At 50.7% G+C, this 125251-nt stretch overlaps 3 protein-coding genes, 1 long non-coding RNA gene and 1 pseudogene across 16 annotated transcripts; 2 read left to right on the top strand and 3 right to left on the bottom strand.

Annotated features, from left to right (window-relative positions):
• Nucleotides 1-14608: 14608 nt before the first annotated feature.
• Nucleotides 14609-43947, bottom strand: SLC13A5 (solute carrier family 13 member 5). Of its 8 annotated transcripts, XR_014257992.1 has the most exons (14): nucleotides 43875-43947; nucleotides 43163-43278; nucleotides 37816-37944; nucleotides 37396-37532; nucleotides 34906-35093; nucleotides 33749-33914; nucleotides 32153-32275; nucleotides 28678-28893; nucleotides 27757-27857; nucleotides 26581-26699; nucleotides 24493-24654; nucleotides 21320-21457; nucleotides 18688-20158; nucleotides 14609-15146 (listed from the first exon to the last, which is right to left on the bottom strand). XR_014257992.1 is itself a non-coding variant. In XM_082443867.1 (13 exons), the coding sequence occupies exons 1-13, from the start codon at nucleotides 43885-43887 to the stop codon at nucleotides 20033-20035; spliced, it is 1734 nt and encodes a 577-aa protein (XP_082299993.1). In that variant the 5' UTR covers nucleotides 43888-43947; the 3' UTR covers nucleotides 14609-20032. The 8 variants fall into 8 exon arrangements, 7 of the variants coding, with proteins under 7 accessions (XP_082299993.1, XP_082299994.1, XP_082299998.1 ...); XM_082443867.1 differs by having other exon boundaries at nucleotides 14609-20158; XM_082443868.1 differs by having other exon boundaries at nucleotides 14609-20158; nucleotides 37816-37833.
• A 12713-nt stretch (nucleotides 43948-56660) lies between these two features.
• Nucleotides 56661-68921, top strand: XAF1 (XIAP associated factor 1; the record flags this gene model as incomplete). The annotated part of the gene is made up of 9 exons (XM_082443891.1): nucleotides 56661-56764; nucleotides 58395-58931; nucleotides 61263-61398; nucleotides 61937-61993; nucleotides 62346-62541; nucleotides 63710-63795; nucleotides 66447-66788; nucleotides 68538-68610; nucleotides 68724-68921. The coding sequence occupies 8 exons, from the start codon at nucleotides 56661-56663 to the stop codon at nucleotides 68592-68594; spliced, it is 1515 nt and encodes a 504-aa protein (XP_082300017.1). The 3' UTR covers nucleotides 68595-68610; nucleotides 68724-68921.
• Nucleotides 66748-124030, top strand: LOC309651284 (smoothelin-like protein 2). Of its 5 annotated transcripts, XM_082443852.1 has the most exons (10): nucleotides 68538-68610; nucleotides 73240-74345; nucleotides 75259-75435; nucleotides 112391-112481; nucleotides 113001-113237; nucleotides 113905-113980; nucleotides 114861-115040; nucleotides 116087-116204; nucleotides 116511-116662; nucleotides 123071-124030. In XM_082443852.1, the coding sequence occupies exons 2-10, from the start codon at nucleotides 73320-73322 to the stop codon at nucleotides 123195-123197; spliced, it is 2184 nt and encodes a 727-aa protein (XP_082299978.1). In that variant the 5' UTR covers nucleotides 68538-68610; nucleotides 73240-73319; the 3' UTR covers nucleotides 123198-124030. The 5 variants fall into 5 exon arrangements, with proteins under 5 accessions (XP_082299979.1, XP_082299978.1, XP_082299982.1 ...); XM_082443856.1 differs by lacking the exons at nucleotides 68538-68610; nucleotides 73240-74345; nucleotides 75259-75435 and adding an exon at nucleotides 104475-104577; XM_082443854.1 differs by lacking the exons at nucleotides 68538-68610; nucleotides 73240-74345; nucleotides 75259-75435 and adding an exon at nucleotides 104505-104986.
• On the bottom strand, nucleotides 79526-91422 carry LOC309651200 (proteasome maturation protein pseudogene; annotated as a pseudogene). Its single transcript has 2 exons — nucleotides 91314-91422; nucleotides 79526-82350 (listed from the first exon to the last, which is right to left on the bottom strand). The product of its transcript is annotated as a proteasome maturation protein pseudogene (transcript).
• Nucleotides 79537-97893, bottom strand: LOC309651325. The gene is made up of 3 exons (XR_014258003.1): nucleotides 97321-97893; nucleotides 91454-91679; nucleotides 79537-79569 (listed from the first exon to the last, which is right to left on the bottom strand). It is a non-coding gene; the product is annotated as an uncharacterized lncRNA (long non-coding RNA).
• Nucleotides 124031-125251: the final 1221 nt, after the last annotated feature.

Raw genomic sequence — 125251 nt, 5'->3', positions numbered from 1 at the left:
AATGTTTTTTGAACTCCCTGAGAAAGCTTGGGGCTGTGACATCAATTTAGTGGATTGTAATCAGCATTTTTCTTATTAATGAAATAAAAATAGAAAAATACAGAATATATCAGAGCGTTCACACATGGTAAAGGTAAGCATTGCTTTGTGAAACTTTTCTGTGTTGTCACGGTGTAAATATGTTAATACTGAGAGTCGCTGTCCAGAAAGTTGGAGAAAAGTGCGTCCTGTGAGGCCGTGCCCATCTTTGAGTTTGTGCCATGACAGACAGTGGACAGCAGAGGTCAGGCAATCCCCGCACGGCAGCAAAGGCTGATCCTTAGCCCAGCAGAAACCTCAAGGGAATGCCAAGCGGCACAGAGGCCTGAGGCCAGGCCTGAGGTGACAATTGTTAACAGAAAGTCCAGCTCATTGGCCTTCAGGGGTGACCACTACTGAGAGCGACCGGAGCTCCACAAGCACCCTGGTCCCCCCCTACGGCGGGACACTCCAGGTGGCACCGCCGCAGCCACTTCCCGTCTTCCATCCCCAGATTGGATTCTCATCTCTGGACTTTCAAAATACCCTGGGGATGCTTCGGTGTCTAGTGTTTCTCAGACTAAGGCCCTGTGATTCGGGATTGGGCCCTAGCCGTGTTCATCTTGGAAAATCAAAGTATCTTCATGTTATGTGCCCACGCTGATTTAAGGGAACACTCTTCGTGTTTCACATCCCCTTCGCCTTGAGTACTGGAGACCACCAGCACGCGCTGAGCACTCGCTGTCCCCCAGGCACCGTTCAAAGCACTCCTGCTTTCCTCTCATCTGCGGGAGGTAGATGAGGACACTGGGGGGGCATAGAAAGGTTAAGTGATTTACCCCAGGTTACCAGCTAGGAAGGAGAGGAGCCAAGACCCACACCCAGGCTGGCTCCCCTACCTGTGCTCTTAACACTTGCGCTTGTGCTCTTAGCCACTAGCTTTTGCTGACGAGAGAGGGCTAGAGAGCCTTCCCAAAGCCTCTTCCTGCTCTTCCCAGTGTCATATCCAGTGGCCTCTTTGGTCCACATCCTCCCTGACCCTTCTGTCGCATTTGACCCCAAGGACCACCCCCTTCTGGAAATTTTCTCCCGCACTGGCTTCCATGAGCTGCGCTCTGGCCCAGTCTTCTTTCACTGAGTCCTCTGCCTGCCCCTGAAACCCTGCAGATATCAGTGGTCCCCAGAGTTCTTTCCTCAGCCTTCTTTTCTCACTGTGCCTACCTCACCCCAGCACTCATGGTGCCAACTGCTGCCTGAGTGCTGATGGCCTTCCCACCCAGACCTCTCTCCTGAGCAACTGGCCTGGACATCTTGCTCGTGATGGCCTAGGTTCATCTTCTACTCAAAATGTCCAAAACTGGCCCATCTGCCTCCTGTCCCAACTCCACCCCATAGTTTTGGGCATATTCCCACACACCTCTGCCTGTGTTTCCTCGGTGAATAACGTCATCTGCCCAGCTGCCGGGCAGAAATCTGTTACCTCTGACTTCTCACTATTACAGCCTCATACAAGTCAGTCCAGTGGATCTGTCTGCTTTGTCTCTTGAGACCAGCCATTGCCTTAGTTCAGAGTTTTGTCATCTCTCTGCCTGGTTTTCCTTTTCTCTCTTCTGATCCATCTCCAACATGCTACCAAAATTATGTTTTGTGAAACACATTTCACTCTTTTCGTTCCCCTCTTCCTCAAACACTTTCAGTGCTCCTGCACCTCCTGTGCTACGCCTGGCCTGGCCTTCAGTTCTCTGGCGTCTGTGCCACCAGGTCCCTCTAGGCACTCTGTGCTACAGCCGCTTTGTGCCTGTACTCACTCCTAAAAGCACACTTTCTGGGACCTGTTTCCAACTTATGCTGGGACTCCAGCGCCACTCCCTGAAGGAACAAGAGCGGGAACATAGGAATGGGAGAAGGTGAAACCAAAGCAGCTGCAGGACCTAGTGTTCTGTGAGGACGATACACCAGGTGTGGCTTATCCATTGTCCTTGTGTGACCAAGTGGGCACTTCTGGATGAGGGTGTGTCATGTACCAGCACCCTGTCAAGCACATTCGTGTGCAGGGCCTGCGTCCAATCCTGAGACCTTTAACTCAAGGCAGGAGCCTGGCTGTGATGCAAGAGATGCTATGATTCCCAGGAACCAGCATCATGACCAGGCCAGGCTCCCCATTGCCTCTCTGATCTCACCTCCTATCACTCCCCTTACCCCCAATTCCTTTTCACTTTATTTGCCTTCATGCTAATCCTTAAATATGCCAAGTTTATTCCTGCCTCAGGGCCTTTGCACTTTCCATGTATGCTGCCTAGAATGCTCTTCCCCAGATTTTTTAATGATTTGCCTCTTCATGTCATTTAGGTATTACATAAAACATTGACTTTACTGATTAAATACCCCCAACCCTTATTTCACATTTTTCCGTAGCACTTACCACAATGCGAATTTATTTTATTCGTTGCTTGTTTACTGTCTGTGTTCCCCACTGGAAAGGCAAGGACCCTGACGTGTTTGTCACTAGATCCCCAAAAGCCTGTAATGACACCTAGCACAGATCAGGTGTGTAATAAGTGTTTGTGGTAAACATGAGTGAGTGAATGAATGAATGGTCAGGATGAATTTCAGGACCCTCAGCAGTTTGGGCTCAGACTGAGACTGCCACTGCCCTCTGTCAGTCTGGGCAGGATTGGCTGGTGCTGAGCCCAGGTCTATAACAGGCTCAAGGGTGAGGAACTGGGGGAGGCCAGGTGAACTCTCACATTTACCCTTGGCCCTCTGATGATCCTTCTGCCAGGTAAAATCCTGCCTGTCCTCAAGGCCCTGCTGCATTTCCACCTCCCCAAGGAGCCTGGCCTGGTCCTCCACCCCACCCTGAGCCCACTTCCTAAGTGTTGTCACTCCCCACTGCAGCTCCCTCTTTTTACGGCACCCACGTGATTGCTCTTTAAATTACTCCTCATTGTTTACTCCTGTCTCTCCCATGAGACTGAAAGCACATCAAGGACAGGGACTATCACAGAGCCTCTTTGTGTTCAGTAACTATGCCTAGACCGAATGGACAAGGTTAGGTGTGTCTGGACACAGGCATGATCACTGAATGTTCTCAGCCCCTGTAAGGCAGGGCATCCCCTGGCAGTAATCAGGGAGTGTAGCTTCTCTAGAGCACAATTAAGGGCACATTTGGAAAGCCATACAGACTTTGAATAAAGACAGAATTGTTTGGTGACAGACGCTCACTCATATACTACATGGTCGTTTCCCCTTCTTTTTATTCACCCATGATTTACTGAAATCCCGCCCAGTGATTCTGAGATGGCCTCCAGGAGCTAGGGGAAGACATAAACGGGAAGATTCAAGTTCAGAATCAGATCTGTGCCTACCGTTGGGGCAGGCCAGGAGGGGTGACCCCACGATCCCTCCCTCCCTTTGCCTTCAGTCTGTTATAAATTGCCTTCACCCCGTGATGCTTCAGCTGGGAGTCCGGACTTGAACTGGCTTAAACAGATTGCTGTGCTTGCAAATAGCAACGCACTTCAGAGCCTGCAAAATCACTTTATCACTTTTCTTAAATGAAGATCCAACTCTACCATGTCTGTTCTGGTTTGGCTTCTTGGTCATAACCTTGGAGTGACTCAGCGGGCATCACCCAGACTCCCTGGGGCCACCAGAGTGAGCTGGCCAGGTGGGCAGCCTCAGCTGAGACTGTCTCCCAACCAGTCTGAGGTCTGCGGATTAGGCTTCATGGTTGGAGAGCTCCAGACAGGGAGCGGCAGGGTAGGTCCCTTGGGAAGACAGGAGTGTGTCGGGAGTCAAGGAGCACTGTTCACCAGCTACGGCGGGCCGCCCAAGCATCCAGGTGGCTGTTTTATGTAATTATTACTTTTTATGTACAGATAGTTTTACTTTTGTTTATTTGCACATACCATGGTCTTTGTATTCCCTATTTGCAAAAATATTCACAGCGGCCATACTATAGCATGTTGGACATGTGGATAGCACTGCACTCATCATCTTTTATGTACAAAGCTGTTATTTTTCTGTTGAATTATTTCCTTGCAATCCATTCCCAGGAGTGGAATTACCACGGGAAATGGGATGAACGTTTAAATAGCTTTAGAGCCGTGTTGCCCAATTCCTTCCCTAAAAGGCTGTGCTTATTTATGGGGCCACTGACAGTGTGTTTAAGCAGCTTTTTCCACAGCCATGGGAGCATGAGATGTTATCATTTCCTAATGTGTGCTAATTTCGGCGGTGTGGAGTGGCACATCGCTACTCCAGCGTGCGTTTCCCTGACTGCATCGAGGGTGAGCCTGTCGTAGGTACTGGTCCTCTCTTGCGATGGCCTTCCTGCTGCGTCGCCGGCCCTGTGTGTCTGTCTCTCTCCACCTCCCTGCCTCTCACTGACTGTCGGCCTCATTCTCTAAGCCTGTCTGTCTCGTCTTTCAGCCTCTGAATCCTGTCTTTCTCTGGTTTCTAACTGGGCAGACATGTGGCTGATTTGTGAAGGTCCTAGATGAGCCCTGACAAGCTGCTGGCTGGACCTGGACACTGGCCCCTGGCCTCTAAGGCCTCCCTCCCCAGTGAACTCAGACGAGGCCCTTCCTTCGAGCGGGGGCTCATCTGGGCTGACCTCCCGAGAAACGGCTGGTAATGACCAGGCTGTCCGTCAGGGATCTCCTCCAATGATGTGTTCCAGGCTCTCCAGCCTCAGGACAACTCGCCAAACAGACCTGCACGTCCTGGCAGTTGGGAATATGTGATCTGACAGAGCCAGTGAGTGGGGCCCCCAGAGTCCAGACGTGTGGACAGCAGAGGGGCCCACAGCGGTGACAGCAGCTTGACCTGCCTTCCTGCTCCAGCGAGCCCCTTGCCTGAAGTGGCAGAAAGAGCTCACCTCTCAGGCAGAAAACCCACTTGGCCCCAAGTGGATAGGGAGCCCCCAGCACTCCATAGTGTGGCAGGGTTCATGGGCACTTGGGAAGATTTCAGAAAGGCAGCTGACCTCAAGGGAAGCTGTGCAGGTGCCCTTGATGAACGCCCGTGATTGGTGGGTTGCTGAATCCAGGCTCCGGACCTGCCTGCTGCCACTTGTCACGGAGGCAGACAGGCCTTGAGAGTTCGGGCTCCTGCAGTCACCTCTCAGACTCCATGGATGGTCCTAGCACATTAGAATCCAAGAGATTGTTAAAAGCCAGACAGGAACTCAAACATCAAGTTTTTTACCCTTTCACCTAATATTCTTAACACTCAGCTGTTTCTTTTTTTTTTAATTAATTAATTTATTTTTGGCTGTGTTGGGTCTTCGTTGCTGCGCGCAGGCTTTCTCTAGTTGCAGTGAGCGGGGGCTGCTCTTCGTTGTAGTGCGAAGGCTTCTCATTGCGGTGGCTTCTCTTGTTGTGGACCACGGGCTCTAGGCACGTGGGCTTCAGTAGTCATGGCGCACAGGCTTAGTTGCTCCTCGTCATGTGGGATCTTCCCGGACCAGGGCTCAAACCCATGTCTCCTGCATTGGCAGGCGGATTCTTTTTTTTTTCCTTTTTTTTTTTTTTTTACATCTTTATTGGAGTATAATTGTTTTACATTGTTGTGTTAGTTTCTGCTGTATAACAAAGTGAATCAGCTATACGTATACATATATTTCCATATCCCCTCTTGCGTCTCCCTCCCACTCTCCCTATCCCACCCCTCTAGGTGGTCACAAAGCACTGAGCTGGTCTCACTGTGCTATGTGGCTGCTTCCCACTAGCTATCTATTTTACATTTGGTAGTGTATATATGTCAATGTCACTCTCTCACTTCGTCCCAGCTTACCCTTCCCCCTCCCTGTGTCCTCAGGTCCATTCTCTACGTCTGCATCTTTATTCCTGTCCTGCCCCTAGGTTGTTCAGAACCTTTTTTTTTTTTTTTAGATTCCATATAGATGTGTTAGCATACAGTATTTGTTTTTCTCTTTCTGGCTTACTTCACTCTGTATGACAGACTCTAGGTCCATCCACCTCACTACAAATAACTCAACTTGGTTTCTTTTTATGAGCTGAGTAATATTCCATTGTATATATGTGCCACATCTTCTTTATCCATTCATCTGTCGATGGACACTTAGGTTGCTTCCATGTCCTGGCTATTGTAAATAGAGCTACAATGAACATTGTGGTACATGACTCTTTTTGAATTATGGTTTTCTCAGGGTATATGCCCAGTAGTGGGATTGCTGGGTCATATGGTAGTTGTATTTTTAGTTTTTTAAGGAACCTCCTTACTGTTCTCCACAGTGGCTGTATCAATTTACATTCCCACCAACAGTGCAAGAGGGTTCCCTTTTCTCCACACCCTCTCCAGAATGTATTGTTTGTAGATTTTTTGATGATGGCCATTCTGACCGGTGTGAAGTGATACCTCACTGTAGTTTTGTTTTGGTTTTTTTTTAAATTTTATTTATTTTTTATACAGCAGGTTCTTATTAGTTATCCATTTTATACATATTAGTGTATATATGTCAATCCCAATCTCCCAATTAATCCCACCACCTCACTGTAGTTTTGATTTGCGTTTCTCTAATGATTAGTGATGTTGAGCATTCTTTCATGTGTTTTGTTGGCAATCTGTATACCTTCTTTGGAGAAATGTCTATTTAGGTCTTCTGCCCATTTTTGGATTGGGTTGTTTGTTTCAACATAATGAAATATTCTTCATAAACACTTTTAATTCCTGAATAAGAGTTTTGAGTGGACACACCATAAATACTTACTATTATCCAAATGTTGGGCATTTATGTTTTTCATTTTTCAAGAATGTAAAAACACACTGGAAAAAAAAAAAAAAAACGCTGAGGTAAACATCTTTTAAGTATAAATCTTTTGTCCACAATTTGAATTTTCCCTTAGATTAAATTCATACTCATAGGAGTATAAACATGTTTTTAGTCTTTCTATTTTGCTTTCCAGAAAGGTTGAACCAATAACACATGCCTAAAACAAACAAACAAACAAAAAAAACACATGCCTATCTTACTACACACAACTACCTGAAGAAATATCATTTTTTTAAAAATTTACTTATTTGAAAGGCAGTGAGTCTGTTGCTTCCTTTTAATAGATAAACTGAGACTCAGTGAGGAAAAGACACCTGCCTGGGGTCACCCCAGGAGTGTGTTATCTCATTCCATCCTCACAACCTACGATAGTGGGGAGCTAAAGCACACAGATGGGGTAACCTGCCCAGTCTCTCACTCAGCTCATGAGACGTGGAGCCTGAGTTTAATCCTACACAGTTGGAACCTAGGGCCCTTCACCTCTGTTCTGTACTTCACCTCTGTTCTTTGGCTGTTCTTCGTTCCCAGATATGATGCTGAAAGGTGGTTTGGGGCCAAGACCTGAAAGAACTTGGAGTTTGGATTTACCCTGTAGACAGAGGGGCACCATTAATGGGTTCTTAAGCCTCAAGACTGTGTTTTACAAAGATGTTTCTGGTAGACTGGCTGGGAGAGGCTGGCGACAGGGAGGTTGGTTGGGGAGGTGCAGCACACAGATACTGTGAACAACAAAGAGGCCTGCACAGACCCATGCGCACGTGGGCTTGTGGGTTATGGGCCGTGGGCAGTCGGGAACATTAGGGGTCTGGGGAGGCTTCCTCCTGTGCCCTTTTCACTGGGCAAGGGCCATTTTTATCTGCTACACGTCAGGCAGAACCTGTGCCAACGGCCAAAGACTCCACCTCAAATCTAGCAAATAAGAGAGAGGATGGTATGGATTACGTTATATTTAAAACAAGCCCACACAATGCCTGTAATTTTTTATTCTGACTCCGTAATTATAACTCAAGACCAGTCAGATCATAGTTATCCCCACACCGACCCGCTGTTGAGACACATTGAATTAAAGGCTTTGCTGCTTCTGCAGATTCTATTTTAGACGCCAAGCACTGGCAGGTAACCGGCCTTTCACAAGGCTCGTCTTGGTGGAGCCCCTCTCAGGGCAGCCTGCGCGAAGGCCAGGTCAACACTGGGCTCTTGAAAAGACCACCGATACTTGTGATGCTTTGCCCAACCTGAGCCTCAGGCCTGAGCCAGGGGCCTGGAGAGCCGAGGGAGCACCATCCTTGGAGCAGGCCAGCCTCCCTTGGTCAGGCCCATCTCAGAGCCTCTGCACTCTAGAAGATTCCTGAATGCTGCTCTCCCCCAGACCCTGACGAGGGTCCCAGGGTCAGATAGGCAAAGCCCTGGCTCTTGGGCACAGTTGTCACAGATAAGCTGTCATTGCCATTGCTCAAAGGGGCCTAATTTAGAAAAGACGAGAAAAAGGAGCACAAGCCAGCCATGCTTACACAGGCAGCCCCTGTGACTAACCAGGCCTAGGCTAATTAAGGCCCTCTCCCCATCTTGGGATCCACCAAAGAACACCACCTGTCAGCCTCACGAAGACGCCCCTGACAGAGCAAGAGTGGGGTTGGGTCCCTCCTCACAGACCTGAAGCCCCACTGCCCCTTCCTCCACGTGGCCCCTCACACCCAGTCCTGCCTCCAGGGAACCCTGTGGGGGAGATAGGCCAGCTCCCGTTCGTCCATAAGCTGCAGGCAGGCCTGGGCTCTGTCAGAGGGCCTTCACGTGTATCCCATTTCCTCACATCTCGTAATCATCTCTTTAGACGTGAGGAAGTGGAGCGCGGAGAGGTAAAGTGTGGGGCTCCAGGCCACCTAGGCCATATGTGAAGGGGTGGTAGCTGGAACCCACTTGTCAGACGCCCCCAGATCACACGGCTCGTCCATAGGCAGCTTGCCTGAAACCACCAGGCCTGCTCCCAGCTGCTGCTTGGTGGTTTCACACCCCCGGCAACTTGCTAAGCACTTGGGCCCAAGAAAGCCCAATCCCAGTACCTGTCTTAGCACAACTTTCTGCAGCACACGGCTCCTCGCCTCAGCCAGCTCCTTGCACAGACCCTTGCTCTCGTGTCCCACCGTAGAACGGACAGTTCCTTCCTCAGGCCTTTGATGCATCTTGTACTTCTATTTTGACATTTAAGACATTATTGTCACCATTCACATGACTCTCCTACTAGACTTCTCGGGGCAGGGCCTGTGTCCTGTCTCTTTGTTACTAGTTTGACACCTGGCACATAGTGGCTGCTTGTTGTTTGGGTTTTTTTTGGGGGGGTTTTTTTGGTTTTTATTTATTTATTTATTTATGGCTGTGTTGGGTCTTCATTGCAGCTCGCGGGCTCTCTCTAGTTGCAGCGAGCGGGGGCTACTCTTTGTTGCGGTGCGCGGGCTTCTCATTGCAGTGGCTTCTCTTGTTGTGGAGCACGGGCTCTAGGCGCGCGGGCTTCAGTAGTTGTGGAGTGTGGGCTTCAGTAGTTGTGGCTCGCAGGCTCTAGAGCGCAGGCTCAGTAGTTGTGGCACACGGGCTTAGTTGCTCCACGGCATGTGGGATCTTCCTGGACCAGGGCTCGAACCTGTGTCCCCTGCATTGGCAGGCAGATTCTTAACCACTACGCCACCAGGGAAGTGCCTGCTTGCTGTTTGTTGCAAGAAAAAAGGAGAGTCTGAAAAACTATTCATCCTTCAAAACTATGCCTAGGATAGGTGCTGGGAAGGCTTTCCTGATTCACACAAGCTGAGTTAACCCCGTCTGCTCCTATACAATCAGTAGGAGGATTGTTTACTTGGGTACACCTTTGGGGGGCAGGGATGGAAGCCGATTCTCCCTGTGACCCTGTCTCTCAGCACAGAGCAGGCATCTAGCAGCGGTCAGTAAATGTAGAACTGAATTGCTCTTTGCTTCACAGTCCCAGATAAAGGGCACCATGACCTGAACCAGCCAGCCACCCAAGTCACCAGGCTGAAACCACCGAGGGCTGGCATGCCAGGGATGTTTGCTGAGGAAGGGAACGCCAAAATAAAACCTAACTTTAAAAAAGAAACACACCCAGTAGGTGTTCTATTTCTATGAAAATCAGCTCTGTTTTTAGGTAACTGCCATCCTGCCTCACCTCCCCAAGGTGAGCCCTGCCTTCCCACAGGGCCCCTCTGCACCCCACCCGGTAATCATGGCCTTACCTGCCCCCATCCCCTCCCCTGTTTGCTCTCTGGGGTTTCCCTCGATTGCAGCGTGAGAGCTTCCAAACGCCCCAGAGGGCTGTCTCATGCCTGGGCCCGGACTCCCTCCCTCCTTCCCTGACCTGCCCTTGTCAGGGCCCAGGCCTTGGGGGGTGGGGGAGGGACAGGGCAGGGAGTCAGCCCCTTAACTGAGCCAGAGCCGGGCAGCTTCACAGCTAGGGGCACAGGAGCCAGGCCCTGCCCCTCCCAGGTCTCTGTCAAGCCAGCAGGGGCCCACTCCCTAGTTCAGACAGAACTCGAGGTCTGCATGGTGCAGTGAAGAGAACGGGGCTTTGTTGTCAGGCTTGTGGTGCTGGGCCTGGGCCTGGCTCCTCCTCCTCGGCTGCCAGCATCTAGGCAGGTCGCCTACCTCCCACCGTCTCCCAGCTTCAGACCCCTCCCTGGCCAAATGGAGCCGGACCTGCTGCACTGGTCTGCTGAGGGCCACGCCACGACGAATTTCTCGCAGGGTGAGAAATTTGGATTGGAGAGCAGCAACTCCATGCTTCCTGTGTGCTCATCAAGAATCAAGCTCGGGGACTTCCCTGGTGGCGCAGTGGTTAAGAATCCACCTGTCAATGCAGCAGACACGGGTTCGAGCCCTGGTTCAGGAAGATCCCACATGCTGCGGAGCAACTAAGCCCGTGCGCCACAACTACTGAAGCCCACATGCCTAGAGCCCGTGCTCCGCAACAAGAGAAGCCACCGCGATGAGAAGCCCACACGCCGCAACTGGAGAAAGCCCGCGCAGCAACGAAGACCCAACGCAGCCAAACTTTAATTAATTAATTAATTATTTAAAAAAGAATCAAGCTCCAGCACCCCAGCCCTGTTCTGTGAGCCTCCTTCTGGCTCAGCCTCGCCTCCTCCGTCAGCGCCCTTGTCCCAGTCGCCCTGGAGCCTCAGGGAGCACCCCACTCGCTGGCGGGCTCCCCGCTTCTCGCGGAGGGCTGGCAGGGTGAGCGACCCTCGCTGCCCGGGCAGCTGCCCCGGCCGCCAGCCAGATTCTAGGAGGAGGCCAGGGCAAGCCTGAGGCGGGGGCTGGGGCTGAGGCTCACCGTCCTGGGAAACTTGTGAGCCTCCCTCACAGCTCAGCGCTCGGGCAGGCATCCAGCTACCCACAGCTGCGGTTTCCGGAGAGCCGGGCCTCCCACCGCAGGGACAGTAAGCTGAGAAGCGCTGGAGCTATAAATGTGCAGTGGTGAACCATGGGACATTGCCGCAGCCCCGCAGCGGGCAGGAGCCCCCCCCCCCCCCCCCCCCGCCGCCTCCCTGCCTCGCGGCAAGCTTCAGGCCCCGCCAGGCCTCTGAGACAGCCCAGGCCTGTCCACCGGCTCCGCTCTGGGCTCTGAGCAGGGCTGCTGCCCCACTCCCACGCCCGGGAGGTCCCAGGCACAGTGTAAGGCCCGGCTGGGGGCAGGGCAGGCAGGACGCCACACAGCACTTTGTACACCAGCGGTCAGGGCCTCTGGGCTTACCTCACAAGCATCATCTTATTTTATGTTGACTTACGCAGAAGGAGGGGGGCCCGTAATCGTTTTGAAGCTTACTGCTTCTAAAGGTCTCACTCCTCCCCCGGGTGGTACCGAGTCAGCTTCAGATCCATCTGGAGGCTACCTTGGGCACAGTCAGGGTGACCTTGGGGTGGACCTGGGGCTCATGTGGTCCTGATGGGCATCCTCATAGGCCCTGCCAAAAAGGAGGCCCCGGGAGCGGCAGCGATGCCTGATAGCATAAGACCAGCCGCTTCACCAAGTGCCCGCCCTGTGCCCAGCCCAGAGCTCTCAGACCATAGAGGGGTCGTTGTTTCACAGGCGAGAGACCACACCCAGGGAGGAAGTCCGGAGCTCGGCTGTGCCTCAGGTCTTACCACCACTCCCACACTTCAGACCTGGGCAGGAGTGTGGTGCAAGGTGGGGAGCAGGGGCCCATCTGGAAGGGTCTGGGGAAACAGAGAACAGGAAGGAAGCCCCCTCTTTCTCTCCTCTCAGAGCCTGTCAAGGACAGGCCTCTTCTCCAACACCCCTACTCTGCTGGACAATCTGTCCCCTAGCACAGGCCCCTGCTGTTAGGCTAGGGAGCTGGCCAGGAAAGGAAAGTCACCCTCAGTGTGTCTGTCACCTGCCCCACACGAGAGCTCAGAGGTGAGCCCTTGGGTCTCTGGGGAGGCCCCACACAGTGGGATTGTCTTGAGCGATATCACTTCAATATCCCTTAGCTGGCGCCCCTCAGGGAGGTGGACAGAGATGGATACCTAGGGAGTGCCATCAGCCACGGTGGAGGGCCTGCCAGGAGGAAGCACTCTGGGCTGGGTGATGGGGAAGAGAGACAGCGAGGGCTTCTAGACATGACCCCAGGCCCAAGGGTCACTGGCCAGGGAAGCAGCTGGCAGCCTGTCCTCACCCCGTGTGAGTCAGGTATTTTGGCTTCTGAAGTCCACAAATGGGAAAAAACAGGCTGGGCAAATGTTTACTGCAAAAAACATTTAGTATTTCTTATTTGTAAGAAACTCGAAAACTTTACAGGAGGATATAAAAGTTTAATATATGGAAAAATAACATTTTGTTGTGTAGGATGGATCAATATTATAAAGATGTCATTTCTCATCTAATCTATAAACCTATTCTGATTCATTGAGTCATCTAATACGTATTGAGCCATTACTGTGTACCAGGTGTGTTCTAGGCACAAGGAATACAGGATTGAACAAAACAGGCAAAAATCCCTGCCTTCGTGGGGCTTACAGTCTTAAAGATGGGAGAGAGATAGACAAACAAAATAAAGAACTAAAGAAGTAAATTATATAGTACACTAGATGAAAAATGCAATAGAGAAAAATCAAAGACAGTATAGAGAGTGTGGGGCGGGTGGGGAGTTATAATTTAAAACAGGCTGAGTAGTAGTAACATTTGAGCAGAGATTTAAAGGAGGTGATGGGGCAGGAGTGTACTTGGTGTGCCCTAGGAGCAGCAAAGAGGCCTGTGTAGTTAGATCAGAGTGAGTCAGTGGTTCTTAGACATTTGGGGATGCCCAGAGACATTTTTCATTGTCACAATGGGGGGTGGGAAGTGCGGGGTTGCTGCTGGTCTCCGGTGAATAGATGCCGGGATGCTGCTGAACATCCTGCAGTGCACAGACAGCTTCCTGCGACAAAGATTTATTTGGTCTGAAGTGCCAATTGTGCTGAGGTCAGGAAACCCTGGGGAGTGAGGCAGAGTAGCAGAGAGATAGTCAGAGAGGTAACTGCCAACCAAGTTTTTTTTGGAACTAGAGAAGCTGATTCAGAAATTCTTATGGAAAAATATGTGATAATAGCTGGGGGCAGGAGGTGGGGAGGATTAAAAAGAAGAATAAACAGAGTTTTACCATATTTTAGCATACACTATAAATATTCTTATGACAAATGACTAATTTCCTTAATATATAAAGAGTTCTTATAAGTGAATAAGAAAAGGCCTTTTTAAAAAACTCTTAAAAATAGGAAAAAAGGAGTTTACCCCCCCAAAAAAGATACACAAATGGATTATAAATATGTGAAAAAATTATAAATGTTACTTGCAATTTAAAGAAATGAGAATGAAAATCATGAGATAGCATTTTGCAACTATCAGAGTAGCAATGATTGAGAAATTTGATTATATACGGAGTTATTCAGGATATGTGAGAATATAGCCTCATGCAGTTTTTTGTTTTTTTGGTTTTTTTGGCTGCATTGGGTCTTTGTTGCTGCATGTGGGCTTTCTCTAGTTGCGGCAAAGGGGGGCTACTCTTCGTTGCGGTGCGCGGGCTTCTCATTGCGGTGGCTTCTCTTGTTGCGGAGCACAGGCTCTAGGCGCACGGGCTTCAGTAGTTGTGGCACACGGGCTCAGTAGTTGTGGCTCGCGAGCTCTAGAGCGCAGGCTCAGTAGTTGTGGTGCACGGGCTTAGTTGCTCTGCGGCATGTGGGATCTTCCCGGACCAGGGCTCGAACCCGTGTCCCCTGCATTAGCAGGCAGATTCTTAACCACTGCGCCACCAGGGAAGTCCTCATGCACAGTTCTTGAGAATATATATTGGCACAGCCTTTTTGGAAAGCAAGTTGGCAATATCTGTCCCAGATTTTTTTGGGGGGGTGGCGGGGCCGAGGCACCACGCAGCTTGTGGGATCTTAGCTCCCCAACCACGGATGGAACCCGGGCCCTCAGCAGTGAAAGTGCAGAACCTTAATCACTGGACTGCCAGGGAATTCCCCTCTGTCCCAGATTTAAATACATACACGTTTTCATCCAGCATGCCATTCTAGGCAAGTATTCTACTCATGTACATTTACAAAGATTTAAGTACAGACATGTTTATTACAGTCTTAGCAAAAGATTGGAAATGACCCAAATGCCCATCAACAGGGGTCTTGTTTATTATACGGTATACACTTACAATAGAATACTATGCAGCTTTTAAAAAGACTGAGGCTTACTCCTAGGCACACAGCCAAGAGAAGTGAAAACATATGTCCACAAAAAGACATATGCAGAGAATTTTATAACAGCTTTATTCAGATAGCCCTCAACTGGAGCAAACCTAATGTCCATCAAAGGAGAATAAACAAACTGTGGCATATTCATACAATGGAACACTAGTTAGCAACAACGATAAAAGGAATGAATGGATACACACAACAGGAATGAATTTCTAAAGCATTTTGTTGCACAAAATAAATCAGACACAAGAGTAGGTACTGTAAGATTCCATTTACATGAATTTCAACAGGCAAAACCAACCTATGCTGACAGAAATCAGTACAGTGGTTGCCTCAAGAAGGTGTAGATTCCTGGAAGGGGCAAGAGAACCTTCAGGGGTTAAGGAGATGGAAATGAGGTGTTGCTTACACCTTTTATACAGTTGTCTAAATCACTGAATTGTATACTTAAGATCTGTGCAATTCACTGAATTTAATTTTACCTCAGTTTAAAACCAAAATTGGGAATTCCCTGGTGGTCCAGTGGTTAGAAGTCGGTGCTCTCACTTCCAGGCCCTGGGTTCAATCCCTGGTCGGGGAACTAGGATCCCACAAGCTGGGGAGCAGCCAAAAATAAAAAAAGAAAAAAGAAAAACAAAATTAACTATTGAATGGGGAAATAAAGTCAAACTTAGTATGTCCTGAAATGGAATGATCTCCAAATAAATTAAGGGGAAGGGGTGGAAACAAGGACAGAAAATGTGTATAGTATGCTCCCAGATGTAATAAAGAGGACACATATCTATTACGTAAGCTTGTATACAGTTGGCCCTCTGTATCCTCGAGTTCTGCATCTGCAGATTCAACCAACCATCATGCAGGATCACAGATATGGGGGTGCCGACTATACTAGGCCATTTTATACAAGGGACTTGCGCATCCGCAGATTTTGGTACCCTCAGGGGTCCTGGAGCCAACCCCTGTGGGCCGACTGTATATGTAACATGTCTGGAAGGACATGTAAGAAACTGTTGGGCAATGGTTGCCTTTCTGGAAGGGCCTGGAGGCCTCAAGGTCTAAAGTGGAGGGACATGTCTCAATACTTTTTTGTACTGTTGGAATTTTTTCACTGTGTTCATGGTAACTTTTTAGATATAAAAACTAGTTAAAATTTCTTGATTGGATAACAGGGTGTTCTGAGGTTGAATTGTCATATTTCTCTACCCTTGATAGCTGGAAGCAGGGACATAAATGCTGCTCTCACACTGCCGGCAGTGGGCGGCCTATGTCTCTGAGAGTAGAAGTGGGCATTTGCACAAGCATATCAGGGAAGCGCCTGGAAGGCGTTTCTGGGGCAGGGAAGTGAGAACCTGAATCCTGGCTCAGGACACCACAGGAAATAAACTGAATATCTATCTGAGCACAAGGATTTTGGCCGGAAATGGTAAGCTTTCTGTTGGAGAATGTAAAAAGCCATCCCATGATGTGGAAGATTTATCATGATGGAATTTTTTTTTTTATGTGAAAAGAAGCTTCTTTGGTGGGTTGGAAGACAAGGCTTTTAAGAGGATGTGGGACCAGGGGAGAGAGTACCCCAGAAAAAGGAGTTCTGAGCTAAGAATAGGACTTCCAGGTATAGTTTTTAACTAGACAGTCCAGCATTTGGTCTTTATTTCCCCAAAAAGAACATGCCATCAAGGGTCCTACCAGGGAATGTCCGTATTCATTTTGAGAATTGGACTCTGTGCTAGTGAGCTGACTCCCTGCTTGAAGTCCAGAGCAAAAGTTTCATTATCCATTATTCTTGTGTGTAAGGGATGGTGGGGAGGAGGGAAGACTTTTCCTGTCCCAGGGAGATGCCCTGCTCACTTGTTTTGCCAGAGGAGGCGGTCCAGGTCTTTCCCTAAGGAAGTCCTCAGCTCAGAGGGACAGGGAAGGATCCCAATTCCAGGATCAAAGGATAAGGAACCCTGGAATGCATGGGATCCTTGTGGAGTCATAAGTCCCTGGCAAAACAGCTCAGAGAGCAATCCTGGTCAAGATTATGTGTTCAGCTAACCTTGGGCCCAAATGTCTGATGTATGCTAAGAAGAGAGAAATCAAGGGTCTTGGGTAGAACCTCTTTACAAAATATAAGAGGCAAAATAACAATGGGGAAAAGGTCTCAGAGGGCTTTCGGCAAATGGCTAAGACCCAGATGGGAGCAAGGAGTGGGCCATGTAATAGACTTTAAGCCAAGACATCATGGGGATGCGGCAGGGGCTGCATCTGGCCCAAGCAGATGAAGGGTCAGTGGGGTAAGGGTGTTCATGACTCTGGGGAAAGGCCCTTACAGATGCTCTAGTCCAGCCCCTTCCTGATGGAAACTGAGGCCCAGAGAGTGGACTGACTTGTTCAGTATCCGACGTCAGGACTGAGCTTGGTCCATGACTCAGACTCTAGCCTCCCAATCCAGTGGTTCTCCTGGAAGTGGAGGCAGAGGTGAAGCCCTTGACCAAACACATACTCTCTTCCTACCCAGGAATGTGTTTCTACTGAATTCCATGGAAAGGGAGCCACTCAAGTAGCCTGGAGTGAGGGCAGCCCTCTGAAGGGGTCATAATAGCAGACCCTGGTTCATCACCTACCCAGCAGCTCCCCCTTTTCTTCCCCTGCCGGAAGCCATATTTTGTAGTAGGTGAAAACCTCTTGATTTCAGGAAACATAGGCCAATTTCCCAAGCCCAAGAAATGAGTCCTAATTGGTCTCATGGTATTCCAATTCCCCTTTGTCAGTGATTGGCCTAAGGGTGGGCATGTGATCTAGTTCTGGCCAACAAGACAGAAAGGGAAGATTGTAGGGCTTTCTGAGAGAGCTTTTGCTTTCCTAATAAAAGGGAAAGATGCAGTAGGTGCCATCATGCCCCCATCTCGCACACCTTCCTTCCTGCCTTCAATGCAGATGTGTATATAGTATGAGGGTCAAGCATGACAGTAAAGGCATAGCACCCTTAAGACAGCAGAGTGGACGATCAATCCCAAGTCTTTGGTGGCCCGAGTGAGCTGCTGGACCAGTGCCAGCAACTGTCTACCTCCAGACTTCTTGTTAAGTAAACGTTAGATGCCCTTATGATTTAAGCCGCTGTTAGCTAGGTTTTCTCTTACTTGCAGCCGAAAGCAATCCTGATTGGCACTGGCCATAAATGTTAGTGCAACTCCAGCCAACTTCAAGAGATGCTGTTTAGAAACAGCCTTTGGTCAGCCTCCTCAACCTTGGGATCTTTTCTCCTGAACCCCTGCCCAGCTTTCTTGTCTTTCCTCAACCAGATGGAATCCCCCCACCCTTCCACCCACCCCACCACATCCTCCCCCATCAGCCTGGCCAGTCCTACTCATCCTTCATTGCCCACGTTGGATGACCTTCACTGACCTTGCTCACTACCACCAGGCATACATCTAATTGACAACACTGATCAGTCATTTATTTACCAATCACACTTGTGGTGGCCTGCTGTGGATTAGCCATAGGGCCAGCACTGGACCCAGCAGGCAGTGCAAGTCCTTGGGAGCCCTCACTGGTGGGGCAGACACGTCAGCAACAGCAGTGTAGGGAGCAGTGACAGAGGGGTGGGTCGGTTTTATCTTGGCAGGGGAGCAGGTAGCCATTTCCGTACTGCTGTCTCCAACCAAAGGCTTTATTTCTCTGGGCAAAGACCAGCCCTGTCTGTTCCAGGACTGACCTAAGCCCATCTCAGAGGAGGCAGCAGAAAGGGCTCTTGTGAATGATCCCTGAGCGGGCAGGGCCTTGGGGTAGACGTGCTCTTGGCCACCCACCTTTCCCTACCGTCCCTGTAAGGCCAAGTCCCTTAATGGCTAGAGGAAGCAGCAGTGGACATGGCAGTGGAAGATCCGAATTGGAACCTTAGCCACCACTAACTTGATGTGTGACTTTGGACATGACGTGGGCTCTCTGAGCCCCAGTATTAATGAAAGACAGAGGAGGTTAATAATGCCTGCCTATCTCGCAGGCTGCTGCAAAGACTGAATGAGATGACTGTCAGATGCACCAGGGCCGGGGAGGCCTGGCACACTGGAGGTGGGCAGTAAGTGTTCATTCATCCACCTGCCTGCCCACCCCCACCCCACACACAGCAGAAAGCCAGAGACAGCGCCATGTACCTTCCATGGGAGACAGACCGGGCGCTCAGACATCATCCCACCCAAGGAACCAGGTGGGATGCTTGGTCCTCGGGTGGGGCATGGGGGTTCCTTGGGTTCCCAGACTTTCTCCTGCTCTGAAAAATACCATCAATGGAACAGCACAAGAAGGAAAGAAAATTGGGTTGGTGGGTAGGAGGATAGGATTCTCTCATGTGTCTCTCACAGGTTGTTCTGAGGGCTCCCAGGCCACTCTGGAGTCCTTGTCCAGCAACTTCAGGTAGATTCACCCATGGGCAGGGGCTGTCTGCTCAGGGATCGCCGGGCACTGCTTGTTCTCAGCGATGCTCTGTCAGCAGCAGGCTAGACTGCCAAGACCAGTCAGCAGAGGGAGGCTTTCCCCAGAGGTGCCCAAACTCTGGCATGACAGACAAACCCTGAAGGAACCCTGCTTTTGGCGGTTAACAGGTATTCCCTCTGGGTCTGCAGGTGAGGGAGGACCTAGACCTTCGCCTGTGGGCCCAAAGGAGGCCATCGCTGCCCATACTTGGAGTGTGATCCCAGCTGTCGTGGGGCAGGAAAAGCATCTCCCGGAAGAGCCAAACTGCCCTGCCTGGGAGAAAAGGGGCAGATTCCAGCAAATGACGGCCAGACAACAGAGGGGCCTAGCAGCTGAAGGAGGTGCCCCACAGAGCTGGGAAGGGGGTCCAAACTGTCAGCTCAGATGGAGCAGTGAACCGTCAGTGGGGTGACAGTGGGGTGGTGTCGTCCAGAAGTTATCGACTCAAATTCCTCATCCTTTTGCGGTGGCACCATACTCCTGGTGGTCCCAGGAGGCTCTGATTCCCACTCGCTCCAGCGGTGGAAAGCTGCCCAGGACCAGACATTTTGTCCCCGGGCTGGATTGTCCCTTCCAAGTGACAGGAGGGATATGAGGCAGCCCAAGGTAAGCTGGGAGAGACACAGGCTCTGGAAGGTTGTTTTCCACCTCCAGAGCTGGGATCTGATTGCCATTCAGATGACGAGAGAACACCAGAGCCCAGCCATGGGGCCAGCTCGAGGCTTAGTGGGGGTGGCACCCTGCCCGTCCCAGAGATGATGGCAGGCCCTCAGGAAAGATGGACGCCAGCAGCCTTATGGGAGGCTCCCTTCACTTCCGAGCCTGCCCTCCAGACACCCGGCCCCAGCTGAGACCCCAGGCGTGGAGGAAGAGGTGGCCCGTTGGCTGGGTCTCCGTGGGGTGTGGGCATCGTGGGGTCACCTTGGGGCATGAACCCCAAAGCTCTGCTACAAGTTGTACTGGAAGGTTCGGGTGTCCTCAGGAGGGCAGGGGCCTTGGGCGTGGTCTTGCGGCTCTTCCTAAGTCTCAATGTGCTGTCACATTAGCCCAGTCAGGGAAACTGTCCAAGTCAAATATGACCCGTCCCCAGGTGTTGACGGCCAAAAATACACAGGTGATTCCAATGACATTCATTATTAGTCCTGTTTTCATCTGGAAAAAAACAGGGTCAGAGTCAGCACCCTCGGGTCTGCCAGGCTGTCAGAACAAAGGTGAACGGGCCTTGGGAACCAGCACTCTGGGAGAAGGGAGCAAAGGCTGTTTGCTGGGCCTCCCGTCCCCAGGCCAGGCCCTGTGCTCTCCCCACCCCCCAGGCAGAGCAACTTCGTGTCCAGTAAGAATCACCACTGCTAAGGCAGCCCGGGAAACAGGCAGCACGGGTGGGCTCTTCAGGCCCATTGGGACGTTTGGAAAACTGGGCCTCAGGGAGGCGAGGGAGTTACTGGAGGGGCCCGGGTCTGACCCCGGCGCCTTCACCGCCCGCCCCACAGGCACGTGCTGGCCTTTCCAGGGCCTGCTCTGCCTCCCTTGGGTGCTCAGTAACCATTGCTTTCAAACCCTGGGGCAGAATTTCACTGGGGATTGGAATTGAGTTTGCAGTTCCTGGTTTCTGGGACCCACCCTCTGTGTGAGAATGCTCCATGGAGTCCCAGAGATACCCAGCGGAGGCTCTGAGTTAACTAACACCCGATTGGGCCGAGGGAGGGACCCGCTTTCCTGGCCTCCCCTGTTTGCCCACTTGCCTCTCCCCATTCCGGAGCTGCAGAGCTGCCCTCCTCCCGCCGGAGGCTGGGATAAAGCCAAAGCAGAACTGAAGAGTTCCTCCTTTGGCAGCATTTGTTTCCAAGGCAGCATCTGCTCCCAGGCAGTGGTGTCTCTCCCACTGCCTGCTTCCATGTCTGTAGACACCTCTGTCAATCTCTTTGGCTGTCATTAACATTTCCCCTCATCTCAGCCTTGCCCCTCCTGACTGTCCTCACGGGTTCTTACTAGACTGTGAAGTCCATCTCGTCCATGTGGGACTCCCACCCTCACCCCTTCCCAGTGCTCAGTGAAGGCTCCCCTGGTGGCTGCTCGGGCACTTCCAGGTGGGAGATTCTGTAACCCACCTCTCAGCTTTGGGAGACAGAACAGTCTATGAAATAAGAGATCATGTCAAAAAAGAAGAAAAAAGCTGCATATAAATGCAAATAATGAGCTAGGTCTGGACATTTGGTCCCAAACTGTTTGACACCACAGGTCATTAACAAATGGGGCATCCCTCATGACAAAAGCATCATAGGTGATAGGAGTGAATAAAAGCGGCTGCGTTACCATGTCGGAAACCTTGAGGTGTCCATAGGAAAACACGATGGCATTAGGTGGGGTGGCCACGGGCAACATGAAGGCAAAGGATGAAGTCAGGGTACAGGGGATCATGATGTACAGCGGGTTGAGGCCAATGGAACGTGACTGGGGAAAAACACAGCACTACAACGTCACAGATGCAGAAAACAGAAGCTCCTGGGGACCGTCACTCTGAAAAGCTTTTCCCTAATGTACTGTGTACATTCCCACCTCTGTGCCTCTGTCCTGCTGGCCCCTCTACCCTTTGCCACATCTGGATGATAACTCTGCTGGACCCTGAAGGCTAAACTTACCGGGAAGCCTTTCTGAACCCCCTCAATTCACTCAACATCTACTTCTTGGGCACCTACTATGTGCCAGAGACCATGCTGGGCACTCCTGCAGGCCATGTGTGCACATGTCTGTCTGTCTTGACACAGAGAGAGCCTAGAGGGCAGGGACCACATCTCTCACCTGTGTGTGTGCCTCTGTATGTGTGTGTTTTTATACACATTTGGGATCATTTTGTGTATGGAATTTGGTATCCATCTGTTTAAAGCTTAAAATTCAGCCACATCTAGCACAGAGTAGACAGATGCTCATAAATATCTGTTGAATGAATGAATGATATAATAATTTGTAATGTCTGTCAATATCAAAATTAATAATTTATCATGCAGATCTACTTGCACATGAGAGCAGACACATATGCAGAGATGTTCAGTGCAATATTGTAACAGCAAAACACACAGGAAACAGACTCAATGGCCATCAATAGCAGGACGGTCAAATAAAATACATATATACAAACAATGGAATAGTTTGCAGCTGAAAAGAAGAATTGAGTAGGTTTTATGTGCTAACAATGGAAGGATCTCCAAGATATATGATTAGATTTAATAAGGTGCAGAACAGGACCACGGAATAATGCCATTTGTTTAAAAGGAGAGTGTGTGTGTCTGTGTGTGCATGTGTAATACGTCCAGAAAGATACCTAAGGAATTAATAACAGGAATTGTCTTTAGGGAGGAAGCTAGAGCGTAAGGGTCTGTACACTCTTTGGTATTATTAGACGTTTTCTGGCTACGTGTATGTATCACATTTTCAGCTTTGAAAAATTATGTGTTCCCATTTTATGAAATACCCTTCAGGACTGATTTTTTTTTTAATGGCTTGATAGTGTTACATTGTATGAATATATGATAACTTATTTCATCAGTCCCCTGCTATTATGGAAGTATTTTTATAACAAATAATTCTTTGATGTGCATCTTTATAATATAAGCTTGTAGGCATCTCTGATGATTTTCCTAAGACAGATTCCTGGACATAAAATTCCCAGAGTCCGGTGTAATCTCTTAGCAGTTGGGTTTTTTTAAATCCTTGTCGTTTTATTTTCACAAACCTTGTATTTTAAACCTTTCTATGCACAAAATATAAATATGTACATAATATTTTTTTTACCAGTGGCCTCCAATTTTCTTTATTTTCACCACTATCAGGAAAGTATTTTAGCATATACTTTTAATATAGGGGTTTTTATTATAACATATATACATGTATCACTGTATTGATATATTCTAAACCATAGGAAAAAATAAATATTTTTTTATTGGAAAAAAAAAAAAAATTCCCAGAGTCAAAGGGTATGAGCGGGTTTCAGGTTATGGTTCCCGTGGGTAAACAGGTCTCTGAAAAGGCTGCGCCAGTTGCACTCTAGGAGTAACTGAGAGGAACCAGTCTGCTTCCTGGTTTCCCCATGGTGTGTGCACCCCATGTGCCTCTGTGACCCAGCTGGGGGTCACCACCTTCTCCTTCCCTGCAGGTGGGTGCTGAGGCAGGAGCGTGAGGTCTGCGTGGAATCTAACTCGGGGCTTCGGATTCTAGAAAAGCTTGTTTTCGAAGGGCCTGGCCACCCACTCAGGTGAAGACCCCCATTTGACTAGTGTCTGGAGGTGACAAAGCCAGGCCTCTGCTAGGGAAGGAGTCCTCACTACGGCACGACCAGCATCAGAAGACGCTCCTCGGCATCTTTTCGCCCTGGGCAGCCTGCTTAGAGGAGGGGGAGATGGGCCACCTTGCTCTTTCTAACACTTCCATCTTCACTTGGAATAAAAGGAGAAAATCACTTGGGTTTGCTTTTTATACACGTGGACACCCTGGCAACTGAATGAAAAGTTACCAACTTCAGTCCTGTGTTGAGGCCTTTGTAAGTCTGTCCTCCCAACTCCAGAATGACAGCCCCAGCCTCTCCCCGGCTCATTTTGCATCTACAGAGGGTCTTCATAGCCCTCATCCTACTTGACCCTCAGCACAAGAGTAGGGGAAAGAACTTGAGTGACGGGTTTGAGGATCCCACAACTTGAACTCAGGTCTTCTGACTCCGAACCTAGGGCTTTTTCTGTACCACCTTGAGGTTGGTACTGCCAAGTGATGAGTGACAAAAGGAAATGCAAGAGAAGGTCACAGTCGAGCTTCCTATAAGCTCTGCTTTCTTCTCAGTCCCAATTCAAAAACATGCTTGCCCACGGAACACAGCCCTTTAGCCTGGCACTCAGCATCCCCACCCACCACCACCCACAGCCTCTCTGGGCTCAGTGCCCACTGATCCCCAGTCCCTGAGCTTGCCAAGCAAGGCTTCTGGGAGTTTTCAGTCATGCTCCCATTTCCTTTATGTGGGCTACTCCATCTTCCCGGAACGTCCTCTCCCCTCCCACCATTCCCAGGCTCCATTTCCCCCAAGATCTCTTCCTGGCGGGTTCCAGCCAATGGTGTCCCCCTGTCCTGCAGGCCTCCTGCTCACCTGTGCTACATTCTGAGAGACCCTCTGTCATTCCCCCATGGCATCCTTGGTGTAAGCCCTGTCTCCCCCGCTTGAGAAATAATCGATTACATTCATAAATAAATTTAGGGCACCTGGTTGTTGCTTAGCACCTTTGGTCCGCGTGGAGGACACGAAGAAGAACCAGCGAAGCACTGAGCGCAGGCCCGGGGCCATCAAGGGCACACAAGTCTGTGTTAGAGCAGGGCTCAGGGCCCAGGTCTCCAGAGCCTGGCCAGGCTTGGGCCCCTGATGTCACTGTCTCTCTAGGGGCCCAGGATACGGTCAGCTTCCTATGAAATGAGGACTAAGGGTCATCGCCCCCAGCGGGGTTACTTACCATGGAGGCAAAGATGGGCAGGAACAGGGTGGTGGTAGCCACGTTGCTTGTGCATTCAGTGAGCACAGCAATGAGTGTGGACAAGATCAAGGTGATGGCTGCCGGGGACACGGCATGCAAGGGCTCCATCTGGCTCCCCATCCATTCTGACAGCCCCGAGGCCTGGGAAATACAGGGAGGGCAGTCACCACAGGGCTCCTGGCTCACAGTTCCTCCGGAGCCTGAAGGGACCTTCATCTGTCTCCAAAGAGCTCAGCCCATCCTTCACTTCCGATTCTCTCTGTCTGCATACGTACCATAGGTGATCTAATCCATACCCACAATTTCAGTCTCCATCCTCACTCTGCCATCTCCTAAATCCTCGTTTCCAGCCCAGCTGGTCTGCTGTCTGGATTTCCACACAGATATCCCATGAGCGTGTCAGACCCAACATGCCCCAACCTGAATTCATCTTCTGCTCCCCCTGGGCTCCCCAGCCCAGTGACTAGACTCACCTAGTGTCCAACCTAGAAGGCTAGGGGGTCATCCTGGGGTCTCTGTCCCCCTTATTTCTTATGCCCAGTCACCATGACACCCAAAACATCTCATGTCCATCATCTCCTCTCTGTCTCCCACAGTTCTTAAAGCTCAGGAGAGTGATTTGAGCCAGAAATTGGGAATTTAGATTTGGGGCTTTAGGCTAAGAATAGATTGTCCAGGGAGAGAATGAAACGTGAACAAAGAAGAAGCCAAGGACAGAACCTTCAGGAACACTCATATTTAAGGGAGAACAGAGGAAAAGTCAACCAAGGAGGCAGGGCAGGAATAGTCAGAGTTAGAAGTAGACAGGAGAAAATGATGTCTTGGGGACCAAAGGAGGAAGGAGTTTCAAAAAGGAGACAGTGGACCATGGAGTCCAGTGTTCTGAGCCTGTGTTAGATGAAGGCTATGGAGCATCTACTGGGTCTCCCCCAACCCCTGTCCGGCCTAGGCCTCCACTTCAGACATCCAAGAGATTTTTCCCAAGTGCAGATCTGACCAAGTTACTCTCTGGCCTCAAGCCTTTAGTAGCTGCCCACCACCTTCAGAATGAAGTCCACACTCCCTATCTTGACCCTCAGTGAAGTGGCTTCTGTGAGCCTCACCAGCCTTATCATCTGCTGTTCCTCAGCTGGATACAACATGCTGATTTCTGTACTCATGTGTCACTTCTTTCTGAAATGCTCTTCCAAACATGTCCCCCCTCTCTAGGCTGTGAAATCCTCAAGAACAGGGACCATATATCAATCTCCTCTGTAATTCCTGTGCCTGACCTAACACAGACATAATAGGAAGGTTTGATGACAAATGAATGAGTGAATGAGAGATGGATGGAGAGGTGACTAAATGGATGGATCTGTTCATCAAAATAATAGTTGTGTACCCACTATGTGCCAGGCTCCATCCTAGATGCTGAGGAAACAGCAATAATAAGATAGACCAAGTCTATCTATTACGTTCTATTCCTGGATAGATGGATGAACGGATGGACAGAGGAACGCAGCACCAAGCATCCCTCCCTCTGGCTCATTTCTTCCCTCTCAGGGAAGGGGGGAGGTAAGAAAGTTGCATTTTTGGGTGTTTTCCCCCAAAAGCTCTTCCTCTCCTCCTATGTCGCTACATACCTAGCTAGAGAAAAAAAAATTTTAATGGCAACCATATCAACAAAGTTCATCAGGAAGAAGAACCAAGGGTAATGGTGAAAATATTCACAAAGACTTGAAAGAAAGACCTGCCTAGAATAAATCAAAGCAGAGATTGTTGTTACCAAACCTCACAGGAGACCTCCCATCATCCCCCATCTCTTTTGGCTAACCAGGGTCACTCATTCACTCATTTCTGAAATCACTCAGAGAGTACTTTCTCTATTCCAGGCACTATTCATGGTGCAGGGTACCTAGATGACAAGGCAGAGGCCCCGTCTTCAAGAAATGAACAGTTACATGGAGAAGACAGACACAGAAACACACAGGCACAGGCCTGGGGTGCCGAGGAGGAGGGGTGCAGCAGTTCTCAGCTGCCCTCTTGGTGAAGGAAGGGGCCCTAGGCAGCCCACAGTGGAGAAGTTACCTCACATCCTTTAGCCAGAGCAAAGCCACCCCCCAGGAGCAGCACGATGCCCCAGGGTACTTTCTCCTGGGCCACCTTCCAATTCAGCAGCGGAGGCGGATAAAACGGTGTTTTCCTTTCTGAGAAGAGATGATAAAAACACACACATACGTTGGGAATTCCCTGGCAGACCAGTGGTTAGGACTCCGTGCTTTCACTGCTGAGGGCCCAGGTTCAATCCCTGGTTGGGGAACTAAGATCCCACAAGCCATGTAGCGCGGCCAGGAAAAAAAAAACAAAACAACCCATACATAACCCAGAGCAGCATTAGCAAGCAAAAGAGGTAAAAGAGATCTAATGCAGGGGAATAAAAGCCTGCAAGGACAATGAGTGCCGTCTCATATCTGTAAATTAGCTAAAATTTACGGTAATCACTACAACACCCACTGCTGGTAAAGACATGATATGGTAAAGCTATTATACACTCCTGTTAGTGTTATAAATTGGTGCCGTCTTTTTGAAAAGCAATTTACCAATACATTTTAAAAGCCTTTAAGACATATATACTCTTTTACCCAAGCTGCAATCACTGCTAGAAATTTATCCGAAAGAAGAAACACCCTCGAAGAAAAAGCTATATTCACGAAAACATTAATTTATAATAATGAAGAATTCAAAACAGCCAGAATGCTCCATGACAGGGGAATGGTTACAGCCCCCGATACGATATAATGCCGCTATTAGAGGAAATAAATTTGAAGACTGTGGCAATAGCAGGAAATGTTTCTAGCATAACCACAAGCGAAAACATGAAAACAAAAACCAGTAAAGAAACAGGATTGAAATTATGTATGTTTTGATTATAGCCATATAATATATATGCATATTAACAAAGACTGGGAGGGAGAGAGAAACCCCCAAAATACTGATGGCATTATGGGAAATGTGAAATCTCTTTCTGGTTCCTGTTGTAAAATAAATAAGATTTCAAATGTTTAAAAAGCAAAAGAGGAGATTCTGCACTAAACAATATGCAGAGAAGGCTTGGAAAATACGCTGTGCCCAGACTTTGTAATCTAGCCAGTCCTTTTCAACAGGGTGAGATGTTCTCCCTCCCAGGCCCAGGGAACACCATGGAGATCCTTTGCTGCCGGGGCCCCAACCCTGATGAATGGGAGGCCAGGACAGGAGCCTTACCTTCCTCAGTCTGGCTGCAGAAGTTGAACTTGGGCTTCTGCGAAGGCACAATGAATAGCAAGATGGCCACAAAGATGGCCACTGTGGCATCGGAGGCATACCTGGGCAGGGAAGAGCACATGGGATGAGCCCATCTTGGCTGCACTGACAGTCATGCAACAAGCCTGCACTCAGATGGGCTCATCTGAGTAAGAAAACTGGAACCCCAAAGGCCAAGATCGGGAGGGATGAGGTAGACTGAATCCTGGCTGGAAACCAAGACTCCCATGTTCTCGGCCTAGCTCTGCCACCAACTCTGAGTGACTCTGAGGGGCTCACTTCCCTCTCTGTCTGTGTTGCTCCATAGGTGAGCTTCATGAGCTCTCCTCAACCAGATTCTCCGGGATTCTGGGTTCACCAGGGTGACCACAAGGACTCTGGGGCTACCCCAAGCAGACCTTCAAAATGGAGTAAGCAGTAACAGGCAGCAATCTCCCTGTGCACATCTTCTGCCCTTTCTAGGATATGCATGTTTCTCAACCTTTCTTCTATTCTGACCACATAACATCTTAGCCAGGAGAGAAACTTCATATCCCCCCTTTTGCCAAGTCTCTATCTAAAGAAGCTTCTGGACCCCAGGATGCGTGTCTTCGGAGGGACTCGCCCGGATCTGAAGAAACATGAGAAAGGAAAGATGGCAGAACAGAGACTTGGAAACCAGAGCACTGAGAGCCCCAGTCCTAGCCCAACTGGCCTCTCTGTATCACAGCCTGGCTACCCTGCCAGCCTGTTGGGGCAAGAGGGGCCACAAGAACACATCTGTGAGCTTGTCAGGAAGACTGGTGAGACAAAAATGAGTCCAGAAACCAACAGAGTGCTCCAGAACCGGACGGCAGAGGAGGAGGAGAGCCATGGGGGGGTGCTGTGGGAGGAACCACTTACTTTGTCTTGCCCTCCACCCAGGCGATTGACAGCCAGCCGGGCATGAAGCCGGGGTCCCGGGAGAACCACAGGCCGACCAGCAGGAAGAAGCAGAGAAGGACGTTGACCTCAGCGAAGGAGAGGGGCCCCAGCTTCCTGTACTCCGCCCACAGCACCTCGCGGGCAGCCTTCTCCTCACTCTTCTTCTCCAGCCCGCAGCCCCAGGACTCTTTAATACTAGAGAATGCAAAGACAGGAGGACGGCGGGGCGTGTTGGCTGACTCAGGGCTGGTTGAGTGGAAGCGTGTACACTGGGCAGCAGAACATGATAGAAAGCCACACAGGGCTGCCTGTCCCCCGGGGGCCTCGAGCAAGTCCCTTCCCACTCCCCATTTCTGTCATCTGCCTGCCCTACCTCACAGGACATAGTGGGGCAAAGTCTCTGTTTTATGGACCCAGCATATGCCCCCAGGGTGCCCCCAGAGGAAGCCTGAGATGGCCCAGGTGGGGTGTCAGGGACAGTGGAGGTTGGAAGAGAGGATGCAGGAGGGTGGGAGGCTGAGCAAAACGGAGCAGGGGATGGACAGGAGCATAGGAAGCAGAAAGAAGCAGAACCGAGGCCACTGCTGGCACGGGGGTCCTGGCAGGTGCCGGTCGCCTAGAGACCGGTGGCTGCCGACATCTGGGGGTGCCCGTGAGAAATCTGGAACCGGCTCAAGGTGGGGCCGAGGCTCCTTCACATGCTCCGTCTTCCTCCTCCCACTGCGGCCTGGAGCTGCCTTCAGTGGTGCCAGGATGCCAGTCCCCATCAGCAGGTGGCTCAAGAGGACACAAGGAACAAGGACAGGTCCCAGCAGACTGGGTCAGGCAGGAGCAGGGTGGGTACTTGCATTGCAAGGAGCTGACACGTAGGATTAAGGACGCAGAAGACTCGGGGGCTCGTAGTAGCTGTGGCGAAGGCAGGAGGGAAGCCAGCCAGGTCCTGCTCTTGGACGGGCTCCCTAGGAACCAGTGCCCATTGGCCAACACGCCTGCCCAGGGCACCCTGCAGGACTTCCCTGGGGAGTGTTGGCAGGAGGGGGCAGGAAGGAGGATGGATCTCGGAGGAGTTACAGAGGGTACCTAGCCTTGGGGAGGGGCTGACTGGGGCCACTGGCACACAGGATGCCAACCCCGAGGGATCCACTGAGGATTCCAGTCACACGTTCCAGCCCCCGTCAGCCTGAAGGTGGGGGGCAAGGCCAAGAGGATTATCCCTAGAGAGCCTTCCCTTGTGGGAGTCCTTCCTGGGACCCTAAAACAGACTTCCTAGGAGCACAGGGGTTAATGGAATACGTGCTGAGGTGCCAAATGCTGAAGCCAGGGCTGGACGGGAACCACCCTTGAGAGGGTGAGGGCCATGCAGGGCGTGGGGCACGGCCTAGAGCAGGGACTCAAGGAGGTTGGGACACAGCTTCCTGTGGTGCTCAGGGGTTAGGAAAGGAAGTGGCAGTGATGGGGACTCGGGTCTGCACAGCCTGCCAAGATCTCCGTTCTGGACTAGGGGCAAGGACATTTGTCCTCAGGGTCACCCGCCAGGGACACCCTCCAGATCATCCAGCATGGGGATGGCTCTGCTGGCGTGGGAGCTGGCCTCTCTGTCCTCGCCCCCTTGTCATGAGAGAGTCTGTGTTCCACCCACTACCGATCTGCTGCCACCTGTCGTTCTCCAGACTCTGGGGCTGGACCAGAGGCTTCAGCCTTCCAGGATAACGGGTGACTTTGGTAGCTGCCCAGCCCATGTCTGATGCTGGAGACACATCCCGACCCCACACTGGCTGCAGACTCTGGGGGCTGCATCATATATGCAGGTGTCCAGTGCTGGCCCCCTGCAGTGGTGCCCCCAGGCCTTCAGGTCCCTCTTACACTAAGCGGTTTCACATTCATCTTTGGGTTAATCCGTCTGGTGACTGCTGGGCTGGCACGAGATGCAGGCAAATGGATCCAGCTTTCCTGTGGGGGCCCCGGGAGCTGGGTGGGTGCATGATGAACTGGGTCAATGCGCTGCAGGAGAGGCGAAGGGACCCCGAGCCCCGTGGCAGGGGTCCAGAAGAACTGTCATCCCTAACTCAGGGCTTAGCCTGGTGAGGAAAGTTGGGTGTAAGCCAGCAGGAATATCCCAAGAGTCCTGGGTGGTCTTGGGAGGGTCTGTGGCCCCCTTGGCTGGATGTGGCCTAGGAAGCTGCCCATAAACTCAGGAAGATACAGTTTTTCTGAATTAGGCTGGAGGGAATGACCCTGACATTGCTCTCCACGACCAACCAGATGAGGGATTCAAACTGCAGCCGAGCACCTGTAGGAGCAGCTTCCCTTTCACACGGGGGCCCGGACGCCAGGCAGGGTGGGGGGCGCGACGAATGCCCGCAGCTACCATTAAGTCGTCATTATGGCTGCTTTGATTATGGACAGAGATTTTTTTTAACGGCAGTTTTCAAAACAGTTCCTCCTTCAGAAGAAAACTTAACCAAAGTGCCCCTTTTTCCCATTAACTCACAGGTCTTCGTGGGCGCTTTACCTTTCAGCTCTGAGATCTCTTGGCCACATAGGCCTCTGTTTTTTGTTGGGCTCAAGCGCCATGTGAACTAAGGCACAGAGCACATGGCTCACAGCTAGGTACTTTACACTCCAGTGTGAGAGGGTCACCTTCACGCCACAGATAAGTTTGTGCCTTTAAAAATGACAACAACCTTTTGAGGTATTTGTCAGCCACACATCATGGTTTCTGTCCAAAGTCTGGCTGCTGTCAAGGTTGACTCTGGGTCAGCTGTGTGCTGGGAACTGGAAGGTAAACTTTGCAGAAGCTGTGCGCTGCTGGGAACATTGTAAGCATTCAGTAAATCTGGGTTTGGACTGATGTGGATATTATCAGGAGGTCTGCTGTGACCTGGCCTGACGGGCACTGGCAGCCAAGTGGAAGTCTGTCCAGCAGTGTTGACGGGCACCAAGAACAAAGCTTCTTGTTAATTGCTTTGACAACGGTACACCTGCCCTTTCTCCCTGGGCTGGGAGCTGGGCCGGGTGTAGCGGTCAGAGAGGACTTACCGCAGGCCACAGAGGAGCTCAGGTCGGGGGAGGGATGGCACTGGAGCATGACTACAGGTGCCAAGGGGCAGGGCGTGGTGTGCCCAGGGAAGCCCGGAGCAGCGAGCAGGCAATCCGTCAGAATCGGAATGGGGGTGGGGGCAGTTGGGAAAGGTGTCGCTGAGGAAGGAGCATTTGAACTGGCCTTGAGGACTGAGGAGGTTGGAAGGTAGGAAGGCAGGGAGTGGCATGCCAGGAAGAGGGAACAGCACGTGCAAAGGCACGGTGAGCAGCAGGGGTAGCGGGAACTGGAGGGCAAACTAGCAGGAGATGGGGCTGGAGAAATGGTCCGGGCCAGACAGGAGGAACTCTCTAGACTCCCCTGCTGAGCCGAGGCGTGGTTAGATCCTCTATTCCGTAAGCATCTCAAACTTACTTGAATCTCATGTAAATAAACCGGAGCCACAGCCAGGAGAGCAGCAGCATGATCAGCATATTAGGGAAGGCAAATCCAAACCAAGAGGCGAAGTTCACGACGTCTTTGCTGTCAGGAAACAATCTGAAGGGAAACATACCGGTCCACATCTCTACCAGACACTGAGCTGTGGAGAGCGGGCGGGCCGGACCCTGCGGGCGGAGGCTGAGCGGCAGCCGGGCCCCGAGAGGTGGTCTGGAGCGGGGCCTCCCCCTCCTGAAGTCCAGCCACCCACACCCATCACTCAGCATTACCCCAGTCAAGCAGGGGCCCCAGAACATGGCCGCGCACAAGACAAGCCTGAGGAGTGACCAACTGACCCTCCTGGAGGTCCACACCCCGCTGAGAAGCTCATGAAAGTCATGGCCCTTCAGGCCAAAAAAATACACCTTTGTACACACATAATTTGGCCAACAGCTCCAGGGGGTCCACAGATGCCTCAGAACCTCACCCCATGGGCTTCTGCAAGGGAAGGCCCCCCCCTAGGAAATCAAATCTCAAAAGCTTACCAGGGTGGGACCAGAAGATGTTTCCTGGGGGCTATCCGCCCCCAGCCCCAGGCACTGCTCCCTTCAGCCCAAGGGTGTCAGACTAGCCACAGAGCTTTTCCCATTCAGCCCAGAGGAATTTCAGGGAGAACCATAAGGCTATCATTACAGAAAACACTTGCAGGAGCAAAACAGTCTGCTTGTTTGACCTCAAGTGTCTGCAGGCCTGCCCTTCCCACCTCCCAGCTGCCCTCCCCACCCCTGTCCTGGGTGTTTGTCTGCACAGGACGGGCACCGCCATACTTCTGTTCCTTCCCTCTGTGCCCACTGCAATTTGTACTTATCTTCATTAACACATTTACACAACCCGCCAGAACTCTCTGGGTGTCTGCTACCCTCAGCTGCCTCTCACTTCTGTGACCCAAGCCCCACCCGGCACAAGGCCAAGAACAGAACTGAGTCCTCAAAGCCTGGGTCCCTTTGTGGCCAAGGCTGGAAAGTTCTAAACCACCCCATGGTCCACCTGGAGCCTCACAGGGGCACACGTCCCCCTCAAGGGCAATTAGAGGGGCCATAGTGAAAGAGCCAGTGAGGAACCAGGTGACCTAACCTCTAACCTTTCCGGGTGTCATAGGACCATCGCCATTAACAACCGCGGTCGTGAGCCAGCTTTGAGGGAAGCATCTTTAGGGGCATCTATTTTCTATAAGTTTTAACCAAGGAACCCGCTTCTCGTATTACACTGTCAATTCCCATGACCAGCTCGGCGTTCAATCCACGTTCCCTGTCTGAGCGAGAATCCTGAGCCCAGGAGAGAAAGGCAGGACTTGTCCTGAGCAGAAAGCAACCCGGTCTGTGGACATCAGCTCCTACGCTGTGGGGTCCTGAGCATGTGCAGGGAGGTTGGGCCACAGAGGCTGATGGCGGCCCATCCTCTCACCCCAGCCAGGCGGCCCCCACCCCCATCCCGGCTCCAGGGCCCAGCTGAAGAGGAGGAAGAGGTGGGTGGGCCCCTCCAGCCCCATCCCCCCCCCACTATTGTCCCCAAAAGGCATGGCCAGCGACTCACTCTTGCATCTGGCCCAGGAGCACCACGTTGGGTCCCGTGCCGGTCAGGGTGGCAGTGCCTCCGATGCTGGCTGCGTAGCACACGCACAGGGTCATGGCCTTGCATATGTTCTTCCTGTCGACCTCCCGCTGCCTCATGGAGGGACCTTCAAAATGCGCTTGGCTCCCTGTGGTGGGCACACTGCCGTGGGCACACTGGGGACCACCTGCCCAGCCCCAGCTCCTGACCCTGCCGCTGACCTGAGGACCCAGGCGTGCCAGCTCTGCCGGCTCCCTGCCCAGGTTCTGTCTCCCCCACCTCCAGCCCAGTGCTCTTATCCGGCCCCACGTGCCCCCCCAGCTACGTCCCTCGGCAAGGCCCAGGCTCCTCAGTGCTCCGAGCAAAGTCAGCAACTTCAGACACACTCCTTTCTTTCCTGCCTCCTTGTTCTTGCTCAAGCTGTTCCCTTCATCTGGAGGGAGGGGTCCACATCCATCTCAGATGTCCTCTCCTCCTAGCAAGGTCTCTCCCTTTTCTGCGCTCCCTCAGAGTCTGGCTAATGGCAACCCGTGGCCTCCCCCAAGTCGGATGAACTAACCGAGGGGCCTCTTGACTCCATCCCACCGGGCTCCACAATATGAGTGTGTCTGCTTCATCTCTGCTGGCCCAGGGTCTGGCAATCAGGCTATCAGCACAGGCTCTGAGTGGGCCCACGCTGGGCCCTGGGGATGGGGTAGCGAACAAGACAGAGAAAAACACAGGCACTGTCTGACTCGCCTGAGCTCGGTGCCTAGCGGGGAAGCAAAGGTGGGATGACCAACCCCAGTACCTGCGGGAACAGTGTGGAGGGATTTGGCCTGTTCAGAGGAGGCCTCCCTGAGGATGAGTAGGGGTAGAAGGGATTGAGGGGCATCCAGTAGGTGCTCAAAAGATACCCAAATGAATGATCAAATCAACACGTATTCATTTCTGTGATGGCGGGAACGGAGGGCAGGAACTTGCTATAAGCTCTACTTAAGGATCTAACTTTTATGCAATAATCACATTCCTAAAACTTAGGAAAACAGTGTCTTCTAAGTATTTCTCTATGTGCCTGCTAAAAGGAGGGCTCCAGGAAGCAGGGAGGTGGCTAAAGCTGTTGGCAACCAAAGGGAAGGCTGCCCTGGCCAGGGGCTCACCTGGCAGCTCGCCGGCCTTGCCCTTGTCTGTCAGCTCCAGAGCCCCGAGGCTGGCCTCGGTGGCTGCGCTCATGGCCTCCATCTGCCGCAGCACGGCCTCCACAAGGGGCACCATCATGGCCGTGGTGGCCGTGTTGCTGATCCACATGGAGAGAAAGGCCGTGACGCCCATGAAGCCCAGCATCAGCCTGCAGAGGAGGGGCAGGAGGAAAGCCGGAGGATCCCCCACCCCCACCTCTCACAAGCCCTAGGGAGCAGCGGGGGGCTAGGTGCCCCCTGCAGGGATGCCCGGGGTCAGGGCCAAGGTGCTGAGGCCAGTTCAAGATTGGGTGTCCAGGAAGGGATTGCAGTTTTAGTGCCTCCCTCCCTCCCTTCCCTCCCTTCCTCTGCCTCTCTCCCGCAAACATTACTGACATCTACTCTGCTGGCTACCGGGTCACCAGGCGGCCTCAGCCTCAGTCGTGGTTCTAAGGCGCTCACCATCTAGCAAGGGAAGCACCAGCATCCAGTTTGTGCGGACCCAGTGTGGAGAGTTGGCCCTAATATGACTTAGGGGTGCGCTGGAGCAGCCCTATGTGCAGGCAGACCAAACTTCCCACTTCTATCTAGAAGATTCCCACCCACCCTGACCCCACTTCTCCCCTCATGAGTTCAGAAAGGCTGCGTGGAGTCAGCCTTCAGGGGTAGGATGAGCCGGGGAGGGCCCTGGGGAAGTGGGACCTCCTTCATGGCTGATCCCCTGCCCCACCTCCCTCCATTCACGCCCTTTGCCGCCCTCCACTCTGCAGTGGACCGGGTCCCCAAACAGTATTCAGAAAACGTTCCCTTTCCGTGTAACACCCCACCTTCCACCTCTGTGCCACCTGTGTCATCTGCCTAGAAAACTCCTCACGGTCTCTCAAAGCCTTCAGGCAGCATCCCTTCTCTGTCACCTCCTTCCCAGTGCACACCAGGTAGGGCTGACCACACCCTCCTCAGTCTTCTCTAGGACACTTCTCGATGGCTGGATTTGAAACTGTTTCCATGTCTGCTCTCTCCTTAGAACGTGAGCAGGGAAGGTCTGATTCTTCTCCATGGGTCCCGCACACCTGGCGCAAGGCCAGGAGCAGAGGAGCTTGGGAGGGGCGGTTGGCTAAATGGAACTCAACCTCTTGGTCCCCATGCCCCTCTGCAGTCAGGCTTCTCCCCAGGGCCACTAATTTATTTGCCTGAAGAAGGGTCTCGGGGCTGCACTGCACCGGGCTTTAGCTGGTATCCGTGCAGTAGACCTCATGGACCCATGAGTACAAAGGCTGGGATCCAGGCTAGGATGAGGGTCAGAATTTACATGAATGAGGCTTCAACATGATGCTCCAAGGCACCAAGGGAGCCTCGACATACAGGTCGCCCCCAGCACAGGCAGTGCCCTGCGCAGCCGGAAGCCAGGCTCGGAGGAGGAGCCAGGGGGCAGGAAGGAGCAGAGACGCGTGTGTGAACGTCCTGGATTTGGGAGCGAAAGCGCTCCAGCACACTCCAGAATGAGGCCCACCCGCTGATGGAGAAAAGCCAACCACTCAAAGGATCCTAAAAGCAGGAATTCTGAGGCCTCACATTTCTAGAAAATGCAATGGCTTTTGATTTGACCCTGTAAACCAATCACCGGAGGGGCTCGGGTAACAGGTCAGAGAGTCACAAAGCCCTCACTCAAGGGAGCTGAGGCACCAAGGGTGCTTGGGCGGGCCAGGGTCTCTGTGTGCTCAGAGCCCAGCATGGTCCTTGACATGAGGACATAGCAGGAGGGATTTACTGTGAAGTAACCAACCTGCCTTCCCAGGGCTGGGCTGGGTCATGCCATCATTTAGGGAGCACGTTGCCTCAAAAAAAAAGGTGCATGCTGAGTTCCCAATTAGAGGGGGCAAGGCCCCATCAGATAGGCCCGGTCCAATCCCCATGTGACGTCAGCAAACCATTTAACTCCTCTCTGCCTCAGAACAGAACGTGGGTGATGGGAATAATCCCCAACCCCCAGAGGTGCGGTGAGAGTCAGATGAGGTGGTAAATAAGCCCCCGGTATCATGCCCGGGGCCCTGTGGGCGCTCAGTACACCCAGGTGATTCTGCTGTATCAACTCCACGGCTTGGTCGGAATGACCTGTGACTGGCAGGGGAGATCTTGGAGAGGGGTGAGACGACTGAGTAATGGGGAGAAGGTGGGGTAAGCAGCAGCTTTGCAGAGGGAACAGATGTGCCAGCTTTGGAGGGATGACCTTTCCGCTTCCCCCCGAGCTGGGTAGTTGAGCCATCTCTTTCCTGCTTTCCCCACAAAGCCCCTAGGGGTATCAGGCATGGCTTGATCTGGCCTCCACCCACCCAGGGGTCTGCCTGGCTGCCAAGCCCAGGTAAGGCCATGGCCAGTCCTTGCCTGTGGGTGATCTGGCCTGTGCCACACACCCCTCCCTGGCCCTGGGGCCTACTGCAGGGCCCTGCGGTAAGAGAGAGAAGGGGTAATTACTGGGCAGGCTTGGCCCCCACCCAGAGGAGCGTGCGCAGGGCGATCCTCTTATGCAGGTTCCAGTGCTCCACAGCCACAGCCACGATGAGGCCGCCCAGGAACAGCATGTTGGTGTCCTTCATGTACTGGACGCACACCTGCAGGATGGCATGGAGGCCCCATCAGGCCTGCCCCCTGACCACACACTGCTTGGGCTCAGGGTCACCCAAGTCCCCAGAGATAGGCGAGCAGAGCAGATGCTGACTTCAGGGCAGCTTGGAATGGGGATGGAGGGTCAAGGGTATGTCTCTATGCCAGAGAGAGCCCACAAACAGGGTATTATCTGGTCCCCCGGGTCCTAGGCAGCTCAGGGAAGGGCTCGGGAGAAGGAGCCACTGGGAGAGAAGCAGGAAGCCGCCCGGATGCTCTGGGACTGCTCACCTGTTTGGAGTCCAGAATCTTGAAGAGTGGGAAAAACAAGGCAGGCATGAGGGCAGTGACAGCCAGAGGGATGACTTCTGTGCACCAGTAAATCGCCATGAGGATGATGACGTAGGCACACCTGACAAACTGAAGAGACGGCACTGAGGCCTGGCGAGCTGCTGCCGCCCCGCGCCCCACCCCAGAACACTCGGGACAGCAGGGCATGGACTGCCAAAACAGGGTGGCATGTCAGTGGGAACCCCTGCTTCCCTGCCCCCGTCAGCACAGCCTTCCAGGGTCAGGACAGTGAGGCGGGCACAGGACCCGTCATCAAGAGACTCCTGCCCCCTGCCCCCCAGCTGTGCGGTCCTGGGCAGGTCTCTCACCTCTCCAAGCCTTGCATCCTCACGTCTTCACAGGGAAGAAGAGGGGGGAAAGGAGGAGGAGGAGGAGGAGGAGGAAGGGGAGGAGGAGGAAGAAGGAAGAGGAAGAAGAGAAAAAAAAAGAAAATACTGTTTTTGATGACCCGCTCTAAAAATTAAATCATTTTACAAAGTAAGTGCAATTCTTAGGAAAGGCTCCCCAAAGCACATCCTCAAACTCCTGGTATCTGTATCTAATTTCCTTCTCAAAAGGCTGCTCCAACTTTCTCGGCTCCCAGAAATGTGTGTTGTAAACCAGCTCATTCAGACAATGGCCAGCACTGAGTATTTTCAGGGTTGTTGTTTATTATAATTGAGAAGATGGTCTTGGTGTCTATTAGCCTCTCTAGTCACAAGGGTCTCAAGCTTTACTGTTCGTATTTAATCTTGTGTGAACTGCCTGTTCACACCCTTTAGCTACTTAGCCACTGGGATCTTGACTTTGGAGTGAGACAGACCTAGGTTTGGTTCAAGCGCTCGCAGCCCTGGCCCCTTACTCACTGTAGGACTTTAATTCTCCGTCTCATCGCCTAATAAAATAGGGATAATAATGCCCACCACCCTGGGTTGTTTTTTGTTTCATCAGCATTTTTACTATAATCATTATTAACCACCCAGGCTCTGCCTCTCCCTCATTCCAGCCCCCTCCACTTTAATCAGCCTCCAAAACCTATAGCTTCTACCCCAAAATCTTCCTCTTTCCCTTCTTCCTTCACCCTGTGGCCCTGCCTTTGCTCAGGCCACATCTTCTGCCTGCATCACTGCCGCTATCTTTTTTTTTTTTTTGCTGTTTTATTCGCTGTAGTTTTTTTTTTTGTAATTGAAGTATAGTTGATTTACAATATTGTGTTAATTTCAGGTGTACAGCACAGCTATTTTCTAATACGATCTTTCTACTTGCATCACTCCACACTGCTGCTCCCTCTTTCTCTTTTTACAAACCGGATCATATCACTCCCTTGTTTAAAAGCCTTCCTTTGCCTTCAGGACAAAAGCCAAATGCCTGAGCCTGTCCTGGGAGACCCTCTGCGATGGAGCAGTCCCTGCAGGGCCCTCCAGCCACATCTCCCATGCCCACTCCCACCCCGAGCTCCTGTGACCCCAGGGCACTGGTGGGAACTGAGGCAGATGCTCCGCCTCCCACGGCTGCTCTCACACATGACACCGTTCCTTTGGCCTGGAGTGAGTGCTGGGGGCTCAGTTCACTGCTGCCCTTAGTCTGGGTCTGTGTCCTTCCTCTATGCACGCCCCCACCCGCAGCAATTAGCACACTGGGTTGGCATTATATTTCACCCACCATTGAACACTGAACAGTGGAGTGAGCAGTGGAGGGCAGAATCCGTGTCACTCGGCATCCAGCACAGGCCTGAAACCCCGGGGACACTGCAAATGCTGATTAGAGAAACGGACCAGCACAGCATGGGCTGTGACAACACTGCTGGGGAAACGTACCTGCACACAATCACTGTTTATCACCACCCGAGATAACACATATTATACGCATGGAACGTCACACAAAGGCTGAGACATTCTTTGTCTGGACCGTGTTATCAGTGATAAAAATAAATCTTTCTTCGGCAGCCCATGAGAACCCCAGGACACCTCCCTACTGTCTAATGCAGGGTTTCTCAGCCTCGGCACTACTGACACTTTGGGTTGGATGGTTCTGTGTTGGGGGTGGCGGGGGCCTGTCTTGTGCATGGTAGGATGTTTGGCAGTATCTCTGGCCTCCACCCTGCTAGATGCCAGTGGCACTCTCTCCAGTTGTGACAACAAAAAATGTCTCCAAACTTTGTCAGATGTCCCTTTGTTGGGAAGGAGGGGAGAATCAATGCGGGTTGAAGCCTCTGGGCCCAAGGCAGGATAGCAACGTGGTTAGAAGACCAGGCTTTGACACCGGGCAGGCCTGATCAATGTCCGCTGTCTGCCATTGTGTGGCCTTCAGTTACGCCTTCTCTGGGCCTTGGTGTCAAGGGAGAGAGAGGTAGGAATGGTCCGCTGCAGGGGGGCAATAAGACGGTGTGCTGTAGAGAATTTTAAAACGGTAATACTGTCTAAAACTCAGTCTCCCTCTTCTTATCATCATGTGAGAACAATTCCCAACGATGTCTTTGATAAAATACTCCTCCCACTCCCAACCCTGGCCCCTCCCCCTGCTTGTTTCATGTCCTCACCTGTAAATCGAGGATTTAAAAGTACCCATTCTTAACATATGGCACACAGAAAGTGATTTTTTTATTATCTGAACTTAGAAGCGGCAGGTGACACGTGTAACCAGTTTTCCCGGGACAGTTCCTAGAGGCGCCAGAAGTAACCAACAGAAAAGACACAGGCTAACTGCCCTCTCACCTCCATGCTCCTATCAGGAGGCCCAGGAGGTGCCCCATCCCTGAATAATACCAGTCAGCAAACTTGACCCTCCCTCGTCTAGAATGCTCCCAGAGTGTTGTGGAGAGAGCAGAATAGGACAGGCGACCTTAGAGAAGCCTGAGGAGGGGTTGGTCACCATGCAGAATGAGACGGATTCTGCCTGCAGGTGGGAGCCCAGTTCCTGGTCAGTTCGGAGCCTTCCCTGCCGCTGAGAATGTGGCCGGAGGAGCACTTCAAGCTGAGCTCACAGTGGACAGTGGGACTTAAAAGTCCACACCCAGCACCGTGGAGAGCACATAGTGGGGCTCAAAAAATACGTTAAGTGCACAACTGAAGAAAACCATGGCTCATTATTTACCTAATTATTAACAAATAAGGGCGTCCATGACATAGTGCTTAATGGAAAAAACGTAGCTAAGAGAACATGCTGTGTGCGTGTCTTATGGGATTTGAAAGTCTTTTCATTTTTACTTTATACTTTACAGACTTTAAACATAAGAATTTTCACATAACTTTAATAACACAATGAATATACTTTTTTATTTAATAAAAAGCTATTTTTTTTAAAGAAAGAACCCAGAGAACAGGCAGAAAAGTGGAGCAGAGATGAAGACAGGAAGGAAGCAAGGTGCAGGAGATGAGTAAAAGAAGAAAGGCTGCAGGAGAGGGGCCCGGGCACTGGCAGAGGGTGACATGCCCTGGGAGTCGCCACCCCGCTTGGACGGGGCCGCCCAGGCTGCCAACTTCTCGCCAGCTTCCCCGCTGCGCTGCCCCCTGCCCTGGGTTTCCTTGCAAACTTTGTGGCCGTGGGTGGGGACGGGGAGCTCTTCAGTGGTGACCAAAACAGAAGCACACAGGGAGAAAACAAGCAGACGGGGTTCTGTCTCCCAGTCACCTGCACCACCGGGAGAGAAAGCACGTGAAGTCAGCCCCTGGAATGACTTTTACTGACACCTCCTCTTCCCTCGCCTGATCCTCACTCCCGGGGCAGGTTAATGACATGCATACACAGCCTGAGTTGGGGTCCCAGCTCAGGGCCACCTGTGTGTCGGGGGATGGGATGTGTGGGGGTGGGGTCTCGGTCATACTCTTCCGGAGCAGGAAGGTCAGCAAAGCTACCATAATTAGTCCAGGGAACATCACTCCCCACCAGCAGAACTAAAATCACAGCTCTCCTGCCTGGCTCCCTCCCACAGATGATAACAGCCCCAAATCTTTTTCTACAGAGGAAATATGGCCGATCACAGTTGGTGTGGAAACTAAAGAACCCCTCTAGTTGGATCTGCTGTCCTTGGCCCATCCAGGGTCTGTGTTCAGCCCACCCAAGGGCTCCTCCCAGCCTCCCCCTCCCCCATCCTAGGAACCAGCATAATCCCTTTTGGCACCTAAAGCCATAAAATGTCAACAACCAAACCACCTTGCCCCATCATACAGACGAGAACACCAAGGCCCAGAGAACGCAGGGGCTTGGCTAAAATCACAAGGATGGGTGAAAGGTGGAAGTCCGGTTCTCTAAAAGATTGGCTTCCTGATACCCCAGTACAACCCCATTCCTCTAGGACTGCCCTCAGAACATCCCCTAAAGAGCCCCTCTGTTTCCCAAACCTGCTTGGGCTGGGGGGAGCTGAGGTTTCCTGTCTGGGCTGAGAGTGAAAGGTGGAAAGAGGGAATGAGGAAGGAGCAGCCAGCAGCCACAAAAGCCTTCAAAGGGCTCGGGCCTCTGCCAAACAGGCCTCGCACTGCCCAGCAGGGCCTGGGCCAGGGCTCCCCGCACCGCCCCCACCCTGTGGCCAAGGCCATTCATTCTCCGCTTCCCTCCTGGGAGCACCAGGAGGCCAGGGCTTGGGACACAGCTTCCCCGAGACCCTGCGTCGTGCCACCCAAGGCGTGAGCTCTGGGACTGTGTCCCGCCTCCTGCCGCCGCCACAGCAGGCAGTGAGCAAAAGCAGGCCGACCTGACCTGCCTTTCAGCTGGGAGCAGGCTTCTGACTCAGCTGTGGCTGCCCAGGTTTCAGAGCTGGAAAGAAATGTGGATCACAGACAGGGAAACCGAGGCTCAAAGGAGGGCCAGAGAGGGACAAAGATGGCACTCAGGGTTCACTTAGGTGATGATCTTTTCGTGTAGGTCCCCGACTGGCCTCGGAAGCCACCTACAGCTGGGAAGTCCCCATTCCCCAAGGGAAGAGACAGGAGAAAGAAGGGAAAGACAAGCCCCCAGGCTCCCTCTTGGTACAGGTGGCATTTGGGGGGCCTGGGGACCGGGTTATGCACTCTGGGGAGATTCTGAGCCTATAGAGGGGCTGTGTGGCCAAGATCGGTGCTAACTTCTGGGTTTCTGTGCTTGCCAAAACAGTTCTTGTGCCCTGGGATCTGTGAACCCCAAGATCCATGGCTGTCAGAATTCTTTGCAGGGCACCTCCCATAGCACCCGGAGCTCCTGAGCGTCCGTGCCCCAGGGGAGCCGTGCCCGCCCCCGGGAATCCGTGCGCTCCACCTAATGCTCCCAGGTTCGGTGCCCGCTGCTGGGCACCCGGCGCCCAGAATCCAAGGGGCTGCCCAGAGACGCAACTGACCTTGGCGGGCATCAGAATGATGAGTGGCAGCAGCAGAATCGGGGTGACGAACAAGATCACGAAGGACTTGAACTTGGAGACATAGCTCAGTGCGGAGGCCATCGCGGAGAGGGAGCCTGGCGGTAGAGGCGAGAGAGGGGCAGCTTGTAGCTTCACGGGCTTAAGAAGGGGCCGCAGTCCAGGGGGTTGGAGGGGGCGGCGGCAACTCCGCCTCCCATGGTGGGGCCTCCCCGCGGCCCCGGGGCGGGGCCAATCCCGCGGGGTCGGTGGGACAAGCCTGCCCCCAACTCTGCCTGCGGGCGGAGGCGGGCGGCGCCCACGGACTCCAGCGCTTCGGGCGGGCCCTCCAGGAGTGGTCTGGGCCCTGGCACCTCCTGGCTCTCCGAGGCTTTCCTGCAGTGCCCTAGACAGGCGCGCCCGCGGACGGCCAAGCGAGAGTGATCGGTCATTCAGTCTGCGGGCTTAGGCGTGCGGCACCCCCTCTGCATCCGCACCTGCCCTTCCTGGGCCCTGCCGGGGTCCCCGGTGAAAGTCCCTAGCGGTTTCTGAGTCTTTCGGATCCATCTCCCCAACCTCTCCCTCCTCTTCACCTGGTTACTCCTGTTCCTCCCACTCCCATCCCGGAGGGGTCTCCCGCAGCGACCCACCGCGCGCCCAGCGCCGTCGGCTCCGCGGGCCTCCCCGCCCCCCCGTCCCCCCCCAACCCCGTCACCCTCAGCTCCCATGCAGTGTCCGCGCTGCTCTGGGCACAGGACTCGTCCCCAGCGCGCCCTCTCCCACCCAGCGCATCCCGGGCACTCTCCAGCGATCGCGGAGGAGGTGAGGCCACCGTCCTCCGCAGCCCGGGGTGCTTTCGCCCTCCAGCGGACACTGGCGCAGCCCGCCGACGTCCTGCTGGCACTGCGTGCGCGGAAGGCGGACTGAGCCCGCCTGACAGCGGCAGCTACTGCCATTCTACAGGGGAAACGAGGGTCCAGAGAGGAAGGGACTTAACCAAGGCTGCCCTGAGAGGGTCGTTCATTCACTCGGCCCGCCTCCTGCGGACAAGTACTGAGTACCTATTCTGTGCTAAGCCCAGACACCACCACCCCTATCTATCACTTTCTTTTTTCCTCCCTTCTCCTCTGCCTGCCGGGCTTCTCATTCTGCAGCTTTCTTTGGGGGAGGCCTACCCCTGTTTGTTGTTTAACCACAGCCTGTTCCTTAGTTATTAGTATCCTCTGTCTTCAACCCAGCCCTGGTGCCAGAGTCCCAGATTCTCCATATTTCCAACTTTTTCCAGCCTGGATGTGCCTCAGGCCCTACAACTCAACACATCCTAAATCAAGTTCACGAGTCTCCTCCTGTGACCTCCACCTAAGGACAGGTATTCCCCCAAACCCTTCCTGTATCTTTCTTCTGTCCTCCCCCTTTGTAATTCTCATTCATCTAAACCTGGGTTTCCCTCCATCCCCCCATCCCAGGGCACTTAGCACTGTTTGTACCTATTTAATTATTGGTGTGATTTTTATTTAACGTTTGTTTTATTCATCACCATATGTCCAACCAGCACCTTTTACAGTGCCTGATCTGATACGTGCACTCAAAACTTTTTCTCTGGGGTGTGTGAGTGAATGCAAGTAGTCAGTGAAAAAAATCAATCAATAGTCAATCTAAGAAAGAAATGGAAATTTTTATTACAGCCAACCTGAGGATTAAAACCCAGGAAATAGTCTTTCAGAAAGCTCTGAGGACTGCTTTGTCTGTTAGAGGTCAAGGCATTTGAGTTTTTGAGACAAAGGGTTATACATCAAAGTAACATGTTGACGGTTTACATAGTCCAACAAGGCAAGTAGTGGGTTACGGTGACCCCTTACAGGATTGAAAGAGGAATGTTATCTCCTGAGGAGTTACCTTGCTGGCGCCAGGAGAAAGTTCCCCCCAACCTTTTTTTTTTTTTTTTTGGCGAGTAGGCATTCCTTTGTCTTCTGAGGGGGTCTAGTTAATGTATAATGCAGATGCACAATGCACATTAAAGGGATGAAAGTAGTGGCTCAAACAGGCAGAGAGATAATTTTATGTTTAAAATTTTTCTTGTCCTGCCTTAAAAATAATTTTATTTCCTCTAAGTAAACCATTTCCTTACAGTAATACAACTGCTTTTATTACCCAACCGCACTTGGGTCCATTCGCCCAACACTCAGCAAAGCAAGTCTACTGACACTGGGTTGTGGTGAAGTATGGTGTTTATTGCAGGTGCCAAGCAAGGAGAATAGGCAGCTCATGCTCAAAAAGACCCAGACTCCCCAATGGCTTTCAGGGAAGAGTTTTTAAAGGCAACATTTGGGGTGAGGGTTGCAGGGGACATGACTTTCTTCTGATTGGTTGTTGGTGGTGGGGTAACAAGGTGGTGTCTTGCGACTCTTAATCGTCAACCTTCTGGTTCCAACTAGTCTGGGGTCTATGTGCTTGTGGTCAACAAGTACCCCATCCTCCACCTGGGTGGGGGCGGGTGGGGTCTTAGTTCTTGCAGAACAATTTAACGATGTGTGTCAGATTGTATATATATCCCTCGAGGAGGAACTAGTACCCTGTTTTATTGCTGACCTATTGTTTCTTGACTGCTTTTCCTCTGTTTCTGCGTTCCCTCACTTCCCTTATTAATAACTGCTTGAGTCTGCTCTTTGGAATTCAGGGAAGACCTAGGAGACCAAAGCCTTTTTCTACAAAAAAGAAATGGACACGGAGGGGCTTTTTTTACCCGGGAGGGCCCCACAGGGTCCTGCTCGGTTTCAATCCCCCTTTTCTTTGATCCTCCTCAATCCTAAGGGGAACAGGGGCAGGACAAGAAAGAGAATAAAGTTTTGGATAGAGAGGTTAGCCATAAACTCAGCAGGGGAACGCGGTTTTAGGGAGACTCGATTTCACTTTAAAGGGGGTATACGTGGTTAGAGCATGGACTCTCGAGCTGGACTGCCTGAAGGCGTATCCTGCCCCTAATCCCATCCCGGCTGTGTGCCTTATCAAGTTGCCCTCTCTGAGCTTATTTTTTCACAAATAACACCAACTTTGACTTGAGAAGGTTGCTTTGAAGATTATATGAATTAATGCTCAGAAAATGCTTACCAGTGCCCTGGCATATAATCAACAATCAGTAAATATTTGCTTTTGCAATTATATGCAAAATACTCTTAGTGTCAGGAACAATGGGGAAGGCTTCACCCAGGAGGTGGCATTTAAGCTGAGACTTCAAGTCTGAGTAAAAATTTGCCAGGCAGCAGTGGAAGGTAGTCAAAATCACCAATGAATGATAAAGTGTTCAAATCGTTGAGAAAAATCCTGAGATAATTCAGGAATACTGGAGACTAAAGTGCAGCTACACCAAAAATAAGCTAATAAATGGAAAGATTATACCAAGTTCATGGATAGGAAGACCAAACATTGTAAAGATATGCATTCCTCTCAAATTAATCTATAAATTCATTTCAATTCCAATGAAAATCCCAACAGAATTTTTATTTGACAAGCTAAATCTAAAGTTCAAACTTTTGCAAGGAGCCAAGAATAGATAAGACACTTCTGAGGAGAGGGGGGAAATTAGTCTTTTCAGAATAAGACTCACTAAGTGATAGTAACTGATGTAACCATTAACTATTGGCATGAAGATAGAAAAATAGATGAGTAGCATAAAATGAAGAGCCTAGAAGTAGACCCAGGCTTACATGGAAACTTGCTATGCAAGAGAGATTACATGGACTAACCAATGCCTACTGGCAGCTGCTAAACTAATTAGTTCTAAGCAGTAGAGGCATTTTTCTTTCACTAAATATGTTAAACACATAACAAAAGTTTGATCATAATATGTAACAAATTAATAAAGTTATTTCTGATTTTTTAATCCACGAGTCATTCACTTATTCCCAATTCTCATCAATTGAAATGGGAATTCAATTGATACGTGCAAATTTATTTACCAAAAAATACTGACAAAGTACTGATGAGGACATGTAGCAACCGGGTCTCTCATTCATTGCTGGTGGAAATATAAAATTGTGCAAACACTCTGAAAAATAGTTTGGCAGTTTCTTATAGAGTTAAACTTACATTTACCATAAAACCCAGCATCACACACCTGGGTATTTATGCTAGAGAAATGAAAACTCATGTTCACACAAAAACCTATATGTGAATGTTCAGAGGAATTTTATTTACAATAGCCCCAAGCTAGAAACAATCCACATGCCCTTCAGCGGCTGAGTGGTAAAGAGGCTGCACTTTATCCACGCAGTTGGAATACTACTCAGCAGTATAAAACAAGAAAAAAGAAAGAAAGAAAGATAAAGAACGTACTTGGATGGATCTTAAGGGCATTATGCTGAGAGTAAAAAGCCAATCACAAGATGTTACGTACGGCATTCCATTTATATAACATTCTGCACGTGAAAAAAACTAGAGGGAGGTGGAACAGACCCGTAGATGCCAGGGGTCAGGGTTGGGGGAGAATGTGACTATAAAAAGGTGACTGAGCAGTTTTATATCCTAACTGTAGTGATGGACATACTAATCTATCCACATGATAACGTTTCATAGAACTACACCCACACCCACATACACACACACACACACACACACACACACACCTGCATGTAAAAATCAGTAAAACCAAATAAAGTCTGTAGTTGAGTTGTTAGGATCGTACCAATGTCAATTTCCTGCTTTTAATAGCATACTATGTCTATATGGAATGCTGTGTTGGGGCAGTCTGGAGAATGGTATATGGGAACTCTCTGTACTCTTTTTGCAACTCCTTATAAATCAAACTATGTTAAAATTTAAAAACGCTTTTAAAATTGCAGTAGGTAAAAAATAAACTTTAGACTAATGAATCCAATCCCTCCCAATTCATATTTTTATGGCTGATACTGTAGCAAAGAGAATGGTATTACTGTTGAGAGGGTGACATGCATAAAACATGCCTAAGAATGCAGTTGGTGAATAGTTTTTCTTAAACTTTAGATACTTTTATTTGAGTCTATTTGTGTCTATTTGGGCAGGGTGTGTAAGTATTTCTGTGGATAGAGCAGCTACAAGGACTGGTCACTGCTACTAAAAGCAGGCATCGCTTGTTTCCAGGCTTTAACTTGGGAACACTGTTTTATTTGTAAACAAGTTTTGGTTGCTAGAAATTCAACAACCAAAATTCAGCTTGATTCGCTCAGAGTATAGGATGTTGCCATTAGAAGAGAGTGTTGGTCAGCTTTCGCTAGGTTCAGCTTGCGACAGCAAATATTTACTCCAGAGCTGCAAGTCGGCTGGGAGTCTGCGGTTTTCCAACTCTGCTGCCGGCTGTGGGTAGATTGTGGGCAGCTCCATATTCTTCTCATTTCTGAACTGTGGGTCTGCTTCACTTGCTTTCTCATTCCGAGACCCAGACTGAGGAAGCGGACGCTCTCAGGACACGCTGTTCCCAAGGCGGAGAGCAGGAGCAAGAGGGCTGGTGGGACCTCGCAGCACCTCTAGAGCTTCTGCTCAGGTACAGCATACCTCATCTCTCCCCTTCCACTAGCCAAAGCAAGTCCCATGGCCACGTCCAAAGTCAACAGGGTGGGAATTGTACTCCGTCTGCAGGGAAGGATTGCAAAGATGGGAAGGGAATTAATAATTGTGAACAAATAATCTGACCTACCACACGTGATAAATATTATTAAGTCCAGAGCATTACACTTACATCTTTTAGAAGTGATGTGTGTGGAAATGGGATCAACTTGTATGAGTTATATGAGCTTGGTTACTTGAGTTACAAGAATTCAGAAGTGAGATGGTTGTTACAGGGATATAAATTAACATAGCTCTTCAAACTGGAAAGTGAAATCAGACTTTTTTTCACACAAAATAAGTCTTATTTGGATGATTACTTTGACAATAAATACTGACTTTGCCAATTAGGTTATACAGAGGATGCTTCCCATAAGCCAACTGAGCTAAATTTGTAGCTTCAATATTTTGACACATGTATAGTTGAATCTCATGATAACAGAAAATAACTTTCCATTGTAACAGATGAGTCTTAAGAGATGCTTCTATGGTGAAAGAGGTATTTAATTATCATTTGAAAATCCTAATAAAGACTTTTTGGTGGAATTCTTGAAAGTTGAACAGGAAAATGACCCTAAAAGTCTGAGCAGCAAATGCTTTTCTGAGCCAGGTGCTTTCCAGTTCTTTGCTGTCAATGAAATTGAGTGAGAACCAAATCAGGCTGCCAAATGATACAACATCCAAAACAATTTTCTATGATAGATCATTATGCGATTTTTGGTGAATTTGGTGCAACTTGGGAAAGTTCATAGAAGTAAGAAACTCTGCTCTTAAAAATCTTCTATTCCTATCTATTTACATCAGCAAAGTTGCTCAGAGCCTACATCCATAACAGAAAATAAGGATAGAATTGATGCTGAATCTTGCCTCCACCAAGTAATAAGTAACATTCATCCATGGCTAACTGATAACAAATTAAGCCCCATCGACCTTATTGAACTGCCTTTGCCATCAAATTTCACTTTTTATATATAATAATTACTTATAAAAATCTCTTATACTTATGTTGCTTTGGTTAAGTGTATACTAATAATTGCTGTCATAACTTAAAGCAGAAGAAAATTTTAACTCTTAGAGCCTTACTTTCATAAAAATTTTAAAACATGAGTATTTCAATTTATACACATATTTTTATTGTGGAAAAATATGGTTGGGAGAGCGGTAGAAGACTTCAAATAAAAAATATGTTAACAGATTTTATTAACCAAATGGAATGGAAATATAAGATAAATGAGAAAAATAACTACATAAAATTTTGGTCTGCCAAGGAAGAGTTTACTTGAGTATTTTTAAAGTGGAGGGCTTCTCTGGTGGCTCAGTGGTTAAGAATCCGCCTGCCAATGCAGGGGACACGGGTTCAAGCCCTGGTCCGCGAAGATCCCACATGCCACGGAGCAACGAAGCCCGTGCGCCACAACTACCGAAGCCCGTGCGCCTGGAGCCTGGGGTCCACAACAAGAGAAGCCACCGCAGTGAGAACCCCGCGTGCACCACAACAAAGAGCGGCCCCCGCTCTCCGCAACTAGAGAAAGCCCATGCGCAGCAACGAAGACCCAACGCAGCCAAAAATAAATTAAAAAAAAAAATAAAGTGGATAATAGCATGTATCAAATTACTATGATATTTAGATTCCATTGGATGCATGTTGAAAAGTGAAGTAACAATTTTATTTTTAAATGATATTTATAATAACCAGACATGACATTCTTTGCAACTATCAGTTTGAACTATATGAAATTGTTAATATTCAACCATTTTCAACCTACAAATATGGCAGATTCATATGGCTCAAACTAGTATTTAAACTTATGCTATAATAACCTAAATGAGAAAAGAACTTGAAAAAGAATAGATACATGTATATGTATAACTGATTCACTTTGCTGTACACCTGAAACTAACAAAACATTGTTAATCAACTATACTCCAATATAAAATAAAAATTTTTTAAATAATTAAAATATATGTATACATAAAATTTTTTTTAAATAAACTTATGATAAAAAATTTAGATGACAACTTAAAATGTGGAAAGAGATACATAATTTTTTCAAAATTACCTTAGGGAGCGCATGAGTGCACAAGAAGTTCAAAGATCATTGTCCTAGGAAAAATTATCTGCACATATGTACAGGAGACATATAAAAGAAAGTTATGGTAATAGTGTTTGCAAGAACAAAATATATGAAAAATCCAATAACAAGAGAATAAATAAATAAATTGGGATGTTTTCATGCCAGATTTTTATATAGCAGGAAAAATGAAGGAATTAGAGGTATACACATAAATATAAATGAAGCTTATAAGTATTTGGTGAAAGCTTTATAATATTTGGTGAAAGAAGTAAGTTACAGAATGACACTTACAGAGTGATAATGCTTATAAAATTTTAAATATGCAGTATAATACTATATTTTGCTTAAGGATACAAACAGAAATAGTAAAAGTATAAAGACTAGAGGGATAAATAAACACCATATTCAGTCTGGTTTTAACCTGGTAGGGAGGAGGCCTGTGATTAGAGAGGAGAGCTCCAACTATATCTGAAATGTTTTATCATTTTAACTGGGTGTGGATACAGAGATGTTTATCATATTTTCCTTTATAGTTTTTAACATATTTTAAAAATTGCAAAATAAATGCTCATAATATTTTTAAAGCGGCCTGCATATATTTAACACTAGAAAAACATTCGTAAGACTCCAGGTATAAGATAAAGGAAAAAAAATATTTCAGACAAAGAAGAATAGCCAATGTCCCACTTATTGAATATTTAGTCTCCAAAGGTCATCTTTGGGGGCGGGGGGGATAGAGGGATAGTTAGAGCAGCATAGGGACGAAAAAGGACTGGGTGTTTTTAAGCTAGGGATCTTTTTATCACTGTGTATACAAATGAGGTCTGAATGAACATGTGAACTTTGATCCCTTTTCCAAATTGATGCTGGGTCCAAAGTTCTGTGCCATGAAATAGTAATAGTGGCCTTGATAGGCAAATCTGAAAACACAGATTCGCTGAGTGAGGATTCAGAATTTCCCCTTTGCTCTAATTATTCAGTTCCCTTCTTGCTGGATGGCAAGTCCTTTTTTGCCCCCTCTCTCTCTCTTTCAGATACATCCATCAATAGAAAAGATAAAAATATTTGTTGGGAGGGTCTTCCCTTTAGTAAAATGTGTACCTTTTATAGCACGTTGCATTTCATTGTTAAAGATGCGGTATAGAGTTCTATACCTCTGAATTAAGTTATATAATTCTTTTTATATAAAGTTGTTCAGAATCTCCACAGTGCAGATTGTCAAGTGGATGAGGACTGGGCAGTAAGGTCACTGTAGATGGAATGGGGTTCAGCAGAGACAGAAGCCAGACTGCAGTAGGGTAAAGAAAGGACGGGAGATGACGCGTGGAAACAAGCGAGATGAGACCTCTCTTTACCGAAGTTCAATTGTTAAAAAAAAAAAAAAGTGAGATTTACTTGAAAGGGCTAGAGGGTCAAAGGAGTTTTTAATTTGTTTATTTGTAGTAGTATATACATTTTAACTCCATTTATACAAGGTTTAACAGTATACAAAAACAATATTATATGTTGTTTATGGGTCCAAACATAAGTAGTAAATGTTTAAAAGCCATGCAAAGGAATAATAAGCTCCAAATTTAGGAGAGTAGTTATATATGGGAAGGCAGGAAAACAGAACTGGAGGACACAGGGAACTTCAACTATTATTTCTAATATTTTCTTAAGCTGAGTAGTGGGTGAACAGATTTTTTTTTTATTTTGACATTTTAAAATATTAATAATAATGCTTTTACTTATATAAAATAAGTGAGGGGATTATTTCAAAAAATAAACAAAATTTATAGAAAGATCAAATTTTATTTAAAGTAGAAATAGGAAACTGGAAAGTCAAGTCTTTGCTTAGAGAGTTCAGAAAAAAAGAAAAAACTAGAGGGATAGCAGAGAAGATATCAACAGAACCCCAGCTGTTATTTACAATATGTAAGTAAATAATCTAGTTTTGCTTAACTTCAACCAAAAAGGGAGAGAGACCGGAATATAACTGTTAAAAAAAAAAAAAAAAAATCAAGAGGAATGCAACAGAAGGGAAATTGTGCAAGCAGAAGGGAAGGTTTCCCAGTATGCCTAAGTGACTTCCCTTACTATAATTCCAAAAGGTGGTTATATGGACCTAATCTGGAAGTCTGTATGTGTGGTTCTTTCCATCTGCCCTGAGGATGGTACAGACGGCCCTCCAAGTATGGGCGGAGGAGGAAGGAGACAGAGGTGGAGCTGTGGATTGTATATAAATGTGAGTGTTCTTCCAACTGTGTGCCCTAGAATTTCTTGATTACCCTGAGTATCTGGTGTTTCTTCCTGCCAAGCAGGCTACTGTTGAGGTAAAATAAGCCAGTGTGGTCTGATCTGCATTGCCTTACTTGCTCTTCCCATCAGCGGCCACACATGGAAGTGGCCCTGGAATGAGAGATAACAGAGTTCATTCTCCTAATGACATTTCCAACCTGGCTGTTGATGGTCGTCATTGCGGCAACCTGTTATCTCTCTGGCTCTCCCGGCGCCCTTGTACCACTAGAAAGGGCCGAGATGGCGACAAGAAGGAACTAAAGGGACTTCCCTGGTGGCGCAGTGGTTGGGAATCCGCCTGCCAATGCAGGGGACGCGGGCTCGTTCCCTGGCCCGGGAAGATCCCACATGATGCGGAGCGTCTAGGCCCGTGCGCCACAACTACTAGGCCTGGTCTCTAGAGCCTGTGAGCCACAACTACTGAGCCCACGTGCCACAACTACTGAAGCCTGCGTGCCTAGAGCCCGTGCTCTGCAACAAGGGAAGCCACTGCAATGAGAAGCCCGCGCACCACAACAAAGAGTAGCCCCCTCTCGCAGCAACTAGAGAAAGCTCGCGCGCAGCGACAAAGACCCAACACAACCGAAAATAAATAAAATAAAATAAAAAGAAGGAACTAAAGCAAGATGTTTGACAGCACTAAACAGATTATTTCAACAACCAATTAATCACCCTACCTACCGCACCTCTTCCCATCCCCCAGAGGTACACACTTGCAACAGTACTTCTAGCACTTTCTTCCAGTATTTACCTCTGTATTTCTTTTCTTTTCTTTTCTTTTCTTTGGCCTGCGCCATGCAGCACACGGGATCTTAGTTCCCCGACCAGGGGTGGAACCCGTGCCCCCTGCAGTGGAAGCGTGGAGTCCTAAACACTGAACCACCAGGGAATTCCCCATATTTCTAAGTAAAATAAACTGCAATTTTGCGACTTCCCAAGTTTATAAAATATTTCTTGACTTCCTATCATAAAAGATGAGCATGCAGCCCTCTTACACAAATCCTACCACATCACTGCCAGCCATTTCTCCTTTCCCTCCCCATGTCTTCTCAACATTTTGTTTGTCAACATTCTAACTGTTGATCATACATCGACCTGCTGGGAGGGTGGCTCATCTCTGAGTACATGAAAGCTGTTCGTCTGGGAGCCTCCAGACCTCATCCTGTGCGTCTCTTTATTTGGCTGGGCCTGGTTTGTATCCTTTATGATACACTGTAATCATAAGTATAGCACTTTCCTGAGTTCCATGAGTCATTCTAGTGGATTCTCGTACCTCAAGGAGTCGTGGGAACTCCCAGACTGATCAGAAGTGAGGGTAACCTGGGGACCCCCAAGCTTGTGGCTGGTGTCCTTAGTAGCTAGTGGGAACCCCAGGATTTGTAGCCAGTCAGGAGTGTGGGAGGGTTTGGCGTCCCTGAACTTGCAACTAGTGACTGAAGTGAGGTCGGGCTCAAGGGGAATGTGCCTTTATCCGGTGAAATTTGATCTAACTCTGGTAGTTAGGCTTAGAATTGTATTGTGCGTGGATAAATACAAAAGACCATTCTTTTCCCTCTTGATTTCTTTAGAATTCCTATGGCTTTTTAATGCACAATTTACAACATTGCCAGATGGTGTCAGGACTGAATTGTATCCTCTCAAATTCATATTTTGAAGCTCTAAACCCCAAAGTGTCGTATTTGGAGATAAGATTCTTAGGAGATAATTAATGTTAAATGAGGTCGTAAGGGTGGGGTCCATTTTTAAAAACTAAAAGACACTAATTATTCTCTAAAACGAGTGGCTGTTCATCAGCATGACTTACACAAAGTAAGCTTTTCTGATAGCAGAAAGATGCTCAGGGTCTAAGTTTTTTCTCTTTCATTTCCCCGCCCGCCCCCCCCCCCACAAAGTGACAATAAAAGATTTAATGTACATGGTCATTTGTCCTAGGTCACATGAGATTTGACAGCAACTAAGGTGGCCATTCCATGATTGAGATTTAGAAAATCACCAGCAAGAGGGAGAAAGGCCCAGAACACTGACCCTGAGATGTGCCTTTGGGGCACTGAAGCAATGACGATCTGGAGACAAAGAGGAGAGCTGGGATTGCCGATTGGATGGGGATGGGTCGGGGGAGAAGGTGAGGAGGTGCTTTGACCAGGAAAAGAGCTGAGAATGTGTGGAAACAGACCTCCGAAGGAATGGAAGGGAAAAATTCTTGGGACCACAATTGCAGACAGAATGCGATGGAGTTGCTGTTTCTTGCCCATGAGTTTAATGACAAGGTTCCTTCCCTTTGGATGCCAACTAAGCAGGAGCCGGCAGGGCATCCCCTGACTTTGCAGCCCATCCAGGCCTGGAATCTGCCCCAAACACAATCACAGATATTCCCAAGGCTTGAAGTCCATCCAGAGACTAGTCACTTGATGCAATTGCCTGTGGTCTGAAAAACAAACTCCCACCCAAACATATTGTACCTGGGGAGACTGCAATCTCAATGATCATGTCTCCCAGGACTCAGGCCCACTCTGACCACAGGATCTTTCTAAAGGCGTGACCAACAGACATGTGCACAATTCCACCATGTAATTTTTGTCTGGGAGGTAAAATACCTCTGTCGTTACATCATTTTCCTTAGCGTAGCGATCCCTTAAGAGAAGAAAGCCTGACCAAGATCCCTTCTCAAAGTCAACCATGGAAATAACCTTTTAATATTCTCTCCTGTCTTCCGTGACCTTGTACAGCTTTCACACACAATTTCTCATTTTATCCTCGAAACAACGCATCGAGGTATGTACTATTATTCCTGCTTCCTGGGCCAGCCTAGAATTTCTGCTTCCCCCTTTCCGTCCTCCCGTTGAAAGGTCACGCTGGGCAGCCCAGCCAAGTCACGCCGGAGGGATTAGTTCCCTGTGACACCCCTTCCCCCACTCCCCTGACCCACAGGCCGGACACAAAAGAGGCTGCCGGAAACTCCTGACCACTGCCAAGCCGGTAGCCGCAGTGCCCTGGAGAGGAATTCTCAGCTCACAACAGAGCATTTCTCATCTAGTTTTTTTATGGGTTTGGGGTTGGGGAGGGGTTGGTGACCAGCCAAAGACGGGTGGCAGAATGATGAAATCAGGCAAGCCCGCAGCACTGATTCATGTCACGGTGGGAATGGGGACAGGCTTTTGTGCCAACCAGAATGTGCCTTGGTTACACACTCCAGTTAAAAATAGTGATGGCTCAGGATCGGCCATGGTGGTCCAAAAGAAATTTTCCTTCGTCTGTAATATTCTAATTGCTTTGAAAGCAAACATATTTCTGCATTAGTTATAGAATATAAGTTATCTTTAAAATTCAGAAGGAAATGGCCTCCGCTGCTGTTTGGAGAGCCCTCGGGTTCTGGGGTGGGGTGGGGTGGAGATGAGGGTGCAGGGAGATTTCTGACTTCTGCTCTGATTATCTCAGACCCGCATCGTTCACACCCGTTCAGCTCAGCCAGTGTTTACCTGCCCACTACTGCACAGCCCAGGGCTTCACAGCCTACCGGGCACATGCACATGGGACCCTCTGGAGGAAGGTGATGAATCATAAAGAGCCTGATGAAAGAGGTGATGAATCTCAAATCACCTACACCCGTGGTTGGCCGAGGGCAAGTTGGGGCAACGGACAGACAAGCAGCCAACCATAACCAGAGACAGAGGAGGTAGGTCCTGTATCAGTGATAATGTCAGAGTTGGCCTTGAAGAACTTGTGGAATTTTGAGATGTAAGGAAGGGATGGTGCAGGGGTGGGCCAGCCCGGGAAGAGGAAACATCTTGGAAGACAATTAGGATATAGATGAAAAAACTCACGGTCATTTCCAATTCCACCGCCATAGCCCCCATCACTGGTCCTGGTCCCCTGGAACATCTCACCTGTGCAGCCCTCTTTGACATCTCTACCACCCCCTCCATTCTGGGGGATCTCAGCAGGAGACAGTGTGTGTGAAAGCTCAGTTTTTTTCACTATTGTTGCTATTCATAAAACTGCCTGGAGATAGACAGGAGTGGGAAGCAAAGGTCAGAGGGATTAAAGAATTTGCCCAGCTGATGAGGAAGGGAATCAGGAAGCTAACCCGGCCCACCCCCATCCCCACCAGCTGTCAAATAAGGTAGATGGTGTCTGGCTTGGGTTTATAGACCCCCTAAGTGAGATCACCCTGCTTTCAATCCCAGTTCTGACATCACTGTGTGACCTTGAGCAAAGTGCTTAACCTCTCTGTGCCTCCATTTCCATAGGTACAAAACGGGGTAATAATCCTTACACCAGAGCCATCAGGCAGATTAAAAAGGATCCTGCCTGTAAAATGCTTAGTATAACGCCTGGAACACAGGAAATGTTTAAGCATTCATTCGCCGCTGTTATCTCCTATCACTGATATTTATTGTTCGCACCCACTGTCTCTCATTCAGAACCTGAATTTTAGAGTCTGGTAGTTGGCTGGAGACCACGTCTGAACCTTTTCCTTAATCCCACGATCCTCCTCAGAAAAGCTGCTCTCACTCCATTTGCAGACTTCACAAGAATTCTCTCAGCCTGGTTGTGCCATCACTCAATATGGTGCTTTGGAATCCTTCTGTTAGCACAGCTGTGTCTGGGGTCTGGGAAAGCTCTGAGGACCCCGGGGGTGAGAGATGCACATGAGAGAGGGTCTGTCGAGCAAGTGGAGGTGGGGGGTATGTAAGCAGCCTCCCATCCTGTTCACGCATCCCAGAGGAGCACCCCGTCTGGCAGGCCGGCACCCCTTCTCTTCCTGTGTGCTACCCTGGGCTGGCCCAGACGAAGAGCTTGTCTGCACCTTGGCTTAGATGGGCTTTCTTGCAAGCTCACCCGCAGGGGAACATGAGAGCTGCATGCTCACTGAATCCTAGACCCTCCCGGCCTCACTCCTGGGGCCAGGTCCCCTCCATCCCTGACAGGTTCATCCAGGGACTGGGTCGTAACCAGGAGGAAGTTCGGGGCCTCCTGGGACTTCCACCCACAGATCCCAGCTCTCCTCCTGCAGAAACCCAGCCCCGTCTTTCTTCCATGAGCACCAAAGGTGGGTCCCACACTTCTGGAATCTTGAGTGAAGCTCATGCAAGTTACATCACCCCTCAGTGCAGTGGTTTCTGTGCCTGAAGACTTCCTCATCTGCCTGCCCGCTTGTTAGCATTACAGTTGTGCTTGCTGTAATGATTTACAAGCGAGGAAAGAGGCGCTCGGGGGATAGGCAGTTGCCCCAGGTCACCAAGCTGCTAAGCGATGTGGCTCCAAAGCCAGCAGCCTTGGCACCCACCACGCTGCATCCCCAGTTTCTCCCGCCCTGACCAGGACCGGAGGAGGATGCAGGAAGTCCAGGAGCCACTCTCAGGGAGCAACCTTCAAGTTCAACACGGCACACCGGCTCTCTCCCCGGCAGAGGAAGGACCAGCAAAAGGACCAGGAGGGAGAGGGAGGTCAGTGTTTTATGGAAGGGGATGGAGAGACATGGATGCAGTGAGGCCAGCCTGGGTGGGGGGAGGGGCTGCTGCCCAGGGGGAGGCCTGGCCTCTGGCTCCCACCCAGGGGGTCGTAGAAACAGCTGGTGGCAGCAGCACAGGCCGAGGGAGGCGGCAGGGGCCGGCTGGGCTGGCCGAGCTACAGAGGGGCTTCCTGCAGTGTCCAGCCACAGGTACCTTGGAGCAGCCCTGGGCTGAGAAATCTGAAAACCCCTCCCTTCCTGGGCTGTGGGCGGGGTGCTTGGAACACTTTCAGTTTTGTTTCTCTGCCTGCGAGAACCGAAACTCCTCGAAACAGAAGGACTCCGCAGAGCAGAACATGAAGGGAAACTTCCAGGTGTGCAGGAACTGGTAAGAAGTTGCTTTCCCGGCGGCCGACCTGAGGCTGGCTAGTGAGAGGGGCAGACAGGATAAGGCTGTTTCTGAAGTTAAGAGAAAAGGGTCCTTGTACCCAGGAGGGCCAGGGTGGAAGATTTAAACTCAGGAGACGTAGGAAGATGATGAGAGATGGTCAGGGTTGGCGAACATCCCTGAATGCCATCCCACCCCCACCCCAGATATTTCAGACTTTCTGGGACAGTTCTAAAGCCAAACAGCCAGGCTAGCTGTCCCTGCTGGGCTACTCATACTTTTCAGAACTTGGGTCCTAACTTGGAGTTCGGATCATATGCTCCGCACACCAGTCTTAGACAGAAAGGGGTCCACGGAGATTGTCCGGGACCACACCCACCCTCACATTGAGAGGGCGCTGTGGAGCGGGGTGGGGGGATAGAGCAGGGGTCCAGACCACACCTCTAACTCAGGGAGACCCGGTCCCTTGAAGTACCTCACTCTCGAAGCTCCCTACCTGTGGTGGGAACCAGGGGGATCCCTCCCAGAGAGCTTTCTCCAGGCAGACCCTCCTGGCTGAACCAGCTCAGGAAGAGCTGAAGGGCCAGGCCGGGCAGAAGGAGAAAGGGGCCAGGCCGGGCAGAGGGGCAAGAATAGAGGAAGGGAGTGGGAAGCAGCCTTTGTGCCACCTGCTTGGGCTGTGCAGGAGCCAAGACCTTGTTCAGACCAAGCAGAGTGAGGCTCTGGCTACTCCCCTCTGGCCACATCCCATGTGCCCAGGACATGGGCGGGCAACTCTCATCGTCCTTTAGGCCTTTAGAGCTATGGCCACTACGTGTCCTCTCTCCCAAGCTGCCACGAGCAAGAGCTGGTTGAAATGAAAGGAGGAGTATTAAGAAACACCCTGCCTGGGACCTGGGAGGGTCAGAAGCTTGTGTTTCTTGGGGTCTCCGAGAAGGGTCTCAACCTCTCTGTGGGTTGCACAGGTGAGCCTTAAGGCAGGGAAAGGTAGATGGCTTCTCGCTCTGGGAGACCTGGGAAGCTCTCCCTATGGGGATTCTGAAAGTTGGCATTGCCCTTGCAAGGAGAGTGGGCACGCAGGGCTGGATTTCCAACTGGCTGTGGGCCAAGCAGGGGAGCGCTTGAAAATAGACAAAATATTTGAAAGAATTTGATATTTGTTATTTCATTTTAAAAACAGCTTTACCAAGGTATAATTGACATAAACTGCATTTATGGTACATTTTTTAAAATGTTTATTTTATTTATTTATTTGGTTGCACCGGGTCTTAGTTGAGGCAGGTGGCCTCCTTAGTTGCGGCTCACCGGCTCCTTAGTTGTGGCATGTGAACTCTTAGTTGTGGCATGCATGTGGGATCTAGTTCCCTGACCAGGGGTTGAACCAGGGCCTTCTGCATTGAGAGTGCGGAGTCTTAACCACTGCACCACCAAGGAACTCCCTGTGGTACATTTTTAAAGTGTGCCATTTGACATGTTTGTCATAGATATATACCCATGAAACCATCACCATGTCTACTAAAATTCAATAAACTATCAAGTTAGGAAGAACAAAAGGGAATTTTATTCAAGCCACACTGAGAAGGATAACCCAGGAAGCAGATTCTCAGAAAGCTCTGAGAACTGTCCCACCAGTTAGAAGTCGAAGGCACAGTCATATACATTTTTGAGACAAAGGATCATACATCAAAATGACATACTGATATTTCACAAAAAGTTCACCAAGGATACATAGTCTAAGTAAGCACGTACAAAGTGTACCAAGCAAACAGCGAGTCACTGTCACTAGGACCCCCTACAGAGCTGGGAAAGAACCCTATTCTTTTATGAAGTTACATTGCTAGCTTCAGAAGAACGAAAGAAAAAATTGATCTTTACAATCGAGCAGGCACTCCCATCTTTGAGGAGCTCTGGTTAATGTGTAATACAGATGCACACCGTACATTAGGAAGGGAGGAGGCCCAAACAAACACAGGGAGAATTTTATGTTTAATTTTTTCTTGTCCTGCCTTAAAATATAAATTATATTTCATCAATCACAGTCAAGATAATGAACCTCTCCATTACCCCCAAAAGTTTCCTCCGGCCCCTTTGTAACCTCTGCCTCCTGCCCCTCCTCGGCCACTCCCTCTCACCCCAGGCAACAGAAGAGTTTACAGAGTATCCTTACACTTATTTTATGATTTTGCATTGTTCTGATTGAGGAACAACACGGGGAAGGGGTGCAGGTGGTATCGTCATCATATTTTCAGTGCTTGAGTCCTGGATATGAAATACGGCTCCCTGCTTTATACCATGAAATAAGCCTGTTTTTCCTCCCTCTTGATCCTGCAGCAAAAGAAGCGTGGCCACTGGCCACTTGGCCCTCCATGAGGCCCACTGTCTGCTGTTCCTGGTCCTCTGTCCAGAGTGCAAGGAACCCATCCTGCAGGATAAGATGGAAGAGCACCGCCGGGGCGGGCACCAGCAGGTGGGGAGGCGGAAGCAGGGATGGAGGTGGGGGCACCAGGCGGCGAGTCGGAGCCCGGTCCTCACTGCAGCCCGTCTCAAGTGGGCGCCCCGCGCCCAGCTCCCCCTGTGAAGTGGAAAGGGTAGTTATATCTGCCTTTCTTGTACTGCTCTGAGTCAACCCTGGTTTTCCCATCCCCTATCCTTTCCCTACAGGCGATGGGTTCGGCCAAGGCAAGGGGGTCCCTGTTTCAGGAAAGGTAAAATGTTCTTTCGAGATGTGTCAAGAGGAGAGACAGGAAAGGAGAGCTCTAGAAGGCACTCATGGCCAAGGCTGGTCAAAGGTTAACCTTTCTCTCCTGCTGTTTCTGGAGATGGTCAAGCTCAGGCATCCATTTCAACTCAGCGGGTCCCACAGATGCTCCTTGAGCACAGGGCTGGTGCTGCAGGGAGACGAGGGAACCTGACTCCTGCCCCCAGGCGCTCACAGACCCGCACCTGACACACAGAGCCAGGGCCGCTGAGCTGGGTGGGACTCCAGCGTCTCCCTCCGTGTTTAGGTGGGGTGCGCCATGTGTCAGCAGAGCCTGCCGAAGCACTTGCTGGAGATTCACGAGGTGAGAGTCAGCTGTGATTTCTTCTCCCAAGCCCAGGAGGAGGGGAGGGGGCCAATAATAAAGACTTCCCCCCACCCCCTGCCTCCAGCTCTCCTCGCCCAGGGAGGCCTGGGGCCTGGAGCTAGCTCACCACAGGGCCTCCTGCCCCCGGATGCCCGTCAGAAGGGCCTGCCACGGTCCACAAGCCCAAGAGAGCTCGTGTTTGCCAAGGAGCGTTCCCCCCACCCCCCAGCCTTTCCCACCTGCTTTCTCTTACTGGCTTCAATCCCCCAGGGAAATAAGCTCATATCCCCAGCGCAACTGCAGTCACTGCAGGCCAGTGACCGTGCCCGTCCCGCCTGCCTCCCCGCAGGCCAAGGAATGCCAGGAGCGCCCCGTCGAGTGCCAGTTCTGTGAGCTGGCCGTGCGCCTCAACAAGGTGGACATCCACGAGCGCCACTGCGGCAGGCGGACGGAGGTCTGCCCAGGCTGCGGCCAGCAGATCGCGCTCCACACGCTGGCCCGGCACAGAGATGAGTGCCGGGGCGAGCAGACCCGGCGCCAGAAAGGTGAGCAGGGATGGCAAGGAATGTAAGCTCTCAGCAGGACAGGTGACATGTGTGATGACAGATACACATGTCTCAAATTCATCTGGCTATTCTGGACCACGTACTAGAGTGGCCTTCTCGTGTGTCTGCTGTGATCTCTAAATGACTGGTCCAGGGAGACCAAGACGCCAGGAGCTGCGGGCCTGGGAGCTACACAGATGAGTGCAGAGGCAATGGGGGCCCGACAAAATGGGAGGCTTCCTTGGAACCCCTCAAGCACGATTCCAGCCTAGCAGAGACCCACCTGCATCCTTTTACAGATGAGAAACCTATGCATAGAATGAAACAGGGGCTTGCTAGAGGCAGAAACCAGACAGGACACCCAAGTTCCCTGACACCAAATCAGGAGCTTTTTCCACCATCAGCAGCGGACAGAAGGGATCTAGTTGTAACTCCTGACCTTGGGGCCTATGTGTTGGCCACCTGGTACCACTGTGTGTTCTCTTGACCTGGTTACCTCTTCATGAGGTGCGTTTACGGAGGACAGCAATGTGACAGATCTTGTGTTCACTGGTTGTTTTAGTAACACAGTAACACGTGGAGAGAGCCTAAAATCCTTTGGATGGTAAGTATCTCCTGGTAAACAATTTTATTAAAATCGGCAAATGAAAAACTGGAGTGCTTGAGATTCGTGTACGTTTCCAGCATGGCTGGGCTTCAACACAGCCAACAAACAACTCTTCAGCACAACTTCATCAACACAACACAGCTTCAACAAGACAACACAACACAGCTTCAACACAGTCAGCAAAGATGTGTGCAATAACTCCTCATTTGATCACAGAGCTCAGAAACTGGTGAAATGAGAGAGCAGTCAGACTGGACGGGGCTGGCATCTGTGGTAACGGCTCTCTCCGTCTCCTTAGAAACCAGTCCTGCTCCAGGAAAATGTCTCTTCATCCGGGCTGTGTGCTGCCCCGAGTGCACTTTTGCAGCTTAAAGGAAATGATGTGGGTGATTCCTGCTGTGGGTGGCCTGTGTGGCCAAGGACCCTGGCAGTGCAGGACACTCACGGCAGGCCGGGGACAGTTCATCATCAGGACTGCAGGCCACGTACACAGTTGTGGGGCAGTCGGGCTAGCCATTTTCAAGGGCAATCATTTGTGCTGTTGTTTCCATGCTTTTTCAGGGAAGAGAATTCCAGCTCCTGAAAGCAACATCTGCTGTCATTATTGCAACCAAATGATCCCAGGAAATAAGTATTTCCACCATATGGTGAGTAGAAATTAGTTATTTTCTAATGGTGCCAATAGCTAGTCCATATTCCAAAAAGTGTGATGTGAAAGGTGGATTCTGGGTCCAGTTTTACACAGCATGGATAACAGAGGTTCCCATATTTTTAGTTTTGCTTTGTTCAGAAAGGGATGTTGTGAATTGGTTTAGGCTAATTCAGCACACATAGTTGGTCTCCAGTCGTGCCAGCCCTTCAAGGAGCCTCCCTGACCAGTCCAGCTATCACTGATCACCTCCAAACATCTTCAGCCTTCAGGGCCTGGACATGGTAATTTGGTCCTTAATAGGACCTGCCTTATTATTTTCTGTCCCATGCGGGAGTCTTCTCAATTAGACTGTGAGCTCCCTCGAAAAAGTTAACAACTTTCTCCATCTTCCCACAGTGAAACTGATATCAGGGCTAGGTACCAAAAGGGGGACTCTGTAAAGATGTCACGATGTGATTGATTGATTGATTGCTTTTGCCTGGGAACATTCACAAACTCCTCCCTCCATCACTCTGAGCACGTTTTAGTGCATTAGCCCGTGCCAAGCTGCTCCCTTCTTTTGCAGGATGGAGCATTTTCTTTCTGGGGAAACTTCCTAAGGCTTCTCTCCAAAGAACTCATTTCCTTCTGCTTGGATGGAGCGCTGTTTGTCCTTTCTTTACCCTTCAATTCAGAGAAATATGAATATCAGAACTAAAGAGACCCTAGGGGTGATCTAGACCTTTTTGTTTATTGTGGGACAATACATATAAAATTTACCATTAGTGACATTTAGTGCATTTTAATAGGAACACTTGACTTAATGAAGTCTAAATTAATCATATTCCCTACCCTCCTTACAAACAATATATGGATTTGAGAACATGTTGACTCCGATTCTCTATTCCCACCTTATATGTAAATGCTATGGAATTTAGTTTCACCTTGTTTTCATACTATCCCTCTTTAGTCATTATTATTGCTGTCATTTTGTGCAATTCATGCCTGCTTGAATATACTCACACATTTACCTTTCTCTTTGCTCACGTTCTTTCTTAAATCCCAAGCTTTCCGTCTGGGTAGGATTTCTCTCTTCCTGAAATACACGTCTAGGTAGTTCCCTCAGCAAGAAGCTGTGAGGAGTAAATTTTTAGTTGCCTGCACAGGTACTTTCTTCCTGCATTATTGAATGGTAGTTTAACTGTGCATCCAATTCTACGTTAACCGTTATTTTCTCTTAGCATTTTGAAATTTAGTCCACCGTCTTCCCCCCTCTATGATTGCTGTTGATAAGTCTGCTCTCAGTGTAACTGCCATTCCTTTGTGGATAACCCTGTTTCTTTGGTTGATTTCAAGATCCTCTTTGCCTCTGATCTTCCTGGTTTCACTGCAATGCATCCAAGAAGATTTATTTTTATTCATCCTGCTTAAAACAATATGCTCAAGTGTGTTTATTTTTTTCCTCTCTTCTTCAGAATTTCTCCTGCCCAAATCTAAAGATTTAGTTCTGCCTTAATCAGTTCTGAGAAGTCTCAGCTATAATCTGAGAATCTTGGAATCCCCAATATTCCCTAACCCCTCCATGTTCTCCCAACTCTTTCTGTGGAACATATTGGATGTACATCAGGCCTTCTCGTTCTATCCTCATGTTCCTTAACCTTTCACATTTTCTATTTCTCTCTCCTATATTCTGAATAATTTCCTCACATCTATTTTCAAGTTCATTCTTTCTTGGCCAAATCTAACCTGCTATTTTTAAGCCTATCCATTGAGGTTCAGTGTCTGTATTTTTCATTTTAAGAAGTTCTGTTTATCTCTCTTTCAAATTCACCTACTCTTTTTTTCATAGGGTTGTATTCTTTTCTCTTGTTTGAATCATTTTTGATTAATTTATTTTACAGTCTCTCTCCTATAGTTCTGTTATCTGAACTCCTTGGAGACTAATCCTGCTAATGGTTGTGTCTATGACTCTTACCCAAGGTAGAGTGTTTCCTTGTGTGTAAATTTGAATCGTGAGTTTCTATTTGGTGAGACTCTGTGAGAATCCTGTATGACCTAGTTTGGGATTATGTAACCTCCAGAGGGATTTTGTGATGGCTTCTGCCCTACATCCCAAATTTTACATTAATTCTTCTGCTTGGGTATTCCCAGAGCTTGAGGATTTTGTAAATCTGAACCCCAAATACAAGGATGGCATGAGCCTCGGATTTTGAGTTTTCAGGAGTGTCGGTTTTGCTTCCCCACCCTCAATTTCTAGTCCAAGGTAGACAAGCTTTCTTGCCACTTTCCTTTTCCAATTAGCCGATTCTTTTCTCTTAGCCACCGCAGGTTAGCCTTCAAGGTTCCCAGCTTTACTCCGGGAAAGGGGAATCTTAACTGCCAATTTCACTTCTTGTGTGGATGGGACTCTTCTCTTATCCAAGCTCTGAGATACGAGATTGACCCCACATCTCCTCCTAAAGTGTCAGCTCATGTGCTTAACAGGTCAGGTTTTCATTCCTGGAACATGGAGCTTGCTTGCTTTCTTGCAAAGTCAGCTCAGTGAATGTTTGTCATATTTTATCCAGCATTTCAGAGTGGGAAAATTTCAGGTTATCTTGCCTATTGTATTGTCTACCATTAAAGCTGAGGTCATTTTAAAATTTGAAGTATGACTCATAATTGCAGGACAGATGCCGTCCAATCTCAGATTCTGTGACATATTCTCCAGTTGGGAAACCAGATATTCCTCCTTCATCCCTTTCAAGTCAGGCTGCTGAAGATCAAACTTCCACAGCAGAGAAAGACGTCCGTCCGAAGACGAAAAATACAAGCAGATTTCCCCTTCTTTCTGAAAAGTCAACACGGCAAGCACCAAGAGGCACAAACAAAACCACGGATCTGCCTTTGAAGTCTGATGGCAAGCTCAGGGCCTCCTCTCCTGTAGAAGACGAGACAGCCTATGACATTCTGAGGAGGTGTTCTCAGTGTGGCATCCTACTTCCCCTGCCAACCCTAACCCAACATCAGGTACCCAGCCTCCATTCTCTCCTTATCTGGCTGGGAGCCATCTGGACAGTGTTTAGAGAGACCCAAGACCTGCAGGATATTCTCAGACATCTTTATCTCCCCTTTCTCTGTGTGTCCGAATCCATTCTCATAGCACCTATCACCTGGTTATATATGTGCATCATCTCCCACCTCTGAAGGCAGAGCCAGATCTTTCATCTCTGTATCTCCAGTTCCCAGCCCAGGGAATGACCACAGCAAATGCCCCAAAACTGTGGAGCAAACAAATGAACAGAGCACACCCAATCTAGCTCTCTAGCTCATGGTGTAGATAAGGCAATCCAGGCCCAGAGATCAGAGCCTTGGTCAAGATACTAAGTCAGTTGGTATCTTGCCTCCAGCAGATCAGGATTTACAGCCTCAATAGCCTGATTTTTTACATCCTAGATTATTTTCCAATAATAATAAGAATTAGTATTAGAGGTAGTTAACCATTATGCACCAGTTACAATGCAAAGCTCTTTACAAATGGTTAATCATTATAAAAAACATGCAGGTATTTTATCCCTATCTTACAGATAAGGAAACTAGACAGAAAGGTAAGTAGCTTCCCCAGGATTATACAACTAGAGAGTGGCAGAATCCAGCCTAAAATACATGTGTATATAGTTCCAAAGCTTATGCTTTTAAGCCCCAAACAGGATGCCTCACTCAAAAAAAAAAAAAAAAGCTTTATTTGATGTTTTTCAAAATACAAAAGTACTAGATACTACTAAATACTAGGTTTTGTTGTAACCAGTTGACATGATACCATACAAACAAATATAAAGATAAAGCTCATCCTCCCCAACACCCACCCCACTTCCCCAGTCCCACGCCCTGAGATACTAGTTTCAGTATCCTGGTGGGTATCCTTCCAAAGCTTTACCTCTGTTCACACAAACATGAACAAGCCTCTATGGGGTTTGAATTGTTTTTTCTTTTCCCCTATATATCATCTTCCTATATTCATTACTCTGCCATTTGCCTTTTTCACTGAATATATGATGCACACTCCTTACAAAAAAGTAGACCTAGATCTTGTTTTTTCTAACTTCTCTATATGCACACAGCACATAATTTTACAAAGCTGAGTGAATTTCATACTTGCTGGGGGTGTTATTATTGCCATATTTCCTTGCCTCCCACAATTTGAAATTTCCTTCCATACTTCCCTCCATCCTTACATAATAGGGTTGCCGAATTTAGCAAATAAAAATTCATTACTTGGGACAAAAATAACTACAAAATAATTGCATGAGACATACTTATTAAAAAAAAAATTCTTTGTTTCTCTGAAATTACAATTTAACTGGACATCTTGTATTTTATCTGGCAACTCTGTTATATAACCACACACACACATACACATTTGGAGTCCAATTATACACATTTCTTTGCATCTTAATGTTATGATTCATCAATACCCAAGGACATCCCTCCAAGTCAAATGATGTTGTCCCCCCCTTTTTTAATGGCATAAGAGTCCATGGTGTGGGTATCCTCTAATCTGTTCGTCCACCCCCCTCGTGATGATAGGCCTCTATTAAACGTTGTCCCAAGCCTCCCATAGACCCCTCATGGCTCAATGGGCTCCATACATTTTCTATGGCATCTGTAGCTCAGGGTTCCTGCTCCGGGAACTGGGGATAGGATTACCCAGAGATATCCTAGGAACTAACACTCCCCACTTTAAACACATTGAACTTTTTTTAATATCCATTTCTTTAGGAGAAATGCTGGTGGTTAGCTTCATCAAAAGGAAAACAAGTGGGAAGTTCCAGCTAGCTTTGGAAAAGAAAAGGTACAACAGATTTAGAAGATTTTGTTTTTACACTGGTTTTTCTGCTTGCTTTCTGTGCTAGTCTTTACTTGTGAAAAGAGATGGGTTTTATTCACTGGGTTTCTTTCTTGTAGAAGAAAAGGTTTGGATTCTGTTTTCCTCCTTTTGAGCCGAGATGTTGGTTTCCCCAAGAGCTACAGAGAACCCAGAAGAAAAAAGGGCTCTGTCTCTTCTGCCTGCGAATTCTGATCAAACATCTAGGCTCCACACAGCCTGGACACCTTAGGGAACCCAGCTTTGTCCCCGAAGAATAAAAAAGCCCCCCCTGCAAACTTGTCCTCCACCTTTCTGTAGACTTTTCACTGGTTTTCCAGGGCCACGGATGGCAGCGGCTAGCACGGCAAGGAAAGGGGAGTGGCAGCAAAGAAGAAATGGAGAAAAGAAGAGAAAACTGAGGCTGGGTGGCAGGGGAGAGCCAGGTAAAGCACAAAGAGGTGCTAGTGAGGGCTGTTGGCAGGGAGACCAGCTGGGAGACACCTAGAGGTGCAGCCCACCTCCCAGCAAACAGCACACCCTACCTTTCTGCCTGGCCCGTGGGGAGACCCCAGACCCCACCAGGGAAGGAAGGGCCCAGGACACCCCACCCTCCCGAAACTGGAAAAGTGGGGCATTTCTCAAGCTTTGTCAAGTTGGCGAAGTCAGGTTTGCTTAAGACTTTCCTTGGGTCGGCAGCGACAGTGGTTTCCCAGAGAGAGGCCCCGCACGCTGAGTCCCCGGGACTGGACAGGACCCCGGGGATGGGTCAGGACAGGAAAGGTGGCGACTGCGCGGGCCTGCGCCCCAAGTCCGGGGGCAGAACCTCTTCCTCGCATGAGGAGGGACGGGTAGGGGGCGCGGGGCCCAGCCTCCCGCCTCTGGCCCCCCGGCCAGGGCGCCTTCCCGGGCCATCTGCGCGAGGACCCGTCTTGCCCCGCACGCGCACGATCGGTTGAGCTGGCAACCCCAGGTTTGGGCCCCGCGGCCGCGGTTATGAGCAGAGCCCCGCAAGTGGCGGCGCGTCACAAAGGCGGCCGGGCGCTCGGCCTCTAGCCTCTGCGGGGCCTGGCGCGGAGCCGGCGGTGGCGCCGGTGGCGTCGGAGCCGAGGCGGCGCGGGCGCAGCAGGCCGGCGCTCGCGGTCCCAGCAGCCCGAGCAGAGAGCGGCGGGTCGTGGCGAGCAGCGGGTAAGGCGGCGCGAGCGGGCGCAGGCCGGGGACGCCCCCCGAGGCCAGCGCGGGGGTGCGGGGCTGCCCTCCTCACCTGCCGCCCCCGCGAGGCTCCTGGGCCACCTCCCCTACCCGGGTGATCGGACACCCAGGTTTCCTCCCAGGCTTGGCAGCTGTGTGACGTGGTAAACCCAGCCTAGGTTCCAGCGTCCTTAGGCTGGGTTGGAATCCCGCTCCCCACCTAGCAGGCCATCTCACCGGGACACTTTCCTAACCTCCCATTTGTAAATACCTTCCCTACAGGGATGTTTTGGAAGCACCTTGCCACCCACTTTCTGATGGCAGCAAACACTTGTATAACATTTACTGTGTGCCAGGCACTGTTCTGGTGCTTTCCGTATATCAGCCCGTTTAATTCCCCCAGCGCTAGGAGAAAGGTACTTTTATTACCCATATTTACAGATGTGGAGACTGAGGCATAAATAAATTAATTAACTTGCCTAAGGTCACATACCGCAGTTGACGGAACCAGGATCCAACCCACTAAGCTACAAGAGGGGAGGTTCCAGGCGGTAACATGACTTTTGGACCACTTGCAACACCTTTCCCAGCCCACCAAAGATGTTCTTCCAACCCCCCCGCCCCCCATGGCTTAAAGTGTCTGATAATTCTTCAGACCCTGTGACCTTGCTGGGTCAAAGGGCTTCGATTAGCTTTCGAACTGGTTAGCTTTTTTCTTTTCTTTTCTTTTCTTTTCCATTGGCCGCTCTGCGAGGCTTGTGGGATCTTAGTTCCCTGAACAGGGATCTAACTGGTGCCCCCTGCAGTGGAAGTGAGGAGTCCTAACCACTGGACCACGAGGGAATTCCCTGGTTTAGCTTTTCTTGAGCATCTCTTAGGTCCCTTGCTCCTTACTAAGTGCCGTGGAGTCCCCTAGCCCCGGGCAGTTTATATGTGATTGAAGACACAACCTTATTTCTTCATTAGTTAAATGTTTAAGTACTTCCTCAAAAGAAGAATGAGGCTGTCCCTAGTCTCAAGGAGTGTGTGGGTTTCTGGGAGAGAAAGGCTTAGATTATACTAAGATTATACTAAGGATGGACACAGGGAGAGAGGGGAAAGAGAAGGGGAGCCGGCTGACCCCACTGGAGCCCTGTGTCCTGGGTGGGGGCAGGCTGCTACCAGTTCCCGTGTGGAAGTCTGTCTGGGTGGGAGATGGGAGGGCCGGCTGGAGGCAGGGGCCAAACTGTTCTGTAGGTGATCATGGGGTAGGGAGGACAAAGGCATGGGGGAAGACCCCAAAATAGGTCCCCTACAGGAGCTTGCTTGAGGATGCTCATCACCACTGTGCTGTTGGGGGGAGCTGGAAGAGGCCTGGGGGTCCATCACAGGGAGAGTGGGTAAGAGAAAGAAGGGGATACCCACCACCGGGTCTATTCGGATGACAGATGCCGTGTGAGACGTACGCAGGGCAACATGAATGATGCTTACAGACACTGAACACACATTTGGCAAGCACGCACACAAACAAAAAGCAGCACATCAAACACACTGGAATAGTTGCCTGTGGTGGGGAGCGATGGAGTGGGACACAGAATTAAAAGGGAATAAATGAATAAATAGAATCAAAGAGAGGTCTTGGGGGCTTCCCTGGTGGCGCAGTGGTTGAGAATCCGCCTGCCAATGCAGGGGACACGGGTTCGAGCCCTGGTCCGGGAAGATCCCACATGCCGCGGAGCAACTGGGCCCGTGAGCCACAATTACTGAGCCTGCACGTCTGGAGCCTGTGCTCCGCAACAAGAGAGGCCACGACAGTGAGAGGCCCGCGCACCGTGATGAAGAGTGGCCCCCACTTGCCACAACTAGAGAAAGCCCTCGCACAGAAACAAAGACCCAACACAGCCAAAAATAAATAAATAATTAAAAAAAAAAAAAAAGGTCTTGCACAGACAAGTGTCTGTCCCGAACTGAAAATTATGATTAACTTGTCCCTCTGAACCCGAGGCCTGAAAAGTGGAGGTAGGAAAAAAGTATAAGAGAAAGAGTAAGAAAGCCCAGGTCTAGCCTGAGTCCTGTTACTAACTTGCTGTGTGACCATAGGCAAGCCCCTTTACCTCTCTGTGCCTAGTTTCCATCTGTTAAAAAAAAAAAAAAACTCAATTCTCAGATCTCTTCCAGCTCTGAGTTTTTGTGAACCACAATGAATGATCTTGGGTTACCTGGTAAAGAAGCCAATAAAAGCTTTATGGAGTGGTAGGGCTTGAACTTTAAAAATGGGGGGTTTGGGAGAGGTAAAGAAAAGGAGGGTAGTTCTCAGGCAGGGGAAACATTGAAAGCAAAGCCATGAAGATTTTCACAGCAGATGACTATGAAAAGTCTGACCGAGGGCTCAGTGTATCTGGCGGGGCCTTAGCCCAGTTCTTCCCTGGGACTCCCTAGCCTGGCTGGGGATACCACCTGCAATCCAACAGCCAAGTCAGAGAACTTTCAGTCCTCCCAGTACAGGTGTTCACCAGTTACCAGATCATGTCTGCCAAAGAACTCACTGCCCACCCCAATTCCCGCTATAATGCCACCCTAGTCGCAGGCTTCAAGCCTGGCCTCTACGATGGACCATCCTTCCTCCACTCCCCCAGAGTATTCTTTCTTTACCTCAAGACTGACCACGTCACTTCTGGGCGTGTGATCCTTCGACCTGCCCTGACCTCAGCTGAGGTTCTCCACCTTTGTTCTGCTGCTGCACCTTTTGAATATAAACACAGCCATCAGCAATGTCGCTCAACACAGACACTGATTCTCATCCAGAGAAGAAGTCAGAATTCCAAAGTCTTAGGAAGAGGGGACAGTGAAAATCCCTGGCTGTAGGACACAGCCTTTATCACATCATTCAGAGCGTCTTGATTGATGCCCTTGAACCAGCACCTCCCACTGCTCCAGCTCCAGTTCCATCACTCCCTGACCCTCACAAGTTAAGCTCCAAGCAATTTTTAGTTCCGTGAATGCGAACACATCACGTATACTCACAGTTCTGTGGCTTTGCCCATCTTGTTCCCTCTGCCTGGAATATACCAGTTCCTCCACCACCAACCTGTCTGCCTTGCAAATCCTACTCACCCTGCAAAACCCAGCTCAGACGCCACCTCCTCTGAGCAGCCCTCTCTACTTCTCACACAGACAGAACTAATCCCCCCGTTTGTGCTACCCTGCACCATGAATATGCCTGAGGATTTTCATGTCTCCCACAGTGTTGTCATTGAGTCCCGGTCTATGTCCCTGATAGACCCCTGATGGGCTGTGACTCCTTGCAGGTGTGCACAGTGTGGTGGATTTATCATTGCACCCCCTGCACCAGCCCAGTACCTACACATGGGGCCATAGTGCAAGTTTGTTCCATTGGGTTTAATATGTGTTTGGCAGGTGATGGTTCTTCCTCTTTACTCCCCACAGAAAACAAGTGATTGCTTTGCTTTCCTCATTTTTGGAAGCCCTGCCTACCACACAGCTGCAGTGGACATCTCGGTTCCTTGATGGACGAAGAAGGCCAACCGATCCAGCCTCAAGACGAGAGCTGCTGGGCCACCCTTCCCGATGTGTGCCTACATCGTATTTTCTGGTGGCTGGGAGACAAAGACAGGTCCAGAGCGGCCCTTGTCTGCAGAAAGTGGAACCAGATGATGTATTCGGCTGACCTCTGGCGATACAGGACCATCACGTTTACTGGGAGACCTTCCAGGGTACACGCGTCCGAATTTGTGTCGGCTCTTTGGTATGTTAAGAAATTCGGTCGTTATCTGGAGCACCTGGAGATCAAATTGCTGCATCCTTACAACTCTGTCCTGACCAAGAAGTTCCAGGTCACCATGCAAAGCCTTTTCTCGTGTCTGGGCAAGAGAAACAACCGTCTGAAATCTCTGTCCATCCAGCACCTGGAACTAGACCGCCTGGTCTGGAGGAACAGCATCAGGAACTTGCTCTTGAAAAGCTTGAGCTCATTCTTGAAGAAAATGGGCAAACACCTGGATTATCTCAGCCTAAAAGGGGCTAGGCTCACCGTGGGGCAAGGCTGCCACATCCTCAACTCCCTGAGCTACTCAAGGAAAGAGAATGTGGTGTCAGAGCTCAACCTCGAGGACTTCTTCAGCCACCACCTCGCTGTCTACAGCAGCCCCCAGTTCAACAAGACCATGGCCACGTTCCACAGCCTGGAGTCCCTGAGCCTCAACTACAACTGCATCTCCGACGAGCTGCTGGAGAACTTGTGTGAGAACAATGCCGGCACCCTCTGGACCATGAACATCAAGTGCCACAGTCATGACCCCCACGAGCAGGTCATCTGGGGCATGTCCTGGGCCAAGCTGGCGAGGTACGCCACCAACCTGAGAGTCAACTTCTTCTTTGAGCAAGTCATGGAGTATGAGCGCTTGGCCCGGATCCTCCTGCAGGAGATCCCCATCAGGAGCATCAGTCTGAGAGACTGCTCTTTCAGCGACCCCGACTGGTCCATGAGGCCCACTCTGACGGATCTCCTGCCCACCTTCCGGCACACTCTGCAGGTAGGTATGAGCTGAGGGCTGGGAGGCTTGTGAGGAGGGGCTGCCCCTCGGGTTCCTGCTACCTGCTCTGGGCTGGGCTTGCACACACTCACTCAAGGTCAAATTGAGGTTCTGGGAAACGTCACCAAACTAAGCCTCCCCCGGTCCCCAAGACCGCAGCAGAGGACAAAAGCTACTGCTCGCTTCCTATACGTGGAACCAATTCCTGATTGGCTGTCAACCAAGGAAAGCTCCTACATCCCTGGCTCAGAGCTGTGAGGCCTGAGCATGAAGGTGCCTCTACAGGTGAGAAGCAGGTCAGCAGCTTCTTCTACTTCTCCACCCAGTCACAGCAGCACACAGGACCCAGTGTGACTCCAAACCAGACAAAAAGCCAAATTTGACCCAAGTTACAGAAGAGCTCAGAGATGTGGGCTGTTCTCTAATCTGGCAGCTCCCGATCTATAAAATTGGGATCATTTTGTTCCCCCCCCCCCCCGCCCCGCAAAGACCTCTCAGAAGGCTGTGAGGATTGATACTGAAGCGTATAAATACCACTACTAACAGTGAGGGATGACAAATTGCTAAGAGCTCATTTACGCTCACACAGCCCTGAAGTGGGCAGGCAGACATCATAACCATTCGGTGCTGCCCATGGTCACCTGGCTAGTCCATCGCAGAGCCAGGACCACCACTTTGGTCTCCAGACTCCAGATACATTGCCTCGAAACTCCAAGTTTCGTAAATTTGGATGAGATCACTTTCATACCCAAATCCCTTCTTCCGACACCTGCATGTCCAGTGCCCCTTATCTAAAGCGCTTGAACCACCGTGGGCTGCCAGGCCAAAGCCAGGGCACGAAGGTGTTATGAAATGATCCAGCCAATCCCAGCATCTCTGTCCACATCCGTCTTCCCCTTTGGTGCTTTTCCAGAAACTAACTTTTGAGTTCAACAACAAAAATGAGTCTCTGGACAAGGAGCTGCACCGCCTCATCTTATCCTGCAGGAAGTTGTTTTACTTCAAAATCTGGGCTTTCCTTGATGTTAAGTTTGTGGAGCAGATCCTGCAGAGTCAGGAAGAAGGGCGGTGTGCCCTGCGCACACTCAAGGTAAGAGCCCCCCCCGGGGTGGGTTCCATGGGGATCGGGCAAGGGCATCCAGGCCCCTGGGCGGGCAGGCATCCAGCCCCAGTGTTCCTGCTCTGGGATGAAGGTCAGGAGTGAGGCAGGGCATGGGGGGGATGGACGTCTCACAAGTCTGTCCATTGGAAATTAACAGTTTCACGGAAGGGAATCTGGAGCTTTCATCCTTAGTTGGGTTTGGGCTTTTCCTGATTCTGCCAACAATTGTACGTGTACATCATTCAGATTGTCTTCGGGGTCCAGGTGATGTAGCCACTGTGTGTGTGTGTGTGTGTGTGTGTATGTGTATGTGTGCGCGCGTGTGTGTGTGCGTGTGCGAAGGTGTTTGTCTATCGGCACAGGTGAGAATTTACACAAACAGATATGAGACGAATGAAGAGGACAGGACACTGTGGGAAATTTACAGGAAGTACAGACAGCTGATCGATTCAGAGCTTAACTATGTTGTCATCGCTTACTCCATGAGGTAACGAGCGCTCTCCAGAGGAAGAAAGCCAAGAGCACTTTGAACTTGACAATCCGAGCCTCACAGAATGACACTTGGGGCATCCCTTACCCCCACCCCTTTTTCTCCTCTCTCTCCTCTTTGCTAGTTTCACACCAACATGACACCCCAGCAACGGCTGGGACTTCTATGTGAAGACCCCAGGAGACTTTAAAGTGCTATCTTTACCAACTATCCGGAGGTGATTTCTTTTTTTGTCATTTGGTTTTGCTTTTTGACCCTCACTCAGCCACAGAGCTGAAAGCCCAAAGCTGCTTGGAGCAGTGTCTTACTCGGGGACCCTGACTAATCTCCCTCTGGAAAAGGTGTAAGTAGCCAGAGAGCAAACAGAGCAGCTGCATTTTCCACTGACTGTCAGTGTCAATTCAGAAACACTTTCTATCCTGGCTGACCTTCACATCAGAGCCTCCTGCCACTGACGCTGGCCAGGCCTGATCTCAGATGAATGAAATGCACCAGCACATCCTAGAGTGAAGCAGGGAAATTCCCTCGTTTAGAAGGAGCCTGCTCAGAGCCGGAACTCCCTCCCACAGGAGATCAGCCCCTAATTTATCAGTGTTGTGGACTCGGGTCTCCCGCATCTGCTTTTCTGGTGTCTCCTTTATTCCCCATCCAGGCAGCATGGCGCCCAGCCTGCTACAAACGTTCAGTTCTCATGTGGGGCTGAACCAGAAGTGGCCTTTACACTCATATTCACGAAGAATCTGTAATGTCCTGGAGAACTATTCCTAATGCAATGTTAAGTGAAACAGTAGCCCTTGAGGAGGAACTAAAAGTCCTTGACTTTCCTTAATGGTTAAACTATGATTATTTTGTCTTCTTTGACTGTTTGCATTTCTTTCTGCATTTTCTTGCTTCTCTGATTAAATTTATTCTTTGGCTAAAGTTTTTCTACAGACAAGAGGTGGCAGAGGGTAAGGGGTATCTGTCCCAGGAAGGCCCCATAGGGTCCTGCTTGGTTATAATCTAAGGAGAGCTCCCAGGTCTTAGTTGCTGAAACCAGAAGGGCCCTTGGGAGCCATCTAGTGCCTGTGGACCAGAAACGAGGCAGCTTGCTTTAGCAGAGAGGGAAGGCTCAGCTGGAGTGCAGACCACCTGGGAGACTGACTGATTGATTGATTGGTATAATGACTTATTCATGCTGTGGACCAGTTCTGGTTAGTTTCCTTTCATCCCCAAACACAGAATCTAAGCATAGAGGACTCTTTTACGGAAAATATGTTAACAGAAGTAACATTTTTATGAACATGTTTTCCATAAAAGAGTGAATTCGTTTTCCAGTTTTGCAAATCTCTTGCACATCCCGCTTAATAGCAGACAGCTGGGTTCTCATCCGGGTTTCTGTGGTCTGTCATAACGTCAAACGCCGTGCGTGGAGGCTCCGCAAAACTCCAGAAAGAATTAGAGTGAAAAAGGCACGTAACGTCTTGCTATTAGTGGATCTCTTGAAAAACGGTCTCAAGGACCCTCAAAGATTCCCCTGACCACACAGAGAGCTACCGCACAGACCTTCCTGTTCCCCGAGGAATCGAAACAGCATCAAGCCCGGGAGAGTCCTAGTGGGAATGTGCAGAGGACACGAGGTTTCCGAACCCACGGATTTTTAACAGGTATCCACTTTTTTATTTACCGCATTCAGAGGCGCAGTGGTAGGTGGAGACACAGACTTGTGGCCTCGCTGGGTGACAGCTTATCCACGCCTGTCCTCCAGTGCAGGGCAAGAAGCCGGAGGGCCGCTCCCACACGCCTCCCCCTGCTGAGGGTCCGCAGAGAGCACGCGGTTCTTTGCAGAAACGCGCAGAAGAAACTGGCACGTCCTGTCTTGTACTTATGAGCAGGAAACACATTCTGACTTCCCGGTGCCTCCTCTCAGCTGTTGGCGGAGCTGATGAAGCCCCGGCCACCAAGTGACTGGGGTCAGCGCCTCAGAATTTACAAAGATAGGAGGAAAGTAGGGCTGTGATCAGACTAAGGTGTAAACAGTTACCCCACGCAAATTGACAGTGAAAGTGCAGTTTTTCTTTTCTTTTTTTTTTTTTTTAATTTATTTTTGGCTGTGTTGGGTCTTCGTTTCTGTGTGAGGGCTTTCTCTAGTTGTGGCGAGCGGGGGCCACTCTTCATCGCGGTGCGCGGGCCTCTCACCATCGCGGCCTCCCTTGTTGCGGAGCACAGGCTCCAGACGCACAAGCTCAGTAGTTGTGGCTCACGGGCCCAGTTGCTCCGCGGCATGTGGGATCTTCCCGGACCAGGGCTCGAACCCGTGTCCCCTGCATTGGCAGGCAGATTCTCAACCACTGCGCCACCAGGGAAGCCCAGTTTTTCATTTTTGAAAAGACTCTCAGGGGCGGACCTCTGACTCTCTGGGCTGGAAGGATTCTGAGACTTGGGTTCTTGGTCCACTTAGGTCACTAATTTGTGTGACCCTAAATGAGTTCTTTATCCTGCTCAGGTCTTAGTTTCTGCTATTTGTCAAATGGGAAAAGCTGAACAGTGTATCACTGAGGTCCCTGAAAGACTAATAATGCTGGGATGGGGTGTGTGACACTGAACCTGGTGTGAATGGCCACATTCCTCAGCCCCAAAGCGCCTGGGCTTCCAAGCCAGGCTGCCTGGGTTTGAGTCCTGAGCTGCCCCTCACTTGCTGTGTGTGTGCCCTTCGGCAAGTATTTCCCGTCCCCCCGAGTGTTAACAGCTCTGTTTGTGCACGGAAAAATAATAGCGCCTTCCACCCGGGTCTGCTGTGAGGGATCAATGATTTAATACATGTGATACCACACATAAGCCTATCCCTTGGACGTTCAACAAATGTTGGCTTTTATCTTGTTTAATAAATGAGGAAACAGACTCAGAAAAGGAAGGTCACTTGCCCAAAGTCATACAGCCAGTTCGTGGCAGAACCAATACTATGGTTTTCTGATTCAGAACCCAGAACTCTTTCTCCCAACCCTAAGGATAAAACGCGAAGAATCCAGTTCCCCTCCCCATCCCTACTCAGCCCATGCCAGACAGATAATTAAAGTGATCACTAGTTGAGTATTTACTATGTGATAGGTATTAATTCACAGTTTCATTTAATTCTCACTACAGCTCTTGAAGGTAGAGACTGTTATCCCTCTTTGAGAGAGAGAAGAAAACTGAGGCTTAGCAAGATGAACCTGCCCAAGGTCACACACTTAGGAAGCTTTGGAAGTGAACCTCAAACCCAACCCAACTCCAAAGCCATTCTCTTACTTACCACGTATCGCCTCCCACAGCAAAAAGATTTGGAGTCAATTATACTGTGCTAATTCCATTTAGCACAAGAGCGTGTGGAGGAGAGGATCAATGAAAACTTTTGTTTTACTGTGTTTAGCTTAGAAATGCTGCCGGGTCCAACAGATCTCTTAAGAACCAAGTATCTGAGTAAAATAGAACAATATGAATTCATTGTTACGATGTTTTTAGGATGATGTCACTGTTTCAGAAGAAAACGTCACCAGCGGTAACTTGATAGAAACAATCTTTTATTGTTTCAAGGCTCAGTAGTTGTGGCTCACGGGCCCAGTTGCTCCGGGGCATGTGGGATCTTCCCAGACCAGGGCTCGAACCTGTGTCCCCTGCATTGGCAGGCAGATTCTTAACCACTGTGCCACCAGGGAAACCCCTGAATTATTTATTTATAGCTGGAAGTTTGTACCTCTTAATCCCCTTCACCTATTTTGTCCATTCCCCCACTCTCCTCCTCTCTGGCAATCACCCATTTATTCTCTGTATTTATGAGTCTGTTTCTGTTTTGTTTGTCTGGTTTTTTTTTTTAGATTCCACATATAAGTGGAATCATGTAGTATTTGTTTTCTCTGTCTGACTTATTTCACTTAGTATAATACCCTCTAGGTCCATCCATGTTGTCACAAGTGGCAAGATTTCATTCTTTTTTATGGCTGAATAATATTCCATTGTATATATTTATACCACATCTTCTTAAACCAGTTGTCTGTTGATGGGCACTTGGGTTTTTTCTATGTCTTGGCTATTGTAAATAATGCTGCAATGAATGTAGGGGTGCATGTATCTTTTTGAATTAGTGCTTTTGTTTTCTTCTGGTAAATACTCAGAAGTGGAATTGCTGGATCATATGGTAGTTCTATTTTTAGTTCTTTAGTTTCAGTTGGGGGTGAAGAAAAGCCTCTGGAGATGGATACATAACAATGTAAGTGTACTCCGTTCCACTGAATTATACATTTTAAAATGGTTAAAATGGTAAATTTTATGTTATGTATATTTTACCACAATAAAAAAATGCAAAAAAAGTACAAGTCAAAAAACTTAAAAGTTTAAGGTTAAAAATGTCTCCCTTGCACCTTCCCAATCTGTTTTGGGTAGACAGCATGCAGCTGGAAAAAGTGTGTGTGAGTGGTGGCAGGGGGAGGGGAAACGTGTGCGTCTGACAAACGCCTGTTTCCATTCCCCCAATGCTCTTACACCCTGAGATCCTCTTCCTCACTCACTCACTAGGCTGCTTTTGCTTTCTCTGGAGTTGAAATGAGGAAGGGAGAGGGAGAAGGAAAGGGGCAAGAAAGGTCTTATTCTGACTAGTACTGTGTGAGCTGCCACACAATCTCCCCGGGCCTGGCATGTGTATAAAGCTGACTCTTCATCTAGCGGGGTTCTTTTGTAAGTTCTTCCCAACCCTCTAGCCCACACCATTACCCGGGTCTGTCACCTACAAGTCTCATCCTTGGTCTGGACTGGCAGGTGACCTCTCCTAGGCCCACGGGCAGGCCTAGGCTTCAGCTTCTTGCTGCTAAGTCTCAGCTGCCCTCCTGGTGGCGCTCTTGGACAGGTTTTATTACCGCTCTATGCAGGTCTTCGCTCTCCTATGGCTCACATCTGGCCCAAGGGAAACAGTCACACATCCTTTCCTTCCAACGGATTTTAGGGGAACCAGTTTCCAGTGCAGCAAACTGTCTTCACTTTACTATCAAAACCAGTGGTAGAACTAACACAACATTGTAAAGCAATTATACTCCAATAAAGATGTTAAAAAAAAAAAAAAAAGAACAGTGGTAGCCAGCAAGTCTGTCATGCATTCTATTTTAAAAATCGGATTAATTGAGGTATAATTTACTTAAAGTAAAATTCACCAATTTTAACTATATACCACCATTGACCAATACCACAATCAGCATAAAGAACATTTCCCTCGACTAAAAAGGTTCATTGTGCCCTTTGCCTCACCTCTTACCTCTGGCCTTTAGCAACCACCACTCTGATTTCTATCCTTATACGTTTGCCTTCACCAAAGGAATCATGTTTTGAGGATTTACAGATTATAAATGGAATCATACAACAAATAATCACTCAGATTTGGTCTCTTTCACTTTAGCATTAATGTTAAGAAACATTCGTATTGTTGCATGTATTACTAGATTTTTCTTTTTATTGCTGAGTAGTGTTCATTGTATCTATACACTACAGTTTATTTATTCACCCATTGACGGAGTTGAGTTGTTTCCAAATTTTTATCATTACGAATATAGCTGCTATAAACATTTGTGTACAAGTCTTTGTGTGAATACATGTTTTTATTCCTCTTAAGTTAATATCTAAGAGTGGGATTTCTGGTTCATGTGGTAAGTGTATGGTTAACTTGATTTAAAACAAAAAAAAACAACTACCAAATTACTTTCCAGAGTGATTGCACCATTTTGCAATCCCACCAGCAATGGATGAAAGCTCCAGTTGCTCTATATTCTTGACAACACTTAGCATTGTCAGTTTTAAAACATTTTAGCCACTCTCGGGTATGTGTATGTGGGTTTGTTGGGTTTTTTTTTTCTAATGTGTCAGTACTTTTAATGTTGTGTACACGAAATTATAGTAAATAGATGACTATAAACAAGAAGCAGTCCTTCTGTTTTCATGAATAGCACACTGCGTTACAGGAAATTGAGTTTATATTCCACCAAGTGTGGTTCTCCCATTAGTTCACTTTGTGATGTGTCATTAAAAATATCTTCAAATGCAATAGGCTCGTCATTATTCCTCAAATATCCAGTGAAAGGTTTGAGCTTGGAAGAAATGGAAGGTGCAGAACATGCTGCATTGCTCTGAATTCCATTTGTAATTTTAGTGGAGCAAATAGACCCCAGAGTTTCTCAGTGCAGAAAAATTCATTTTGTCTTGGTTGAGCTGGAAATTTTATTTCTGACAGTTTAAGAGGATGACTGGGAAAAAGTTCATTTTTCACACAAGAAAAAAACCTTTTCAAAGAAGATCATGGCTTTCAAAATGTCCACTTGCTGAAAGTTCAGCTGGAATACTGTCCTTTAGCTGAGATCCAAGCCCAAGTCGCCCTGCACACAGCCTCTCAGCACCATTACTGTCAGCCGGCCCCGCTGCTCACTTCCATTTCGTGTGGTTTTAATTTGCATTTCCCTAAGGTCTAATAATGTTGAACATCATTTTATTTGCTTATTTTCCATTCATATATCTTCTTTGGTGAAGTGTCTGTTCACATCTTTTGCCCATTAAAAAAAGTAAGCTGTTGTTATTGAGTTTTAAGAATTCCTTGTACATTCTAGATACAAGTCCTTTACTGGATAAATGTATTTTGCAAATATGGCTTGCCTTTTCATTTTTCTTAATGATATCTTTTGAAGATCAGAATTTTTTTTTTTTGATGAAGTTCTATTTATCATTTTGCTTTTGTTTCCTATCTAAGTAGTACTTGCCAAGGGAGTTCCCCAGTGGCCTGGTGGTTAGGATTCCAGGCTTTCACTGCTGTGGCCCAGGTTCAATCCCTGGTTGGGGAACTGAGATCCTGCAAGCCATGCGGCACGGCCAAAAAAAAAAAAAAAAAAAAAAAAAGGATCACAAAGATTTTAGTCCTATGTATTTTTCTAGAAGTGTTATAGTTTTAGCTCTTATAGTTAGGTCTATGATTAATTTTGAATTAATTTGGGGGTATGGTGTGAGGTACAGATCAAGGTTCATTTTATTTTTGCTATAGATATCCAGTTATTCCAGCACCATTTGTAGCAAAGACAATCCCTTTCACACTTTCCAGCCTTTCTTGAAAATCAGTTTGCTACGGACTCGGACTCGGGTCCTTGGACTCTTTAATCAATAGAAATTGAAAAGAGGCCAGATGAGAAATTCAGGCTTCATCAGGAGGGAGTGAAAACAAGTAACAGGTGCCCTTGCTCACTCCTGGAGGAGCCGCGAGCTGGCTCCTTAAATTGGGTAACAGTAGGGGTGGGTCCATGGGTTGGGCAGGAGGTGTAGCTTAGGTGGTCCACCAACCCCCTTTGTGGTGCTGTATGCAGGGATCATGCGTAGTACCCTGCTTTTCTCCCAGCACCTCAGAAGTGGCAGTTGGTTTGTGGCCTTTTTGTATCTTATTGTTCATAATTCGCCCCAACTGCACATGCATGAACTTATTTTTAGTCCCTTATAGTTTCTTTGTATTCGGTTGCTCCAGGAGAGGAGGAGAGATTTGTCCAGCTGCAAGTGCAAGCACTCCAGTAAAGGGTCCCAGGTCCCACGTCCCAGCCTATCTCAAATTGACGCTGTGTGTGTGAGCCTATTTATGGACTTTCTATTCTGTGCCGTTGACGTCTCTGTATCCTTATACTGAGCTATCTTGATTATGGTAGCTCTCAAAATTGGGTGGTTTGAGTCCTCTAATATATTTCTTCTTTTTAAAACATTTTTTGGCTAAATTTTAGAATTATCTTAGCAATTTTCAAGAAAGAAAGCCTGCAGGAATTTTGACTGGGATAGCTATACTCTACAGATCCATTTGGGGTGAATCGACAATAATACTGTCTTACGATTCATCAACTTGGTATATCTGTCTGTTTATTTAGAACTTCTTTAATTTATCTCAGCAATATTTTGTAATTTTCTATGTTTGGTATATATTTTGTTAAATATATTCTTAAGTGTTTTGAGTTTTCCTCTATTGTGTATGGTATTGCATTTTCTGCTATTGTAAATACTATGTAAATGATATTTTAAAAATTCAATGTCTCACTAATATAAAGAAATACAGTTGAGTTTTGTATATTAACCTTGATCCTTTGATCCTGAGACCTTGCTAAATTCATTTAGTTGTTATAGTAGTATTTTGGTAGATTGCTTAAGATTTTCTACCCGGACAATCATGTTTTGTGAATAAAGACTTTTACTTCTTCTTATCCAATCTGTATGCCTTTTCTTTCCCTTGCCTTATTGCACTGGCTAAGACTTCCAGTACAATTTTGAATAGAAGAGGTGAGACAGATATCAGATATCTGATATTAGGGGAGAAAAAAATCAGATATCCTGATTTTTTTCTCCCCTAATCTTAGGGGGAAAGCATTCAGCCTTTTATATTAAAGTATAATGTTAGTTGTAGGCTTATCTTTTTTTTTTTTTAATTAATTTATTTATTTTTTGCTGTGTTGGGCCTTCGTTTCTGTGCGAGGGCTTTCTCTAGTTGCAGAGAGCGGGGGCCACTCTTCATCGCGGTGCGCGGGCCTCTCACTGTCACGGCCTCTCTTGTTGCGGAGCACAAGCTCCAGATGCGCAGGCTTAGTAGTTGTGGCTCGCGGGCTTAGTTGCTCCGCGGCATGTGGGATCTTCCCAGACCAGGGCTCGAACCCGTGTCCCCTGCATTTGCAGGCGGATTCTCAACCACTGCGCCACCAGGGAAGCCCTGTAGGCTTATCTTGACTGTCCTCTGTAAGGTTGAGGAAGTTCCTTTCCGTTCCTAGATTGCTGAGATATATTTTTTTTCCCCTAAATCATTAGTGGATGTTGCATTTTGTCAAATGCTCTTTCTGCGTCTATTGAGAGGATCCTGTAGTTCTTCTTATTTACACTGTTAATTTGGATTATATTGATTAATTCTCAAATGTTATACCAAGCTTGCATTCCTGGGATAAACCCCTTATGGTCATGATGCCTTATTTTGTTATATATTACCGAATTTGATTTGCTAGAATTCTGTTAAGGATTTTGTATCTCTGTGCATAAGGGATATTGTTCTGTAGTTTCGTTGTAATGTTCTTAGCTGGTTTTGGTATCAGGAAAAACCAGGCCAGGAGCTGGCCTCATAGAATGAGTTGGGAAGTATTTCCTCCTCTACAGATTTCTGGAAGAGTCTCTGCACAATTTTTAGTATTTCTTTCTTAACTGTTTGGTAGAATTCATCTGTGAAGTCATTTGTGCCTTGAGTTTTTTGTTTTTGTTTTTTTTTAGGAAAGGTTAGCTATTCTTTTTGAGTGAACTTTGATAGCATGTGTCTTTCAAGGAATTTATACAATTTATACAAGTTTATTGGCATGAAGTAGTTCATAATATTCCCTTATTATCCTTTTGATGTCTGTAGGATCTGTAGAAATGTCCTCTTTTCATTCCTGATAATTTGTGTCTTCCCTCCTTTTCCTTTTTCCTGATCAATCTGCCTATAATCCCCCACCCTATTTTATAGATAATTTCAAAGAATCAGCTTTGAATTCATTTCTGGCGTAACTGACTTTATTGTTGTTCTGTTTTCTACTTAATTAAATTCTGCTTGTTATATTATTTTCTTCTGTTTATTTCACACTTTACTTGTTCCCATTTATCGTCCTTTTGTGACTTCTTTGGATCAATCAAATATTACTTATGATTCCATTTTATCCCCTTTGTTAGTTTATTGGCTATAGCTTATTGTTACTGGTTGGTTTCAGGTTTATAGGTTACGGTGATGTTATACCATCTCATGTATAGCATAAGAACCTTACAATAGTACACCCAGAGCAGTGAACTGGAGCAATTGTAGAGTTCACCTAATTTTTCCCCATCTTTCAGAGATCACTGTCCTTTGTTGCCTGAAATCAAGTGTCTTGAAAACTGTTATTTTGTCTGTTCTTAGATTGTTTCAGTAAGAGGGTAAATCCAATCCTCATTATTCCATCTTGGTTAGAAGTCAAATCTTTTCGGTAACTTTTAAGATTTTCTTTTTATCATTGGTGTTAGCAATCTGATCACGATGTGCCTTGGTGTGGTTTTCTTTGTTTCTTTGCTTGGGTTTCGTTGAGATTCTTGGATCTATGGGTTTATAGTCTTCATCTAATTTGGAAAATTTTAAGCCACGATTTATTCAAATATTTGTTCTGGGGACTTCCCTGGTGGTCCAGTGGCTAAGACTCCACACTCCCAATGCAGGGGGCCTGGGTTCAATCCCTGGTCAGGGAACTAGATCCCACATGCCGCAACTAAGAATTCACATACCACAACTAAAGATCCCACCTGCCACAACTAAAAGATCCCACATGCCGCAACTAAGAATTCACATACCACAACTAAAGATCCCACCTGCCACAACTAAAAGATCCCACATGCCGCAACTAAGACCTGGCGCAGCCAAATAAATAAACAAACAAATACTTTGTTCTGTTCCCCCATTTTCTCCTCTTCTTCTGGGATTCCAATTTGTAATTGGAATATATTAGATTGCTTGATATTGTTCTACAGCCCGCCACAACTCTGCTTACTTCTTTTTCAGTGTCTTTTCTCATAGTGCTTTATCTTGGGTAGCTTATATTGCAATTTCTTCAAGGAAACTGATCTTCTCTTCTGTAATATCTCATCTGCTCTTAAGCCCATCCAGTGTATATTTCATTTTGGATATTGTGTATTTAAGCTTTAGAAGTTCCATTTTGGTCTCTTTTGTATATCTTTTACTTCTGTCCTTATCATGGCCAGATTTTCCTTGATTATATTTTAAGATTTAAAATAGCTGTTTTAGCAGAAACTAACACACCATTGTAAAGCAATTATACTCTAATAAAGATGTTTTAAAAAATAAAAATAAATAAAATAAAATAGCTGTTTTAAAGTCTTTATCTACTAATTCCATCATCTCTGTCATTTCTGGGTCTGTTTCTTATTATTCATTTTTCTCCTAGGTATGGGTCAGATTTTTCTGTTTCGTTACATATGTCTTGTAATTTTCTAATGGGTGCTGAATATTGTGAATTTTATCTTGTTGAATCTTATGTGCTGTGTTTTATTGTATTCCTTTAAAGAGTGCTGGATGTTGTTCTGGCATACGGTTAACTCACTTGTGACTCAGTTTGTCCTTTCAGGCTTCTTTTTATACTTTGTTATGGCAGGAAGCCTTTATTTTGGGACTAATTAGCCCTACTACTAATGCATGATCCTTATTCCCCTCCCCACCAGCTTTACTGAGGTATAATTGACAAATTAAATTGTAATATATTTAAAGTGTACAACATTATTTGATATACATAGACATTGTGACAGGATTCCCACAGTCAAGTTAATTAACACATCCATCACCGCACATAGTTACCTTTGTTGGGTGTGTGGGAGAAGCTTAAGATCTGCTGAGAGAGTAACTATACAATAGTGTGTTATCAGCTATAGTCACCATGCTGTGCATTAGATCCTCAGAACTCATCCATCTTACAACTGAAAGTCTGCACCCTTTTACCAACCTGTCCCCATTCCCCCCTCTCTCCAGCCCCTGGCAGCCACCACTGTGTTCTGTTTCTTTGAGTCAGACTTTTTTTTTTTTTAACGTGTAAGTGATATCATGCAGTACTTGTCTCTCTCTGTCTGGCTTATTTCACTTAGCTTAATGCCCTCCGGGTTCATCCATGAATCTGCAAATGGCAGGATTTCCTTCTTTTCTTTTTTTAAAATAGATCTTTATTGGAGTATAATTGCTTCACAATACTGTTAGTTTCTGTTGCGCAACAAAGCGAATCAGCCATGTGCATACACATGTCCCCATATCCCCTCCCTCTTGAGCCTCCCTCCCACCCTCCCTATCCCGTCCCTCTAGGTACTGAATAATATTCCATCATGTGCGTGTGTGTGCGCACACATGTGTGTGTGTAATTTTCTTTATCCATTCATCTGTCAACAGACACCTAGTTTCTTTCTATATCTTTGCTATCGTGAATAATGCTGCAACGAACATCGGAGTACAGTTGTCTCTTAGAGACAGTGGTTTCATTTCCTTTGGATATGAATCTCCCAGAAGTGAGATTGCTGGATCATATAGTAGTTCTATTTTTAATTTTTTGAGGAACCCCTGTACTGTTTTCCATAGTGACTGTACCAGTTTACATTCCCACCAACAGAGTGCTAGAATTCACTTTTCTCAACATCCTCATCAACATTGGTTATCTCATGTCTTTTTTTTTTTTTTTAATGGCTGCATTGGGTCTTTGTTGCTGTGCCTGGGCTTTTCTCTAGTTGCGGTGAGCAGGGGCTACTCTTTGTTGCAGTGCGCGGGCTTCTCATTGCGGTGGCTTCTCTTGTTGTGGAACATGGGCTTTAGGCGTGCGGGCTTCAGTAGTTGTGGCTCGCGGGCTCTAGAACACAGCCTCACTAGTTGTGGCGCATGGACTTAGTTGTTTTGCGGCATGTGGGATCTTCCTGGACCAGGGCTTGAACCCGTGTCCCCTGCATTGGCAGGCGGATTCTTTTTTTTTTTTTTTTTCACACACACACACTGTATTTTATTTTTACAAGAGATAAATAGACTGACACCAAGCATTGTAAATAGATGACCACAACAAAAGCAACAATGATTGCAATTACCAAACACGAAACACACTCATACTATGTCATAATATAGACATTTAGTCCAGTAATCCTCCACTGTAACAGCTCCTTTACTTTGCAGTGAAAATTGATTTGTATATTCTTTGCCTCTGAGTCCTTGTGGGATTTTTTAATTCAAACAGAAAGTCACAAAAATTATAATCATCCTCATCAGTTCACTCAGTCCCATGTAATTAATTTTTTTTTCATCTTGATCTTTTGTTAGCACTTTTATGAGTTCATCAGTTTTCCATTAGAGTTCTGAAAATGCTTATTCATTCAGTTCAGCAGTACAGTCAGTTACCAGAAACCTGTACTTGTCAGAGTCTTTTCCATGAGTTCCTTGAAGATGAAACCCTTTTATAGGAACATCTTTGCAAAAGCATCAGCGTACGTCTCTGTACTCTGAGTAGCGTCTTAACCACTGCGCCACCAGGGAAGTCCCTCATGTCTTTTTTTTTTGTTAATTTTTTGCATTTTTTTAAAAAAATTTATTTATTTATTTAATTTTATTTTTGGCTGTGCTGGGTCTTCGTTTCTGTGCGAGGGCTTTCTCCAGTTGCGGCGAGCGGGGCCACTCTTCATCGTGGTGCGTGGGCCTCTCACCATCGCGGCCTCTCTTGTTGCGGAGCACAGGCTCCAGACGCGCAGGCTCAGCAGTTGTGGCTCACGGGCGTAGTCGCTCCGCGGCATGTGGGATCCTCCCAGACCAGGGCTCGAACCCGTGTCCCCTGCATTAGCAGGCAGATTCTCAACCACTGCGCCACCAGGGAAGCCCCCCTCATGTCTTTTTGATAATAGACATCCTAACAGGTGTGAAATGATATCTTATTGTGGTTTTGACGTGCATTTCTCTGATAATTAGTGATGTCAAGCATCTTTTCATATCGGCCATTTGTATATCTTCTTTGGAAAAATATCTATTCAGGTCCTTTGCCCGTTTTATAATTGTGTTTTTTTTGCTGTTGCGTTGTATGCCTTCCTTATCTCCTTTGGATATCAACCCCTTATCGGATATGTGGTTTGCAAATATTTTCTCCCCTTCCATGGGTTGCCTTTTCATTTTGTTGAAATGCCCGACCCATCTGAAGACTCTACCCAATGCTTGGCATATTACGAGGCCTCTCCATTCTGACTGGTGGAAACAGGCACTACTCCTACTCCTGTGTGAGCCCCAGAAATGTGTGGTCTGCTCCTCTATGATGGTCCTTTCCCTTGCCTTGGGTAGTTTCCTCCCACACACAAGCACGTCAGTTCTTAGCCCAATCCTCTGGGGATCCCAGTCCCCTAGCCTTAACCCAGGTGGAGGTCTGGGGCCCTGGGGGAAATGGCAGGGACCGGAGGGGAAATGGGGGGGTGGGACAGACACTAGGAAGCCCTGTGGAGGGTTGGAGGGACTGGGGGATGGGTGGGGTTGAGGGACTGGGGGTCTGGGAAGGGATGGAGGAGCTGGCAGGAGTTTGGAGGAACTGCGTGGTGATAGGACAGATGGGAAGGGAGGTAACCAGGGCTGGCCATCTTGATAAATCACAGCCCTTCCTAAAACAGACCCCTCTGGTCCCCGCTCCGTGACCACCTGCTGCAGCAGGCCCCATGCTCTGGCTGGGTCTGTGTGGTGGCAGCTGCTAGGACCCTCCGCTGGCTGGGCCTGGAGCTCCCTGGCTGCCAGGATGGACCCTGCCCCGACCCTGGGGTCAGCATGCTCTCATCCTGCTTGGAAATGAAAGAGATCCTGGGGGACCCTGCCTTTCCTCCTCCCTGGGTCCGGGGGTGGCTGGAGGTGGCATTAAACCATGTTTGTGTTTTACTCATATCTGGTCAACCAAGGGTCTCAGTGTAAGGGCTCTTCTGGCAAGTGGGAAATAATGGAAAATAAATAGAGATGCTCTGGTCCCACATGGGGAACTAGAAAATGAGTCTCTAAGCAGAGGCACCAAACGGGGAGTGGGGAGACCTGGAGGGACTCTGGGAAATGGGAGGAAGTTGGTGGGGTTCAGGGCTGGGGGTATAAAAAGACTGAGTGTCTGGGAGGGTTAGGCGGGGACTAGGGGAGCTATGAAATAGAACTGGGGATGATTTGGGGATTTGAGTTGCTAGGGAGAGACTGGGAATGGAAGGAACTAAGGAGGTGAGAGGAGCTGAGATTCCAGAAGGGGTGGGGGACGTAGGAGGGAAGAGGTGAACTGGGAGAGCCTGGGAGAGGCCAGGAAGGCTGGGGGGTCACTGGAAGGATGTTAGGGCCTGGAAGAACCGTCAGTGACGTTCAGGGGCTGGGAGGCACTAGAGGCTCTGGGAAGAAAAGAGAGGTGATATGAAGACGTGGGGTGAGGCGTGGGAGGGATGGCCACAGGGGGCCGGGGAGAAAGTGGGAGCTACAGGGCAACACGGGCGGGGCTGAGAGACTCTCCTTCACCCAGAGGTTAAAACTGCCCGCTGTGATTAATAGATTTCTCAACTTCTCCTTGTAGAGCTACCAGTTTTGGCATTCCCCACTTCAGGGCTGAGTTGGGTACACGCCTCACTGCAATCCCCACCTTCACGCTGGCCCTGTTGAAATCCACCTTCCACGTGGCAGTAAAAGAGACCAGGTCCTCCCCTTACTTGACACCTTCCAGAGCTCCCACCCCTGCACCACTGCCCTCAAGGCCACCCCTCATATGGACCCTCCCCCCACACGGCCCCGCCCCCTCACTGCTGCCTCCCTCTCTGTCCTCAAGCCTCTGCCCATCTTTCTGCTGCCCACCAGCCTCACCGTCCTCAAAGCATTTTAACGCTCCAAACTGGATCCAGGCTCGGGCTTCTTTGCTCCTGCTGCTGCTTCTGCCTGGAATGTTCTTTCCTATACAGGTCTTAGCTACCATCTTACTTTTCAGACCTCAACACAAATTTTACCTTCTTTGGACAGGACTTTTCAGACCCTCCTGGATAAAACAGCCCCCAGCTCACTACAGTCGCTCATGGACCACAGGGTTCATCTTCCTCATGGCACTGACCAGCACCCGCTGTCACGTGACTGTGCCGTTTGTGTGCATATTGCGTGCCTCCACTAGAATATAAGCCTCTGGAGGGCAGACTGCTGTCTTGTTCACTGCTGTATTCCCCACGCCTGGAGCCATACCTAGAAGACGGTGAGGTTTCAATAAGTGACCGTTGGTTGATTATTGATGGACACATGCGTTCACACTCATGTTCATAGCAGCGTTATTCACAATAGCCATGGGGCAGAAGCAGCCCAAGTGTCCATGGATGGAGAAGGAATAAACAAAATATGGTACGTACACACAGTGGAATATTATTTGGCCTTAAAAAGGAAGGAGATTCTGACATACACTGTCAGAATTTGGATGAACCTTGAGGACATTATGCTAAGTGAAATATGCCAGTCACAGAAAGACAAATACTGTATGATTCCACTTTTATAAGGTACTTAGAGCAATCAGATTCTGAGACAGAAAATAGAATGGTGGTTTCCAGAGGCTAGAGGGAGGGGGACATGGGGATTTATTGTTTAATGGGTACAGAGTTTCGGTTTTGCAAGAGGAAAGAGTTTGAAGATGGATGGTGGTGGTGATTGCACAACAATGTGAATGTCCTTAACACCACTGAACTGTACACTTAGAAATGGTTAAGGTGGTAAATTTTATGTTATGTGTTTTGTACCACAATAAAACAAGAACATGATTGATGCACTCATGACTGCTGAATCCTGTTAGCGGATTGTTCATTTTATTAGTATGAAATATCCACCTTAATCTTTTTTTAAAATATTTATTTATTTATTTATTTATTTTTGGCTGTGTTGGATCTTCGTTTCTGTGCGAGGGCTTTCTCTAGTTGCGGCGAGCGGGGGCCACTCTTCATCGTGGTGCGTGGGCCTCTCACTGTCACGGCCTCTCTTGTTGCGGAGCACAGGCTCCAGACGTGCAGGCTCAGTAGTTGTGGCTCACGGGCCCAGTTGCTCCGCGGCATGTGGGATCCTCCCAGACCAGGGCTCGAACCCGTGTCCCCTGCATTGGCAGGCAGATTCTCAACCACTGCGCCACCAGGGAAGCCCCACCTTAATCTTAATGCCTTTTGTTCTGAATTCTATGTTGCCTGACCTCACTATTGCCACAACAGCTTTCCTCTTTCTTTTGTTCTTGCCTGAGAAGGATATTTTTGTCCATCCTTCCTATGTCAGTATTTCCATATTATAGTTGCTTTTTAGGTGTGTCTCTTGTTAGTAGAATATGATTGGATTTTATCCATTCTGAAAGGCTTCGTTTTCTTAATAGGTAAATTTAAGTCACTTAAATGCATTGTGATGGGTATATTTGGACTTATTTTGACATCTTATTTTGTATCTTCTATTTATCATGTTGTTTTCCTTTTTTTTTTTCTAATTTTAGTTTTTATTTCCATTAGTTATACATGCACATAAAGAATGAGGTCATTTCCTTCAATGTTTGTTTAGAAAAAGATGTTTGTTGGGTTATGGGGTTTTTTTTTTGGCAATCACTTTCTTATTTCCTCTGGAGTTGATTTTTAAAATATTTACTCCTACACAGTAGAAATCTTTCATTTTATAAAGTCCACAATATTAGTTTTTTCTTTTGTGGATTGGCTTTTTGTGTTGTATATTAAAATTCAAAGCTCATGATCTACAGACCAAACCCAAGGTCATGTAGATTTTCTGTTTATCTCTATAATTTGGATAGTTTCACATTTTAAATGTCTGTTAATGCATTTGAGTGAATTTGGTGTAAAAAATAAAGGAAAATATTTACTCCTGTATTTCTAAAGGACATGTTTGTGTTACTTCCTCCTGATTATTAAACTATCTTGCAGCTTCATCCTGTCCTCCATATTTTGCTCTGCCATGCAATGGAATATTATTCAGCCATGAAAAGGAATGAAGGACCACAATACAAGTTTCATGGTTGAACCTTGGAAACATGCCAAATGGAAGAAGCCAGTCACATAAGACCACGTGTTACATGATTCCATGTATATGAAATGTACAGAATGGGCAAATCCATAGAGACAGAAAGTAGGTTAGTGGTGGAATTGGGGAATGGCTGCTAGTGGGTACAGGATTTCTGCTTGGAGTGATGAAAATGTTTTGGAATTAGATAGCGGTGATGGTTGCACACCTTTGTGGATATATGAAAAACCACTGACTTTACATCTGCAAAATTTACTTAATGGATGTAAACTATCTCAGTAAAAAAGCAATCTGCATCTCTATGATCCTTCTGAAGAAGACAAGAACCTTAGTGTCTTAGCTCAGAGTCCTACTGAAAGCAAAACTTGTGATAAAGACTCTTGCGTTTAGAAGGTTGACCTGGAAATCGTGGCAGGAAGCTGGAGAGAGAGACCGGGAGAGTGAGAGATGGAGAAAAAAAACACTATGAGTGTGATACTGAGGTCTCTGCTGTGGGCAATTTGGGCTCAGTTCCAGTGGGGACCTTCTGAGGAGCCTTTAGAAAGCCTCTCAAAATTGTCCACGTGAAGAGCTAGTGGGAGAAGCATTTATCCGTCAGCTCCCATGCCCTCTGGTTGAGGGCCGCCTCTGGAGGCGTTAACTCCAGAAGTCCTGGAGCTAAAACTGAGCCTGTCATCCAGAGCCCCCCGGGAAGAGTTGGTTGCAGCTTTAGCTGAAACCAGAGGAGAGACAGGGAGAATGTGAGTTAGGATGTCAGCAGCATCTGATACATGGAAATCTTTTTTTTTTTTTAAATTGAAGTATTGTTTATTTACAATGTTGTGTTAATTTCAGGTGCACAGCAAAGTGATTCAGTTGTGTATATATATAAATTTTCAGATTATTTTCCCTTATAGGTTATTACAAAATATTGAGTATGGTTCCCTGCGCTATATAGTAGGTCCTTGTTGGTTATCTATTTTATGTTTAGTAGCATGTATATGTTAATCCCAACCTCCTAATTTATCCCTCCCCCACCTTTCCCCTTTGGTAACCATAAGTTTGTTTTCTGTGTCTGTGGGTCTATTTCTGTTTTGTAAATAAGTTCATTTGGGATACATGATACTCATGACTGCTCTCCATACTCTTCCCTTCCAACTCCCATGTTCTTGTGATCTGAAATTTTAGGACCAGAAACTAAACATAATAACATTAATGATAGTTATTTAGATTTGCCAATATATTTAGCTGATTTATTTGCTCACTCTTTCTTATTCCAACCCACTGCTTCTTTCCAAGTTCATTTTTCCTTTTAAGTGATGTCTGAACATGTACTTAATCTGCCATTACTCTTAAACGATAGTATTGCCGTGTTCACAACTCTAGGTTCACCTTTGTTATCCTTTACTCCTTTGAAAATATTTTATCGTCTTCTGGCTTCTAGTACTGTTGATGAAGACTCTGATGTCATATTCTTATTCCTTGTTTTCTGGTACTAGGATTTTTTTGTCTTGATCCTTGATGTTCTGAAGTTTTACTCAAATGTGAAACTAGTATAGATTTTTTTGTTTTTTGTTCACTGTGCTTAGGATGTGCTAAGATTTTTCCCAGTCTAAGGATTTATGGATTTTTTTTTTTTTCCTTTTCTGGAAAATCCTCAGCCATGACCTCTTTAGCAATTCTCTCCATCACTCTTTCTATATATCTGTTCCGGATACATCTGTTTCTATTCTCCTCGTGTCTAATATTTTTCTTTCATATTTTCCATCTCTCGATCTCTTAGTCATATGTTCTTGGAGATTTCCTCAACTCGATCTTCTAATTCATTATGTCTCTCTCCAGCTCTATTCAGTTCAGATATTCAGCTCACCTTTTCAGTTTTTTATTATCTGTAATTTTAATTTCCCATGTTTGTAATGGCTTCTGTCATCTGTCCTACTCTTATTTCACGACCTCCTTTTGTTGTTTTGTGGTTGCTGTTCCTTTGGTTTCTTTGAGGACCTTAAAGATACCTACTTTAAAGGCTTTGCAAACTGCTCTAAAACTTTGTTTTCCCAGCTATCAGTTCTTCCATTTGCCAAGTTTGTTGGCTTCCTCCGTGCTCTGTGATTCTCGCTTGTGAGGTTATCTGGAGGTTCTGCAAAACCCAAGGCCATCTGCTAGTGGCCTCAGCTTGGTCTGTATCTGGCTGGGCTCCAGACCAGGGTTTTCTCAGAAGTGTCCGCTGTGGGCCTCCAACCTCATGTTGATGACACATTTCTGGGACAGTCCCTTTAAGCCTAGTGGCTCTGCTGAGGGCCCAACCACAGGTATGTGGCTTTGGTTTTTGCCACGACCTTGAAGGGTGGACAGAGCTGCTCTGGTTTATCATCACAACTGTCACCACAGATCCTGACACCAGCCAGGCTCAGGTCCCAGCCTGGCTTAGCGTTTACACCATGGCCCACACCCTGCAAGTTCAGCCCTGCTCTCTTCCCAGCCCCTGGGGACTGCCAGCTTCAGCCCCTTCTCTCCCTGCGGCCTCCTGTCTTCTTTCTTTTACCGAGTAGTCTCCGTTTCTTGTCTACAGACACGTCCCCCTCATTAATTTTTAACAATCTCACGTCTACGTGTCTGGAGCAGAAGGAGATGGTTTCAACTGTCTTCAACCAGAAGCAACGCGACTTCTCCACATGTCATACAGCTGCTGTTAATGACATGTGGTTCCACAAGCAGATCTGTAGAAATGCACACACCCAGAGCTGTATGTTTTTCCTGTACTTGAATTAACAACTACTCACATCAAGATTGTTTGGACCTGCTGGTGACCAGGGTCTGGCTCAGCCTGGGGCAACAGGATAAAGGTGAAAGCAACATGTAATTTTTTTTGAGAGTCAAGTTTGAAGCATGCATGCATATTTATTAATTTTATTAATTTTATGTAACAGATAGGTAGACAGACAGATAGATAGGGTGCTTACTATGTGCCAGACATAGGGCGTTTGTTTGTAAGGGCCTTACAGACATGAATTAATTTAATGCTTATTAACAATCCCAGGACACAGATACTATTATTATAATCCCCATTTTACAGATAAGAAAACTGAGGTCCAAAGATGAGTGAGCCATGACTGAGATGCAGAGTCCTGTGCTCTGAGCCACTCCCCTATGCTGTGTGTGTGTGTGTAACACCAGCTTGCACATGGGAGTGGGGACTATGAAGTCCCCACTGTGGCTGTGGTATGACTTTCCACAGCTAGGCGTGGAATGAGGAAGAAGGACAGAGGAGTGGCAGACTCAGGGATCTGGCCCACTGACACGGGCCTCCCGCCCCAGACCAGTTCTGCCCACTTCTTCTCTGTCTGCTCATGTGGCCATGGGGCTGACCTAGGTCTGGCTCAGACACAGCAGCTGAGGGTACCAGGGAGGCCTAGGTGCAGCAGGGGCACTGGGTTCTGTTCTCTCCCATCCTCTCCCAGCCCAGTCCCAGCAGCAGGAAAAATCTGTTCACTGCAGACCGAAGGGCTAACACACCACTCCATAGTTCCACTTCATGTCCAAGGAACAGAGAGATGGAAAAAAACACAGGAGTAAGGACTGAGGGCAGAACAAAAAATACAGAGAAACACAGAAATATGGAGAGTCTAGACAGAAAGGTGCAAAGACAGAAACAGACGCAGATGCTGGGAGACAGAGAAACATACACCTGGAGGGTGTCTGAGATGGGAGCTGCTGGGAGATGGGGTGGGGATGAGTCAGAACTGATGTGTGTGGAAGGGTGGCAGTACAGGGAGCCGAGCCCCTGAGGCCCTGAGGGGTTTGGGGTCCTTGGGGATTCTGGAACAGAAGGGCCTAGAGCCAGGGGTTCCCGACCTACCGGTGTGGCCCTTCATCCGAGAGTGGGGCTGGGGCTGGAGTAGGTGTGCAGAAGCGTTTCCAGCCTCCTCCCTGGGCTGCTGACCTGGTGTCTGCGGAGCTGGGGACAAATGCCCTGCCTCTCAGTGTCCTCCTCCTGAACAGCACCAGCTGGTGCAACCCCCCACCCTGGGCCAGTGTCAGGTTCCAGGCTGTTCCCTGGGGGAACTTTGATCTGGAAAGAATGAGAATGACCGAGCTGGCTGCTGCCCAGGGCTGAGCAGTGTCACTGAGACCTGGCCTGGGCTGTCCCTGTCACCTTCCTGCCCACTGGGACACCAGGCAGTCCCTCCAGGGCTCGGGAGACACAGAAGGGATCTTTCGTGCTTTCCTTCCCCGCTGGTTCTCTCCATCTCCATTTGCTGTTCCATCACTAGTTCCTGCGCTCATGTATCCAGTGGCCCTCCCTGTCACTCACTCATTCAACAGGCCTTGGCTGTGGAGCTGCGGGCTGGGCGATGGGGCAGAGGGCTGAGTGAGGTGGGGCGCTGCCCTTTCAGGAGCCCCAAACCGAGATCACTGCTCAAGAGAGACACAAGCCACACATTGGAGGAGGGAGCCAGGGCGGGAGAGGAAGGATGTATTCCAGTGGGCAGGGTGCGGCGGGGAGGGGAGATGGGGAGTGCTGCAGGCTTCATCAGGGATGGCTTCCCAGAGGAGGTGGCGTTTAAACTGGGCTCTGAAGGTCTAAAGAAGGAGCGGGGAGGTTGTCAGACAGGATGACAAGTGGAAAGGATGCTTCAGGCAGCGGGACCAGTGCAGCCACAATGGCAGAAATGTGAGAGTTTGTGCATTTTGCTGGAAGGGCCTTGAATGGCACCCTAAGCCATTCACTTGTTGGTGGAGCAGATCCATGGGTCAGAGGGACAGTTTTGTTAGAGAAAGGAGACTCTGGGGGCTTCCAAGGGAGGTGGCAGCCTGGTGGGCCCTCGTGTTGGCCTCCGCACTCCAGGCCTTCCCAAGGATGGGCTCGTGCCCTTGTACACCTCGCTTATCCGCCCCAGCCCCAAGGAGTCTCCAGGACACTTCTGAGGAAGCCCAGCTTGTCTGTGGACTGCAAAGGACTCCAGAGGGGCCCTGGCCCAGGTCCTAGCCCAGCCTCCTGCCGTGGCCTGGCCTCCCCAGCGCCCCTGCTCACTCTGAGTGACATGGCCTTTTGCTGGGCTGAGAGCGGACCCTGCCCAGCCTGGGGAAGGCCCAGTGAGCTCTAGCCGTGGAGCTCTGGCTCCCCTTCTCCTGGAGGCCACTGAGCCAGGCCCTATAAATAGCCCGGGGAGGGGTAGGGGTAGGGGGAGCGGGCCAGGCAGCGGGGGAGGGGCAGGCTTTGGGCGGGCAGTTGTGGAGACGCGGGGAGAAGGGAGAAGAAGCCCAGAGCTCGCGAGGCCCGGTCCTGTCCCTGACAACGACTGCTCGCCCCTCTGGGTCGCAGGGTCCTCTGGGCCGGGGCAGCCAGGCTGGCCGAGCACAGAGCGTGCACAGGCAGGGACCGTTGTTCTAAGGGGACAGGAGAGACCCCTCCTCCTTCCTGGGTGGCTTTTCAGAGGCTCAAGGGGCAGGATATTAGCTGTGACGGGCCCCAGGCTGGGCCTGTCCTGCCCCACGGACCACTTCCCCAGTCCCCGGTGGTGCAGGACAAGCTATGGTGCTGTGCCGGCTCTTCCAGGACCTCGGTTTCCCCTCTTGGCGCTGCAGATCCCAGGGTGGGGGCAGGGAGCTGGGGTGAGTCAGCGGAGACCTTTCCGGGCCCTGAGGGGGAGGCTCCTGGAAATGGAAAATGTGAGCCCACAGCCTTATCTGGGCTGGAAGCAGCTGTCTCCACCCCACACCCTCTGCAGCCCCTGCTTTTGCCCGGAAGAGGCAGGCGCCTCCACCCAGGCTTGTGTGCTGTTTTTTCTTTTCTCTCTGTGTAGCCTGGCTCTCAACAGAGACCCGTGGGAGATGCTCCTCTGCTGGGACCAAGAGGGCCCCGTGTTGGTCCAGGAGGGCCGGAAGCTCCACCCTTTTACCCCCTTCCCCCATCAAGACCACCCTTAGAATCTTATATGCAAGTCTCTGCAGAGCACCCAGGATCTATACCTTCTAGAGACAGATTTCCAGGTCTGGTTAAAGAAGCAGCCAGAAATGGGGCACGTGACACGGGTGAGCAAACTCACACGATATACACACAAACATCTTATAAACGTGAGCATATGTAGACACTCGACCTACACATACAGGCATGCACTCATCCTGCGTTGACACATGAACCGCAGGCATGCATACATGTGTGTCTAGAAACACAGTCACCACTTATGAGCAAACGCATAAAAATCCCTCCTAGAACCACGGGTGCTTGAAAATGTGCCCACGCCACATACACGTGCAGGTGAGTGTGCAGGTACTGTAGACTCTGTACCTTCCACATCTTCCCTCTACACCAACGCACCCACACAGGTATTGTACACGCAAGCCTGATACGTGCACAGACGCATCCTCAGATACACGGGAGAAAGAGGAACATTACAAATTTACACGTGTGTCTGGCAGCGTGTCCCTGGGATGGGGTTTAAAGGAGGGTTCGGTAGAGGGGAGTTGGAGTGACCCAGGGGGCAGGGGTCTCTTCTGTCCTCCCTCCCAGGGGCCTCAGTTTCCAGGATCGGCCCCAGTGGCTCCGATTCAGGCAGGCAGAGCTGTGGGGCAGGGGGCAGAGCCTCTGTGCCCCTCTCCTGGGTCCTGGCTGGAGATGAGGCCCGGCGGCCCCAAGACTGGCCCACCCTGGGCTCCTGCACAGCCTCTACCACGCTCCTGCTTCCCTGCTTAGCACTCCACTTGGCTCCTGAACCCAGCAACCCGTCAGGAAAAGATAAACGCAAGCCCTGTGTCCACACCCCTATGGATCTCATAACAAGGCAATGGTTTCCAGGGCAGAGGCTGGATTTCAGGATTTGGGAGGAGGAGCCGGGGATGGTATGTTTGCCAGGAGGGAGGGGTCCAGTCCTGGAGTGTATTTCTCCGTTGAGTCCTTGTTAGCCTCCTGCCTGTGGGTGCCTGCAGCTGGGGACCCTGAGGGTGCCTGCAGCTGGGCACCCTGAGGAGTGTGGTATGGCTGCCTTCACACACCTTCCCAGTTACAAAGCCAGACTGCCAGGCCCCTTAGCCCGTCCCAGCAGGCTGAGGGCTACATGGAGGCCATGGCAGGGCCAATCGGGGTCTGGCCTGCCCCATGACTTTCCAACCTGAGCCCTTCCTGGCAGAGGGGCTTGCGGGGGTGAGGTGACCAGTGAGGTCGGCAGCTGCCTTTGACTCAGGGCAAAGGCTGATGTGACCTTGGAGACAGGCCCTGTGTAGTACCCGTGAGCCCCCTCTAATGCATCCTCTCTGTGACCCATCTTACTGAGTCCATCCATCCATTAGTTCTGTTGGTTCCACTGGCCCTCCAATGAGTCCCCTTTCCCAGGCATTCAATTACACAGTGTTTATGGGGTACTTTCTAAAGCCAGTTGCCTCTCCAGCTGTGGGAATGGATGCACAGCAGAGACAGCCCCTGCTCTCTGAGGATGTGCTCCAACACGTGCACGCAAGCGTGTGTGCGTACCTCGCCCATGCACGGGGACCAGGGTGCAGAGGGTGAGGGGCGGTCCCAGGTAGGTGGGCCCAGGACTGCAGAGGACTGCAGCAGCCCACTTCTTAAGTCCTTTCCCCTCCCCGTAAGCCCTATGTGTGTTCTCAGAACCTCAGGAGTCTGGGGAGCGGCTGGGACCTTCAGGGCTGAGGGCTGGAGGCGGGTGGGTATATGGAGAGGGGCTGGACTGAAGGTGGAGGAGTGGGAGTCATCAGTATGGGTGTGTGTGGGCGGTGACACCACCCAGAAAGGGTCTGCGGGTGAAAGGGGGGACAGGCCCAGCTCAGAGCCCTGGGGACCACAGTTAAGGGATGAGTGAAAGCACAGTCACTCAGGAAGGTCACTGGGGAGGAGAAGCGGAGGAGGCAGGAGGGATGGGCGGAGGGACCGTCCTCAGGGGCTCCTGCTAGAGGGCCGTGAGGGTGGTTCTGGAGAGCACCGAGGAGCAATTCCAGGGGATTGGAGCCTCTGGGCGACCCGGGAGCTGGAGGAGCTGCCCGGACTTGGCCGGATTTGACTCTTGCCCCCAAGGGGTGCTGGGAGCAGAGCCAGGGCCCTGGGTTCCAGTCCTGTGTTTGCATACCTTGCTGTGTGACCTGGGGCCTGTCCCTGTCCCTCCTGGGGCCTCAATTTCCCCATCTTAGGTCCCTGACTTCGTGGTTTTGGCTTGGCTGGGATTTGATTTCAGGAGGTGACTGGCAGGGGACACAGGAAGGCTTGTCCCGAATCCCGCCCCCAGCCCAGCACCAGAGCGGATCAAGCGACCAGCAGACGGTGGACGGGTCTGAACCAGGGGAGGGGGAGCTGGAAGGGCAGGTGCCAGAGACCCCAGGACTTGGCAGGAGGTCGTCCTTGCTAGCCTGCTGACATCAGGGCTGGTGAATGTGGAGGGAGTCTGGTACTGGGCAGGAGCTGAGTCGGGGGAGGGTGAGAGGAGGGGCCTTGAGGGGGCAGCGGAGAGGAGCCCCTGGGGCCTGGGGTGAGCATCAGCCTCTGAGCCGAACTGGCAAGGAGCCAGCTCTTGGATGGGGCTGGTCTTCCGTGCCCCCCTCCCCACCCCAGAATCACCCCCTCCTCCCTCCCTTCTTCTCTCCCTGCCCCTCTGCCCCTCTTCCTCCCACTCCTGGTTCATCTCTCCTCTCCTAGGCTCACCTCCAGCTACTGACTCAGTGGTCTCTTTTTTTTTTTTTTTTTAATCAGTCATCAGTTTTATACACATCAGTGTATACATGTCAATCCCAATCGCCCAATTCAGCACATCACCATCCCCACCCCACCGCGGTTTTCCCCCCTTGGTGTCCATACGTTTGTTCTCTACATCTGTGTCTCAACTTCTGCCCTGCAAACCGGTTCAGCTGTACCATTTTTCTAGGTTCCACATACATGCATTAATATACGATATTTGTTTTTGTTTTTCTCTTTCTGACTGACTCAGTGGTCTTACTGCTGAGGGAGAGGATCCAAGGGAGATGGTTTGCTTCTTCTACTGTCTGCCCAGAACCCACCGTGAGCCCCATCTCTGCCCTTGACAGAGTTCCTACTGCAGCCGCAGATGGAGCCCTGCCCAGCCCCCAAGCAGCCCCACCCAGGTGTTGTCACAGTGGATCAGGAGATAACCCGGCTGAGGTGGGAGAGTGTGGATGGATCCTGGGCAGCCAATCTCTAGATTCTATCACCCATTAGGGTTCCCGCTCTAGAGACCTGGCCAGCCTTCCTTCTCCTGGAGGCTGGGAGAGAAGGCTGGACCCCTGCCCCCCCACCCCCTCACCTATGCTGCCGGTCCAGGCACAGGCCCAAATGCACATCCACTGTAGGGCCAGGGACCAAGCTGTCCAGCCCCTCCCAGACTTCCCCACCTGGTCCTTCCTCAGGTCCTGCAAACGAAGAGGCTGGGCTTTTCTGGCTGAGAGCTGGGTCTCTGAACTCCAGGCTCCCGGGCTCAGACCTGGAGGGGCTCTGAGTGTGACTCGGGGCAGAAGCTGCAGCAGCAGCCTCTCTCCTAGTCTCTATCAAAGATTCTACCCCGAGAAAGAATGCAGGGAGCAATTTGGCTCACCCTGTCCACACAGCTACTTGGAACACACACACACACACACACACACACCATGAACGCCTTTTGGCACTTGACTTTCTCATGAAATAATTGCTGGAAGGCTCCTTGGATTAGGTAACCCAGAGTTCCTTCCTGTCCCCACGGTGGAGGCGGGAAAGGGGGAACCAGCGTTCAGCATCTGTTAGGCTGATCCAGTTCCTTTGGGGCAGAGCAGGCCAGTCCAGGAGGTCTGTGGCTGCAAACATCTTTGGAAGCCTAGTGTGATGGGAACAAGCCTTTCGGACCTATCGTTCCCCAGTCATCTGGCTGTGCCTGCCCAGCCACCGGGCCTCCTCCAGGTGGGCCATGCCTGGGAAGGAGAAGGCTAATCAGGAAAGACTTTTTTTGCACAAAGAAGGATGGGATGTTCCCATTTTTATTTTAAATCAATTTTACAATATATGTGGGAACGTACAGCATCTTTGTCCATCATCCTACAATTCTGAAGCAACAGCTGTTTTCACTCCTCCCTTTCTTGGGACGGTTGAGGGGTGGGGGGTATGGAAGGGAGGAATATCTGGGTTCAGGCATGAAAGGAGTGTTGAGAGGGAGTCGAGGTGGGAGCCCCGGCCTGTGGATAGAGGCCAGGGACCAAGGCTCTGATGGAGGGAGGGGGTGATTAATCCCAAGGTCGCCGATCCTAGGATTTGGAGATTGGGCCCTAAGTACGCTCTCTCCTCTGTCTCTAACCTCAGTCACTCATGGATCCCCTAGCAGGGGCCCCTCAGTGAGCTCCGAGACCCTATGACCACCGGCAATAAGGATGCAAAGATCTTGCTACACAGAGTGGGTCTGGGAGGGGAGAGCACATAATTGCAGAGTCAGGGAGGGACCTCACCACCTGTCTCCTTCTCCCTTGGGTCTTATAACAGGTGCAAGAAATTCCAGACAAAGATTCCACAGGTGAGTATGTGTTTGTGAGGGCCGTGTGCACGGCGTAGAGTGGGTAGTGACGGGCACAGGGTGAGGGTCGGGGTTCTGGGAATTACTGCTGCGGCTCTCAGGTCTCCCTGAGCAGTGAGGGGGTCCCTACCCCCAGTAGGACCTGGGCCCTGCGAGTGAGAGCCCCGAGGGAACGCATAACCCACGTCCGCGGTCTCCGAGGTCAAGTCCACTTGGGAATCGAGGCCTTCTTCAGGTGGCCCGCAGCCCCTCCCCCAGGCCGCACGCCGCTCCTCCAGGGTCAAGGGGGGCTCGGCCTCCGCACTCCCTGTGCAGCTCCGCACCGCGGAAGAGGAGAGGCGGAGTGAGCGCTTCTCCTCCGGCGCCACCGGGGAACCCCCCCTCCTCCACTTCACTGCATCCCTCGGGTCGACGGGACAGGGGCTGTCCCCCCCGAGCCGCCTGGCCCCGCCCCCGAGGCCCCGCCCCCGCGCGGCGCCCAGTCCCCCGGCTCGCGGGGCTCGCCCCGCCCCCTGCCCGCCCCTCCCACCAACCCTCGGGCGAACCCGGCCGCGGGCGTCCAGTTGCTGCCCGGAGCTGCGGAGGTCGACTGCTCTCCCGGACAGGCCTGATCTCCCTCACACGTAAGCGCTCTGCCCCGCCATGGAGCCGGCCCCCGACGCCGAGGAGGCGCGCACGGTGCGCGAGGCGCTGGGCCGCTACGAGGCGGCGCTGGAGGGCGCGGTGCGCGCGCTGCACGAGGACATGCAGGGGCTGCAGCGCGGCGTGGAGCAGCGCGTGGCCGAGGCGCTGCACCTGGCCGGGCCGCTGGCGCGCACGGTGACCGAGCTGCAGCGCGACAACCAGCGGCTGCAGGCGCAGCTCGAGCGCTTGACGCGCCAGGTGGAGGCGCTGGGCTTGAAGACCGGGCTGGCCCCCGCGCCCGGCACGCCCAGCCCTCCGCCCGCGCCTGGCGTCCCGGACCGCGCGCCCCGTCTGGGCACCGCGCGCTTTGCCAGCCACGCCACCTTCTCGCTGTCCGGCCGAGGCCAGGTGAGCCTCGGGGAGCACCGGCGCCTGTGCGCGTGCGCCGGGGGAGGAGGGCTCCGCGACCCCCGCCGCGCCTATAGGTCCCGAGTGCGTGCGCCTGCGGGACTGGGCGCTGCTCTGCCACCCGCCGCTGCGACTCCGTCGTGGGGGTCCGGCCACCATCCGGCGAAGCACCGGCTTAGCCTGCCCGCTGCACCTGTCTTGGGCCCCCTCCCTTCTTTGCATCCGGGCCCTGTTCGCCCCGAGTTCTGTCCCCCTCTCTCCGCTGTCCCGTGGCACTAAGGGCTTGGGCGCTGTTTAACACCGCCCGGGGCCCGGCCGGCGTGTTGGGGTGGTCAGCAACCCACCCCCCCCCCCAACTCCCACACCTCCACTGACGCGCCCCCTGCGATGCCGCTTCACTGAGGCCTGACGGTCCAGGTTATTGATTAACCCAGATTGAGAACTCAAGCCCGGGTGTGTGTTGGGGCAGGAGGACGCCGTCTGTTGGGGCGCAGCCGGGCAGCGGCGTTTGGGAACTCGCAGGGGGTAGAATCCTTACCTTGAAGGCAGAGAAGGGGTGGCGGTGGGGGCCAGGGGGAACCAGTCGTGAGCAGTCTAGATTTCCAGGGTCAGTGACCGGCCAGAGGCCCACACGGCGTGGGTGTGGGGCGGAGGCCGGTGTGGACCAGTCACTCCCCTGAGCCTGGGGCCGCCTGGAGCGGCGGGTGAAAAGGTTCCCATGGTGTGTGCAGTGGCCCTTAGGTGGGATTTTCCACCCTGCCAGGTGTGTGCTCCGGGGTTGGGGTGCCAGGGTCTGGGTAGTGTGCACCTGCAGTCCCTCCTTGGTTCAGTCCATCACGCCTTCAGATCTCTTGTGTGGGCTGGGCTGCACCTCCAGGGGCCAGGAGGAGGGGGATCAGATTAGCCCCTGCCCCTGGAGGTCCCAGCCAGGGTGGGCGATGGCCTCAGACCGAGCAGTACCAACACCGCGGGCAGCCAGAGCAGATGTTCTGCTCCAAACACGATTGTCCCGTCCTGGTGGGTGTCTCAGGCTGGCTTTGTGCTGGAGGCCAAGGACCTGCTGCCGCTCGTGCAGGGGGCGGTGTGTGGGGCTGTGCCTGCCGCCTCAGAGAGGCTGAACGGACTCACCGGCCGCAGGCGAGCCTGGTGGGTATGAGAGCAGAGGGAGGAATCGTGAAGGCCCCTGGATGCTGGGCCGGGGAGTTGGGCTTTGCCTTGGGGGGTGGGGTGAGAGGTTCTTAAACATGCTGGTGGCAGAGCTCCTGCGTGTCCCGGTGCTCCGTGTGAAGTGCCTAGAAATGGATACACTTAATTCTGTCCTGTAAGCGTGACCACTGTTTGACCATGGTATAAGATCACCACTGTGAGCTCACACGTACCTAATAAACTGTGTCATCGGCTGTTTTTGAGATTTTATTTTAACACACATTTGCTCCTTGTCTGCTTGTGGGAGCAGCTGTCCAAGTTTTCGAAAAATGCTTTCAGAGTCATGTAAATAGGTACATGAATTCACGCAAATATGTGAGAGGAATCTCTCCAGTCATCTAAGTTTTCTCAGTGGGGAATGGCCGTTAGTCACGTGGGGTGGGCTAGTCCTCCTGGCTATGGGGCTGGTGGGCGAGGGGCACCGGGCAGGGGAGGGACAGGGTCCTCCTTGTATCCAACAAGGTCCCTCATGGATGGATGGCAGGTTGGAGGGTGGCTGGAGACAGGATAAATGTGGTGGTCCAAGGAGAGGACGGCCAGAGCTTGGGGAGCCCTGCTGGGGGCCTCCTGAGTCACACGTGTGGTGGAGATGCTGGGTTCCATTTGGGTTGTGCTGAGGGTGTGAGGCTGTGGGACGTCCAGGCGAAGGTGTCCCAGAGCAGGCGGAGTCACAGGTCTGGTCGAGGCCGGAGGTCAGGGGGACATCAGGGCAGAACTGGTGGTTGAAGCCCTAGAATGGGTGAGGTCTTCAGGGCAGCCGTGGAGAAGGAGAGGGTGAGGCCAGAGCCCTGGGCAGAGGCCAGGGAGCTGCCAGGGAGCTGGGAGGCCCTGGAAAGCCCATTCTTAGACGTGGAGAGAGGGAAGTCCTTCTGGAAGAAGAGGTTGGGGGTCAGCAGGGACGCTGCCCCTCGCGGAGGGATGAGGATGGAGACACCGTTGAGGAGTAGGTTCTGGGCTTCAAAAGAGCCTGAAGGGAGGTGGAACAGCCAGCAGAGTTGAGCACTGTGGGTAGAGGATGATCGAGGTCTCCAGTGGGATCAGAGGCTCCCTGGGCCTGAGGCAGCTTCTCCCTGCCCAACCAGAGGCGCTGGTCCCCACTTCTCTTGCACCCCACCTCTCTCTCGCCCACCCGGGCTCCGAGCCAGTTTCTGGCAGGGAGGGGCGCTGGGCAGTCATCCACACGTTCTTTTTTTTTTTTTTTAATTTTAATTTTATTTATTTATTTATTTATGGCTGTGTTGGGTCTTCGTTTCTGTGCGAGGGCTTTCTCCAGTTGTGGCAAGCGGGGGCCACTCTTCATCGCGGTGCGCGGGCCTCTCACTATCGCGGCCTCTCCTGTTGTGGAGCACAGGCTTCAGACGCGCAGGCTCAGTAGTTGTGGCTCACGGGCCCAGTTGCTCCGTGGCATGTGGGATCTTCCCAGACCAGGGCTCGAACCCGTGTCCCCTGCATTTGCAGGCAGATTCTCAACCACTGCACCACCAGGGAAGCCCCATCCACACGTTCTTGCTCATGGGTTGTTACCAGCAGCTTGTGAGCGGACACTTGGTCGTGAACAAGGAATCGGGGCTCCGGGGTGCGACTGGAAATAGTCTCAGCTGGGCGCCGGGGCTGTCTGGCCTCTCAGACTCCCATATTCCCACGTGTGTGTTGCCGGGGGTCGGGGGTGGGGGGCCAGGGTGGTCTGGGTAGGAGGGTCTCACCCGCGCACGAGAGCCAGTGGTGGCAGTCGTCAGGCAGTGCGGAGGCTGGTGTTCCACTGCCCCTCTGTAACAGGCAATGAAATTTAGAGACCCTTGGTTGAGACCCTTTTGCTTCCTGCTGTTTCAAACCAGGGACTGCAGGGGTTGGAGGTGGGTCATATTCAGCATATACTTATGCCCTGAACTCAATGCAGGGTTGGTCTAGTAATCCAGTTCTGAGTGCACAAACCTTGACCTTGCTAAGTAGTGAGTAGCCAGGGAGGCTCTGGGAGGAGGGAGAGGGCGGGGCAGTAGGGTGGGAATAATCAGGAGGACTCCCTGTAGGAAGCCTGAGACCCTGCAGCAAATAGGAGCTGCTTTGGGCACATTTGTTATGAGGCCTTGGGGACATCTCCCAGCTGGACCTCAGTTTCCTTGCATCCAAGGGGGATTGGCCCATCCCTGTTTGGCCCCTGTGCCGAGTGGGCTGCGTAGTTACAACAGTGACATCAACCCGATCGGTTCGTAAGAGTGTCCACGGAGCCGCAGCTGTGGTCTGGCTAGTGGAGGGTAGCCTGAGGTCAAGCTTGGCCCGGGAGGCTGTGCCAGAGTTGGTCCCTGGAAACGTCCTCAGCTGAGCTGGAGCCACCGGGTCCCCACACCAGAGACAGTGGAGCCCCTCGGGAGCGACAGCCAGGAGCAGCATCGAGGTCCGATGTGAAAGAAACCAGACTTGCCTTATCTGCCTTCCTTTCCCAGACACACTGTGTGATAAGAGAGTTAAATGCTTTGGGGAGAAGTTTGAATTGAGTCTTTAAAACTGTGGTGTGAGGGAGGAGGAGGAGGAGGACGGAGCAGCCGTGTTAGGGGCTCAGGCTGGGGGTTCTGACCGCATGTGGGCTGTGCTAGGCACGCAGACGTGCTCCCCTACCCAGGCGCATGAGCCCACGTGGGGTCAGGCAGCCCCAAGAATGCCTGGACTATTATTCCTGGCCTCACAACAGTGTTTAAACACTTCCCCAGGGAGAGGGTCCCTGAAATCAGACTCACCCCCTGCCTCTCCCCCTAACATTCCCAGGCCTGGGCTTTCTCACAGGGAGCCTCCCCCTTCTTCAAACAAAGCCCAGATCTTGGGAGTGCGCGAGAGCCAGCTCCCCAGGACCCGTCTCATCCCCAGGGCTCTCCAGTGACTTCTACTCTGACCCCAGCACACAGAACCGCCCCGCTTCCCTTCCCTGTGGCTGAATCAGGCTGCCCCCACCAAAGGAAGACCACTGGGGTAGCAGGCATGCTGGGGGCCCTGTGGGCGGGCTCAGGGACTCAGATCCTGCTGGAGCAGTTACCCTGCTCTCCCCCTCCCCTCCCCCTCACCTGGCGAAGATGGCCAGGGCCTGGCCTCACAAATTTGTCTTGAGTTGTCCTTCCTGCTCCTGGAAAGCATGAACGCTTTGTGGATAGAGCCCTGGGTTGGGGTAGGAGACCCAAACCTTGACTCTGCTGCTGCCTTTGGTCACGGGGTGAGGTTAGGGATGACCCCCACCCGCCAGGCTCGTATGAGGGGTTGGAGGGCGGTCTCTGGATGAGTTGAACGTGCAGCGGGTCCCAGTCTCGGGGATGGGGTAGTGAGGGGAGTCCGGCCTGCCAGCGTGAGTCAGCCCCATCCCCTTTCCCTCCTGCTTTGCCGGAGACCCCTTGGCAGGAATCCAGCTGGTCCAGGACCTACTTCCTGCCCGATTGTGGCGTCTGGTCCCCCTGGGGCATCATGGGGTGGGTACGGGGCCTGCAGTGTGCGGGGGGGCAGGCGTCTGTGGGGGGCCCCCCAGAGAGACCCACATTCCTGGGGAAATGGTTTCACCAGTGGCCGGGCCCTCCAGACCTCCGCCTAGACCTGCGGAACCTGTTGGACCAGAGTAGAGTGAGTGGGCGGGACGTGGAGCCCCCAGAGCTGAGCGCCCTGGTGACGGGTGGGGGCTGGGTTCAGGATGGAGTGGCTGCTTCTCCTCCTTCTGCCGAGCTGGCTTCAGGTTAGGCGCTAGGGGTGCCCTCCCCACTCTGGGGTGTCAGGAGTTGCCCCCTCTTCTCCAGTGTTCCTGCGAGTGGGGCCGGCCCGGCCCGCTCCATCCTCCTGAATCAGAAGTTGGAGGAGTCACCTCCTCTCCAAGCCCAGGCTCTCCCCAGGCTCGAGTCCTGTCCTCTCCCACTTCCCCAGGGTCCCCACCCCACAGAGGGTCCCATCACCCGGCTGGAGCCTTTCTCACAGCCTATAAACATTGTCCTACCTCGTCCACCTGGAAGAGCCCCTTCCCCCACCCCTCATGGCTGCAGGTACCACGTCTCCATCTCTCCCCGAGGCTGTCTCCTGCACCCACCCCCACCTCTGATTCAGCTCCTAAACTGTCAACAAGAACCTCTTTTTTTGCTAAACCCAAAGGACCTTTTTAGATCTTGTCTTGACCTTCTTTTCCTTGACCTGAGGCCACCTTTGGAGCCACTGACACGCCAGCCTTCTCGACACACTTCCACCTGCCTTTCTTCACGTTCTTCTGGTTTTCTTCCTCCCCCCTCTGGCTGCTGCTTCTTATTCTCTTCTGCAGGTGCCTCTTCTGCCCCCAGATGTGGTGCCCATCGCAGGCCCCATCGGCCCCGAGCCTGCTCTTCCTCTGCTGTGCTCCAGATGTGAGACCCCTGTTTGTCCGTCCTTCCTCTTAAACTTCAGACTCAAATATCCAGCTACCTCCTGACCTCAACCCCCTGATGCCCCAAGGACACCTTACACTCACCATGTCCCAAATTGAAGTTCTTATTTTCCCACCGATCCCCCCAACCGCCATAGTCAAGTCAGCTGGGCCCAAAGCCCAGGCTTGGAAGAGGTGTGACTCCCCCGTCCCTCCATATCCACTTACTCTCCCCAAACCTTTGAGTCCTTTTTCACTGCCCCATCTCTCCTCCCCAGGTCCCCATGTGGGACTAGTGAGGTGACTGGCCATCTGGTCGCCCCCTTCCATGGCACTATGTCACTGGCTTCTGAAGGATGTTCCTAAAACACAGCTGACGACCTTCAGTTCCTTCTTGTCCAAGGAGTCAAGTCCAAGTGCTCCAGGCTGGCACCTTGGGCTGCATGGTGCTTCTCCAGCCACCAGATCAGAATGCTTTGTGCCTTGCTGTCTATCTGCTTTGGCAGATACTAGTCGCTTCCACTCCTGGTCCACCTAGCTTACTCTAGACTGGCTCTCAGCTACCCCTGCCTCTGGGAGGCTCTTCCTGACCCACTGGGCTGGATGAAGTCTGTCTTAGGCACACACCCTCATGCTGGCTTGATCTCATCTCACAGTCCTGGCTCCCCCACCAGACTGACCCCCCCATGGCGGGGTGGACACCTCTTGCCCTGGTTGCAGTGATAGCTGAGCCGTCGGGGGCCAAGGATGGGCCTTTGTCATTCTGGGAACCTGGTAGACAAGGGGGCTAGGTAGTCTGGAGGCGTCTAAGGAGAGGTACGGCCACCTCTCAAGCCACTCATCGTGGGCTCTTAGTAGAGCCCCGGATCGGGGTCTGCCTGTGTTCTCCTCTTGCAGGGCAGACCCTACCAGCCTCACAGGTGCTCCGAGCCCTCCAGCCTTCCTCACTGTGAGATGCGCAGAGCCAAGGTTGAGGAGAACATCCCTCCTGGCCGCAAATCTCAGCTGTTTCTCACTGTGTAACCTTGGACTGCACACATCCCCTCTCTCAGCCCTCAGGTTCCATCTGTAAAATGGGAGTGGTGGCACCTTCCTGGGGGGACAGAAGCAAGTTGGTTTAAGTGGCATGCCCAGAAAAAGGACCTGACACTTGGCAGATGCTGAAATGGCAGAGGCTTTGCATAACCTACTCCCTCATCTCCAACAGGGAAACCGACCCAGAGGGGGCACGACCTGACCTGGGTCACCTGGTGGCTGGCAACACAGCCAGGATGCCAGGTTCCCTGCTGGCTCTTGGTCTTGGCGCTCTCTCTGCATGACACCCCCCACTGCTGTAGCCCAGAGGGGATGGAGGGGCCGCACGGAGCCAGTCAGGCCTCTGTACTCTGGACATCCAGGCAAATCTTGTGACCCTGCAGCGTCAGGGCTCCTGGGCCCATTGTTGGCCCGGAAGGACCTTATGTCGCTGGGTTTGGGCTGCTCCCGCACAGGCAGCCCCCGGGATGAGCAACGGCCAGGCTCTCCAGACCCCAGGCATCTGGTCCAGCCTGGGGGAAGGGGTAGGGCGCCTTGCACACGCTTTCGGAACTCCCAGTCTTGACATTTGTCCCTAGCATTTTGGGGGTCTGGGATGAGCCCCGTGGAGGTGTTTGCCTCCAGGATCCTAGGGGCTCAGTTGGTGAGACTGAGTCCTGTGTGACCTTGGCCCATCACTGTACCTTCCTGAGGCTGTCTCTCTCAAAATTGAGTGTTGTTTGCCCTGTCAGAACCAGGGGGGCCGTGGGGGGTGCGGGCAGCTGGCCCCGGCTAACTAGGCCTCGGTGGTGTTTGTCTCTCTGTAGAGCGTGGATCACCATGACGAGGCCGGCGAGTCGGAGATGAGAAGGACCTCAAACTCGTGCATCGTCGAGAATGGGCACCAGCCTGGGGCAGGTAGGGCTGACGGCAGAGGAGAGCGGGCTGGGTAGCTTTGGCGTCAGGGCCTCGGCCACGCCTCTGTGCCAGGCCACCCCTTGTCAGGGATGGAGGACTTGAGCCTAAACCCCAGTGGGTGGAGAGGCTGCCAGGAGAGCAGCCTCATTCAGTGTGAAGTAGAACTTTGTAAACACAGAAGAAAATGAGAGATCTCGGAAGGTGGTGAGCTTCCTTGTTTCTGGAGGAATGCAAGCAGGGGCTGAGGAATCGTCCAAGCACTGAACAGGGTAGAAAGTGGACTGATAGGTGACTATTTATTGAACTGTCTATGAGGGAAAGTTGGAGCAGACGCCAGCTCTGGTTGGAACAGCGAGACGTCCCCAGCAGGGGGAGGTCGGGGAGGCAGGAGTGGTCAGGGAGGCCTTCCTGGAGGAGGTGGGAGGAGGGTTCACAGAGACTGGAGTCCTCCTGGGAGGGTCTGAGGCCCCTGTGGATGTCACGGCTGACACCCCCAACCCTGCTGGTCCCATGTTCCAGGTCCAGGTGATGGACCCCCTGAGACCACCCAAACCGTCCCGGCACCAGAGCCCCCCAAGCCTCGCCCTGCGAACCTCTCCTTGCGGCTGCCTCACCAGCCAGTCACGGCTGTCACGCGAGTCTCCGAGAGGTTCTCTGGGGAGACATCAGCCACAGCTCTCTCGCCCACGTCTGCCGCCGTCCTGGGGGTCCTCAGCCCCAGCGAGGCCACCACACCCTGGACTCCCAGTCCCAGTGGTAGGAGCAGGAGGGCATGGCCTCAAACTGGGAAGGAGGGCAGGGGCTGGGGGCGGTTGGCAAGAGACTCAGAAAACCTGGGCAAGCCCCAGCCCCCCCCGCTGTCACTGCGGCCCCCTCCCCTAGCTCATCTGCTCCGTCAAATGGGCTCATCTTGCCCAACTCCTCCCCCCGGAGATGCTGTAAAGTAGCATCGTCCCCCACAGGAGACGACTGTGGCTTTTACTGCAGGTCGAGGCTGTGGTTAGAAGGTGGCCTCCTAGCCTGCACACTTCGGCGTGGTCCCCGGGGCCTGTCTTGGGCCTGGGGTCAGGCCTCGGTGGTGTGTCCTGGGGTTGGGCTGTGTGGGTTTCCAGAATGAGGGCTCGGGAACAAAGTGTTTGCTGGATACGCAGCACAAGAGGCCCTGGGCTCTGTGCTCTCAAAAGCGGGGCTGGGGGCGGGGGACACTTTAAAAGGCCTCTTTTATGTCATTGCTCTATGTTCCCAACGTCCTTTCTCCTCAACTGTTGGCCGAGGCAGGACCAGCTTAGCCCAGGGGTCCTGCCCCTGCCCTGAGTGACACTGGGTAAACGGCACAGGGCCAGGTCAGAGGAAGGGAGGCTGGCAGTGGTGACCCTCCCCGAGGCCAGGCTTTGTTATTTCTCTCCCTTGCTTTGTCCCGAAGAGAAGAATTCTTCTCTCCCACGGTCTTTGTCCAGCTCTGGCCACAGGGCAGTGACGGCCAGCAGGAGCAACGACAGGTGAGTCGGGGCCCCAGTCCCCGGTGGGGGGAGGTCAGCCCTCCCCAGGCAGCGTCTGGACTTTGCCTTGAACCCAGGCTGCCCGGGCCCCTGCAGGGAGCTCTCCGTGCTGACCCAGGACGAGGCACCCTCCTGGGCTTGGTTCCAAGGGAGAGCGGCGTCACTGGGTGGGGTTTGAGCAGAGGACATGAAGCTGCGGGGCTAGGTGGAGGGTTTGGTTTGGAGAAATGGGACCTCGGGCTGGTTTCTCTTAGGACCCTTGAAAGCAAGTCTGCGCAAAGATCGGAGGGGTTGTCTCAGTTCCCACAGGAGGATGGAGCGTGTGACCATCTCCCACTTTCCTCTCCACCCATCCTGCTTTCCGCCCGCGGCTGAGGAGGCCTGTAGGCTGGGGCAGGTCTGCTGCCTCCTGGCCTGTGGTTGTCCCCATGCTCCCGCAGGCCCACTGGATTGTGATCAGAGCTGGGGAAAGAGGCTGGCTTGGCTTTTGTCCCCCCTTTTAGTAATAAAAGGAGAATTGTGACTTTCTGGCAAACTGTTGCAGCGGAGAAACAAAGGGGGTCTTTTTTCGTGGTGGTGAGGAGGGGGCCTGGTCCTGGTGGGGCCGGTTCTGCATACACCTCCCGAGAGGAGGTTGCCCCCCGCTCAGCCCAGGCACGGACACCTGCCGAGGGGCCCACTGCCGGCCAGGCCTGCCTCGGACAGCAGCTCAGTTTGGAAAAGCTGCAGAACCGGTTGGGGACTAGAGCAAGTGGTGCTTCCTCCCTGCCTGTACCCCGGTGGCTGCCTCATTCTACACTCAGTGGGGTGGGGGGCCCGGGGCCCAGGTGAGCTAGTGATGGGCAGGTCTTTGTTCCTGACTCCGTGGTTCTCTCCTCAGCCCACCTCTGGTGACGCCACCGCAGTCTCTCCCGTCCCCGCAGCCACCAGCCACGACCCAGGCCCATCGGCCTGGGGAGCATCGCCGGGAGCTGGTGAGGTCGCAGACGCTGCCCCGCACCTCGGGGGCGCAGGCCCGGAAGGCGTTATTTGAGAAATGGGAGCAGGATACAGCTGGCAAGTACGGATGCTCTCACCACCCCCCCGCCCCCCAGACCAGTCGGGGCCCCCAGAGTAGGCCTGGGCCCAGACTAGGGTCAGGCAGGCACAGCACGGCAAAGCTGGCCCTGTCCTGTTCCCCAGGGGGCAGTTCCCCAAGATGTGGCCTCTTGGGCAAGACACAAGGTCAGGGCCGGCTCCGGAGCCGGCTGAGGGATAGGTGGCCCCAGCTGTGGGGAGGAGAGGAGGGGGCAGGGGGCCAGGCAAGGCCTGGGGAGAGCCTAGTCCCCCTTCCCCCAGTCCTGGAGGGGCCCCGGCTGCCCTCACACCCACATTCCTCACCCAACTGGAGAAGCTGGTTTCAGGGCGTGACTGGAGAGGCCAGAGGGCAGTCACTGGGATGCCCAGCAGGAGCTGGAGGTGACACAGCGAGACCAGCCCCCATCACGCCCCAACCCCCGCTCCTGTTAGAGGTGGGCTCCACCTCTGCACACATTTATCCAGCCCTCCTGTCCACTGGTGGTATTGATGCCTGTTGCTTGTGGGGTGCGGCCCAGGCGTATTTGATGACGAACACCCCCAGTGCCGCTCCCAAGGCTCTGACTCCAGTGAGTCAGAAGGGACGCCCAGGAAGTGTCCCGCTGATCCAGACAACCTGATCTTGGCCATTAAGGAGTGTCCTTGGGGCCCAGAGGAAGAAACCACCGCTCCAGGCTGGGAAAGAGGGCGGCCCCGGAGGGAGGCTCAGAGGAGGGGTGGGATGAAGGGAAGCAGGAAGTGTGCCCCAGGCAGACGGCAGGGGCACGGGTCGTGCGGCCTCAGGTCCTCTGCCCCAGGATTGCCCGCGTGGGAGGTAAACAGGGGACCTGGAGGCTGGAAGGGGGTCTGGTCGTGCCAGACTCCATCAAGGGAGGCTGTGCCCTGGGATGGGGGGCTCATGCCTGGACATGGGTGTGGGGTTGCAGGGTTGCATACTGCCTGGGTGAGCAGGAGGGGCACGTTCTCGGAGTAGATGGCAGCCGGGGGGCAGCCCCCCAGCCCCCCAGCAGGCCTGCCCTCTCTCTGCAGGGGAAAGGGCGAGACCCGGGCGAAGCTGAAGCGCTCGCAGAGCTTCGGCGTGGCCAGCGCCAGCAGCATCAAGCAGATTCTGCTCGAGTGGTGCCGCAACAAGACGCTCGGCTACCAGGTGAGCCCGGCCCGACCGCTGGGACCCCGGCCAGAGGTGGGAGTGGGCACCGCCCCCCCACTCTTGTTCCCCTGGCCGGGACAGGAGCCCCAGTCTGGGGCGGAGGGGTAGGAGCTGGAGAAACTGTACCCTCCCGATTGGTCTCCAGCCGCTGCAGGTGGAGCCCAGCAGGCACGGCTTGTTGCTGAGCTGGGTGGATGGTGGGCCTGGGGAGGGGCTGGGAGGACCTGCTTGTGGGGTCGAATCAGGTGGAGGAGCTGAGGCCGGCGCTGTACTCCCCCTTACCTCCCTGCGTTGGCCTCGCAGCACGTGGACCTGCAGAACTTCTCCTCCAGCTGGAGCGACGGGATGGCCTTCTGTGCCCTGGTGCACTCCTTCTTCCCCGATGCCTTCGACTACAACGCCCTGAGCCCCGCGCAGCGGCGGCAGAACTTCGAGCTGGCCTTCACCATGGCCGAGTGAGTATGGTGGGTCCCCTGGCTGCCGGCCCCTCCCAGTCCCCAAGCCCGAGTTCTGCCTGCATCCAGCACAGGGGCCGGCAGGACGGGGGCAGCTGTCCGCAGAGCTGAGAGCCTTGAGGCCACCCAGTGTGTCGCCTCCCGTACGGATGGAGAGACTATGGCCAGGAAGGGGGGCTTTTCCCCGGGCCACCCGGCACTCAGTGGTAGAGCCAGGCTCTCTCCTCTTCTCGTGCACCTGCCCTCTTGGCTGGTACCCGGCCTCTGGTGTGCGGTCTGCCAGACCAGCCACAGACAAGGTGCAAGGGGCAGTGGGACAGGGTCCCCTGGGGCGCTGAGCCTGTCCTCTCCAGGCTGGTGAGAGATACAGTTGCTTGGGAGAGCCCAGCGGCTGATCAGCAGGAAACTGAATAATATCTGCCTGGGAGACATTTCAGACTTCTCCAGTAGGTACATTTTGCTTTCCTAAATGTCGTAAAAGCGTTTGATATGAAATTGCCTACCTTCTTAAGACCTGCTCATAGGGAGAAGATTGGGTGAGGGGTGATTTTGGGTTCAGGAGGTGCTCAGGGAGCTTGGCATTTGATTATAGGCTGAGGGCTACCCGCAGTGCCTCAGGAGAGTGGCAAAGAGGGCTCTGGTGAGGGTGCATTCAAACCGAGTAGGCAGGAGGGTTTAACAAAGGGATTCCTTGCAAACATGTGGGCAGGAGTGAGTGAGGAGCCAGGCGCCGTGGGGTATCCTTGGGCCTGAGGAGAACAGCTCTGTGGAGAGGGCTGGCTGATAGGAGCTGTACTTTGGGGCAGTGGGTGCGACCAGCTCACCGTGACCCGGCGGGAAGGGAGCTGAGGGAGTAAACCCTCTGCCCTCCCCCACCTCCTGCCCTCACGCCAGGGCCTCCTGTGGGCTGAACACGGAAGGCGGAGGGCAGGGGAGCTATTGCTGTGGTCCATCGAGTCCGCGCCCCCGCTCCAGGGCGGGCACAGGGCAGAGATGAGGGTGTCGAGGGCTGCCTGATGCTGGGCTTCATGGAATTAGGGGGAGGAAGGTCAGAGGGCAGGAAGACCTCCCCAGAGCTGAGTTTCCTGGAGGGAACATTTATCGCTCTCTCCTGCCCGCCCGCCTTTGTGCCTGGTGGAGTGAGCCTCTGGCCACCCGTGTGTGCCTGACCCCCCTTATGTCTTGTCTGCGACCCCGGTGCCCACGTCCGGGAGGTGCTCTCACATGCTGGTGGAGTTGGAAGAGCCCTCCCTGAAGCCTGGCCTGCCCTCCCCCCGGCCTGTTCCGCCGCACGCCTGGCCCCAAGCCCGGCCTCAAGCCCGGCCGGGGAAGGAGTTGGAGCTCACAGGTTACAGCCCCGTGCCCGGTACTGCGGGTCTCGCTCTAGGGGCAGAACGGAGACCCTGACTTGTTGGCGTGCTGGTGTTGCCCCTGTTGTGTTGTCTCGGATGACCTGCATGGCCTCTCGCCCCCGTGGGGTCATAAGAACTCCTTGTATACTTTGGAAGCCGTCTCTTTCCTGGCTGCTTAGGATTAGCTGTCATCCTAATTGCGGAAACAGCTTTGGACAGAGCGTGTTACACAACCGAATCCAGACGATGCTGAAGTAGCGCCAAGTTTAACGGCTCGATGTTGAGGAGGGGGCGCCTCCCAGGAGGAGGCCCAGCTGCTTGGAAGCCCAGAAAGGGTGACTGTCGAAAAGCAGATGGTCAGAGTGTACAGGGCCCGGGCTCTGATGTGGGCACCCAAGACCCACCCCCGCTGGGTGAGGCCACGCTTGTCTTGACAGTTTTTCTCCATCGAGTCCAGTGGGCCTGGCGGTGCCCGCTCAAGCCCCGGCTGCCTTGGTCACCCTCAGCCCTGGACCAGGCTGGGCTGTGGCAGGGAGAGGGGTGCCCCGGGCCCCAGGATGGTGGTCCTGCACCCCGGCTCGCAGGGAGCGCAACTTCCCTTGGCGGCCAGAGCCAGAGCCGTTCGTGGCTGTGCTTTCCCGGCACGAGGTGTGAGCTCAGAGAGCCTCCAGACGCCAAGCAGATGTTCTGTTCCCGCATTGGGGTTGGGGTGTGGGAGCTTGCTCCAGGCTGTGCCTCCCTCCCACCCAGAGCAGACAACGGCGGTAAAAACCGGGCCCGCCTTCCGGCCACCTGAGCCTGCTCCCGGCTGGCTGGGGAGGGGAGGGGAGGGGAGGGTGGCCTTCGGGCCCCTGAGATGAGTTCTGGCTTTTCTGCTGACTCGAGAGAGGGCTGGGAGGGGCTCCCACAGCCGGCCTGAGGGGGAGGAAGGCGCCCCCCACTCCTGAGCCATCCGGGAACTCAGCTCACAGGTACGTGGGGGGCCTGCCTGCCCGAGGCCTCCTGGGAGGATGGCAGCTGGGCTCACCTAGTTTCTTGGACAATAAGCTGGTTAGAAAAGCTGGAAAGAAAGCACAGGGACACCTACTTGAGGATACTGGCTACCAGTGTCTTAACAGACACTCCTTAGTTTTGCCAGCAAAAGCCAAGCAGACACGCGGGGCTGGGGGAAAGCCATCGAGGGCCACGCAGGCAGCATTGCTGAGAAAGGTAGTTTGCGGTGGGCGGTGTAGGGTGACAGGAACCTGGGCTCTGATGAAGGCACAACCTTTGGAAAGGAAAAGCAGCCATGGACAGGGCCCCTGCACATCAGGAAGGAGAAGTTTCCAGACCCTTTGGCGAGCAAGGGGCCTTAAAAGCACAGAGACGCATCCGGAACCTGGGGAGCAAGAGGGGTTTGTGATGCCCCGCCCCCTGATAATTTTCCTCCCCAGAGATTCCCCGGGGCCTAATCTGTGTGAGTGATGCGGTGTTGACAACACAGTGAGCTCCCCTTGTCCGACAGGTGTTCAGGGCTTGGAAAGCGGGAGTACCAGCTCCTGTTGCGGGTGCTTGACCCTCTGCACCCTTCTCCACTGAGATGGAGAGTGCGGTGTAGGCCCGGGGCCGGCCATGTAGCTGAGGATCCCGCTTGCCCTTCGGGGAATGTGTCCTACTCTCAGGTTACAGCCCAGCTGAAGGAGCTTCCAGGCTATTTGTAGTGCCCATGTGTCTCTAAAACCAGATAGGAGGCTGTAGTCTGAGCCCTGGCATCCCAGGCTGCATTTAGAGAAGGCTTAAACAAATAAAAATAACCCCTCAGGCACCTCCTCCACCTGCCTGACAGGCTAGCCCTGTAGTGACAGAAGATCACAATAGGATAGTAGTAGGAGAAAATCCTCTAACCCTTTTTTAACCCCAAACAAGGTGGGGCTAATTCATCTAAAATTGGTAGTAGGCAAATGATAGCTCTGGTTCTTGCTGCGCAGTGACATTTGAAATGACCTGTACTTTCTCCTTTGGATTATTATTCCATGCTGTTTGAACTATTTAAAACAAGTTTGTGTTTTCACAAAAACAGTTTTGTTTTCATTTAAAAGGCAATTGGGGCCTCTAATATTTTGAGACTGAAATGTTTTCATAAAAGTCAATGTTCATCATCATTTTCCTTTACTCACATCCTGTCTCAGGAGCTGTGTCCATAGCTTCTAGAAATCTTATCATTACTGTCATGGCTGGTTGGGGTGGGGTGGGGACCAGATGGATGTGGCTCAGTCCCCTGGTTTCTGGGGAAGCCAGCACCTGGCCCATAGCTTCCTGTCTGCGGGGTAGAGGGCGATACCAGGGTCAGGCCTTAGCGCCCATCCTGAATGCCACCCTGGGCAGGGGCAGGTGTGTCATTAGTGGGAGGGTCAGTGCAGCCTCTAGAATGAAGAAGGGGGTCAACCCAAGTTGGACAACACTTGGAACGTGCCAGCAATTGTAGAGAGAAACCAGAACCCGCTCAGGGGAGAGCCCCCAGGTACCCACTGGGGGCACAGTGAAGGAACCAGACATGTTTAGTTTCAGGGAAAGACATGGATATTAAGATGCTCTTCCAACATGTGAAGGGCCCTTTTGTGGGTGAAAAACAATTAGACTGAGAATAGCCTTGTGAGGCCAATAGGTAGAAAGTACCAAGAGGCAAAATAGCGTAAGAAACGTGAGGGAAAACTTCCTCCTGGCCAGGGCCGCCTGCAGAGGGATTGGAATGGTGCTTGGAGGAAATTAGGGCCCCTTCCCTGCACCTGGAGAGGAGCATGGCCGAGGCAGAGCCTTCGCCAGGTGGTTGGTGCCTCTGAGGGGGGTGTTTGGAGGGTGGGATTTCAGTTCTCTTCCAAGGCTGAGGTTTAGGGTTCTAATGGTGCCCACGTTTCCTGGGGGACTGACTACTGAGGCCACTGCTGTCAGTGGTGATACCTGGGCACACACCTGGCATTCTCTGTCTGCAGCCCTGGGAGGGCAGGAGGAGCTCTCCCTGCTCTGCAGGTAGGGAGAAGGGCATCAGACGCCACCTGATAGCTTAAGGAGGTGAACTCAGATCCACGGCCTCCCCAGGAACTCAGATTTTCAGTCCTTGACTATCAACGAAGCACCTCTGTGTGCATATCCTCGTCACAGTGTCCACTCCCCTGACACCGAGCCCCGCCCCGGCCCATCCTGGGCAGCCAGGGTGCCCGCTCATCGGGCCAGAACCACTCGCCACCCCACGAAGCCCTCGGCTCCCGTTGCAAGCTGCCCGCTCCAGACCGAGGGGGAGCCGCCGACGGGATCCAGGACCGGTGTCTCCGTTTCGCCCGGACTTTCGGTTTCTGATAGGAGGCCCGGCGTCAGGCCAGCACCACCGGATGGGCCCCATGCTGACGTTACATTGCTTGTCTTTGGAGCACACAGGCCCAGGAGCCGGCAGGGACTGGTAGAAAGTGCTTGGGGTACAAGGCACCACCTCCCAACAAGAACAAGCCCACCGGGAGGGCGAGCGGAGGTCGGGGGCTGATTTTCCACCGAGGAAATGGCACGGAAGGGTGAAGCTCTGGGCAGAGCCAGGATCTGAACCCAGCTCTTTAGAGTTCCCGTTCGGGCCTCTTTTCCCTGATGACCCACTCTGCTGCTTGGAGCGAACCATGATAATACAGACAGCAACAGTGAGCATTCCTAACGTTTACTGAGCTCTTCCGGTGTGCCAGACACCGTTCCTGCTGGTTGTGTGATTAGCTCATTAATCCTCCCACCTCCCTGTGAAGTGGCTGTTATCCCAGTCGGGGAAACTGAGGCCCTGAGAAGTTGTGTCGTGCTCAAATCATATAGCTAGCAAGGATACAGCTGGGACGTGAACGGTGTCACTCACGGACTTATGGATATGGGGGCAAAAAACCGGAGACCCTGGAACTACAAGAGTGCACGCAGCTGTTGAAGCTGATTGGACCGAGTGCAGTCGCTTTGGGCCTTTTGGGTTCGGCCTGATGACGCGTCTGGCTCGGCGCAGGGCGGGGCTTTGCTGGGCTTGGCAGAGGGTCCCTGCTGTTACCTTCCAGGTGGATGCTCATCTTCCCACCTCCATGAGACCTTGAAGCCGGGACCTTCAGTCCCCCTCCCAGCCGGGAACGGCAGAGGGAACAGCTTTTTTTGCAGCCCAGTGAAAGGCCCCAGTTTCCACACGCATCTACACCAGTGAGCCAGAAGTTAAACCAGTTATTTCCCAGAGCATGAGGCGGGCCCAGGGCGAGGTTGAGGGGAGGCTCACAAGATGATCTGAAGCAACTTTTAAAACTTTTGAGTTGTTGTGACCCTTGAGTAGATAATAAAATCAATTTTTAGTGGCTCACGACCAGCATTAAAACAAACAAAACCAAAAAACAAACAAACAAAAAGGAGGTGGGGAGAGAAATAAAGATGAAATCTAGAGAAAATATGAGTAGTAGAAAAGGTCAGTATCTTTGTGAAACTTTATTTCCACATAAATGTATGCACGTGCTGAATGAATCACGATGAACCACCTCTAACTATGGGTTATGGTTAAAAAAAAAAGTTAAAGACACTGTTTTAGAAGCATATGGGTGAATTTATTTTTTACTTTATTCATTTTACATTTATTTTTATAGTCCGTGCTGATTCTCCATATACTGCTGATACACATTGATCATTTTTTCAGTGAAATTTAATTTTGGAGCTAAATTTTTATTAATAAAACTAACTTTTTCGATTAATATAAGTTTGACTGAATTAATAAAATTGAATTTTTTAGCAGAACTTAATTTAGTGAAACCTTAAAGTGAAGTTGAATTTCACTGAAAATTTAAATTAAGTCTAGTTATGTAAAAACACGAGTCTTAAGGGCGGTTCCTGGATGTGGGAGTCTGGGAAACACTGCATTAGAGAAAGTAACTGCAAAGGCTCTCCTGGGGTGATGTGAGTTCCCAGTTGGGGAGCACTTGGGAGCCTCCAGCTCCGGGCCAAGCTCTGTTCTGGGGGCAGCGACGCTGGCTGATCGCTGGCTGATGGCTGGGGCCGGCGTTCTGATGGGGCTTCTGTGTTTCAGGAATCTGGCCAACTGTGAGCGCCTCATTGAGGTGGAGGACATGATGGTGATGGGCCGCAAGCCGGACCCCATGTGCGTCTTCACTTACGTCCAGTCTCTGTACAACCACCTGCGTCGCTTTGAGTGAAGCCCCTCGGGGCTGGAGAGCCAACCCCCGAAGGAGTCAGTGGGGCCACCTGTGTCCCGGAGTCAGGAGGCCCCCCGAGCAGAGTTGCATTCTGGTGTGAGAGAGCTGTTTGTTCTGTGCCGCGTAACCGCGCTCCCCAACCTGCCCGGCTGCGTTACTGATGGGAAAGTACCGCTGAGCTGCGTTCTGACCGCACTGATCACAGCCAAGGGCTCCAAGGAAAAGGAAGGATTACCAGAGAGAGAGAAATTGGTGCTAAGTAATTACCTTCCTTAAAAGAAAAATAATAATAATAATGCTTGTCTGTAGATTCTGGAAGGCTGAATCACAGTGTTCCCTCTGCTGAACTGGATCCATTGGCTTTACAGGGTTGCATTGACTACCAAGTGTTTTTTAATCAAAATACCCAGAGTTTTCTACTTCCTCACACTATTGTAGGTTCCTTTCCTCCCTCGCTCTGGGCCACTGCCAGGAAATATAGAGACGCTTAATCAGCAGCTTGACAAAGAAGACTGAAGTCTTGGGAAGAAACTGTTTAATCACTCCCAGGTCCTGGGCAGCAGATGACCTGCAAGTCACCTCGGCTCTCTGGGGAAACGGGAGGGCTCTCGCCTGGTCCCAAAGTGGTCCTGTCCTTCCCAGGAGGGCTCCACACGTGTTTGGCTAAGAATAGGCCCTCGGGAAGTTAACACTTTTAGGGAAGGACAGGCCTTTGGTGCAGCGAGGTGGTTTTTATTCACAGCTTTTTTAAAGGGATTTGCTGCAGATATTTATAAAAAGTAACTCCATCTGTACCACTGACCGTTTGTACATAAAAAGATGTGTCGCACTTCGCTTGGGATTTGTTATTTCTGTTTGGGAGATGGGGTGCCTAGGAATAAGAGATTTCTCATCCATTCCAAATGAAAATCTGCTTACATCCCACCCCCCCCCCTTAACTGTTTCTGTACCAGAATCACCACCCAGAAAGTTGAAAACCACATTTGCTCTTTTTGCATTTGCCTGTCAGTCACCCATCTCCGTGTCATGGAAGGAGCATGGACAGAAAGTCCCCCCTTGCAGTTCTGTCCCCTGGAAGTTGACTGACAGATCTGTGATCAGCAGTGGGGTGGTCCCGCACGTGGGGGAGCCCATCGAGGGGCACTGGTTTATTTTCACAGCTGTTTGGTGGTACAAAAAAAGCTGTTAGGGTTTTAGTAGAACATCTTTAGATTTTATAAAGCCGCAGCCATTAGCTTATTCTTATTCAAGAAGCATTTTCTAATCGGGTTGGATTTTAGCCATGAACTTGGAGAACTTCCCTTTAAGGAGTTAATATATGTCTTTAGCTCATGCAGTGGGTTCTAACGACCAGCATCTGTGCCTTCTCAGAGTCACCTGTGGTCCCTTGTGTTGGGGGATAGAGCTCTTCGGGGGTGTCGGGAGGAACACGGCAGAGCTTGCCAGGTGGGTGATTGGTAGTCTCAGCAGATTTGTTTGTTCAGGCTGCAGTCTTGTCCCATCCTTTGGATTCTCCCACAGTGGGAACCACTCCCTTTCCAGCTCTTGTCTCATGGAGGCTCGGGAAGGTGAGCCCTATTATTAGCAAAGACACTGCACCTGGTTTTTTTTTCTTACTGAAGTTTAGGGTTTCAAACCTAAAGCCAATCCAAGAACACAGGGGCTCTATAAAAAGCATGCCTATACATTACTGAGTCCTTGCGCATGTTAAGCGGAACTCTCCTGAATTGCAGACGTGGTCTTGCACCTCTGCACATAAAATAGAGCAGATCCTGCTGGCGTAATGAACAATTTCTCTTAAATTGAGGCATGGTGTCCCTCATGTCTCACATTCAGAGTAATACAGGCTAGATATCTTTAAAGTAGGTTCTGTAATGTTCTCGTCTGTGGTTTGGGGGGAGGGGCAAATGAGGGCTCATAAGCTTTAAGTGGTTTTAAACTTGATTATCTCCAAAACAAAGCCAGAGGGTTCCAAGGTGTGGAGCAAGTAGGGGGGGGGGGGCGTCCAATCTCAAGACATTGGGAAACCATCGTTTTAGATCAGGGTTGCACGG

This window comes from Balaenoptera physalus (genome assembly GCF_965194825.1).
Source record: "Balaenoptera physalus genome assembly, chromosome: 20".
In the NCBI taxonomy this organism is placed as follows: domain Eukaryota; kingdom Metazoa; phylum Chordata; class Mammalia; order Artiodactyla; family Balaenopteridae; genus Balaenoptera; species Balaenoptera physalus.
The sequence above is the reverse complement of the archived record's forward strand: the minus strand, read 5'-3'. Positions and strand labels throughout refer to the sequence as shown.

Bases quoted from the DNA above. Each gene is read 5' to 3' on its own strand.
- SLC13A5 (XM_082443867.1), bottom strand. The intron at 37,533-37,815 runs GTGAGCAGTCCC...GCCATCCTGCAG, and splicing joins AGATTCTGGACTCCAAACAG to GTGTGCGTCCAGTACATGAA. The intron at 24,655-26,580 runs GTAACTTCTCCA...TGTATTTCCCAG, and splicing joins CTCTGGCTAAAGGATGTGAG to GCCTCGGGGCTGTCAGAATG.
- LOC309651284 (XM_082443852.1), top strand. From the start codon at position 73,320: ATGGACGAAGAAGGCCAACCGATCCAGCCTCAAGACGAGAGCTGCTGG. The intron at 74,346-75,258 runs GTAGGTATGAGC...GTGCTTTTCCAG, and splicing joins CCTTCCGGCACACTCTGCAG to AAACTAACTTTTGAGTTCAA. The intron at 116,205-116,510 runs GTGAGCCCGGCC...TTGGCCTCGCAG, and splicing joins ACAAGACGCTCGGCTACCAG to CACGTGGACCTGCAGAACTT.